At 39.0% G+C, this 130,354-nt stretch overlaps 3 protein-coding genes and 1 long non-coding RNA gene across 11 annotated transcripts in view; 1 reads left to right on the forward strand and 3 right to left on the reverse strand.

Moving 5' to 3' along the window:
• Positions 1 to 10,710, reverse strand: part of ARHGAP11A (Rho GTPase activating protein 11A) — an 18,356-nt gene extending 7,646 nt beyond the window's left edge. Inside the window, exons 1-6 of one of the 4 annotated variants that reach the window (XM_054826148.1) lie at positions 10,683 to 10,710; positions 2,912 to 2,982; positions 2,477 to 2,573; positions 1,664 to 1,914; positions 951 to 1,111; positions 702 to 848 (exon numbers count right to left, since the gene is read on the reverse strand). In XM_054826148.1, coding sequence (XP_054682123.1) covers positions 702 to 848; positions 951 to 1,111; positions 1,664 to 1,728 — 373 coding nt within the window. In that variant the 5' untranslated portion in view covers positions 1,729 to 1,914; positions 2,477 to 2,573; positions 2,912 to 2,982; positions 10,683 to 10,710. Of the gene's footprint in view, positions 1 to 701; positions 849 to 950; positions 1,112 to 1,663; positions 1,915 to 2,476; positions 2,574 to 2,911; positions 2,983 to 5,491; positions 5,796 to 10,682 lie in introns of those variants that run through there. The other 3 variants (XM_054826145.1, XM_054826144.1, XM_054826146.1) reach the window with 3 other exon arrangements.
• Positions 10,711 to 20,555: 9,845 nt separating this feature from the next.
• On the reverse strand, positions 20,556 to 47,368 carry LOC129206620 (uncharacterized). Its single transcript, XR_008577233.1, has 3 exons — positions 47,262 to 47,368; positions 45,824 to 46,015; positions 20,556 to 25,158 (listed from the first exon to the last, which is right to left on the reverse strand). It is a non-coding gene; the product is annotated as an uncharacterized LOC129206620 (long non-coding RNA).
• Positions 39,796 to 92,738, forward strand: RASGRP1 (RAS guanyl releasing protein 1). 4 transcript variants are annotated; one of them, XM_054826155.1, is made up of 18 exons: positions 39,796 to 39,812; positions 39,984 to 40,117; positions 50,089 to 50,258; positions 66,560 to 66,665; positions 68,252 to 68,314; positions 70,190 to 70,321; positions 71,421 to 71,574; positions 74,808 to 74,981; positions 75,717 to 75,833; positions 79,155 to 79,430; positions 81,680 to 81,760; positions 82,346 to 82,450; positions 83,479 to 83,588; positions 84,217 to 84,361; positions 85,073 to 85,109; positions 85,702 to 85,848; positions 87,664 to 88,037; positions 89,496 to 92,738. In XM_054826155.1, the coding sequence occupies exons 3-18, from the start codon at positions 50,186 to 50,188 to the stop codon at positions 89,628 to 89,630; spliced, it is 2,229 nt and encodes a 742-aa protein (XP_054682130.1). In that variant the 5' UTR covers positions 39,796 to 39,812; positions 39,984 to 40,117; positions 50,089 to 50,185; the 3' UTR covers positions 89,631 to 92,738. The 4 variants fall into 4 exon arrangements, 3 of the variants coding, with proteins under 3 accessions (XP_054682130.1, XP_054682128.1, XP_054682129.1); XR_008577232.1 differs by lacking the exons at positions 39,796 to 39,812; positions 39,984 to 40,117 and adding exons at positions 46,934 to 47,572; positions 88,516 to 88,666 and having other exon boundaries at positions 89,496 to 89,625; XM_054826153.1 differs by lacking the exons at positions 39,796 to 39,812; positions 39,984 to 40,117 and adding an exon at positions 46,934 to 47,572.
• Positions 92,739 to 93,616: 878 nt separating this feature from the next.
• On the reverse strand, positions 93,617 to 111,073 carry FAM98B (family with sequence similarity 98 member B). 2 transcript variants are annotated; one of them, XM_054828064.1, is made up of 8 exons: positions 110,917 to 111,073; positions 109,867 to 110,015; positions 108,829 to 108,963; positions 108,016 to 108,191; positions 101,146 to 101,226; positions 100,635 to 100,751; positions 98,161 to 98,328; positions 93,617 to 96,721 (listed from the first exon to the last, which is right to left on the reverse strand). In XM_054828064.1, the coding sequence occupies exons 1-8, from the start codon at positions 110,979 to 110,981 to the stop codon at positions 96,383 to 96,385; spliced, it is 1,230 nt and encodes a 409-aa protein (XP_054684039.1). In that variant the 5' UTR covers positions 110,982 to 111,073; the 3' UTR covers positions 93,617 to 96,382. The 2 variants fall into 2 exon arrangements, with proteins under 2 accessions (XP_054684039.1, XP_054684040.1); XM_054828065.1 differs by lacking the exon at positions 110,917 to 111,073 and adding an exon at positions 110,575 to 110,724.
• Positions 111,074 to 130,354: the final 19,281 nt, after the last annotated feature.

Below are 130,354 nucleotides of genomic sequence, written 5' to 3' on the forward strand. Positions count from 1 at the left end.
CAGGTACATGAGCTAAATACATACTCATTTTTATAACAACACATAGAAGATCAGTATCATCATGGATTTGAATCAAGTCAAACATAGGTATTCCATAGTATTTCCTCAAAGAGAATGCAGAACAGAGATTATACCATTTGATTGTACATACGTGGCAAAAAAACCCCTATTGAATAGCTACACGGCAAAAACCACCAGATCCACGTTATCGGAGTACACAGTATCCAATAATATCCAATTCAGTTGCACTTCAAAACACAAATTACTCTAATTCGAAACACACATGCCATTTATATCCTTGCCTTCTCATGACCTGACTTACTGAAGTATGCAATAACTTTGGGTGTTCAAGTATAATTTCAAAACTAGCCAAAAAAAGAAAATCTTTATCACTGTTCTGCAACAGGGTCTGAAGTTGACTCAACAAAAAGCTGGAACATTAATCTGGCTTCACAAATCCAAACACAAGCAAAATAGTTTCTTTGGTAGATAACAGACACAATAGAATAAACTCAGAGTAAATATACAATAAAGTGATGTGATTACTGAAGTCTTATCTAGATTTTGCAAATCAAACCCAACAAATTTCACAGGTATCTATCTATTCTGCTTGTGGAAGAAGCAAGTGCTTAGGATCAGCATACCTGAAGTCTCAAAATAATTCTATTTTAGTTCCTGAAACTTTCACACAACATACCTACCTCCAACACTTCGGTGCCTCCTCTTCTTACATTCACTGGGAGATTCATTTTCACTGTCTTCATGGCCCCACAGCGAGGGAGTAGATTGAAAGGCATCAACACCTAACATTGCAGGAATCTTTTCCAAGATAAATTCTGGTACTTGCCCTGAATTAGTTGAGAAATATTTAAAAGATATTTTAGAAGTTGAACAGAAAAGCTGTATACAAGTGTGTGCAACAAGACATTTTGATAAACTTATTATCTTACCAATTTCTGCTGCATGGTCAATAAATGTTTGCACAACAGCGGCTTGCAAGCGAATTTTTTTTTCTGTACTGGCTGACATCTTTTCATTTTCATTCGAGTGCAAGAGGTTGGGAGCAAAAATCACTGCCAGATTACTGCTATCCATTCTGTTTTCATTGGATCTTAACAAGAAAAGTTTGTTGGTTTGGTTTTTGTGGGTTTTTTTTTTAAACACAAATTATCAGAACATAAGCAGTGGAGAGAGAAAAAACCAAATTAGACAAATGCAGGGAAAAAAAACCCCCACACACCCCCCAACAAAAACAGACTCATTTACTTGAGTGCTCACATACTGAGATTAATGTGTAGACTTAAGCACTCCAGGCTAGGTAACTGCATGACTATGTGATTGAAATCAAGAGGTTCTAGACACAGTTTAGTTTTGGGGAATGCAAGGTATCAGTTAGATTATGTTAATTTTATCAGTCACTCCTTTTGCTTTCCAAAGAATGAGAAATATAGCTATGAAAGAATGGAACAAAGTCAATCGTCTAGCAAAATAAGGTTTCATAAAGAAAACGCCTTGGATTTATGAAAGAAAAGACCATAACTGAACTCTAGTGAATGACTGCAGATTAAAGTCACAAACCACTCTCAGAAAGTTACAGCAGTTGCCTGGAAAGAAGCCGTTAAAGAAATCAGGCGCTGTTTCCAAGTGCTCTCTCGACACTGACCTTAGGGACACAGTTCTCAGAAAATTGAAAAAGTATCTCAAAGCTTCAATTGTTCTGTCGGCCATCAAACAAGACAGCAACACAGTTGCAGTTTTCTTCTCATTTCCTAGCTGCTGAGCTTTGAAAAGGCCTTCCTGCAGGTGAGGTGGAAGGATGGGTTCTGGCAGCTCTCTGAAGAACTGTTTAAGAAGCCCAGCAACATCACATGGCAGCGCAGTCGAGAGGCAATTTTCACCTTGATCCAGTTTACTCTGAAATTGTTCATAAGAAATATGATTTTAAGTCTTCAACATATGGTCAGATTTCTAAGTTTAGGCATTAATCCTCTAGCCCATATCAGAAAAGACAGTCACATCTTCCCCATTTTTAGTTTCAGCCTTGTCATGTTTTACACAACTACAGTATCTACAAAAAGACACAGACGACGCTGTCAGACCACATGCATTAATTCACAGGTTTCCCATGTATACATCCTTCTGGGAGAACATTGTTAAACAAATATCCTCACAGCATCCAGTGTGCATAACTGCTAACAAGTTTGTTCAGTCACAAGCGTATTCTCACCATCTGGAAAGCCGAAAAATTTCCCAGGGAAAAAAAAAAAAAAAAAAAGAAAAAAGGTGAAGTTCATCAGTTTCTGGACTAATCTCCTCTCATTTCTAGAGCAGGTAATGTTACCAGTCTACTTCCAATACTAAAACTCAAATATGACTGAAAAGAGTCCAAAAACTAAAACATGCAGATGATTGAAAGAAATGCAGCTTATTTAAAAAAAAGAAAGAAAGAAAGAAAGAAAGAAGCTTCAGATAATACCTTTAAAGCTTTTAAACGAACAAGAGATCCAGACTTTCTGAAGAGTCCCTCGGTATGAACATGTTCTTCCAAATATTCACAAGTATCAACAAGAAAGCTGAGGAAAGAACAGTAACAGTACAATACTTCTACCGCTCAGAATAAAGCTGTTTTTTTTCCAGAAAAACTATTTCATGATAAATAGCTAAAAGTTAACGTGCAGCACAGTTTTCCCCAATGACAAGAAGTATAAAGAAATACAACTGAACGATAGCTGTGGCTCTGAATTCCCCCTTTAACTTTTGCATCCCTCCTTCCCCAACTGAAATTAATTCTTGTATCCCCCATAAGCTTTAGCAGACCTGGAATAAATATTATGTTCCCTCTTCTGACAAGAGTTCAACACTATAAAGAGAACAAAGCAAGTGTAAGTCTAAATATACAGTGTTAATTTACCTCGGAACATAACCATATTCTGGCACAAGTGATTGCGGTAATGCATGAAAAGATATTCCAAAGATTTTACCCTAAAATACAAAATTCAATTAATGTTATTCAAAAGTTGATAGAATCACCAGCTACATATTACAGAAAAGCACGTATTCCACAAAGTACAAACAGAAGGGTAGTTAAGACAAAAACCAAAGTCTTTCAGATAAGAGGTATTGTCAGGAAAAGCACTATCATCTCTAGATAGCTGAGCCCATACTGATTCTAGTTACAGGTAACACCCTAGATTACTGTGAAAGACTAGAAAGGTTTTCTGCAGTCTGTTTTGCACTTTTTATTTTACAAAGAATCAGTTTTCCCGTAAGGCCCCCAAGTCAGTAAGGATATTAAATAGACTGTTCTGAAATCTCACCTTACCTTGACATTTGAAATAAAGAAAAAATTACTTTTTAAAAAAAAAAAAATTATCTGAGGCACTTGAGATTGCTGTTTCAGGGAGGATTAAACTCAACAGAGTAGTCTAGAAAACTGTTCTGAACTCCGATATTAAGCATTTGTAGTTAAGAAACTCTTACAACTCTATTGCATTATAGCGAGGCATCAGAGTGTCTGTTACATATTAGAATACAAGCAATTTCTTCAGTCATTACTATGGATGCTCACCTAGAACGTTTTTTTTAAATCTTTATCTGAGGTTACTGCACAGTCGTTTCAGTTATAAAAGCCCACATTTCAATGTAACAACGTGTACTTTTATTTCTTTGCCCACTTCTTTTCTGCTTCTATTTACGGAACATGCAAGTCAGCCCCTTCCCCAACCAGAAGAGGATTGGGATCACACTCAACTTGAATGCAAACTCTTGGCGATATATACCTGAAATTCAAAGTGCTGATCATGTTGGGAAGATAGTTAATCAATAACTAACCCAATTAGGCCACCTTCGGCCTATCTGTCCTACAGAAAACAAGCATAACACGATAAGGAAAGAGAAGCAACACGTGTGTGTCATTGTATTCCAGGTTGCTACTAAAAGTACAAAAATAAAATTAACTCAAAGATAGAATGTTTCTCTGTATTTACAAGATTATGTAATAGAGAATTCCAGTGGCTTGTAATTCAATGTTTAAAATTCATAACTGATATCCTCACTTTACTAGGTTGTGTTTGAAACATCAGAGGTTGTGATTTAAGTTCTTAAAATAAAGTTATGTCTGTTCCCTTACAATAGAACTAGAATGCCCCCTGGCAAAACAAATGTCATTCTATACCTTTTCCTACCTTGCTCAGTCGTTATTTGACTACACATTTTCTTCCTTGTATAAAATTTAAGCACTACAGATAGCTATATAGACATCTTCTATTATTATGACATATATATGTTATTCACAGCTCTTCTTACCCTCCCTTCAAATGGAAAAAAAAAAGTCCAGAACCATACGCTTGACGTTGACAAGGGGGAAGAAACTAATTCTAACTTTACTCTTGCCCTCTCCCTTCCCAAACAGCCCAACTCAAGCAAGTGTTCTCACATCTTCTTTGGCTTATATTGACCAAAGGTTACCGTAGCATTTTGTAATATCTTCTTACAGAAGGCTCATTCTGAGAATGCTCAGTTCTGCTTTACACAGGGATCTTGTTTTGACAGTGGTCCATGCTTTATAAATTAGAGTCTACCAGAAGACCAGCGTTCTGAAGTGGGCCTCAATACTGTATAAACTGGCATCTGTTACGATACTGAAGTTTTTAAATAAGAGTCCCTTGACAGAAAACATTTTTTTTTTCCCTTCAACAAGTTCAAAGTAGGTATTTAAAAATCACAGGACAGATTTCATATCTCAGAGCACAGGCAAAACAAGGCCAGAGTTGCCTGTACCAAAATTCCCATAGTCATGTCTTATACTAAGAAACCACACAAACAAAGCCCTTCAGAAATCAAAGCAATCAAGTAAAAGACATAAAGCTTTTAGAAACTACACAGTAGCACTGTAAATCAAGAAATAACCACCAAGATTTAAATTCTACAGTGAGTGACATTAAGCACAGTAATATGTAGAAAGCTCTTGCATAAACCAGAAGCATGCATGCATGGTTGAGAACATCAACTACATGAACGAAGAGGAATAGATCTCGTCCACCATCTGGTCTGCCTTGCAACATCCAGGTCCTAAAGGGGCGGGTGCCCGGGGGAATTCAGCTTCACTAAGCCATTTCTTGCTAAATCACAACCTGGCTATCCTGACGGCCGTCTGGAGCGCTTGCTCGCTGAGGAAAATGGGAGGAAAAATGACTTTCCCCATCGCAGGGATTACGGCTGCTCCCCACGGCGGGAGGTCATGCTCTGCCGGGGGGGCTAGCAGGAGCAACTGCGTTACGGCAACGGCACCAGTGCCCGAACGGGCGGCCCCCCGGGGACAGACCGGCTCCGGGGCCGCTGCGCTTTGCCCCCTCACCGGCGGCGGCAGCCGCCGCGCCCCCCCCCCCCATCCCGCCCCCACCTCCCCCCGGCGCAGCGCCGGGCACCGCCGTTGCCCAGCCCGGGGAGCGGGTGCCCTCCGCGAGCGCCACAGCGCTACCGCCCCCCTTACCTCTGCGGCCGCCGCTCCCGGCTGCTTGGCTGCCGCCAGGCAGCTCCCGCTCTTCACCTTAATCCCGTAAGAGGCCCGGAGCTCCTCGAGCACCGCCAGCCGCACCAGCCTTCGCCTCTGCTCCGCCATCCCAACGCTCACTGCCTCCCGCACCCCTCGCTCCCCAGCCCCCCACCGCCCCTCAGACCCTGCTCAGCACCATCGCGACCTCCCAACCCAGCCCCACTCTCGCGCCGCCAGTTGCCGCCAGTTACCGCCTGGCTCAAACCCAGCGCCCAACCCCGCCCGCGCCTCTGATTGGGCCGCTTGCCGTTCGAAATCAGGCCCCAGCCGCCCAACGGCCAGTTGGGGCTGTCCCAGCGCTGCCTGGCTCCTGCGCTGCCTCTCAGCCTCCGTCTGTCCCACGGCCCTGCGCGCCGCCCTCGGGCGATCGCGCTGGCTGCCTAAGGGCCCTTCCTCTAGCCGGCCCCTGTGGAGGTGCCGTCGAGGGACAGGCCGGGACGGGCTGGGAGCTGCTGCGGCGGGCGGCTGGGCGCTGCGGGGGCTGCCCCGTCCCTGGGCAGTGGGAGACGGAGCGAACCAGCTGCCGGGATAGAGCAACAGGCGCGGCAAGCGGCAGGGGCCTCAAGCAGTAAACCCAGCGCGTGTCCCTCCGCTCACCCGCAGCAGGTGTCGGGCCAGTGTTACCAGGCGTGGGCTCGGTTTGGTGGGTTGGTTACTTAGATGTTTGGGGTTTTGAAAATAAATTTAAAATTGTAAACCACCGCAGTTTTATGAAAAAACTGAGCTCTTCAAGGAGGAATGAATACGGGATGTCAGCTTTACTTGATTGTAATGGTGATGTACGTTGGCGTAGAAAAAAGATTAAGGGTCTTCCTTCACATCTACTTTAGTCAGTGGTGTAACTTTCCCCGGCGTTAGCTTTGGTCTGTGCAGAGCCAGCCGAGATGATTCATCGTTTGCTGTAGACAAAGCCACGATTCACGCCACAATTTAAATGGCAGTTAAACCATTAGCGCCAGGTTTGTTCGTACTTTCTAAATTTGGGGTTGCTTACCTCTTCCAAACTGTTCTCACACATCTTCTCCAGGAGGGTCATTTGGGGTTTTGCACTATGTCATTACAAGAAGAACTGCTTTTTTTAAAAAAAAAAAAAGTTTCCATTCCAAAGGTAACTCTTCAAGTGTTCACAGTCAAATTAATGAAATGCAGTCTTTCAGGGTAGAGTCAGAAATAAGTTTTGCTGTAGCATAAAGAAGCTTTCCAGCTTTTCCTTTATATGTATTCTGGTACTAGTACTAAAACGAGTCTTAATTCACTGAAAGAGAATACCACAAAGCCACGGAATGATAATAACCACCTTATGGTGCTCTGAACACTTGTGGACACAAGAACTAGAGAATAAAAGAAAACTAGAATGGCTACAGAGTTTTTCCAAAAGTCATCGAAATATGAACAGAAAAAACCCCTAGGAAGTTATGTGGAAGAAAGACCTAGCAGCAATAATAAATAGCAGATTAGACATGAATTTTCTTAAGTAAAACCCCAGGATTTTGATTATGGATGCAAAATCATGTCCTTGATCAAAAGTAATATTCCTCTAAATGTAATTTTAGTACACCCTTACTGTAAATATTATTGTCTGTCTTGGCGTTGAAATTACATGGAAATACAAAATTCCAAAACCTAAAATTTCACTGATGGGGAAAAGTAAAGGAATAAAATAAATAGGTATCATAGAATTTAGTTTAAGCAATCTCTATCCAACTTAGGTTTCTGTAGTAATGATGAATTACACAAGAGGGAGCTGTGATCTGATATATCAAACCTTTTCACGTCAAGTATTTTCCATTCAGTATTCTCACAAGAAAAAACACATGCTGATAGTATGTGCTGCATTTTTTTCCCAAAAAAGTGATGGAGGTAATCTTTCTACATTTTGCAGAAGGTATTTAAACCCACAGTATTATCTAGTAATGTTGTCAAAAACATTTGTCAAATATTTTAGTATCCTTTAGGTGACTATTTTAACATATTTCTGCTTTATTTACAGCTAGAGACTGGAGCAGAAAAAATACTTTGCAAATAAGAACTAGGCATCTAATTTTGGAACCAGCTGTAGCATCCCAACTCAAATCTATTGTATTCTCTCAAAACTGAGTCAGAAAAAATAAAATAAACAGCTATTTGGTTCCTTTTTCCCCCCCACAGAATTGTCTAAGAATTGACATGCCAAGCTTCTGGCATTTTAAATAATTCTAATTTTCAGAGGCTATGGGTGAAATCCTGTTCTGAATGTAGTACATAACTTTTGTTATCAGGAGGGCCAGGCTTACACTCCTTTTCGCATCCAGCATGCAATACACAAATGTATTTGTACACACATACAGGCTCTCTTTTGCACTATCCACATACACGTATATATTTACGTTTGGGGAGAAAAAAACCCCATGGCACCGACATTTAGTGTGGCATTTTGCAAATTTTGGAAGCTACTCCAGAAATGAGAGCTTTAAAAAAGAAGTCAGATGTTTACTAATAGTCTAATTTCAGTAACTACTCAGGACAGTCAGTGGTCAATCCAACCAGAAACTCAGCTGGAGGAAGCAGAAGCAAACTCCTTCAACAAGCAGAGTAACGTCATGAGGAGTATGGAAAACAACCCTTACTCTGAAGTACCCCTCTGTGAACAAACTCAGAACTTGGTGGGAAGGAGGGTAAGAATCCCTCGTTCTGGCAATACAAGGGCTGGTTTTGCCTTACTTCTTCAACCAAACGAGCTGAGGGCAGAAAGCTTATAAGGGCAGATCATAATAAAGAAAGATCATGAGGGCAGAAAGCCAGATCGTACTGTCCAGGAGAAGCTGTGAAAAGTAGCTGCACGAGGGAGTTTACGCATTGATGTCCTCAGAGTCTGACTACTAGTACAGTTTATTCTGAACATCCTTACTCATTCTTGTCTCTTCCTGGCTTTCTCTCTTAATGAGAAATTATTTACCCTAATTCCCAGCTGTCATCTCTCCATGCTGTTCAGCCTGCGTTTACATTAGTTATGTCCCTTTTCCATCTCCCACTCCCTCTGCTGCTTTGTCTTCTCTTCAGTAAACAATTTTGCCCAGGACTGAAAGTGTGTGTGTGGGGGGATCGATCTCATGCAACGGTGTCCGTGCTTGCAACCATTCAGAATTATGTCAGAAGCAAAACAATCTGGACACTCTGAATACCTTCAACATTTAAGGATAACTATATCTCCTACCTCTGTAACTAGCTTGAAAACCAATTCCAAATCAAGAAAATAGTAAGGAAGAGGATTTAAAGTGTATTTGAAGTAAGAAAATAAGGCTAGAAAGAGTGTCTTCCAAACTGACATTCAACATGAATTTCCTCTGAGCCATGGTTTGAGGATAGAATAATTCTATTTAACCCACGTTTGATTTGGGTTACAAATTTGGTCTCAACTTACCATCTTGTCACTTCAGGTTTTTGAAGAGACTATTGCAGAAAATTAGATACGACAAAGCCTTAGTATCAATTGTATAAATTGCTAACTCTATATCTGAGCTTGCTCAATATACAGATTTCTTGGGGACAGATTATCAAAGCTAACTTGTTCAAGTCTGAATATTCCACATTAAGAATCATCAGTATTTTGTCTGAAATATTCTAAAACTTGATTTTGTGAAAAGTAGTGATTGAATTTGTTTTTTTACACACACTAGTGCTGCAGTCAAGTAAGTTTTTCTAATGAAATTTTGGGACAGTGCTCGGAGAAGGGCAGTATACAGCATACCTTTCCTCCATTTACTCTGCAAGACCATGTGTTGGAAGAACAGAGGAATCACCATGTGAGGGAGAAGATACCTTCATCTCTAATTTATATAGGTGAAACTTTGGAAAAGTTTGAAGATTTCATAGGGAGATTCTAACATATATAACGCTAGGATCTTGAGTCAGTGACTAAACTTCCGTGCTTATTGCACTGAGGAAGCATTTTACCTAATTTTCTTCGGGGCTAGAGACAGTACATCTGATACCTTCAAGTGCTAATTGGAATAAATCAATCAACTGTAAGCAAGTTTCAAGTTCACCACATCATCTGGAACTCTGCTAGAAAACAAAAACTTGGAAAATGACTGAAAGTAATGAGATTTGTTGATTAGGCTGAGAATTTGGAAAAATTCCTTTTACCACACTAAGGAGAGGGACTAGCAAAATTCATCTCAGTAGCTTGCAATATTGCATTAGAGGTTGAAAGATATAAGAAGCAATTTATTTGCTTCCTACCTTAGCAGTAACATTAAAAAGAACAGAGGTACCCAGAAAGAAAAAAGTCAAAATGGAAAGGCAGGAGTGCATTCTCCAGTTTAAATAAGGTTTATTTTAACAGAAGTCTGAACGGTAAAAGGAGGCTAAAGCTAACACAGAAGTTGATAATGCATGTTTCCACCTTAACGTATGTGTGTGACAGCGCGGAATCCGGGCGAGGACCCAAGTACCTAAATACATCCAAAAGCCCAGGAAAGATTTCTGAGACTTCAAGCCACTGCCCTGGAAAGCATGCTTTTGTGTAACAATACTAGGAAAAAAAAAAAACAAACCCACTTAAAAGTTTTAGGAGTTCTACAAATAGCCTATAGTAGTAGAAAAAACATTCAATGCTCTGTTGACATCCTAGGCAATATTGATAATTCAGGATAAGTAGCCTCAGGGCGGATAATCTTTTAGCCCCATTCGATTTTCCCAGAGTGCTCCATTTCCCAGAGAAGATACTCATAGCAGTCCTCTGTTTCTATTCAGGTTAGCAAGTCTATGCTTAGGTTTTTACTTTCCAGATATACGAAGCAAAACTAGTTTGAAATTCTGTTTATTTAATAACAATTTTAAATAGCTTCTAAGTTTCATTTTGGATGGTGGGATTGGCTTTTTTTTGGGGGGGAGAGGGGAGTTGAGGAGGGGTAGCTTTTATACCCAATATTTTAATTTTAGACTTCAAAAAGAGCCTGAGTGCCTAAAGGCTTATCTAGTTTTTTCCCCACCTATACCAGTTGGTCTTACAAGAACTATTATCTACAAACCTGTTGTAAGGATATAGGTAGGATAATGACAGTTACCCTGCCACTAGCGTACAGAAATGTTTTTGTTTGTTTATATCTTGCAGAGATACAAGCTTATTTGGAAATCTGGGTCTTACCTGCTGCTGCACCTCTTCCTGCGTCAGCAAAGACTACGGAATTCCCCAGCACGTTCTCAAGGCAAGTCTGCTTGTTCTCTAAGGCAGGGACAACAATAGCCTGTTCACTCTCAAGCAAGGTCTTCAGGGCAGAGCAAAATGGTGATTACTTCCCTTTCAAGGGGGGGAAGAGGGGGGGAAGATAAAAAAGGGAAGAAGGATGTAGTACCATAGGTTTAATGCTGCTATCAGACAAAAAAACCCCAAACCATAATAGTTTCCTCTAACCAAGTCTGAATCAAGGATCTATAGTGGCACTCAGAGAAAAAAAAAATCTCTTCCTCTCACTTATCACCTTCCATTTTCTTTTTAAATTCTGCTTAATAAAAGCTCTTTTTTCAGCACATCCCTTTCATACACTTCCTGGTAGGTAAAGGAGAAATTGATTTTTTTCATCAACTGGCTCCCTCTAATATCTTGTGAATCCTAGAACTTAGGGATAATAGTCAGGTAATAGGAAGTTTAATTTCCTTTTTTCAACTCTATGTAAGTAGAGACTGCATTTAGAGGATTATGGAATGTTTCTGGTAGAATAATTTTGAAATAATAAATAGTTAATTCATTGAAGGGTTGCAAATTTTATATCCAAGGCAAAACCCAGGTTTTTGAAAACTCTCTGTGTCAAGAATTCAGTTTGTTTGGGTAACTGCTATTTTAGAACACAATTGTGTGACACTGACTTGAGCTGTAAGGGATGCAGATGCTAATGGAGTCAAGTCATTGAACAATTTTGTCAGTATTTTCTATGTGGAGAAATGATTTCCCATCCACTCTCAGGAAAGAGGGATGGGTCATGTACTTTTCTGCTTTTGTGTTAGACTTTCAAGTGTCTTATGTCTATGTGTACCATAGTTCAAAACATGTATCTTCTAGTTCCCACTTCAGTTGGAAAGATAGGGACACATCTCCTAGTTAGCTTGAAAAATGAACCAAAGGCAGTATGGTTTTGTAGTGGGTTGACCCTGGCTGGAGGCCAGGTACCCACCAAAGCCGCTCTATCACTGCCCTTCTCAACTGGACAGGGGAGAGAAAATATAAGGAAAGGCTGCTGAGTCAAGATAAGGACAGGGAGAGATCACTCACTCCTTTCCACGGGCTGCAGTCCTTCGTGAACTGCTCCAGCGTGGGTCTCTCCCACAGGGTGCAGACCTTCAGGAGCAGGCTGCTCCAGCGTGGGTCCCCCACGGGGTCACAAGTCCTGCCAGCAAACCTGCTCTGGCGTGGGCTCCTCTCTCCACAGGTTCACAGGTCCTGCCAGGAGCCTGCTGTAGTGCAGGCTTCCCATGGGGTCACAGCCTCCTTCAGGTGTCTCCACCTGCTCTGGCGTGGGGTCCTCCACGGGCTGCAGGTGGAATCTCTGCTCCACCATCATCCTCCATGGGCTGCAGGGGGACAGCCTGCTTCACCATGGTCTTCACCACAGGCTGCAGGGGAATCTCTGCTTCAGCACCTGGAGCACCTCCTGCCCCTCCTTCTGCACTGACCTTGGTGTCTGCAGAGTTGTTCCTCTCACATCTTCTCACTCCTCTCTTCTGGCTGCTGCTCTGCAGCAGTTTTTCCCCTTCTTAAATACGCTATCCCAGAAGCACTACAACCATTGCTGATGGGCTTGGCCTTGGCCAGCAGTGGGTCCATCTTGGAGCTGGCTGGCATTGGCTCTATCGGACAGGGGCGAAGCTTCTGGCAGCCCCCCCCCGCTACCAAAACCTTGCCACACAAGCCAAATGCAGGTTTCTTCTCTGAAGAGATATGGGTTTGATCCACTGCAGTAATCATACTGAGAATACGTTACTAAGACAACACATTCATTCTGAAGACCTATGTTTCTAGAGTTTAAGGGTTAATAAAACTTATTTCATCCTTGGGATGAAGTAAAAGCTTCACACTGGTATAATTCTGTACATGGAAAGGAAATTAAGATTCCTCTTATATTACTCCACATTTATAGAATACTTGAGATCAGAAGTGCTTCACAAACTACATAGAGGACTCAGCTCACATGCCGAAATCCTCACTCAGTTGAAAGCACAAAAGCATTGACTTGGGCAGACCCCATGGCAAAAGTTAGATGGGACACTAAGGATCATGTTTTGTGTCACTGAACTTGTCACAAATATTCCAGAAGGACTAGATTTTAGTTTTTCATTAATGCTTTAGCAAATTGTTATCACGTTATGAAAGTAGTGATTCAGAGGTGAAATGCCTCATTTATTTGTTTGTTTGTTTATTTATGGCAATGCATTAGTTTTCATAGATTAGCATAGAGTTTAAAGCCAGAAATGACTCTTAGATTGTCTAATCTGACCTCTTGTAAATCACAGTCCAGCAATTTATGTACTAAGGTAACAACTGATGGTTAGACAGTTTTTCTAATGGGAGAATGATTTGTGTTTGACTCTCTCGGGCAGAAAAAAGTGAAAACTGCATTCTTTGGCAAACATTGTAACTGTTATGAAATTGTATAAAACATAGGCATAAACCTCTCCTCCAGCTACACTGATAATAAAGCAAGAATCTGAAACTCCATTTTATAGTCTACCCAGTCCTATAGGCCTATTTTGAGGAAGTCTGTCAGATCACAACTGGAGGAAGATTTAGACGAAGGAACTAATTTCGAGATTTCAGACAACCTTTGGTATGAGGTGAAGCAGAAGAGAAAAAATAATGCTGCTGCTGCTGCTGCTGCTGTTGCTGCTTCTTCTTCTTCTTCTTCTGGCACATCTTCTGGGCAGGTTCATATTCTAGATGCCTTGAGAATATAAAAATCAAAGAGCAGGAAGTTTAGATACTTCTAGTCCTGGGTGGAAGCTGAGTGGGGGTTTTAAAGTTGCTATTTTGGACTTGTCCTACAGTGGGATCCCAGGTGGAATGCAGCTGTCCAAGTCTTATATGAGGCACCCGAGGCTTTAGTCAGATACACCATAGCATGTTTGAGGTAGGAGCTGTTCTGAAATCTTTAGAAGTTTAACTCCAGAACCAGATCTTGATGTTTTCTCTCCTGACTTTGATCTCTCCATTTCAGTCAGTGTGGAAAGGAGGGATGGTAAAGCAAGCTGTGTATGGGAAATTAAAATGAGAACAAAAGCCTGTCCAAATTATGCAACAAGGATCATTATGCTACAAAATTGCTCTTCAAATGTGGCTGTCATTGAAAGATATTAAGATTTCAACAGTTATTTTCTTGATGAAGACTTAATTTCTTGCATAAAAAGGTTTTTAAGTTTAAAGCTATGCCTACACAATTAGTGTCCTTTGGTTTTTGGAATGTTTGAAGGGTGCTAAAGGATTTGAATATTACAGAAGTATTTTTCATCACTACGGATCAGTTGTCTCAAACTACTTTTGCAATAGCCTTATAATGTAAACAATTTACAAATTTAATGTATAGATACAATGCTAGTTACAAAGACCACTAGATCATTTTGCAATGAAATGTATGTAGTTTTAGGAACTCAGTGCAGGCTTGAGGGTCGTGCTGCTGTATCTAGGGCTAGAGCTGGGGTTGGGCAAAAACAAGCAATAACTACATTTCGTCCGCCAATTCAAAGGAAAACTTTACTGGAATAGAGCAGAGAACAGAAGCCACAGATTCCCCTTTTTAACCCCATTCTCCGTTTCTCTTACAGAATGAGGTTTTCCTGTGTGCAGTGAGGCAGAAATAAGCTGGTTTAACATACCAACAGTGAGAAGTGTTCAAAGAAATAAAATCTATAGCTAATATTCACGACGGCGTTGTTGTTTAGTTTCATAAAGTGCCTAGCGATGTACATGTCACTGGAGGGCTCTGCTGTGCATACCTGTAATCAAAGAGCACTCTGGCCTTGGAACAATAACCTGATGCGTGGTTTTAAGCAAACTCATACTGAAGAGCACACACAGGCTTTCCTTCCTCAGTTTCCCCCCTAGTCATCCTGTACTCAGCAGTTACATAGCTGTTCGTTGTGGGGTTGTTACCATACCCTAGTGCTTGGGATGGGAAATCTGGCCCCTGTTTCTGACTCCCTCTTGCTCCTGCTCTGTGGTCCTGGGCTCCTCTTAAACCTCCATCTGTAAAATGCTATCTGTCTACTGAATGTTTAAAGGACAGTAGATAATTATTTTGTAGGTTTATTTAATATATTCCCCCAAATTCTTTTTTCCATTCTTTTAATCTTTGGAATTGTTTTAATCTAATTTCTTTATACAAATTCACTTTTTTTTTCTGTAGTAGAAAAGGTAATTGTATATGAACAAGAATATTTACTGTTATTTTTGTTACTTCTTTTTTCCCCTTCCCTTTCTTTTTACACATTTATATTACAGATACACCTGCTGGACTTAGCTGGCATTTTAGCCTCCTTATGCTTGATGCTACATAAATCCAGTAAGAGACAAGACCTATTAGGAAAAGCTTGGAATCCAAATAAACAAGGCAGCACATATTATTAGGTAGAAGAGGCACCGGCTGATGATATCTCTGGTCTAGGAAGGTCAGTGGCTAAGCTAAATAAAAAATCCAGGTCTTTTGAAATTCAGTCCCACTGACTTACACCACCTCTTTTTTCATACAGCATCAGTAATTCTAACTGGGTAGAAACAGTGGTACTGTGACTTAAACATACATTTCTCCTGTATGGTGTGATCCTGTTACCTTTGTAATAAATACAAAGACTTCTAATGGCTATTGAGACCAGCTCATATTGAAGAGCAAATCGGTAAAGGGAGCATACCTTCAGATAGGCTTACGCGAACAGTTCAACCAATGCACCAAGTACATTTTCACAAGTTGGGACTGGTTAGTAAATAAGATGGAGAAAAAAACAAACAGATCTTGATTTAGACAGCGGTGACTGTTTTAAGAGACCACAGTGTAACTTCTTTATCACCCATTTTTGGATCTGAATGGTCTACTGACAAACTTTTAGAGAAAACCAGACACAAACATGCAGCATTATTGTAGGTGGCAATAGTAAGGTCGCATTTATTACTCCTATTTTCATTACAGTTACTTTTACAAATAGCACTGACATCTCGCTGCCATAAGGGTTTGTAGTGGGTTTGCATGGCAAGGTTTTGGTAGCGGGGTTGGCTACAGGGGTGGCTTCTGTGAGAAGCTGCTAGAAGCTCCCCCTGTGTCTGACAGAGCCAATGCCAGCCGGCTGTAAGACGGGCCCGCCGCTGGCCAAGGCCAAGCCAATCAGCACCTCTGTGATAACATATTTAAGAAGGGAAAAACACTTAGAGAGAGAGAGAGCTTTTGCAGCCGGAGAGAGGAGTGAGAAGATGTAAGAAACTCTGCAGACACCAAGGTCAGTGCAGAAGGAGGGGCAGGAGGTGCTCCAGGCGCCGGAGCAGAGATCCCCCTGCAGCCCGTGGTGAAGACCATGGTGAAGCAGGCTGTCCCCCTGCAGCCCATGGAGGAAGGATGAAGGGGTGTAGAGATTCCACCTGCAGCCCGTGGAGGACCCCACGCCGGAGCAGGTGGAGGCACCTGAAGGAGGCTGTGGCCCGTGGGAAGCCCATGTTGGAGCAAGCTCCTGGCAGGACCTGTGGCCCCATGGAGAGAGGAGCCCACACCAGAGCAGGTTTGCTGGCAGGACTTGTGACCCCGTGGGGGACCCACGCTGGAGCAGCCTGCTCCTGAAGGTCTGCACCCTGTGGGAGAGACCCACGCTGGAGCAGTTCATGAAGAACTGCAGCCCATGGGAAGGACTGACGTTGGAGAAGTTCGTGAAGGACTGTCTCTCGTGAGAGGGACCCCACACTGGAGCAGGGGAACAATGAGAGGAGTCCTCCCCCTGAGGAGGAAGGAGCAGCAGAAACACCGTGTGATGAACTGACCGTAACCCCATTCCCCGTCCCCCTGTGCCGCTGAGGGAGGGTGGAGGTTGAAGCTGGGAGTGAAGTTGAGCCTGGAAAGATGGGAGGGGTGGGGGGAGGTGTTTTAAGATTTGATTTTATTTCTCATCGCTCTACTCTGTTTTGCTTGGTAATAAAGTAGATGAATTTCCTCTCTAAGTTCAGTCTGTTTTGCTCGTGACAATAATTAGTGAGTGATCTCTCCCTGTCCTTATCCCGACCCACCAGCCTTTCGTTGCACCTTTTCTCCCCTGTCTAGTGAAGGAGAGCAGTGAGAGAGCAGCTCTGGTGGGTACCTGGCCTCCAGCCGAGGTCAACCCACCACAGGGTTATATGTGAATGTAGTTAGAAACAGTCTCGTTACCTACAAAGCCATCATCCTGAAACCTCTTACACATATGGATACATTTCTATTATTTGTGGGTGGATCTTAATCCATTTCACAGATTCAGCACGTTGTGAGTGCAGAGCAGCTTGGTTCAGCTTTCCCTGTACGACTATGGGAACTGGATCTCTGCAGTCTAGGTATGTCTGGTGTGGTCAGATGTCACCCAGCCTTGGGCACGGGGTTTGTCACTTGGGAGCGGCACCACATGACCGTGGCCCTGCAGCTTCCCTCACTGGCATGCGTGTATGTGGCATGCCTCCCTGTGTGACCTTGCAAGCTTCTTTTGAAACTGCACATCACAGCTAAGCGTTGTTCAGTGCTTAATCTTTGCTTTATTACATCTCATTGTATATTCTTCTAGCTTTATTACCTAAGTGTTGTATTACGTATGCTTGAACTGTGTTATCTCATTCCTCATCACCTTAGATAAGCTGACTGTATTTAATGTTAACGTAGTCAGCGATCCTATTAGAATAATCTTGAAATTTCATGTGGTAAAACTGTTTATTTTACAGGATTAGAATTAAGTGTCTGCTCATCTATTATTTTCAATTATTTTAGAAGAAAACGAAAGATGACTGAAAGAGACTAAATACATCGAGAACAAGAACTTAAGAGAAGGCAGCAACTCGGAAGAAAAAAGAACAGAAAAGTTTCCTGAGACAGCTAACGAAAGAGGCAAATAAGAACCTACTGCTGTACACTTAAATTTCCTCTGTTCTTTGTGATCTTTGGAATTTTGCACTGGTTTTAACATGACATTTCCAAATATCTCAATTTTCCAAATTGCCATATCTGACTTTTTCCACAGCTTTACATAGCAAACTAGTTCTAACTATGTAAATATTGCTATTTTTACATATATCTTATTTACATGTTATTTTAAAATTCATTTTATTTTTAGTTACTCACTTTTGCTCCTAAAAATACACATAAGATCAGCAGTCATCTAGGAAATGCAGAAGTTCTTCTGGGTTTTTTTGTCTCATGACTACCGATAAGTTTAGATTCTTACTGCATCTGAAAAAAAATTACCTGCCTTCTACTCAAAGGCATTCACGCTGGCGTCAAGATGTGTCAAGATCTTTTGCTGTGCCACCTCCACTGAAAGGCTGTCAAGGTGAAAACACTACATGTCATCCTAGCTTCCCACGCTACATCCAATTTTAATTGACTCTTAAATTGCCACAATATCTTGTGAGTACTATATTCTGTCAAGTACATGTTTATAATCAATCTGTGTTTCCTTCAAAAATAAAAAAAAAAGATAAAGGAATACAGCAAAATAAAGAAATACTACACTTTTCAGATTGTGGTTTAGGAGCAAAAGTGAGTAACTTTTCAGCAGAAAGGAAAAGTGAAAATGAGGCATTTCCAGTAGAAACAGACGATGAATTTCACCTGTTCTCAGAGGAAATTTTGCCAGGAATGGAAGACCGGCATCCACCGGTTCCAGTGTCACAGCTATAGGACTGCTCTTCCTCTTTTCAAATGACATAGTTTTCCCTTTATCAGTCAGCTACTTCTTTAAATAACCTACATCGTGTAATCCTCAAACAAGCAAAACTCCCCTTGTTCATGTTTTAGAGGAAACAAGATTATGAGCATATTATTGCATAAGCATATTATTTCTTCCATGTGGTTTCAATATTTCATAAATATACAAGCTCTCAAGACAGCTAAATGTAGAATAAAAAAAATTATTGGAATGTGAAGAAATGATCATTTAAGTAATTTCAACATCCATATATAGCTTTATGAGATATTTTCGGGTAGCTGCAGAGATACTTAACTCTCTCCATTGACTCTGCACAAAACTATCCGTTTAAAAACCTGCAAAGATCAAACAATTCCTACGCTGGTTATGTTAGCTGCAGAAAAACCACCACCCCTGAAGCTGATTTCCTGCTTGAGAAACCATAAGCTAATTGCAGAACAAAAGGTACGTTTTGAGAGGTCCTCCACTTTCAGCAGTTACTGCGTTCAAGCGTATCTGATGCAGAGCAGCTTGTAAATGTTTTGCATGTTCTCTGAAGACGATATTCTGGTTGATGCATGCTGTTAATACTGCTGGATGTGATGATATAGCACGAAGCACAGCAAGCTGCATCCTTTAGTGTCAAAATGTTCAGTTTCAGCTGCTCCAAAGAGCACGTATTTGGGTAAAGAGTAGGCAGCTGCTTTTTTTTTTTTTCAGTCAACTGTCATCTTTACCAAGTCACTTTCCACCTGCTGCTTTTTTGAAAAATTAAAATTCTTCCCACTCTCTTCAAGTCAGTTACCAAGATCCAACCCCCTGGTGCCAGGATAATGTCTGTTATGTGAATGACATGAAAAGAACAGCGTGAAGAGAACGTCAGGTAACTTGTGGTACTTAGCAGATTGGTTTTGTGTTGGCTTTTTTTAAAATTATATTCACTGTTATTTGTTATTTATTTATTGTCTGGTGATGATGACTCCTAGTTTTCTACTCATTTTTCAAAGCCAAATGTTCAGTGTCTTTAATGTCCAATTTAAACTCAAGTTTTTCCCTAATTAAAATGATCATGATTAATTAATGAGAATAGCTTAGACAGCTTTAACACCTTAAAAAAACATTTTCAGAAAAAAGCTTCATTATCTTAGGTATTCAGCTTCTAAAAGTATTTCAGCAATACTGTGTTCAGTGCTGCTAGGCCTGTGTGACGTTGATGAGCGTTTCATTTCTGAAACACAATAGGATGTCCTTAAACCCAGACCTTCTAACTGTCCACGTTAAAGGTCTCTTAACCTAATCCCCAGGAATTTTGCTTCACGACAGTGCCTGAAGTCAGTCATGCGGCTCTGCCGAGCTGCCCGTCTCCTCCCCACTACGTGTTTGAAACCTGCCTGTGAAGGGCTTGAGCACAGGAAGCCAAGTAGAAGTAACTCCACAGCTTGTTGGTCCTGGCTTCCTACCCAGCTGCACTTCACCCGCTGCACCTCTGCAGTACGGTCCATGATGGAGCGACACGACTGCTGCACGGTGGCTCTGTCAGCATTACATGGCCGGCCGAGGGACAGGGTACAAAGACAAGAGGCACACAGGGGAGAAGAAAAGGGGTTACGGGGCTTCAGGTGCTGGCCGTGATCTCACCGAGGGTTAGCACAGTCAGAGGGTTACAGTTTAGCTTCCACCACTAAGATCTGGGCCCCTAAGTTAAATGGATTTCATTAAGTTGGCTGGGATAGTGCTTAATAATTAAAAAAAGGGCCATGGGATTTTAACAGCTGTTTGAATTTAAATGCCATTTTGACGGATTATCTCAAAATATCTAGGACCTGATGCACAGCAATTGTCAGCACAAAGAATAACTGGTGTGGTTGCTAATGGGCACCCCCAGAGACCTGGATTTGCCAGTCAAATGCAGAGAAAACTGAAATATCGAGTGACTGGCACTTTGAAAACAAAGTTCCAGATGCAGATTTAAGGTTTTAGATGCTCTGATTTCACCCATTTAAAGATTTTTCAAGACTTGTGGGTGTGGATATGAAAACACTTCTCAGCCATTATTATCAGCACTCTCTCATTTTTCCTGGTTCTTATTGATTGTGAGCCTAATGAACTTGTAAATCAACAGCAACTGCATTAAAATCCTTCTGGCTTTATAGTGTTCTAAGATAAAAAAATGTTTTTCTTTAAATTTATATAAATATATATTTTTATGCGTACACATACATAAGCATTTCAATTTAAGCTAAACAGAACTCATAAAATCACAATGAAATAACTGTAGACTTTAATATTGTCCATCCATGATTTTACAGAAGTTGTATCACACCTTTCAATACCTATATAACTTTTGCTATGGAACAAATATGGTTGTTCACATGCATCAAAATTAGACACCTGCTATCAGTAAAGTCAAGTAAGTTGGTTTATATTAACCAGGTGGGAGCAGAACTTCAGAATAGTCCTTCTTGGCCTAGAAAAATACAACTCTTAGATGGAGTTCTCTGTCAAGTGATGTAAATCTGCACATTGTACGATAAGCAGGGATAAATTCGGATCTTCATTCAGTTCTATTGCAAATGTTTTCTCATCATGAAGGTTTCACTATAACAAATAAATTCCTCATATACTTTTTGTATAGCAGCTTTCCTTCTAGAAGTTCAAAATATCCCACTGTGCCACTGTTGTGAAAATCCATCCTTCTACAAAACTAAGGGTTGGCAGCAAGACTGGTATAAATATTTTGTTGGGGTTTTTTTTAGACAGATTAAAAAAAGCCTGGCTTCCTATCTTACCCTTTGAATCTTGCTACTATTGGAAATTATTTATACTTTTCTGACAGGACAATCCAAAGAGCTCCTAGGATGATGAAAGGAATAAAGACCATGTATTGCAAGGGGAGACTAAAAGAATTGGCTTGTGTGGAAAAAAAGAACAAATTCAATTCTCTAGAAAGGGATTAGTTAGAGAAACCCTTCAGAGGTGAAGTAAGATATTATTTAGACTAAGGCTAATGATAGTCAAGACACAAGCAGATATGTGGAATGGACATATTTAGATTGTAAACTAGAAGAAAATTTCCAACCATCAGGAAGCTAAGGTTCCAAAATAGCCTCACAAGAGGCGTAATGGGGTAAATAACCTCACTGGCTTTAGGATAGCACCTTACTACTTTACAAAAGAGATTTCATGGCTGCCTATAAAAGGGAACTAGACTGAGTGACTCAAAAAGTAATTTCTAATCCTATGTTTCCAAATTCCACTTCTTTCTTTGGGGGGGGTGGGGGGGGGGGGGGGTAGGGAAGGGTTTATGTAGAAAAGTGAATCATTAATGTTGTGTCAGATTTTAAAAGAAGAACTAAGGTAATGTGTTTATATTCTCAGCCATCTAAACGTACATATGGAGGACAGCACTAAGAGAATGTACAAGACTAGGTTCAATTGCAAATAAATACAGTAGAGTAAAAATGATGCAGTGGCTTTTATTATTTCATGCCTGTGAAGTGCATACCTATACTTTCTTGGTCTTTCAGAAAGAAATTTTAATAGTAGTGTCCAATTTATATGCAGATACATTAAGTTTCTATACAGGTGAGCAGGCTTCGTAAATTATATATATTAATGGGGAAAGATGGGAATCTTCTGTAAAGCAATTCAGACTACCTAAAATGGGGCAGCAGCTTGACTTCTGACACAGATGGTCTGAACAGCCCCACAGAAGTCCCTTCCTTCTGTCATTCTGTCAAATTGGGGGCCTACAACTGAGAGTGGAAATAATTCTGCTTCATTTTCCTAAATAAAATCTGTACAAACATAAATAAGGAAAGCCCCTGCCCTGAGGATCTTGTGATGAGAAGGCACAGCATTTCAAACATTTTGCTATTTTATGGGAAGTTAGCCATTTCCAGTATGGCTCCAATTACTCTTTATCAAATCAATTAAACCTGTACAGTATTATAATAAACAATATATTTTTGTGCAAGTATCTTTGCATCAACATCATTACATGTGTAGTTGTGATGGAGTGAAGATGTAGTTTTATATAGACAGGTGGAGATGTAGTTTTATATATTCTTACCATTACAAATTTTGTATGTAGTCAAATAATGCAAATAAAACAACTAATATATGTTACTGTTACAGGACCAGAGCTCTAGTTTATCAGTATTCTTTCCTCCTTCTTTAATTAAAAAGATTTTTAAGCCCTGTTTCCTAAGAAATAGCATCCTATTAAAAAGAGCTTACAACTTAAATAGCTGCTTGTCTTTATTGTGGGTCCTACCAATTATGTTGTACTTTAGACAACAACAGAGGAGAAACAAATGTTAAAATTAGATGAGGTAAAACCACAGAGATAACAGTAAAAGACAGCTAAGTCATCTAATTTTATTTCTAATTTGTTTATCAAATTATTTAGATATCAACTAAATTGATTTCCTTAAATATAGGTGTTTATACTGAACTTGCTTATGTGCCTCTTCTGTAGCATTTCATGCCAAAGCTTACTCGCTAGATACTATAAAATACCAAATAACTGAAAGGAAAACAGAATTTCACTCTTATCATCAGGAATGTCATTAACATCTGTGACTAGTTGTGTCATCTGACACATGGGTGTTGTTTCTCTGCACAGAAATTAATTTTTCATCTTCTTTCTTGTTCCCTAATGGGAAACGAGCCCCTTGGTCCAGAGCTCAAAAGGGAATGGAATTTCCACCCTGCGGCATTTCTCTGAAACCATTCTTGGGCTGTGAATCTCTCCTTCTCTGCTGGTAATGGTATCCCACACACAGCCAGCCCATACTCATGATTTTAGTTGCCTCCAGCACCACTTATGACTAAGTGCAAAACCCTCTCTTCTACCTCACTACACCCCTACCCTGCTGAACCACAAGTCTAACAAGATAACCAGGCCTTTTCCTTCTCAGGACTTGTTCACAGTGGAGCTAATTATACACAAAGACGTGAACACTTCCTTTGAGAGGTAGAAATAAAGACATCATGTCCATCTGTGTGCTCAGGAGCTAAAACTGCTGCACAAGTGTGTGTATCCAAACTAGCTATGAGTTCCAGTATTTTTACAATCTGAGGGCTGGAAGGGCAGAAGACAATAAACTTTTAAAAATCTGAATAGATATTCTATTACTTTAGAATGTATACATATTGCACAATGCCACCCAGTGTTGTCAGAGTAGAAGAGCCTACTCTCAGAAATGAGTTCATTTTGGGTCACATCTGAGAAATTTACAGTACAAGAGTTCTTGTTCTGCAAACTCTTAACCAAGAAGAAAGCTTGAGTTGAAAGTTAATGATTCTGTGCCAACACAGTGCAAACCCAGTTCTAGTCAAGGGATCGTTCTGCTGTGAGTGTGTCATTCCTCATGTGCAAGAGCTTGGAAAGTTTTGAAACATTTCTTCACCCCTCACGCAATGCGGCAAGGATAAAGGGTGGGTTGCTTCTATGGAGCTTCAGTTTTGACATTATTGTACTTTCCTAACTCTTGTAACTATATTTGGACTTTTTAGTTAGCTAGGCTGGTAAAGATATCTTTCCCTGATTTTTTCCCCATTGGTTTTCCTTGTCATTTCCCGAAAAGTATTCCTTAGATGTGTAGGCTGTCTGGTTTCATCTATTACTTCGTGTGTGAGAGAACCATACAGTGAATCACAGGCATTCTGATTGCCTTGACTGTCTGACAGACTCCTATATCATTGGAAATGCTCTACAAATCCTTTATCTGGCATGTTCTTAAGGGATGCAAAGCTGTACATCCACTTCCTGAAAAATCCATAGGACTGGTCTTGGATATAGCAGCACATTACCTTTCTGGATATTTCAGCAAGGAACCTAAGAATATCAGTGTAGGTTTCCTGCACAAAACTTCACTTTCAAACTGGAGTTAAAAAGGGAAGATAATCTCAGCACATTGTCCTCATTTCTCTTCAGTAATGTCTCATAAAACGGGCACTAGAATCACCCTGATGATACCACATTATTGTGTGACAGAGCGTGCACAGATAAGCTGCAGAACAAGCTCTCAGTAAAGAAGCATATACGTACATTAGATCCTAGGGTGACTAGCAAGGTCTTCATATTCTTTTATCTAACACACATTTAAATAGTTAATACAAGTTATGACAAGAAAAACTCTAGCTGTTTTTTTTTAAACAAAAAGGCTAAAGCAAGTTATTTCAGATATCATGAATCAACTAAATTCTGAAAACATACATTGGTGTAAGATATATTGCTCCAGGGAGATGTATCATAAACTTAGCATAAGGCAATATAAACAGAAATTTCTCTTGAAATATAAATGAAAAAAAATTGTCAGGATTCAGGCAGGTGGTTTCCCAGAAAAAACTGTTTTCGGAGAAAAAAAAAAAAGCCAACAAAAAGCACCAAGTCTCTCTGGCTCCTAGGTGGTGTTGAACTCATTCCTAACTGATAAGCTTTTGATCTTGTGGACATTGGTATTGATACACCTTTTTCTGCAATTCCTAGCCTTTTCTTCCAAGTCACACTGGATTTTGCCAGTTTTGCTCAATGAGGCATGGCCAACGCAATTGCGGCTTCTGGTTCCCACATTGCTTGTCCAACTTTGTTCCTTGCTTTTTTATCAAGGTGAAGATGAGACGAAGCCATGATCTTCCAAAAGGACATGATAATATTCACTGTCCAATGACTTGGATGAGTCTTGCGAAGAACAAAGCAATCTTGCACCTCACCAGTCACATGTCACCTAGACCAAAAACATGAATATTTCGGCAAAAAAAGAATGAGATTCTTGTCTTTGTGCAGGCCAGGTACTGTGCAAAACATCAATTCTAATCCATCCAGTGAGGTTCATATATTTTCCAGTATAACATGCATTCAAATTACTATTGTAAATAACTTGTTTCTTTCAGCAAAATATGAATTGTCAGTCCCCTGGCAAATACACTAAGCAGCCTTAAACAGCAATTCAAAACAAAAATCAGAACTGAGAAAAATGAATTAGGAACTTACTTCTTTTCATTTGTATTTCTACACTCTTTGACATTGTGCATTGATTTTTTTCTACAGACTCAATTTTTCTGAAATCTCGATAATAAAAAAACAAGATACAAAATTAAGATGTGGCTATAATTTAAAAAAACAGCCTCAGTTTTAAAAACATTTTTTCTAGCAGTTAATTGATAATGTATCTACTGAAATTTGAGTTATTAATGTTCTGATTTACAACCAGACTTACTCTGGATTATACACTTTCCGAGTCCAGTATTTGAATTTATTCCTCAATTACTAATGCAATTAATTGTAGCTATACATTAGCTATTTTTAACACATCAAGCTCATAGTATAGGAGATTAAGAACTAACCAAAACCCAAGAAATTGTGGTATGCTATATTTAAAACATCACATGCCTGATTAGATATTCTTTGTAAGTGAATTTTCTAAAGAGCCTACAGGAATGAAGACCCCAATGTCCCCTTAACTTCCTTTTGAAATGTGCTCTGCTGTTTACCCTTCACATCACGCTAAGATTGTTTCAGTTAAGAGGAACTGGCACGCTGAATTCTCTCTTACTATATTGCAATACTGGATGACTGGATAAAGTTGTGCTCTTGCTTGCTTGCTAGAGAAAGCACTTCTAAAATGAAGGATGTGCATCTCAGAATGAGTCCAGATTTCAAATAACATTACAATTTGAAAGAGTTTGGATCTGGGTTCAGAATGACACTTTGCATTTTAGGCCATTTTGAAGTTTTCAATACTTAAAAATTTGCCATGTAGTCAGTATGTTCTCAGAGAGGCCATTTTTAGCATAAGGTAGAGATACAAGAATATATATTGAGAGATTTAACTAGGCTCAATAGAGAAGAATATCGTTTAGCAATAACTTTAAGAAAAATTTTATCAGTTAACCTCAGTGTTAAATGGCATGAATTATTAAATGTAAAATGACCTCATTAAGGTGGTCATTCTTTTGTCAACCAACGTTTCCATTTAATTAAAATATTCCCTTATTTACTAAGCCACATGGAGATCCTGGTGTTTGTATTCAAATGCATTAAAATGGTAGATCTGCTGAACTCTTTTTATCTATATATTTTTTCAGCCTAGAACAACCAGACATTACCTATATGCAATATATGAACAATAAATATTATTTTCCATTTAAAATAATAAATTAATTCAGAGAAGTAATTAATGCTGATCCTTTGGTAAACCTTTTTAAAAATAGCTTTTAACTAAAGAGAAAACACCTCACAGGCAAGCTTTATACATTTTCAATATTCTATTGCTTTCAAGAGATAGTCAGTCAGTTCCATTTACTAGATGAATATTATTCTTCTCTATATAGCAGTGCCTGATCTTTTTGCCATATGCTACTGTCTCCTTTTTAAAAGCTCTTTCTCTAATGGCCTTTGATGTTTCCTTATAGAACTTTTTGTTCTTCTCGTCTTTCCATTTTAGTTCCAACACATAGTCAGGCTGTAAAGGGGACATCTATTTAAGATCCCTTCAGAGCCTAAGGATATGTATTCTTCTTTGGGCCAATGCAGAGTGACACAGCTTCTTCTTTAATCAACCATTACAAAGCTCAGAAACACTGCTGATAACATCTGAAACTTTATGTTCTTATCTATAGTAATCTCTGAAAATTGCTTCTTCCAAATCATTACTCCTTTGCACTGCTGCTGAAAGGTATATAGTGGAGATTGTCTCTTGAATATGTAATTAAATATTGAATGCAAAGCAATTTAGGCTCTCACTAAAAGGGCTTTTTTCTGTGACAAATATATACATTACATTTTTCTTGTGAGCGTGAAAGTAGATCAAAATAGGAGGATGTACAATCTAGTCTGTTCTTGTCTTAACTTTTGACACCCTGTAGGAAAAGAATATTCAGGCCTGTGCATTATCTCATGCACTCAGCAAGAGATGCACCTAATTGGTTATGGTGTTCACCCAAGAGCAAGATAGAGGTCCACATCCCTGTTTTTTCATTTGAATGCTTGTATATTTCTACAGAAAGGTAGAGTCTATCTGTTAAAGAAATGTAAATTTTCCATGACACTTTTCTTACTGTAGAAGTGTTTACTTCACAGGAAGCCTTGTCTGCACTTTTAGCTAGAACGAGAGGAAAATAAGTTGAGTTTTCATGCCATGGATTTGCCATTTGAAATATAGGTGGTGTTCCTTTACACAAAACCTGGACTGAGAATGGGACTGAAGCTATTACTCATTTAGAATTAATGTTTCAATATCTATTTGTTTTCATTTTATTTATTTATAACTTCCCCCCATTTTCAAACCAGATAGAAGTGCTTTCTAAAGCACAAACCTTGGCTATAAATGAGCTAAAGACTTCTGGATGTCACAGTGTTGTAGCATGTAGCATTAACATTCAAGTTAGTTTAGTTAATTAACTCATTTGAAATCCATCTGTCAAATGTGCCTTTTTCAGAGTCAATATAAGACCACAGCTGAGTTAGCAAGTAAGTTGGTGAGCAAAATTTGAATAGACAAAATACAAAAAGATTGCAACACAGATTTATCTTGAAGCAGTCATTCCCAGATTCCATAATTAAAGTAACTTGAAGGGCTATCCTTCAACTTACCACTCACTGCTCAATACTAGGTAAAACGAAAACATGGGCACCTGCCTTACATAATACCTCTGAGAAGCATATGCAACAAGGAAGAGAATTGTTTTACTATAATTAACTTATCTGCTAAAATTTCCAGGTTTTACCTTCTCTTTGAAAGGAATGGTATCAAAAGCAGAATGACCTCCTTTGTTAAAGCATATGGCGGGTGAGCTTCATAGAATACTCTAACATGAAGTTCATGAACATACAAATTCTGGCTTAAAACTAAAACTTCAATAAACATCTGAGAGCAAACACTTCTCAAATGCACCTGTGCAACCTGCAGCACCTTACAGTGTGAGAAAAGTTCAGGTCTGACTGTTCAGGAATTCTGACTAAATAGAAACTACTTGCACATGACTGAGAAAGAAAGTTAAAGAAGAAACTGGTATCTGGTGATGAGATTAATGTTCTCTCTTTTGTCAGATTTTACAAAATCACTACCTGACAGGCACAAAGATTTCCCAGAAGCACACTTTAAAAACACCTATCGTATCACAGTTTTTAGAAGCGCTCATACACGCTGTGTCAAAATCAAAGCAGAGCATGTAAAGACAGAGTAAAACCACAGCTTAAAAACAACATTCCCGCCTTTTTTTTTCTTAAGTAGGGCAGTAAGTGTAATGCTTACAAAGTTAGCATTTTGTAAGTGTTATAATGCTTATAATTTTCCATAATAAGAACTTACTTTTTTCTAACTAGCAAACTGCAATTATTTGGGCTGAAATTCTTCATGCCACTGTTTGCCACTAGCAGGGTATATCTGTAGATTTCAGCTACTGCAATGGAACCATCTCTGACAGTAAAATCAAGAGAAAATACATTGCATTGTCTGTGTTAAATTACATTCTAGATTTCTGTACACTGAGAAGATTAAATAATAGGATCAACCTATGCACAGTACCAGTCGATATAATCAATCTTTTCATGCTTTGTTAAATTCCCCAAGATGGTGTGGATTTGCCTGCCCTGATTAAAACTTGTTTAATCTGATAATTTTGTAATGACTACAACTACTTTTACCAAACAGCAGTTCATAGTTGAACTCTTTTGTCTGCCCACACAATGGTCACACGTTTAGTGTCCAATGCAGGCATACCCAAGAGTCATTGTTCTATGATACCGTGGCTTGAGGAGCTATTCAGGTTGATTGTTCCTGGACTCATGCGGTAGTGCATGTCCCCCTTCTAGGTTAAGCCAGAGCAACAGTTTGTAAGTCATTCTGTGAACTGGAGGACTTAACTGGTTTATGTCAGAAAGAAAGAAAACATGCACGCGTAAGGCAGATTGGCTGACTTAGTTCACAACATAGTCCCACAGTCAGCTGTACAGGTACGAGGCAGGAGACGTGAACCGCAGTAATGGCTGTCCAGGCATGGGAAAGACGGCAATGCCTTAGACTGGCATTGCCACTGAAGCCCTGTGTAGTGGAATTAGAGTCTGTGGGGGCTATCCGCTAAACCAAAACTGAGAGGGATAATAACAAGGACTGGTAAAGCAGCTAACAAATGACACTAATTCAACCACATTGTCTAGTTAAGTCCTTTGCTTTAAGTTGCAAATCAGCACCATTTCAGTTTCAACCCTTAACAGTCACCTTGAGATAAAACATTTCTTGGATAAACATCTCTGCTTGTAAGGGACAAATCAGGTGAAAAGAAATATGGTCTTTTGCTACAGCTTAACGTAGTGTTATAGAACATAATGGAGGATTTTATATTAAATTGCCTCTTCCATACAGGCATACTCCTCCTCAATCTAAATATCACTCAAGACACAGGAAAAAGAAAAGGCACCTGTGGTCTTGCAGCAGCGCTGAGTTTCCTCAGCCGAAGTTAGTGATAAGTATGATTTGAATATAAATTTCTAAATACTTGGAAAACCAGATTATGGATATCTTAGATGGGACACTCAATATTACTTGATTTAACTGTTTGGGTTTTACTCTCAGTACTTTGGTATTCCATCATCAGTTTTTCTTTCAATCTTTATTAAAATGAATTAAGTAATAACAACAGAAATTATAAAATGGAAGCTAATTATTCTATATTCAGTGCAGACTGCAATAAACTGTAAATAATTAATGGAGCAGTACACTGCAGAAAATAGCAAACTGTTTATAGGACCATACAACTATCAGACCTAAATTATGCTATGGGTCACTAAATCTAATTTCCTGCAATTGCAGCCAATCACATAATCTAATCCTTTTCCTAAATGTTTCAAATTGGTTTTAAGGATTATTGAATTGCTTGCCCATAATAGGAGAAGCCATAACCCAGCCACCTCTGGATTTTACTGACCATTTTGCCAGAAACTTGTAATGCTCAATCTGAATTCATTCATGGGAAGTTTCTATGTGTTCTTGTGCTAATGTTCTCCTTTAGAATGAAATATCATATAATCAACTAAATGCACAAAGATTTTGTGACAGACTGAAAAAGAGCAGAGAAATGGAGCACCTCCTTCCGTAACATTTGTTTCACTATGAATTCATCTTACTTGAGCTTGGATGCCAAGAACTATTATAGATGAGATGATAGTTCCTGCACATCAAATAACACAAAAGCTTTCCAACACTACTGTAACCAATGTCATCTAGTACACTTGCCTCTTCCACAACCATATCACACTGGTGACTCACAAACCTTTCTGTGATCAACCACTCACTACAGTTGTCCCCACCACAGCTGTTTCCAGTCAGCGAGCTCACAAATTAACAGAAACTCTCAGTATTAGTCCCAAAGAGTACTTGTACTTCATACTATTAAATTTCATCCCTTGTGTCTTCCTCCAGTCCTTACCGTCACCCAGGTCTTCCTGGATATTGCAGCCTTCTTCCGTGTTAATGATAGACCTAGTTTTTGCTATTGGCAAACTCAAGTATCATGGTCTTGTATCTCCATACTAAGCTTATTAATGAAATTATTAAACAAGAACTATTTAAAGACTGACCTTTGAGAAGCTCCAGTAATCATACTCTCATAACTTTCCCTTTCAATGCCACTTGTTATTTTCCTTTTAGCAAGCTTCCTCCCTTGCAATATAGTGCTTTCAATAATTAGTGAGCATTGATTATCATGTGCACTGAATGCAGAGTCATGAGGCAGGAGTCCTGCAGAAATAGTATGTTCTTATTTAGGTAAAGACTGTCTAATGATGCATGTTTACCTAGAGACTAAAGTAAGGATTTATATAAATCTTGGGAATTTTTTTAATAATCAAAAATGTCTTTTTCTACTGTACTAACACTATTTGCAAATACTACTGGAATCTGATATATAATACTAAGAGGTATGGAGTATTAAACTCTAGGTTTTTGCTATTATTAAGGCAAAAGTTTTCATTTCATAAATGATGAAATATTTTTGATGTTTCATTTTGAAAAAATCATGCCTTGTTTCATTACTGAGCTAAATTAAAAGCAATTGAAAAGACCCAAATGTTACATGGAATAAATGAATACAGTTCTTAATGACTCACAATGAAGTATTTTTTGTTAATCCAAACTAAGAAAAACATATTTTGAGTAAAAAAAAAAGAAAAAAAAAGTCTTTTGTATTGACATAAAATGAATGTACCTTCTGATTGTTTTTATTTTGCAATATATCAAAAATAAAATTTATTTAACTCACCTCTAGTTTTATAGGCAGCATGAATTCTGGTCTCTTCATATGCCAACACCATCACTTTGCAGGTTTAGTGTTCTTTCAACACAGGTTTTTCAGGACACAATTTAAAATTAAATAGCAGTGTGGCAGAGACAGCTCTGGTCTTAAAGCTCGGATTGTGTCACACTATCCACAAGCATAAATTTTGGAGAAGGTTGGAATAATGGAGGAGTGACAGTGCCTGCAACTCTCCCCAGTCTCTGCAAGAAAGCATTTCATGCAGGGACAAACACAGCACCATGTGCATAAACAAGCCTGTAGTTCTAAGATGAAGACATAGAAGTCTATATCAAAAGCCATATGCACATTTGAGGTAATGTTTTTGTACTGGTCCTCAGAAAAAGCTAGGAGAAGCTTGAAACAATGATAAAACCTGATTATAGGCAAGCAACAATGTTGACTGAGTGGGCCAGTGGGGAAAAAAATAAGTCAAGGAAAATCACCCAGGAAACTATTGTATTACACACATACGGCAGAAATAAAAGTTGTTTACTGAAATGGAAAAAAAAAAAAGTCATACATATCACTTAGGGATTGCATACAATACAACTCAATATTTATTGGAAGGCATAAAATGTCATGCTGTTTTGCATAACTACTGGTAGAAACATTTATTGAATAAAAAACCCTACGGATTTGTTCATTATATACTTTAAAAAAATCTATTTCTAACAGATACTTTATATGTCAGTGTCACATGTACCCTAGCAACCAGGACGTTATTGAAATTCTACATACAAGTGCATGAGTCATTTTAAGAGATGTAGTAAGTCTAATAATGAATGTTTAATGAATGGCAGAATCAGTAAACTACAAGCTAGATTTTATAAATGTACAAAGCTTGGTAAATTAATTTTGTTCATAAATTCATAAATTTGCTGATAAGAAAGGATAAATATCTGTGCTATTTATTTTCAAAACAATGCTAAGTACTATTTTCTATGTTGTCAAGTTATTTCCCCTTTTTTTTTATTTTCCCTATTTATCATCTAAAGCTTTTCACACAGCAACTTCACTTATATCAGTTGTAAGGATCTGTTCTAAAAACATACATCATATCTCTCTTATCCTGCCCAAAACCTGAAAAAGAGTCTTTTCCACTCCACATACAGCTGTGTGGGTACAAGTGTCATATATCTAAGTTACAGAAAACATCCATGTAGTGTATTTTATATGCCTTCCCTGACACAAGTTTCCTGATGCTTCAGCTCTGATCTTCAATGTACAGAGGCATTACCCGTTTTTTTAAAAACAGTGTGTTCTGTAGTTACTGCACACAATTTGCACAATGTGCTGCTTCAAAGATCATCACAAGGCATTTGAAAAAAAGAAGTGGAAATAAAATTAAGCCCCAAAGTAAAATGTCTTTCCACCTAGGGGATCTGAAAAGGTCCTGTTTCATGACAGTACCATTGCATTCATTACAAGGTTGAACCAGAACTGCTTGGGATTCTTTCCTAAGCAGCAGTCTAAGTACAAAATAGCCTATTATAAAGTCTACAACAACACATGGTGGAAATGTTTGCTTAAATAAAAAGTAAACCCACATTTTTTTAAGTCTTGCTTGAAGTACTCAATGTATTATATAAATGCAAGGTTCAAGGTTGAAAAGAAAGAGCATTCATTCATTGTAGGATGACAGTTCTCACATCCCTAGCACAGACAGCATATTTGCTTCTCCTTACTACTCCATCCTCTGTTCATCAGCTTAACTGTACTCATTGCTACTGTATTTCATGCTAATTTGCATAGAGCATCAGTTAATGCCAGCTTAAATATTTTTTTTTTAGTACTCGGCTGTTAATTGATGCTGTGTATACTAAGCATATCTTGTCGAACCTTTTTTTCTTAAAATTCCTTTTATGAATCAGGAACAAATTCTGATTAGTTATCAATCAGGTAGAAAAATTAATCAGAAGTTGCTGAACATCAGAAATTCCTAGAATAGTGCATGAAAGAGAAATAGGCCTTTGTAAACACACTGTACATAAGAAGAAGGAGACCTAAAAGTAACTGGAGGAAGGAGGTGGCTTTGTCAATATAAATCTTGTTACTGATTTAACATAAACTGGGAATTATGGACATCTAATCCAAACTAAACTCAAGTTTCACTGACTGTTCCTCATAATTTGCACAGGCTTTGTGGGATCACTGTTATATTAGTCCAAAGCACAACACACATCTTTCATCCAAACTGAGACTACGTCAGTTATGGTTAAGCCAAGGATGGCTTTTTAAAACTTCAGAACCCTTATTTATAGACATTAAACTTGAGGCACAAATCTATTATTTTGGTCTGTGCTGAAAGAAAAGCAGAGGTAAACAGCATCTCAGGCAGTGTGAATGAAAACCTGTCACTTTTTCTGATGTAACTGAATCTAGGGTGTGGTGCACACTTACTATCTTATCATAAAACCCATCCCTTGGTCTGTTTACAGTAAGGTACTGAGCAAGTCAGGCTTTTATAGCTCTTTTGAACTCACTGAAAAAATTCTACTACAGTTATCAGCACTTGCACCACCAGCAGCATCAAAACTAGACAGAATTTCTCAATGTAGTTTTCACTCTCAATTTAGAAAAAGGAGAAATAGTGAGACTGTAATTCACTCTTAGGATCCTTGTGTTTTCTGAATAGCCAAAGAAATGAGTGCTTAAGAGAAGAATCCTTAAGAGTGCTTAAGAGTAGAAGAAACTAGTAATTTGGATTAATTCTTCATAAGGAGTAATTTCTTTGATGTTTTTCTGCTTTTAAATGATCCACAAAAAGATGTACCAGTTTAAAATTGTCCACAGAGTCGATAAACAAATCCTCTCTAATCTGGAGGAAGATTTCAAAAAGTTAGCTGTGAACAGCTCTATTTGCTGGCATATTGGTGACTGTGGTCCTCAGATGTTGTTTCTATTCTGGTTAATTATACAATAATCAGCTAGAGGAATGCTACACTATGTATTTGAATTGATTTTGAGAGTCTTTCATGGGCATCAGCATGCTAAGCACTGTAAAGGCATAGACAAAGTGCTTGCTCCTGTTCTGACCAGACTGTGTCTAAACCGGCAAAAGGGGAAACGGGAGATGACAATTTGACCAAAATTGCACAACTGACTAATAGCAAACAGAGGAATCAAGATTTCCTGCATTTAAGCCTGATAAGCAGTGGATCAGACAGCTTTTTACATGTAGAAGTTACCGGGGAAACTAAATACGCCATTTTTTCACTTGCTAGAATGTGGACAGCATATTGGATTAGGAGACACAATTTTGAGTTCTCTGATTTTGCCTTGTTTTCAGTCTTGTTTCCTAAGGAAATGAAACTTGTGCAATCACGGTGGGTGTGTATGAGTGCCTGCACATGTGTTCAAGTACTAACTTTTGAACTTGTTAGCAAACTGTTGCAAAATTGGACACAAAGTATTGGTCTCAAAGGTAAGGTAATACAAATGTTGTGAAAATAGTGGGACAACTGTAGATGCCAGACTGTAGCCTGAGAGCAAGAAAATTCATGTGATAGACATCCTACTCCTTTAGCTTCGATGTTAACAGAACTACTCAATGACCTCTTCAGTTAGGTTTTAGAGTTTTCCTCTGTATTAAGAAATTTATTAATTAAATCTCAACAGCAAAATGAAACAATTCAACTTTAGGAACTGAAGCTTAAAGGAAGAAAGCCAAATACAGTATTATTCATAATAAAACACTGAACTAGAATAACTGCTCGTGCATGGCTGGCATGTGGCTCTCTCCTTCCAGCCTTTCCGATACATGGGTATCATGACTTTATGAATAGCCACAAGACCATTCAGATTTCCTCTGTGCTTCAGTGCGTAAAACTGGTGGTAGCAGAAAGCCCCACGGCTGTATTTAAAGGAAGAAGGAGAAAACAGAGATGAAAACTGGGGTGAAGCTATGTTCATGATTGAGAATATTTATGTTACTGATCTCAAACATTATAATTGGGCAAGGTCTACTCAAAAATACCAGTGTAGACGAGGCCTGATTGAGGCTCAGGGAAGGCAATGATTCAACTTCTGACATTAGAATATGCAGTTTGAGCATCTGTCTCCTGTTGGAACTTATTTGCTCCTTTACAAGCATTGCTCCTCTTCCTAGCTGGTGAGATACCCTGCCAAAAGTGTGTGAGTGAAGCTGGAGAAAGGGTACATATGTTTCATTTGAGTACTGCTGAGCAGGTCATAAATTTTATTTCCCTTTTTAAAACAAGGGCTCCAGTATAATTCAGTTTTCCACCCTCGCTAATGTGAGCAGCCTTCGACCAAACCAAAGCACACAACTTCCATTGTGTCACACACATTCACTCAGCATAACCATAAAATGGAAGGAGAGAAGCTGAAACTCTAAAACCTTTTTACATGCTATGGGCTAGAGAATGTTTTTATTCTGGTTGCTATAGTAACGAATACAGATAAAGCTGATTGCACAATCACTGCAATTACACTTTTAAAGAGCGTGGTACTTTCCAACAGTAGCACTACAACTGCAATGACAGAAAGTGATATAATCAAAGAAAGATGGAAGCAGAAGTCAACAGCATGCTTATGACGTGTTTACTGGACTATATTTGAGAAAGGAAGGCTGGCTCTTGGTTAAAATGTTAGCATCCTATTTTTGACATCTAAATTCAGTATTTTGCTCTTCCACATCTTTCTTAAAAGAGGTATAAGGTTCTGAATTTCAATCAGCAATTACTCCTACAAGGTGCTACTATCTATTTTCTGCCACCTATACTGCAAAAAAGCTGCGGGATCTACAGGCCTATTTTGTTTAAGAGTTTGATCTGTTTTTTCATTGCCACAACCAGAGCCTGAGACAAAAGCACTTAAACAACCTTCCTATCTTAATACAAATAGTTAGCACCTTGTAAAATAGTGATTTGAATATTGGTAGAATCTGACGTCCATTTAAGCACAATTTTTCTTCTTTATGGTCATTTCTCCCTACTATGGAAACACGCAGTAAACTTTTTTGTCCATGTTCTTAAATAATATTCTGTAACTGATGCTGAGAATAATAGTGTTTGGCATGTTCTTAAAAGCAATGTAAAACAATCTGCATTAGGAATACTCTGACTCATTAGTCACACAATTTATTAACAATGTTTTTCCCTCCTCCTTTTTGCTTTCTGACCTTTTAAAGACAGATTACATTAAGTTTAAACTCAAATTTTAAAATGTGGTTGTATTTGACAAAGAAATAGCACACCACAACTTTTTTTCACCTGTGAGTCATCCTGAACAAACATTAACAACCCTTCCCTTCAAAATTCCAAAGAAGTGATAAAATAGGACAGGTAAATAGGAAGAGAGAACACACACCCAAACAACCACTTTTCAGACAGAAATAGAATCTCTAACTTTCATTACTGCATTATTTTCAGGTTGTCATAAGACTTCACTGTTCATGTTTATACCACAGGATTTTAGAAGCTTTCAAAAGTGTTAAAGGTACTCTTAACTCTTTTTTACAGATGATTGAAGGGGCAAAATAAAAAGCTGCAAACTAATGATTTGGATAAAAACTTCTAGTTGAGGCTACAAAAAGTTTTGGATACTTTACCTAACCCTCTTGTGGCCTGACTACCGGAAATGTTAGCACTAAAGGTGCTCGGCCTATCTTGACAATGGTGCATTGTTTTCTAAGTTAGATGTTCACAGAGACACCTATAATTAGAGACTAAGTTCCTGAACCTAACAATGTACTTGGGCTATGGCTTTACAAGAACCCCTTGATATTGCCCCTCGAGGAGCTCCTAACCAATAAGTATTTATTTTAAACCAGAGAATTTTCTGCCTGTCCCTGTTTGGCATTTTAAAGTAAGAGTGGGTTTAAATGTGTTTGCTGAATTCTGCCTAAATACCTTCAAATGATTTGATTATTGATATGGCACTGAACATTGGTTTTGGTATATATTCACAATTGCGTTCTGTTCAGTACCGCTATAGCTACTCTCCCTGATTAAAACTGAAGCCAGCAACAGATAATGATTCTAATACAGAATACGGACAGTAATGCTTGACAATATTGATGTTCTGAGCTGTCCTTTAAAACAAGAAACAATACACATTGCTTTAAAGCTGGGAAGGTAAGGAGGTATAAAACTGGGAGAAGGAAAAGATCTCAGGAGTTCAGGAAAACTCACATCATTTTAGGTCTAAGTAACTAACGTTTCCCTGTATTCATTTTACATCTAGCCACAATGGACCACAAATGAAGGTGGTCCATTATCTCTCTGCTTACTGGATATTTTCTTTATTGCATTCATCTGCCTGATCCTGTTCCAAACATAATTTATTGCAAAGTGTCTATTAAATCCAGCAAACTGAAGAACAGGTTTTACATTCTCTTCATGTAAGCAGAAGTCTGATGGTATCAACATCTATAGAGTCTGAGCACAGTTTTGCTTGTATTTTGGTCACCCACCTCTTCAAGGTATTTTCTCCATTCATTCTTAATAACCCTAAGAACTACAGAGACTGACCGGTGCATTGACCGGTCCTGATGATATTCTTCAGGGACAAAGTAGAAATTCAACAAAGTACTGTTGTGTGTAACAATTTTTGTAAACAGCTTTGAAAAAAACAGGATTTATTCTAACTAGCTCCAAATATGGTATGAAATATCAGTTCTGTTCAACTGAAAAGGCGTCAAATAAATTCTTCAGTCCACCACCCTTCCTTTTGCAGTACATGTGGAGCAAACAGCCTCCAGGTCAAGCCGTAAGTGTACAGACTATCTGAGAACAAGAGAGCATGACAGACAAATGGAGTCCTACAAAGATTAATCTTTCCCTTCATGCATACATATGGCTGGTAAACTTACCGTTTTCAGCTAAGACTATTTTTTTCTTTTAAATAACGGCCAACTTACTGTTAAATCTTGTATCAATAACAACAGAAGACAGAAAGCCCTTGGCAGTCACTGCTATTATCCACAGCCACACTGCCTTTGTTCTTAGCCCTGTTCTGCTTCCTTCTGATCTCCCAGCACCAAGGCCTCTGGTGAGCTGCTGGAATGGGTTTGAAGGAAGATGCTCTTCCTCCCCTCTCCTCTCACTTCCTCTCTTCCTCAGCTGACTCACATACTGAGCATACTGACAGAAACAGAGAGGGGCAAGTAAAACCTGGTGAGAAGGGAAAAGAGCATTTCCCTTCAAGCGATGCAAAAGGAAAGAGAGTCCCTCAGCAGAGGGGAAGTATGGGCCTTGTTTAATAAGGCCTATCATGTCCACTTACATTTTCAGCACTCAGTCCAGCATTCAGTTCAAATCGGCACAACCTTGCACTTCAGGGTGAAATCCCCTTGGAAAAGTTTCCTGCCCTGCAGATGAGATCAGAAAGGGCAGAGAAACACCACTTCCTACACACCCACATCCTGCGAAACCCCTGTGATTACTCCTCATTTCTCCTTACCTCAGCTGTCACCCCTGCTTCATCATACAATCTCTACCACTGACTTTGTCACTGCAAATAACACGGCCAAAATCATTAATATTGGCCTTGAACGCTGCAGCAGTAAAATTAAATTTTGCCGCCTCAGTTTGGAAATTTTGAAGCAGCTCTGCCAGAAACAAACCACATGGAAATCATGTCTACATTTCTTTCCAACTTGAAGGAGCACTGTAATTTTGGCTGCTATTTGCTAAATAGAAAAAAAAAATATTAAGTAAATAAGACATTAAACAAAAAAACCCCAAACAACCCACCCCACTTGTGTGAGCCCAAATTTCATCCTGTGATACTTTCAAATGGACTGTTATATCCACAACAGTTTATCTGTGAAATCACTTTTAAAAGGTTAAAACAACACACTTCATAAATTTCTAGTGAGTGGTGTCTTGCTTCTTGCTGCTGACCAAGAGATATCCTGTAAAGGAAGTAGCTAATCACTGTCTCCTTGGAAAATGTTTACAAAGGGACGTTTGGGATGATGTTATCTACATCCTGTTTAAGTAGCTGTTTTGTTCTTTTGAATCAGATGGCGAACCAAAAAGAAGCATTCTTATTAGTATTGTTACGCTTTTCCTTTCTGTACCTTGAGTCTCACTGTTTCTGGACAGTAGTTATTTCAAGGGTATCAGCTGTTTTTCACCTTATCTATCTGTACTTTATATATATGCATTTTAAGAAAGAAGGTTGCAGCAGGGTTGGGGTTTTTGGGGGGAAGTGGGAGGAGGAAGGGAAGGAGATTAATTTTTGTGCAATTCTTATCAAAATCAATTGGTAAATTGTATGTACACATAAGCATCCTGATGACCTGAATCGAAACTGATCAAGTATGTTAATTCTGAACGACCATAAAGGAAAGAAAACTATTTTACTATGGACTACTGGAAGGAAACAGAAGCTATGATGACAATGCTCTTGGACTCAGTTATAGTAAGTAAAAGCTCTTACCTTCCCCTGATGCCAAAACTAAATGTGATTTTTTAGTGATACAGAATACAGATTTCAGTAGCAATACCACTACCTTTCACTGTATATTGCAGTATCATAATAGCCCCACTGTGTGCTATTTCTGAAACAGTTGGACATTAATGCAAGGTAGGCAGATGATCCTTCTATGCAGATGATCAGTGCTTACTGTATTTCAGCATTCTTCTAAATAGGAAAATATCAAAATCTTTACCAATTGAAAGGCTGAGGTATTACTTGTAGGACTGAGCCTCAAAGCTACACAAATTAAAGTGTGCTTCTACTCAGAATAATGCCACCAGCTAATAACATTTTTTGACTTAACAGACTTGATGTTTTTATATATTATCAAGATATATGTTCACTGCTTTTCTTACTGGAACAACTAACTTTAGTTCACTGTTATTTAAAGTCTTCCAGATTAAAAACAACAACAAAAAAATAGTCTAACAGTTTCAGTTACACATAGCTGACAGTGCAAGACCGTTACCAATCAGCAGCTTGCAAATTATCTGTAAAAACAATTAATATGCCTAATAAACTTAGGCATAGTTTTTAAAGTAAAGTTTAGACTTTTTGATGACATTTAAGTCCTTTAGGGAGTCCACGGTGAAAACATAAGGAGAAACACGTTATTAAAAATTATGAAATACCTAAATTTTCCTGGACTTGCTCACTTAATCTTATAAGATTTGTCTGAAAAGAAGAAAAAGGGAAGAGGAATTTTGCCATTTTGGGCAGAATTCGTCTCTGCTCAGAATCCCAATCAGAGTACTGATGAAACTCAGGTACCAGTGCACTGTATGCACTGCCTGATGCATATATCCATCTATCAGCATCAAAGTTCCTGGACTGAATGCAAAACCTCTAATTCGGGTTGCAAAATCATGCACTCATGTACACCGTGCATTACTGGAATATACGAGCACTTTCACAAGTATAAATGCAATTATTTTCAGAGTACTGTTAAGCAATTGGATAAATTCTCACCAACACAGCTGTAAGTCAAGAAAAGTCTTTATCAATCATCTTTGTGAAGTACAGCGAGATTGTTTTTCCCATTTAAAAAGGGGGAGCAGAGGCACAAGGGAAAGGCCACAGAAGTTGCGGTACTTGAAATGAGACAATGAGGACCTTTCCAAAAAACTAATTAGCATTACTTAGTACTTTGCATGATCCAAGTACATGTTTTTACTTAATTTTCACTAGTGAGTACTCAGATTTCTGTAATTTCTGCAGGTAAAAGAATACCCAGTCAGCATCTAAAACCTGACTGAATACAGTCAATAGATGTATAGAAAGCCCTTTTCAGCATCATCCCTTGAAGGGCAAGGGACTCTAGAAGAGTCCATGGAAGATGCACAAGCAGTTTTTAGTTATCTCATCCATCAGGCTATAATTTTACTTCTACAATTGTCTTTCCCAGTGACTACAAGCCATCTACCTTCTGTCACCAAAGCAGTTGAAAATGACAACTCCCATCAGTATGCCTTCTTATTTGCCCCTAGTACATATCCATACTACGATCTGAATGGAAACAGGGCTGCTATGAAAGAAATTGTATCTTAGTTTATAGTTAAAGGTAATATTGACATCCATACACACAATGAGACATGAATCTCCTAATTCTGGAGTACACCATTTTTCAAGGGGCATCTCTACATGCTAACAGTGTCATGACTGCAATTGCTTAAAGACACAGTCAAGACAAGATCTATAGGTAGAGATAATGCCTTTTATTAGACCAATTGGTACAATATAGGAAAAAGTAGATAAATTTCCAGATGTTGCCATTTTTTAAGTTTTGTAAAGCTTTCAACATCATTTCCTACAATATTCTTGCATACGGTTTGGGACACTGAGGTCTGGATGGGTGGACAACTAGATATTCATCTAGTAAAAAGTTGTTTGAATGGTTAAGCTCAGAGGGTATGGGTTGTATCTGCCTGGAGGCTGGCAGTGACTAGCACAGGGGTCTATCCCCAGACCTGTCCATTTTAACACTGTTATCAACAGTCTTGGGGGGGCAACATGATGCACTCTCCCCACATTTGCAGGCAGCACCAAATTGAGATGACAATTCAATACACATGAGGGCAGGGCTGCCATCCAGAGAGACCTAGACAGGCTGGAGGAATGGACTGACAGGAACTTCTATGAAATTCAGCAAGGACAAATGCATAGTCTTGCACCTGGGAAGGAAGAGTTCCTTGCACCAATGCGGGCTGGGGACGGATCAGCTGGGGAGTAGCACTGCTGAAAAGGAAGTGGAGGTCCTACCAGGCAGCAAGCAGCACACGAGCAAGCAGAGGCGGCCAACAGCACCCTGGGCTAGATTCACAGGCACAGAGCCAGAAAATTGAGGGAAGTGATTATGCCACCTTTACCCAGCACTCTAGACTGAGTCCAGTTTTGGGCTCCCCAGTACAGGAAGGACATTGACAAACTGGAGTGAGTTCACCAGAGGGCCACTGAGATTGTTGGAGGCTGGAGTGCTTGCCCTGTGAGAAGATGCTAAGGGAACTGGGCCTTTTCAGCCTGGAGAAGAGATGGCCTCAGGAGGGATGTAATAGCAGACTGACTGTACTTCTGAGAAGGTTATTGAGAAGGAGCTGGGTTCTTCACAGCAGTGCATGGCAGGAGTCTGAGACAACAAGTGAAGATATTGATTGGATATAAGGAAAATTCTTTTTTTTTTTTTTAACCATGAGAGCAATCAAACATTGCCAACAGGTTGCTCAGAGAAGCTGTGCAGTCCCCAGACTTGGAGGCTTTCAAGATCCAACTGGATCCCACAACTGGCCGTGCTTTGAGCAGGAGGGTGGACCTGAGGTCCCTTCCAAACTCAGTCATTTTGTGATTTTGTGATTCTCTGCAGAAACCCTCTTCAAGTCTACTCAAAACCTTGTCTTTTTCTAACTATGTCAGTTGGTCTGATAAAAAGATATTGCCTTTACCTACCAACTATGTATTGCCTATAATTTCCAAGACTAAAACCCACAGATGTTCCATCAAGTGGCAGCATGCTTACACCTACGTGGATCATTAGTAGGACTGGACTCATTCAATCCATCCCACAGACCTTTGGCATTCGAACTGACAAAATGACTCACAATAGCTGTAATGATCAGCTTGAGTGTTCACTGAGAGTGGTGGGGAATCCATAGCTGGAAAATAACCTAAGAAATGCTCAGGTAAAATCCAAAACCAGTGAAACCCGGGTACTCCATGCACTACTCTAGGTTCTGACGATTTTCCTAAGCTTTTTCTCTTTCATGAATTATAGTCTTGTCCTCCTTGTCAAGTCTGTCCTCAAGGCTGACTGCTGGACATTAAAAGGTTTAACAGAAGCCGCCATTACAGAATATCAGTAGAGAGGTAGATTGGAGAGGTAGATCTGTTAGTAGCATAGCTACTAACTTTGTAAGATGTCTTGCATATGGTCCTTAAACGTAAGGAGGCAGTGGCTACTGGGTGCTCTCAAAAAAGCCGGAACCTCAGAGGTACCTTACTAACAACCCAAAGCACTCAAATAAGATTAGTCCAGTCTTCTTCGACCTGACTTAAAGATCACATTTAAAAAGAGGATTCACATTCTTCTTAATTTACTATCCACATTCTCAGTCCTACAGTCTTACACTCCCAGGTCCCATTCTGCAATCATGAGTATGAGTTTTATTGTCTCTCAATTATAAATGAAGGCTGTAGTTGTCCAAAAAGTCACCCTAGAACATGCACCACAGAAGGTAAAGTCACAAAAACTAACACTGTTACAGGTCACATTGCTTCAGAAAGTGGAACGTTCCATCCCTGGACACTACGGCAAAGATGCGTCGAGAAAAATAGCAAGAGAATTACCATGGTCTAAAAACCTCAGTGGGGTTATCAGACCAAACCCTTCACTAACACTACAACTTTCTAAAAATAGGAATGTTTGATAAATCAGTGAAAGCACCAGAGCCTAGATCATCCTGATCAAAAGTTATGATCCAGGCTTGGAACAAGATGCTAGAAATGCTCTACTAGTTGTAACAGATATCAACACTCACACCAACAAAAATTGTTCTAACTGCTACAAACTTTAATTATAACAGGGAAGTACATTTAGATGATGCCTTAAATAGGGCTGCTATTCCTATCAGCTGATCATACAGGATAGCCACACCTTTGGCGTATCACAGCTCAGATGAAAGAAGTTTTTTCATGTGCAATTGCTAGCAGGACCTTACTGACAACAACTCATTAAACCAAATGATTCTGATTACTACCTAGTTTGCATAACACATGTTAACTTTTCATACAGTGACACTTCATAGCTTTCCATTTGCTACCTTTCTTTCCAATTAAGTTAGCAACCTTTTCTCCTTTTCGGGAATTGCTTCCTACACTAGATTGTCTGGATTGCTTTTCTAATGTTGCCTGCTGACCCCACTACCTTGCAGACGCTCTATCAGCGCCAAGGAACTTTCTCATTCATGATCCCACAAGGACTCCGAAAAGGTTTCGGAATCAGGCTGTGATTTTACAATGCTCTATGTAAAATAGATCTAAGTGAAAGCTACTGGAAAAATGTGTGGTCTTGCTCTCTTGCCATTGTTTGGTTGTGGCAGCAGTTGAGCCAATATGATTGGGTGGCAAAATGAACTAAATAATTGATACTGTATGGCGGAACACATATAATTTTAGTTGGGTTGGGTTTTTTGCTTTGATTCATTTTTGTGTGCAACTCACCATGCAGTTGTACAAGCTCCACTAGTTGGCGCATTGTAAAGAGCAGGAATATGAAACCAGGAAAGATGGCAAATTAAATGAGCTTAAAGTAGATATGAAAGAACAGCTTAAGAAAACTATTTTTACTCCACTTCGGGCCCAAGCTAGGTTTGTGGACTCGCACTAACTTGGAGGAAGAAAGGCAGATCCTGAAGGACAACAGAATTTCAAAGATCTGGTTTGTGCTGAGGCAGTAAGTTGGTCCCTTCACTTGGTTCCAATGGTAAAATCCAGTGTGTAAGTTACTATTGTTGCAAGATCTTCCAGGAATCTGAGTACAACAGTATAAAAACATCTGGCTGGTCATGTTCCCTGGGAACAATATGGCCCATCCTAGCCATCATCATCTTGCAATTCTGTTAGCATGGCTCCTTTGGGTCATAAGTTATATTTTAAAGTAATCATCTACTGATTGAAGCCCTGAGAACAGAAGAAATATCTTGACTTCCCACAGAGCAAATCTCTGATCCTCTGAGGACACAAAACAGGCAGGAATCTACTTTACAGTAGGAGACCATTTCATTTGAAGAATGTCACATTCAAGGATCAGTATAGCAGATTGCTGTGTGAGCATGTAAGTTACAACTGAATTGTGTATTGTAAGATTTACGTATGGATTACCTTCTGACCACAAAGCTAGAGAGTATTCTTTCTGTCAAACCTCCAGTTATTTGTGTGCGTATGCACGCACATGAACTTCTCAAGGAAAATGTGTTAAAGAGGCAAAGATAGCTGGGACATACTTCTCTGAAGCAGGATTCAGCCAGGACATTGGCTTAATTGCTACAGATAGTATCACAGACCACATAACCTGTGGTCTTGGATATATATTAATGTATTTGTGCTTCTTAAACCACAATGACCTTCAAGCTCTATGCTAGGAATGAGCTTAAAACTTACTCAGAAGAATGTCACCTATTGAATCACTGATGTGATTTCCAGGCGTACGCAGGGGTTTTCCTTTTACCTGGAGGTCTTCAGCAAAGCAAAAGTCAGGTTTGCACAGCTCCTGTTGTGATAATGGTAGTTACCACTGCCTCTGAGAAAATGCCAGTGAGCTGCATCCTTGGCAAAATTGGTCATTTTGGAGACCTAAAGAGAAACACGCCCTGGTTGTTGGTAGAGAATTACTTTGAATACCTGAACCTTACCAGTTAGTCTTAAAATGAAAGAAACAGTTTATGAAAACCGTCTGGATCTCAGTGAGAGGCACAATGGCATTATGATGCCTAAGTAATTTTTAAGAACATAAACTGAGCTCACAAAATAAGCTGTTGACAATGCAGCAGCCGAAGCGCCCTGTGACCCAATACTTTTGTACTGCTCCGCTGAGTGTACTTCTCAACAACAGACCGTTTGGTCATACTATAAGTGACAGGATATTGGGTGAGTTTGCGCTTTCAGATTTTCTGTCTGGTCATTTCTCCTCAGCAGTGAGAGAGTTGTCAACGTGGAGTGGGAAGAGCTCTCAGAAACTCCTAATTACGATACAAGGACCATGAAAACTACTGGGTCCCCTTTCCTTGCTCTGCGATTAAACTGGAGGGGCAGCGTAAGGTGCCAAACAAGCACAGAGGCTTTAAAATAATAATAATAATAATAATAATAATAATAATAATAATAATAATAATAATAATCGTCAGTGTGGGTATCTCAATCTCGTGCCCCCACCCCAGCATCGCGCAGACGCTTACTTCCAGCTGCGTGTACCACGGGGGGGGAGGCGGGGGCGCAGCGTGTTCCTGCCGAGGCGGAGCTGAGTGACCCGGGCACCTTCCCGTCAGTCAGGCCTCTCGCCAGGCCGCGCTGTGCGGAGGGGCCGTTCCCCAACGCGAGCGCCCGCCGCAGCCGGCGGCAGGTAGCGGCACGGAGGGGCCCCCGGCTGACACCCCACCCCTCTGCCGGCCGTTGGCGAGCCAGCCAATCAGCGCCCGCGGGTTCAGGGCGCGCGTGGGTCCACCCCACCCGCAGTCACGTAACCCGCGGCGGGGGGTGGGGTGGGTACGGGGGCCCAGCAGCGGCCGGTGCCGTGACAGGCGAGGTGTCGCCGCGCCTGGAGAGCAGCTGGGGTTTGGCCAGGAGCTTGGCTGCGCTTTACTTCCCCCCACCACAGGTGTCCCGGCTGTCCTCGGCCGGCGAGGGCCGCGGGCGGCCGGGCGTGCTCCGGTGGCGTGCCGACTGCTGCGAGGCACGCGTGAGCCCCGGCGGCTCAGCCCGCCGTGGGCAGGGGGCTTGCCCAGAGGAGACGGCCTGCCCTGCCGGGCCGAAGTTGTGCCGTGGAAAAAGTTGCGGCCGCTGTAGAGCCAGGCGGTGTGAGCAGGAGAGCGTGTTTGGGTACCTGGTAAATCCGGTGGCTTCAGAGAAGAGCAGCCCAGCAGCTCAGTACTTCCTTCTGCCGATAAGATCTGCGCTCGTCACGGGTGGCGGCTGCCGCTGCCCCACTTGAATTGGTTTCAGACTCCTCCCGAGGCGAGACGGGGAGCGGGAGAGCGGTGAGGCGGGAGGAGGCGATGCGCGGGGTCGCCCTGCTCCCCCCGGCCTCCTCCGCCCCGCGTAGCCCCGCTCCCTACGCTGCCGGCAGAGCCGGCCGGGCTGCGGAGCCGCGGCTGGCACCGACATGGGAACCTTAGGGAAAAGGAGAGAAAACCAGTGAGTTCTCCGCTGTTGTTTTATTTTCCCGCTCCCCGCCGCGGCGGGACGGTGCCCCGCCGCGGGGCAGGCTGCGGTCCGGCGGTGGTCGGCGGGTCTCGGGGTCACACGCCGCCGCGCCTGGGAGCGTGAGGTGCCCGCCCGGGGCAGTGGGGACGGGTGCGATGCGCTGCCCCCGCGGCGGGGCTGGCGTGGGCTTCCGTGGGGCGCGGGGGCGGTGGTCCGGGCGGCTGGGGCTCCGCGGCGGCCGGCGGAAGCCCTCCCGGGTGGGAAAGACGGGGGAAGAGAAGCGCGGGAGGGGGGGTGTGCTGGGAGGAATTTGTTTCACCCTTTTGGGTGCAAGTGTGTGCCGGGCTGGTCGGTGAGCACGGGCGGGGAAGAGCCTCGCGTTACGGTCCCAGCGGGAGGGGCGGCTCGGCCCTCGCCCGGGCTCCGGTTACCTGCGGCACCGCCGGCGGGTTGCCGGGGCGGGGGGGGGGGGGGGGGGCGAGGAGCTGTGGCCGGGGCCGGGGAGGAAGGCAGTCCCCTCCTCGCTGGGGAAGCGCCACTTGCCCCTGGTGTCGGTTCCCGAGCTGATGATAATTTGTGGCTTCTTCCCCACCGCTAAATAGCGTGCTGTGGTAATGTAGGGTGCTCGTCTCCCATCCCCATCGTCCCCCGTCCCCCCCGCCCCCCAGCACAGCTTTAATCTATTTTTCATGTCAAGTAACTGTTGCATGGGGATCTGTTCTCCTGAGTAGTTAATTTCAGACATGTCACCAGCTGAGTTTTGCCTGTCTAGTGTGCCAAGTCGGCCACAGAGTTAATGTGAACTTTTTTGGGGAGTGTGGACACTTTAGTTTTTTCTGCACTCTGTTGTCGAGACCTAAAATACCTTCTTCTGTAACTCCTACTTTATTACTACTGCACTGCTAGGATCATCTGTCTTGTGCTTAAGAGGAACTGGGATAAAGTTAGGAGAGGGATTTGAGCTTGTAGAAAGAAAACCCTGAAAGCTGATCAGGCCCTTGCTCTTTTTATTTGAGAACAGGAAGTCAGATCACAAAGCTAAGAGGGAAATTTAGAGAAAGGGGGAAGGGAAGGGAAGAGAACATTCTTTGCATTGACACTGTCAGCTTAACTGGAGGAGCTGAGCGATGGTCACTACCTCTGCAGGGTCAGGCCTGTATTTTCCTGACTTTGCAAGTACGAAGGCCTGGGTCAGTGTTAGGTTGTAAGTGACATCATGTGTGGTTTCGTGGCTTTCCCAGCATTCAAATGAGACAGAAATGTAAGATAAGGCTTGAAATTCAGTTGGATGAGGTAGGGTCCAGTCTGTCTTCTTAAGGCATGCATATTTCCAACATCATCCAGGAATGCCTATACAGGGATGTTTGTGTCTTTACCTTCCCTATCTGTATGTAGTATGCACACTGGATAAATTTCTATGCCTTTTCTTCCCAGGACTGTCAGTTTATTAATAAAGTCTCGCATAGTGTTCCAAGAAAAGTTGTATGAAGGCTTAAGATAGCATCTTAAAGGTGCTGGATTCCTTGTTTAGGAAGACTGTGGAATGTAAATTGTCCCTGAAAAAAAACCCAAGTCTTACTGAAACACCAATGGTTGTTGCCCTTTCATGAACTGTATGGTCTCAAGTCAGATTTTGAGGTCGTTCCTATTATTTGCAGGCAAAAATATTTCAGCATGTACTTATCGATGTAATAATGTACCTACTTAGTATTCCATACAGAATTATGAACTTGTATACAAACAATGAACAGCCCTTAATATTATCTGTAAACGTACACATTCTTGAAATCTGAAAAGATTGAAATCTATATGATCAAAATACAATCTTAAAACTAGATACGTGCTTTATTTTGGTCTCACTTACTTTTATTATTAAAGACATTAATTTAGTCATGTATGCAATTTTAAAACAACCTAGTTGGAAATAATAGTGTAGAATGGATGCAAATTATTTGGCTGTGTTTTTTGGGGTTTTTGTTTTGTTTTTTTAATTGTGAAATACTCCACAGTAAAGTTGCACTGACATTTTGTTTACTTAATAGTGATTTTCAAAATGAAATTAATAAAGGTAGTCCGGTGTTTTCCAATGTGTGTAATGTTTGATTATAGTTATATTTTTCTCCTTTACTTTTGATGGACTCACGAATATGTGGTGCTAGATTACTGCATAATAATATTCCTTTTACATAGTTTGAGGGGTCTTTATGCTTGTGCTGAAATCATAATGTAAACATAAATCCCCAACAAAGAAATAAGACTTGTCGTAATCTTGACAGATCATTCAAGGAGCTCTATAACCGTGTGCTCTACAATCCACGTTTAGCAGAAAAAAAGAGTCAGTTACTGAGCAGTCTCTTTGGTGTACGTATTAAGTGGGAGGGTTATGTCTTTCAGCACCCTAGCTACAGGGAGTTAATTGTCCTTCAAATCTCCTCTCCTTTCCCATGCAGTGTAAAATTTACCACTGGATCTTCTTGTATTTACTTCACTATTGTGCTTTCTTTTAGGCAACCTGCCCAAGCATGCAGCACTGCCCCTGAATCGGCACTTGAGCTGAAGCAGATCAGTCATTGTCCCAGCCTCTCAAATCTTACCCAGGTCACTATGGTGCCGTTGGGGCACTTAGCCAAAGGGGCCACTTTGGAAGATCTTCTTGAAACCTGCATTCAGTCTTTTGGTGAGTGTCTGGAGGTTTTTAGGATCGTATTAATTTGTTTCTGTGCTGGCTATGTTTTGGTCACTTACTAGTGAACTACCGTGATTTATTAGTGGAGTTGAAAGGTGTAACTGCGAATTTTCTATACTGTAGGTGACTGCATATTTTTAGAGGTTTGTGGATCTGTTTATGCATATGTGTGTATTATATGCTAAGAGTTTAGTGTGACTACTGTTTTTTCAGAGAGAATAAGACAACCACCAATCATTTATATTTCTATGTGTGGTTTTTTGTTGTTCCTTCAAGTACCAAGTTGGTGAACTTTAGCAAGTAATCATTATATTTTGCATATTGCAGTAATATTCTCATAATATATGTCAACAACATGTTTATATTAAACATTTTGAAATGAGCAGGGCTGTTTTGAAACTAGGTGAAATAACATTGGGTTGCTTCTTGCATTATTGTTATAGATTTAAAGTTACTTCTCTACTAAAGAGAAAGAATCCAAACAAAAATCACAACTGTGTATCCTTTTAAGCCTATCAGTCATCCATTTGTTTTCTTACAATAAGAACTGTAATATATGGACAAACATGACTGTTGCCTGAGCCCTATATCCCTACTTTCCTTTTCCAACTTTTTCGTTAGTAAATGTGTTTATTTTTGTAGTATTAAAATACGTTAGTACTGAAGGCACTCACGAGCAAATTATTCAGAATAATTTTAAGTAGTGCGTCTGTTTGTTAATGCCATATCTTTCAGTGCTATGAGCTATTCCCAAAGCATATGTGGCAAAGTCTTAGTTGCAGGGTAGTCCTTAGGAAATAAATGTACTTGAACACCCGCTAAACTCTAAAATAAATAATCTATTTCGTTAAATAGTAACGCATAGTGCTGATCTAGTGATACAGCACATAAATACTGTATAATCAATAACTAATCTTTCACATTCATTGGAATTCTTTTTTTTTTTTACTTTTAAAGCCTTCTAATCAGCATGTGCAGAGAAATGCATGTCTGAGAAAAGTTAATGAAACATGTAATTGTCAGTAATGCTTTGTTTATTTTTGGCTTTTCTCCTCTATTTAATTACTGTAAAGAACATATCCACTGAACTGCTATAAAGCCCTAATTCCTAAATAATTGTTGGTTCATATTTTTCTCAGTTTTGGTTCACTGGTTGGATAAGACATCTAAAGCGTGTGTAAGGCCTGCATACAGTTTTAATATTGTGACTACTTGACCAATATTAACGTGTCCACATTTTTATGAAGAACAGGTATTATAAATGTAACATCATAAAAATTGGTAAAATTATTACCAGGATTGATTTAAGGTAGTGTAGGTGAAACCCTTGAATGGGAGATTATTGTTGGCTTAATTATTTTAATACTTTTAAAATACTCTATGTATATCAGCATACACATGCATATGTGTTCTTCAGATTCCTAGGTATCCATATATTATAAGGTCTGAAGCGACAAAGAAAAGCAAGTATACCTGTCTAGTTCAGCTATATATGCACGTTAATCTTTCTAAAGGGTTTCATGCTTAAGTTAGAAAATTTACCATAGCCCACTAAATAGGGTTTTCTTGAACCTTGACAAGTGGTACGTAGGTCTAGCAAAGTGAATTGTAGTGCATCTGCAAACATAACCTTATACTCACTAAGGACTGCTAGAATTACGGTGCATGCTGCAGAAGTTTATACTCGTCATTGGACAATTCATGCTAGTGTCTGTATTTGTACATCTTCTATGACATAATGCATATTCTTAAGCTATGTTGGAATTTCCCAGTGGGGTGTTTAAATAAATTGTGAAGTGCAACTGTTCCAACTATAGATAGCCTACATAACAAAGTTCCTTAAAGAAGGTTCTTGTAGCTACCAACAAAAACACTGTGCAAAATTCATTCACATCATTGTGCCAATAAAGGAAGAGATGGAAAAAACTTTAATCTGGGAGTTTGGGGAGGAATGACAGTAAGGAGAAAAATGGTGGTGGTGGGGAAAAGCATAGCTGCTGAATGATTACAAATAAACTGAGCGAGCAAGTTTCTTTCCGTGCATAGTACTAAAGTAAAGCTATTACCCTGTACTCTAGAGTTCTATTCAGACTGAGGTTATATCTTCAGTGTCTGATTTGCTGACCTAGACTATTTTGTATATTAGTCTTGTGATCTGAGCAAGTTTTATTTCAATATTAAAAATACAGAAATCTTCAAGACATAAGCACAGATTTCCATTTTATAGTTTAAGTTTACTTTCTGGAAAAAGCTCTTGATTCATTTGCTGTCTGTGGTTAAGGAGAACAATAGGCAGCAGATAGAGATGATGATGATGTGTCACATTTCAGAATATGTACTGCGTCATGTTAATATTATACTGCACTTCCTAATATTACATGTACAATTACAAATACAATTCCTATATAAAGTATGCAGCTGAATTTATGTTCCTGGACTCAATTGTACCAGTTTGGAAAAAGCAAATAATGTGTAAGAGAGGCTGCTGTCAACAATGGTTTGTAAGGGGAAGTTGGCAGACTTTTGCCATACATGCAGAGAATATCACAAGAAGGTCTAACCAAGAAGGTATTAAGAATTAATACACACTTACAGCTATGAAGAACACAACTATGTTATTTATCTTACAGTATGGATAAGGGGAAAAAATGAAAAAGGGGGATATGCTAAGTTGAAGTTTCAAGAGTTAGAAGGCTAAGCTTTGCCACAGTGTTGTAAATGGATTCCAGGATGTTTTGGAGAAAGACAAATCTTGTGCAGAGAGCCAAGTTAATCCAAAACCTATGATAAGGAGGCATGGAACAAAGACTGGATCTTGGAGTTAATGATATTGTCTGTGGGTCTACAACAGTGCTGGGTAGAAAATGGTGCTAGAATGTGGACAGAATGGTGTGAATTACAGTGATGGTGGTGTACCTGCTAATTCCGAAAGTAAAGTGTTAGGACGCCTTTTGTGTGTGTGTGTGTGGTGTTTGGTTTGGTTTGGTTTTTAGAAAATGACCAAAAGCTTATTCAGTGTAATTAACTTAAACATCTACTTTGGGATGATTAGTGTGTGTGCTCTATCACCTCTCAAGTTTGGTTGTCTTTAGCTTGAGCTGATGAATGATAGGCATGTGCTTTAGAGACAGAAACAGTGAGTGTCATGTGAAGTCATGTAGATGATCACTATATCTGAGACATCAGCATTACACCAGCATTTATTTAATAGCATGATGAGAAGGAGATGCTGAAAGTAGAGGTTTTTTCAAGTCCCATGAAAGGTTGCATCAGGGTGAGTAAGGTGAATCATCCTGCAAATGAATTGCCAAAAGTAAAGGCAACAGAAAAGCCAGGAGTTCAGGAAAAATAGCATGATGAGAGATGGAAGGCAGAAAGTGTCTTAGGAATGAATATTGGTCCTGAGCTTAGGAGAAGATTTGTAGAGAGTTGAAACCAGTCTCATCAGTTTAAAGAGAAGAGATTTGGTTATGTAGGACAGTAATTCAAAACATGTTCTACATGACTTGGATGATCTCTCAACATTCTAAATAGCTACAGGATGCCATTACTGCTATGATTTAGATTGACAAGAAGAGCGGTAGAGCACAAGTAAATGCATCATATGTGATTGCCCTAGAAAAGAAGGGAAAGCGTAGCATATAAGTGGAGCTGACAATAACTTTCAAAGATGAAAAACTGATCATGTGGGAAGAAAGAGAGGTCATAACAGGGAAGCAGAGGAAAAGAGAAATCAAAGAAGGAACGAGAGTGCATCGAGAGGAAGAGCAGGAGGTAGGGTAGCATGATTGAAAAGACTAGAAAATACAGAGGCTGTAGAAAGGTTAGACGCAGTGAAACCTCTCCATCAGAGAGGTTAATTCTAAACAGAAAGGTCATAAAGAGAAAATTAAAGGTAGATGTTTAATTGGCAACATGATGGCTGAAGTTGTGAGTTCAGGGAAGCAAAGAAATAATTAATAGATCTTGGCTTGGAATATGACAGCTTCAGGAGGGAGACAATTTATTCTGGAGGAAGTCTTCATTAGTAACTGTGATTCTGGAGTGGAATTATAAGTAGAACAGTGAGTTTAACCCCCTGCATCCATGTTTTTCCATTACGTAGTATATAAAATGCCAGGAAACGAATGTACTTTTGATTGGCAGACAGTTCTCTGAAAGTCAACATGGCTTTGTCTCCTGCTTTGTTGCTAAAGACACTTATTCTATCAGCTTTGTTGTTGAAACAAACAGAGTAGGGTCTCGTTTGCTGGTCCACGGCCATATTGACTATTTAATGCTGACAGTTCAGTAGAACACAGGAAACATACACTTAGTAGCACAGCCCTACTTTTTGCTAGTTCTTCTTATAGTAATCTTTGTGGGCCGCATAAATGCATGTTAACATATATTTAATCCAGAAAGTGTTACAAATCAGAAGGGAAAAATATATCAGTAGCGTTCACTTCACTGGATATCTTAACTTGTTAACTGTATATCTGCTAACTATAGAAATGAAATAATAATTGTTCATAACACTTTTCACCCTAGGCTATCCTCATGCTACTGTGAGCTTGATGTTCTGACTATGTGTTAGCAAGTCAATTTCTGTTCTAGCAGATATTTTTTTTCCTATTTGTATCTTCACTATATGTTTGTGCCTGTTAAGAGGTCCTTGTTCCTTTCCTTTGACTGTAAGTGTCTATCTTATAAATGTACCTTTTTTTAATCTTGAGTAAGGTTTAAGTGTGCTTTTTTTGTTTAAACAAATACACCTTTCAAATATTCGACAAATCAATGTTAAAATAGTTAAAGCTTATAGACCAGGTAGGGTCAGAGGGCCTTTTCCTTGCCCACACAAAACATTTGTTTAAATTGTTTTTAAAAGTGTTTAAAAACTCTGTTGCCATTGGGACAAAGTGTATCTTCAGCATAGTGTCAACTTGCTTTGTCTGCACTGAAGTCATGAAATGTTATTTAGAACTATGCAACAAACAGTTCCAAGAGTGCCCTTGAAAGTCATAATATATACAAACACTTGTGTCTTCCTGAAAACATCTGAGGGTCATTTAAGAGCTGAGAAATCCCTAAAACCTCAAAATGTTATGAAGGTATTTCTGTCCTTAACCTTTGAGTGCGAGATCTTACTCATTTGCCTCTTACATTCGAGTACTGGAAGCATGTTTAATGTAGCACACAGAAGACTGTGCTTATCCTACGATCCAGGCACTTCAGTTACAGCTAGACAAGATGAATTTGCTCAAAGGAAAAAAGAAATCATGAAACATCATCTTTAAATGCATGTCACCATGCAGTGTCCCTGTGTTTGGTTTCTGGAGAGAGATGTAAGTAAAGGGCTTTAGGAAAGCAACCAAAATACTTCCCAGAGCATGTAGCATAATTCTGTGTGGATGCTCAGCCACAATTAACTGTTTGCAGTGGAGTTAGTTGTTTATACTGCTACGTCAATATTCAGTATGAAAAAAAAAAAAGATTTAAACCCATGGCTACTACTTTTCAAAGAAGTTAAAAATCATAACCTCAAAGTTTAGCAATGTTCTTAACAGAATTTATGTGAACCTAGTGCAATTTGCAACTTCTGATGCTCATAATACTCGGGTGTAGCTAGGTCTAAAAGTAGGTTGTGATATAAATTCTTCTGCAGTGTCTGATCAGTGCTAAGCTAGCTTGTTGCCTCAATGTGTGATAAAGTGAGATGTTTATAAACAAACCTTAGAAATTCTGGAAACCACTTCCAGACTGATCTGAATGAAAGATGCCATGGAATTGTTTTGATAGAAATCTGGCAAAGGTGCTGGTTGCCTCTTAAGGATTAGCTGCCTAAAACTGTACAAGTTAATCATAGTTAACATTTTTGTAGAATAAAAAATGACTACATTAGCAGAGCTGTCTAGTTCTGTAAACTGGTAAGATTTTTATAGCTCACTTTTGTATCAATATCATGCAAAAATATATTGAGTCTTAGGAATTCTTTGAGAGCCAGGGAAGTATTGTATCCATTTGACAATGAAACAGGCAAGTTAGAGTTCACTCATTAGGAGCACTGTAGCCATCTCCTCTAAAATACAGAAAATTTGAAAGTTTTATCCAGTTTTTTTCCCCTTTCAGTATCTAGAAAAACTCACTGTACTCTTGACATAAGTACATTCTCCCAGTCTAGTTAGAACATACAATAACTAGTAAAACAATCACAGTTGAAGTACCGAGTTTATCCTTTTACCAAATTTACCATATACCAAATTCTAACATAGAATTCTGACGCGTCTTTCAAGGCATATGTGCACCCACAGAAGGTAACTGTGGTTATTTACTCTTTTCTGTTAGATTTGCCTGAACAGTCATTTGTTTTTATCTCATACTCCACAAACTTGCAGGGTTCTACCCTTCGCCCCTGAAGCCTAGGCTGAATGTTGAGGTCTCCAGTCCCCTCCAAAAGTAGTTAAAGTTTGCTCACGGTATTGTTCTGTGTTAAAATGTTGTTGACTGTTGTGTGTTAAGTAATCTGGGTGTGATTTGGTCAAATACAGTGCAGAAACTTTAGTATTGCTTGGCAATAGAAACTATGTTAATGATCAATTAATGACATTGTGGGAACAGAAGAGTCATTACTGCTCTGGAGAATGCATGACATTGTGGGAACAGAAGAGTAGTTACTGCTCTGGAGAATACTAAGTGCTGTTTAGCTAACTATTAAAGTTAATTGTGATTGTACAAAAACGAAAATAGATTTCTTTTTTAACCTGATGTCTGTGGAAAAAAATTTCCCAAAGAAAAGAAACTTTAGATATTTTTATATATATTTTAAAGTTCTATTTAGCTAATTTGACTTCAGTCTTTTCAATATAATTTTCCAAAGTCAAGAAATAAGTAATAAAAGAAAACTTGGACTTCTTGTTTATGAAGCAGCCTGCCATTTACTTGTATTTACCACAGGGATATGACAGAAAATTCCGTCTTCATACCTCTAAATATAACTTCAGAAAAAACAATATTTTTTTATTTAGCAATACAAAAAAGCTTAGATAGGAATGGAAAATAATTCATTCTCCTGAGAATGTTGCATAAATTTAATTCTTTCTTCTCCTCAATCTGTGTATGAAGCTGAAACAAGAAGTCAGTCACTTGTTCTTTAGGCTTCCCCATGCATTTTACTTTGTTATTTCTTTTGGTCTGTGTGTGCTTTAGTGTGAAGTCTTTTAGTGTTTTGCTGCGTATCGCCAAGTGTGAAGACATATTTTTTGCACTGCTTTTTTAAAAGTCTGGAAAAAAAAGCAGCTTCCCTTAGACTGTTACATAGTTCAGTAGATCTTTCTGTTATGCAGGACAGACTGGAGATTAAAAGCTAAGATAACTTTCTAAACATGATACCACTTTTTTCCCCCATTACTGAGGTACGAAGGTATAAGTGCAACAGCTGGCAAAAGGCAAAGAGAGTACCTGGGAGCTATTAAGATTACACTTGCATTGGAGATGACTTTAGGAATCCCCAAACACTGCAGTTTTAATACTCAAATGTATGTAGAGGTCATGGTAAGAAAAATTCAGTGCCTCATGCTACTTACGTTGTGATGAAAGATCATTTAGAGATATGCCACAATATTTTTCTTTGAAAATATGGAACTCTTCTGACAGAGAACAGAAGTGTGAGAGGGCAAGAGCTTCTTTTCTGTTTTAACCTTTCCATATTTTTGGAAAAAAATTCACCTTCAAAATATTCACTTTGGGTATGGGTGAGATCATCTTCTCCCTTCCTCCAGGAGAAGCAGTTATGTTTAATGTTGATCTCCAGTATGTAGTGTATACATTAAAAAAAAAACAAAACCCAAACTGGAATAACATAGAAAATTATCAGATACCTTTAGTAGTAATATTAAGAAATGCCCTGCAACAGTACTTACGAGGCATAAGACTCTTGTTCTGTGCTGGACCAACTGATACAATAGGCCCAATAAAGCTTACACTTGAACACATGGGAATGTTTCTTTGATGAAAATTTGGCATACTGCAGCTGGCTTGAATCAGCAATTGGGGAGCTTCTTCTGTATATAGATACTTGATAGTGCTACTTCATGATTAGGTATGTTTTAAGTTTGGACTGAAGCTGTGGGGATTTTTTTTTTTTTTTTGAAACTTTGGTTCTGTTGGTCCATGGTGAACAAGAGATGTGTCAGTCTAAGGATGAAGTTTAACCCTGACCATACAGCTGCTCACTTATGTTCCCCCTCAGTGGGATGGGGGAGAGAATTAGAAGGGTAGAAGTGAGGAAAAATCATGGGTTCAGATAAAGACAGTTCAATGTTTAAAAAAACCAAACCACCCAAAACACCAAGAAACAAACAAAAACAACTACCAAAAAATTCAAACAAAACCAAGAAAAACATGTGATGTGAAAACCCCTGATTGCTCATCACGAGCCAACCGAGGCCCAGCTAGTCCCAGACCAATGGCAGCCCCAGCAAGCTTCCACCCAGTTTTTATTGCTGAGCAGGACATGATATGGTATAGAATATATCTGGTCACTTGGGGTCAGCTGTCCTGGCTGTGTCCCCTCCCAGCCTCTTGCCCACCCCCAGCCTACTCACTGGTGAGGTGGTGTGAGAAGGTGTGCCCCGGCTGCTGGGTTAGAAGCTAGTTTGCCAGAGAGTCTGTAAACACCAATTCCAGAAATATATCAAGAGGTTAGAGCAACGACTAGGAAGCTGAGGTATGTAAGGGAGGGAAACTTGAAACAGTAAGTCAGAAATAATAGAGCAAGAATAGAGTTGGAGCATGCATCAGTAATGGAAATCAAGGCCAGGAACGGGGATCTAAGTGATAGTGAAGTGCAACATCTTCAGGTTCCCAAGAGTAAAGCAGCTTGGCGTCTGCTAGTCCATTACAGTTGGAACTTTTGGATGGGGCTGACTTCGTGCTTCCTCGGATCTGATTACTGGCCCCAGGATCAATCATGCAGTTAGAGAGAAGCTTATTATAAAACCCCACAGTTGTGTGGGATGAGTCAGTGCTAAGCATGCAGCTGGGTTCAGTGGTCATACAGTGATACCGGCCTCAGAAGTTTCTGATTCTGTTCTGGGAGTCTCATTTATCTTATCCATCAGTGCTCATGCCAGCACAGCTGTGTTGCCAGGCATTACACTTGAATTATTCAAGAGTTGCCTGCAGCTCAAAAGCTCATGTGGCTCCAATATCATGATTTAAAGCTTTGAAAAAATCTTGAACGCTCAAATGATGTTTCGTAGGCTTTGGAGAAAAAGACTATTTGATTAAAAAGTTATCATCTAAATTTGCTAAAATCAATATTTTAAACATGCTGTAGAACAATGTATGGGGGGGAGGTGTTAACTTGTTCTGTGTACTTGATCTGAATTTTCAAGGCTAATGGAATGCTTTCCACCCACATTTCATTTGGTTTCTCTCAAAGTACATTTTAATTTCTCAAAATCATCCCATTTCCCCTTGACAAGAGCTTTTATCTTCTTGTTTTTGTTTCAAAGAATTACCCTCCCAGAGCTCTCCCTGCAAGATGTAGCTTTCCAAAAGCTGTTTCTGAGAGAGGGTAATGGCTTTCCCTTGAGGTTTTTCTCCCCTAATGTTCCCTACCCTCACACAGAACAGTCTTATTATCCTTTTTGGATGCATATTAGACTCACTTGTGTCTTGGGTATATCTGCATTGTTAATGATTATTCAGAGAGTTTGAGGGGGAAGTAGACTTGGAGAAGCATGAAGTTTATAGGGTTTCTTCCAACATCTGTGTTTACTTGGCGTGTTTTGGGTTCTGTTGGTGCAGGATTGATCACAAAGTAGTATAATTCTTTCCTCTCTGGGAAATACTGATTTCTTTTCATTTTAATTTTGGAGGTTTTCCTCTTAAGACCAATTACTTGTGTAAATAAATTTATGTATGAGTCAATAGTTACAGGCATGTGTGGACAATAAGCCAATTAAAAAAAAAAAAAAGTTTTAACACAATTCCCTGAGTATTTTGGTGCTGTCTGTTAAAAATTATAGCATTCTTATTGCATGAGGGGGAACACCACCATCCTATATAGAATTAAATGTAAGCTGGAGAGCTCAAGACTCCACCTGCTTTCTGCTGGAGCTGAAATTAAAACAGTAATTCTTTTACCTAATTACTGCATCTTTGTAAGGACATTGTAATTAAGTTATGTTATTTCTGAAGGATATTAAGCACTTAAGATAATGATCTGAAATATAGAAAAATTCACTAAGGACATGTATGAAGTTCTACACTTAGGGTAATCAGTTGTAAAAACAGTGTGGTAAAGTCCTTGATATACAGCATTTATACAGAAAAGGATCTCAATTTGATGATGGATTTTAAAACTGAAAATGGTTTAATGAAACTGCAGAAACTCTAAGGAGATAAGTGTGTGCACAGAGGGATGTGTATGCTTATTTTAATTTTTTTATATATACATTATGTATATTTACATATTAAAATGTATATGTATAAAAATTATTCTGTACACGATATTAACAATAATATTCTAATTCTGATGCTAAGACCTCCTCTGGAGTACTATAGTCTGGTTTGCTTCATAAAGGTGCAAGCTGCAAAGGTTTCAGAAAAGGACATCAAAATTGACCAGAGTTTTAGAAAACCTGGCTTCTGAGGAAAAAAAAAATGACAAATTTGGTGTTTCCTACCTCAGAAAAGACTTAAGGGAAGCAATCCTTAAATAGAGAAAATATATTGATACGGGAAAGGGAGTGTTTTCTCTGTCTGCTGGGATTCAGGCATAATGGGTTTCACCTGCCCAGGTTGCCTGAAACCTTTGATTAGACAGTAAGAGGAACTCTCCAATGATGGAAATGATCAAGTGCTAGAATAAGTCACCTACAGAGGCTGCGAAATCCTCATCATTGTAGAATTTTAACAACAAATTAAACTAGTTCTGAAGCATACTGGCTTTGAGAAAGCTGATTCCACATTGGAGTGGGGGAATAGAGTATATTAGCTCCTAGCTCTGATTTTGGCCATCAACTGAACTTTCAGCTGTCATTAAAAAATAAAAGCTATTTTCAACTCAACAGGTAAGCACCCTAGTTTAGGTTGAATCTGCTTGCTGACTGTCAATGATGATATCATAACTGATGAACAGAATGGAGGCTCCTTATGAATCTGATTCTGACCAAATGTGATCAATTTAATGAAGAGAGTTAAATGACCACCTGTTTTACAGGGTACCAAATTCCAACATGGCAATAATAAGCCTGTAGTAAAAAGACTGCTATGTATTGCATTAAGTTTTAAGCTGAAGGGGAACAGAGTGTTTCCTGTTTGTGAAGGGAAGTTCCAGGAAGTATCCATGAAATACTCATGAAATATTTAATTCAATTTCAGTTGCTTCTAGCCATTCTGTTATTTTGTAGTATTGCACCGCGCATGTGGGGCAGACATTGACTTCTGACTGTTTCAGTTCAGTCACTAAACCCTAGTGTATACTCCCACATGTACCTCAGTTCACCTAGTTTTCAAATCACATGTGCATTAATAATCTTTGTTGACATTTATAGCACCATCCCCACACCATCTTCTTTAAGAAAAAAAAAAACCAACACTGCAGAAATCTTGAAGAATTCTATGTAGCACATCAGTATAGCAACCCCTGACTTCCAGCTTTGCACTTAATAAGACCACCTGGCAATTGCTTGATGCTTTCTTGCATTGTATTGCTTTTGGTGCTACTTTTTGATAACCACTGGAACACTTACGGGAGTTTATAAGAAGTTAATCATGTCCTTATAACTTAGTCACTGATCACATGATGTCAGTGCTCTGTGATTCACTTCTGATTCATTTCAAATTGTAAATTAGGTGATAGAGTTGGAACCTGCTTATGAAATAAAGACAATGCTTATGAAATAAAGGCCTCTTAGACCTAGAAAAGCTAACTTTTCTTTCTTGCAAAATTCAGTTCAGTTAAGACACCCTTGGCATTCTTCCTGTTGCCTTATCATTGCACTCACGAGTGGGAAGGTCTCAGTACAACGATCTTGTGTATTGAACATACGCTTTCTGTTAAGTATATTTACCAGAGGCTTGGTGGCCGTCAGGCCCTGGTGAAAAGCAGGCCACGTGCTCTTAAAGCCTTGCGTATTGGCTTTTGAATACTTTGATACTTTCAGCTATTCTAGGAACAAATGATACTTCAGTTATTTCTAAGGCATGGATTACAGGGAGCCACCAATTGGATCATGCAATAGAGTGACTGATGGCCCTAGATTAGGATGTCCTCACCCTTGTGTGTTCTGAGTCTCACGTATGCAATGGAACTTTTGTAATTGTAGTTTTTGATGGCTTTGTGTTACTACATAGGTAATAAAATACTTAGCCCTAAATGTCTTTGTGCTTTCACTCATGTAGTTAAATACTGGAAAAGTGTATTCAACTCCTGCTTCCTTGTTTGTTTCAGAGAATATTTATTAAAACATCTTAGTACAATAAGGGCAGTTACAGGAGGAAAAGCATGTAAGGATGCATTATTTGTATTTTGCTGCAGTGAAACAAAGTTAAGGCTTATGCAGTATTTTGCAGCTTTCTTTAAGGTAAATTGACTAACTGAAATACACCCATTCCACTTTACTTAGTATTCACTTAGTGGGTTTTGCTCAGCAGGGTGTGTGGTTAGAAACAGGTATACAAACGGAAATGAAAATGAGTCTTAAAGTTTTAAAACAAACTGCTGGAGGTTCAAGAGAATACTGCAGAGGCATTCAGAGAGACACTCTTGCAGCACAGTCAGGCAAGCCCTCTTACTGGCTCCACCATTTGCACAAAGATAGTTTACCATAACTTCTGTCATTTCCTTACACACAGCTATGTTTGGCAGGTTAGCTCTCCAAAAAGAAGTGGCCTAGTGGTCAGAGACACGAAACACCCAATGATAGTTCTGAAACCAAAACTGAGCTGGAGTCTCTTCTCATCTAAGGCCCATTTTTACTGGTTTAACTCCATGGATTTTTTTGAATTATGAATTTGTGAAATACAAATGGAAGAAGAATCAGACTCAAGATTTTTCTTTTTAGTAACGTTTGCTGTATTATGTATACGCACTTGCAAAGTGCTTCCTTTTAAAACCAGGCAGGAAGATAGTATTAAATATTTGATACTGCATGTGTTTGTAAAATCGTGTGCTGCTACAATTCCATGCAGGCTTGCTGTTCTGTGCTGAACTGTACTGGGGACCTTAAGATTTTTTGTTGCAGAGTGTTTATTTTGAGTTTTAAACCACCACTAATACGATGTTTTTTCTTTGTGGAAATGAGCCTTTTAGTTGGGCAAGAGAATGGATAGCACAAAACTTAGTGCTGCTTTAATGTGTGCAAAATAATTGCATGTCGTCGTAATGAAGTCTGTTGTGAGATAATTAGGCCTGGATATTGTCAAGCATAAATGCACTTTTATTATGCAAGAAAATACCATAAATGTATTGACCTAATCACTAATAATAAGCAGAACATACTGTTTTTCTCTGCATCTTTGTAAAATGGAAAGAGACCTTGTAGAGGACAGAAATTCAATCTGGAACCTGGTGCCAAGTGGTACCTGTGTTACATCATGGCAGAGGATTTTGGAATATGCTAGGAGAGAGGAGAAACTGCTAGGAGAGTGAGTTATTTGCTGTCGTTGTCAGCTGGAGATGATCTATACTGAGCACTTCTGAAAAGCTAGTGATTTAATTACAGCTGTCTATACTTAATAGTATGTGTGCACATAACCATTTGGCTTCCAAGTTAAGCATGTATTGAACTGCTTTTCTGATTAAACAAAAGCTGTTGAATGGAGGCTCTGGCAGAACACCAAGTTTTGTAAAATGGATGAAAATTGATACAGGCCTCTGTGTGCAAGGCCTAAAATAATTCTACTCTTCCTGAAGACACTGGAAGAGTAAAAAACGCCAAATACTAAAGGCCTGAGTTAGTATTGATTCCTGGTGTCCCAGCCTTCCTCTGCAAATTTCCCACTTCTCTGGCTGAATACTTTGCTGTTTTGCCCTCAGTGCGCCTGCTGTAATACATAGGCAGTTTGTATACTAGAAAGTTGCTTTAGGTAATGAATGAAATTATGTAAGAACGTGAACAAGGAATGCATAAACTTTGGTTCATGCTATAAAACTGAGAACTTGTAGTATGAGTCAAAAGGAAGCTCAAGAACTTTTGGTTACTTGGGGTCTACTGCTCTCATCTAAGGGGCTGTAGAACAGACAGACTTTCCTCTTGCCCCTATCACTATAGGTAGAACTGGTCCTTACAATTTAAGTGTAACTACAGAAGGTAGATTCAGAAAATGGTCTCTAATGTTCAGTGTTGAAGATCACCTGATGCATAAGTTCTCGTTCTGGGCCTGATAGTGCTGAGTGGGCTGCTGCATGTTCACATAGGCTCTCCCAGAATTTGCCAGTCAGGATTTTTCTGCTTGTCTTGCCTGAGAGGCTGGCTGTAGTAAGGTATTTCAAGACTGTTTATTGTATTGAGTTTCCTCCAGACTAACTATGCTTTTGCTAGAAGAATGAAGTTACTCACACCAGGTATATGATACCCAGCATGTTCTCTGCTTTCAGGGCTTCAAAGAGTCAGCTAAAACAATAACTTCACTTGTAAACTACAGTTCTAGGCCATTCTGAGTCACCTTCCTGCTAAACTGCATCTACTCTGCATGAAATAGAGTCAGCCTGTCTGCCAGCTTAAACTAAATTTGATGGAAAGATAGGAATCTCAAAGAATTGCTTATGTAGAAGAGGTATCCAGAGCAGTGCTCACACTTGTGTAGGGGCAGCTGTGTGAGCCCAGCATTGGTTTGATTTGATTTGCTGTCTGGCCAGTGAGCCTGGATTCAACCACAGCATGTATTGCTTTTGTGTAGCTGACAGCTTTAAGCACGAGCAAGGAGTTATGGCATTGTTGTGGGGAAGAGAAGGAAGAAACTTTCAGGGATAGTGATAAAGGGCATGAATAGGACTATTGTGGAGTGAAGAACAGAGGAGACACATCTAGAGGAAATCAGGCTTTATTAATTCTACCAAAGATCCAATGTATTGTTCAAAAGAAAAAGCCTGGGCTCTGGGGTTCTCTCTTCACATTTGGTGCCTTCCTGTAGAAGGACATGGAAACTCTTGCTCAATAACAAACATAGATTATAGAGTTTTGCAAGTGGGCTAAGTTTAATGTTCCTTTTTGGTGTTGTGTCATTTAATTTTATTTTTTTTCCCTCTAGTAATAGATGCCATTTCATATGCTGCAAATCTACTGTTTTACCTACGTCTTCCATTTTGCCTTACTGTGCATTGCTTCTTTATATTGTTCCTGTTATTGCTGTTTTAAGTGATAACTACATTTATCCTCATAGAGGACAATGTATTTAAAATTATTCAAAAAGGTAAATTTTCTGTTGTGTTGAAAGGGTCTCTAATTCAAATTCAAGCTGCTTAGCTTCTCTCACAGCAGGCTGTAGAAAAACATCATCTGTTAATATTTACAAACACTACTGTGTTTGTTACAGAAATGGAAACTTTTTTAAACATTCTGCTACATTTGATGTCCTTGATCTTTTCCAAATATCAAAAAAACCCCCACAAGGCCCAGGAGATAGATGTGGTCTAAAAAACTTCTTCAAGTAAAATCCTTGTAATGGATAGTTCAAGGAAATGTATTAGGACATTTAGGTCCACCACCGGGAGTATGCATAGGTTAACCTCTGGGCTTCTGTGTATGTTATATCTCGTTCCATGCACATCTGGGTGTAGATCCTAACCGGTGCATGTACCTTAGTGTTACGTATGTCAGCTGTACAAAAAGCCTCATAAACGCTTAAGAATATCGCCATTCTGTTTGCTAAGTTCAGCCATGCCACTCACTGCTTGGTATGGATCAGTAACTCAATTCTTTTGCTCTGCAATTCATTAATTTGTTTCAAAGGTTATACTCAACTGCCTAAAGCTAAGCATTTAAGTGCATTGCTGGGCTGAAATCATTATGTATAATTATCTGGATATTTTGAGTACTTTTGAGACACAGCTGCTTTTTTGCTTGCCTTTTTGTTGTTTGTTTGTTTGTTTTGGTAAAGGTCTTCCAAATCCTGGTAAATATAGTTGTTATATAGCACTTACCAGAAAAATTAGGCACTTCTTAAGTTAGTACATTACTGCTGTCTTTGAAATACTGTAGGTGAACAGGCCTGATTAGAATTAGTATTCTGAAAGAGCAAGTTGTTTACTAAGGTGTACCAAGATTTCAATATGAATACTCATTTTTTTTTTTTTTTCCCAGATTTAGAAGGAAATGCCTATCAAAACAACCAGCTACTAAAAATAATTCTGGCCATGCATCAGTTTTTCATCTCCTCTGCGGACATGCTCCAGAAACTTGTTGATCTATATCCTTTGTAATATTCACCTGCTGTTAAGGTAGTATTAGATAACTTGGCAACTTTGAAATGGTAAGTAGAAGATATTTAATCTATAGGTGTATTACTGTTCCACTAATTAAACAATATACTTGTTCTTTACAGTTCTTGGTTGTATAGTGTGGTTTTGTTTGGTTTAGGGTTGGGACTGTTTGTTTATATGTTTGGTTTAGCTTATCATCCACAGAGAAAAAGATGTAACTCCAGTGCAGATTAAGTAGGATAAATCACCCTCCACTGGCTGTGGAGGGAATATCTAGCAGGTGTTAGATTAATGTAGGCATCTCAGTTAGGTACTGTGAACCTGGGCCTAAGTTTCAGATCTCTTTCTCTCTCTGTCCTCCATACAAGTCAAAGAGCAAAGAACAAAAGTGTAATTTTTTAAAATATTTTATCATTTGGAGATGAAAAATTTCAACAAATATTATTTCTCACTCACACGCAAAATTACGATGCACTGAAATAAATCATAAACTTTTCCTTCCTATTTGTTCCCACTTTTCCTGGACTCATACACATGTGTTTCTGGCTCATTAGATTTTTCACAGTGAAGCTACTAGATCATATTGGCATAGTAGCCTTTCTTAGGAATTTTTAATTGTGGAATATATTGCCTGACTTCTTAGCTTTACAGAATGTTTGCTCCTAATGAAATGAGCACAGTACAGGAAGCAAACTTGACATGCTAAGACTCTCCAGCCAATTTTGGTACAATTTAATTTAGCTAATCCTCTATTCCCCCAAACTCTGTATCTTACTGGCTTGTAAAAGCAGCATCATTTACAACAGAGCTTTACTGTAGTCATGGATTTTGACTGTCCTGCTGCGTCTCTAACCAAAAGTGTTAGATCAAGTGTGCTAAGCTACAACTGTGGTGTAGCATTGCGTTTAACTTAGGCTCATGCACTCTTTGAAATGGAAGAAGGTAACTGCTTGCATGTTTCTGAGAAGTAACGTTTTCTACAGTCAGAGAAATGATTCAAACTTTTATCAGACTTGCATATTTTGCAAGCTTGATTTTTGGCTCTGTGTATAGACATTGACTCTCTGAAGACATTGAAAGGTAAAGACAGTTTTAAATGGATCAGATAGTCTAGGCTCTTGTGTTTTGAAAAACCTTGCAAATGTCCCATTTGACCATTTTCCATCCCCTAAATTCTGTGAGTGATTTTAGATGTTATGGATGGTTTGTATTTGGTATTACTGTTTCAAATGTTAGAGAGATGTGCAAGTGCATGAGTTTTATTACAAATTGTGAGGCATGGTGCAAAGAAACACATGTAGAAAGCAGAATCATTTCACTACTTAACATTACTCAGTACTTGGGTGGCTACATCAGTATTACTCATAGTAGTCATATTTACAATAAACTTTTGCTAATGATCTTGGGATATACTTTGTATACACTTGTGTAAAACTCTAATTTGATATTATATGCCATCAGCATATTATGTGCAATCAGAATGATTCCTATTGCTTACAGGTAGGGAAGTATCAAGCTTGTTACATTTCATATCATATGTGAATGGATGTGGTTTTCCTTAACAGTTTTCTACGTATCTTAATGCTTTAGAAAATAAATCTTCCATGCTGTGTGTAAAGATATGCTATTTTGTGAGGTAAGAATATTCTTGTTTGGTGGCTATTTGTCCGTGGCTGTCCACGTGCCATACATACAAATGCTTTTGCATATCTTAAGCTGACATTAAAAAAAGAAACAGCTATACTGCTTCAGCTTTTCAAAGTTCACTTTAGTGGCTTTACACAAAAAGGCGCAACCTGCTTTGTGCAGATTCATTGAAGTCAGTGCATGAATTGTTGGGTCATAGTTTTGAACTGTGTCTGTATCTTAAACATCAGTGAAAATTGACAATGCTTAGGAATCGGTAGCATTGCGTCTAATATTATTGTATAGGTCTATTAAAAAAAAATGAAGTGAGATATTGCAGCTATTTTTATATTAAGCAAAACTATTGTATTTAGTAGGTAATTCTCCTTAGTAGTTCTACTTAGTCACTTGCAATGATCCTGGATCACTTTTTTTTTTTTTTTAAATTAAGTATGGTAAAGTTCGATATCTTAGTTTAGAGAAAACAGAAGAGAGGAAAAAAGATGCAACTCTGATAGTAGATTAGCATAGGATATCTCTTTCTTACACAAAATGAGAAACAAGTAGTAACAGTTAGGAAAGTAAAATTTGTTTTAAATGGTGATGATTTTATTATCTCAAGGCCGATTATTGGTTAAGTCAGAATGCTTTGGTATTGTACGTTATCTGGGAACATTTTTGCTTCTAGGCAAATTCATACATGCATCCATGAGAACATGCATTTCTGTTTTTCCAACAAGCACAGATTTTTACATGCATGGGTGTACTGGGACTGCTGGGATTGAGTTAACTTTCTTCATAGCAGCCCCTATGATGCTGTGCTTTGCATCTATGAGTAAAACACACCAACGTTTTAGCTGTTGCTGAACAGTGACTGCACAGTGTCAAGACTTTCCGTTTCTCACTCTGCCTCCCCAGAGTGTAGGCTGGGGGTGAGCTTGAGGTTGGGAGGGGACACAGCTGAGACAACTGATCTGGATTGACCAGAGGGCTGTTCCATGCCATACAGCGTCATGCTCAGCAATAAAACCTCGGAGGGTAGTCATTCCAGAGTAGTTATTGCTTGGATACTGGCTGGGCATCTTGTGGGAGATGGTGAGTGATTGCCTTTGCATCATTTTTTTGGTTGGTTGATTGGTTGGCTTTTTTTCTTTCATTCAGTTATTAAACTGTCTTTACCTTGACCCACACGTTTTTCTCGCTTTTGCCCTTCCTGTTCTCTCCCCCATTCTGCTGCGGGGGGAGAGGAGTGAGTGAGCACCTGGGTGGGTACTTCATTGCTGGCCAGGGTCAACCCACTGCAATGGGTGACAAGTTACATATAGGAATTGAAATATAAAATATCTGACTGAAACAATTTGAATGCCAAACATAGAGAAGCATAGTTCTCTGAAAATATTTTGTGCGTGTGAGATTGAATCACCTGTAACTATTAAATAGATTTAATTAGTAAATTTTTCTTCAGTTAATAGATAAAATTCTGACTAGCACAGTGCATTTTTTTATGTCCGAACCAAATAATTTCAAGTTTTAAAGCCATATATACAGTTATCTAGAAGTTCATGAAGAAAAAATGAACATGCATATTATCTAGCTTTAATGTGAAACTAGAAATTTTAATATTGAATTTACTGCAAACATATATTTAGTATAGTTCTATGTAGCATTAAGCCAGGTAGTTTCTAATTTGTTTTTAATCTTGAAATTTTGATTTTTGATAAAGTCAAGGTATCCTAGCAAAAGCATTTAAAATCTTGATCAACGTCAGGGGATAGATCTTGAAGAAATACAACTCATTAACAGGACCAACTATCTAAATTTCAGCCTTCCTGATGTTAGAGCAAAACCTTTATTTTTGTGTTTCTGTATTTTCCATGTGCAATAGGTATTGGATTACAGAGTTCTGGGTTATGTTCAAAATGGACTCTCAACTCTCCACAACTATGGAGGAATTTCAAGAACTGGTTAAAGCTAATGGTGAGGAGTTACACTGTCGTCTAATTGACACAACTCAAATGTGAGTGCCAAAGTCTCAATATGCTTGAAAAACAAACTTTTGCTCTGAATTTCCTTTATTCAAATACAATGTCTCTCCAATATAGCAGGGTAATGGTCGTATAGTGTGTTAATTTTAATAATTCATATGTTATCTAACCTTAGAAGAGTTTATATGTCATTATAGATGAAATATATATTACGTAGAGGAACAGAATGCCTTTCAAGAGTGGCTTAGGTGGAATTTAACTGCTGTGTAGACTTTGTGCTGATTCTCTATGCTAGATAAATTTTACTCTATCCAAGGAACTCAGAAAAATTTTAGATGCCTAATGATTTTGAAAGATCACTTGAATTCAGTGAGAATGGAGAATATGTTTTTATTGGGTAACAGATGAGGGCAAAAAAAAAGTGTTTATATTTTTAACACCAAGGATAAGTGAGAAGATATAGTTTATTACATTGTCAAACTCAAGATACTATTTTATGTGATTTTAGTTATAAAATTACTTGCCCTGTCAAGAATAATCCTACAGCTATACATCACATAGCTCTTTCTTGGGAAGAGAACCTTCCTTATAGGAGAGTAAGGTAGTTCTGTGGAACTGTATAACAGTGTCAATTCATATTGTGGTTGGAAATGCACAGGCAAAAGCAAAGCAGAATTTGGCGTACATTTTATATCTGATTAGTAAAGAGGATATTTAGTTTTTCAAATCCAATTAAATTTCGTTCCTCCATGGACCAGTAGCATAGGAGGACAGTTCATACTCAGAGGCTGGTCAAGGAAATCTGTAAGAATTATTAAATGGAGGAGCACTGGATGTGTTCAATGAAGTTACGGACAGCATTTCTGGAAGTGCAATATATAATCTCATGCTGTTTAGTAATATAGTTGCATTGTACTTATGTGCTACATCAATATAATGAAGACTAACAATAATGTTTTGTCATATAATCTCTAATGCATGAAAAGAGCTTGCTCTTTAGAAATTCAAATAATGCACTTTTTATTGCACTAAGGCATATAAACAATGTTACTTTTGTATTAAGGAGAGAGGAAAAGTTTGCTTTTCAGACAATAACTCAAGAGTAATTCTGTTTTAAAATTTGTCTAAAAGAAATTCTAGGGATTGGTCTAGAAAGCTGACACAACGTGTAAAGGCCAACACCAGTAAGAAACGGAAAGTCTCGCTTCTTTTTGATCACCTTGAGCCAGAGGAGCTGTCAGACCACCTTACCTATCTTGAATTTAAGTCTTTCAGAAGAATATCAGTAAGTGATTTTATTTATTTATTTATTTATTTAAAACAAAGATGGGAAGGACATAGAAAAGATGGGAGAGGGGTAGTATTACAAGATTAACCCTGCAGTGCAAGCTGTCAGACAAGCTGAGTCTGTGTCCAGACTCGTTTTACTAGTGTTGAAGATGGCCACTTACTCTGAGTACATCCCTTTTGCTTATTCTGAAGGTGTACTTATTCTGAGTACGTACCCTTTTGCTGCAGTGATTTGAGAGAGGGAGAGTGAACCTTTTAAGCAACTGTGGAACAGAGTCGAGGCAAGGTCAGTTGGAAAGAGGAGGAGTAAACCATTTGATCTTCTTCCAAATAATCTCTTTTTTGTTAGAACAAGTGGTGTCACTGGGCACAGGAACAAGCAGGCTCTTGACTCAAATTAGTAATCAGGCTGAAATGGGATGAAGGAAACTTGGACTATTCTCCTAGAACGCTAACGTCCTGTGGCTATAGGAAACAGTGCAGCATTCTTGTGCAGTGACTAATGGACTGTCTGTATAGAAGATGTCCACTGGACTCTGCTTGCCATTTTTGATTGTGCGTAACAAAATAGAAAGCACTTGAGAAAATGCCAGTTTTTAATTTAAGAGGGGTTTAAAATATTTTATTAGACAAGCTTTCAAGTACACAAACAATTCTTAAGAATTTATCTCATTTGTGTTTTTTAATTTGATTTGTTTTCCCAGCTATGTTGGTAGCTGATAAGATGCTAACTTCTCTATGCACCTTGCCGTCGTTTGCATCCTTGTATGCTACAACATTACTTCTTTTCAAACCTGATACAGGTCACATATGGAAAAGTGAACATTAGAGACCAAAATCTAAAATGGTTGTGAAGTCAGTGTGATGATAACAGTGAAAGCAGAGTGGGTTTTTTAGGGTTTTTTGTTCGGTTTGGTTATTCAGCGGTGTGGTATTTTTTGAAGCACTACAATTTGAAGATGAAGTCTTGCAAGGAAAGGAGCTCTCAGTAAGATGGTGGAAGATTCCACAGTTGTGTGATACTGTACTTTATTTTGAGCTGACAATACATGACTTTTCATGTTTTGTGTTAAATTCAAAAAGCCATAGAACCGAAGTCATGCACAGATTGCTGCCTGTAGGCAGTAATAATATGCAAAGCTTATATAACCCGACATTTTTGAGCTCTGTGCAGACATAAAGTAATTAATGATTGCAGTATAAAGCAAGTATGATTGCAGTCAGTGTGTCAGATCTGTCATAGAGTTCCAACAGCTACATACTTGTATACATTTTATATGCAAGATCCCTGCATAAGTTTTGGTATAAATTTTGTTTACCGAGACCTTGGATCAGAAAATAATGTGTAATTAATAAATAGTCTAGATTCATTAACTCTTTGCAGAATGTGTTCCTGATACGCTAAGCCACAGAACCCTTTTGTTATTCTAACATGGCAGTATGTACTGGGAGAAAGGCTGCAAACGACCTGCTGTGTTATCAGTCACTGGAATAACTATTCATAGGTTCGGTCATTTGAAAGTCAGAAAGGAATACTTGATCCCCTGAACATATACAGCGTACATCAACTTCTTCCATGAGACACCATGTATCTTGCAGCAAAGAAAAATGCAGGGAATGGTGTTCACAGAGTAATGACTGCAGGTATGCTGATGTTTGGAAACCATTTCAATTTATAGTGATAAAATACAGGGAGGATACACTCTTTCTGCTTTCCTGTTGAGGCTTGTAAGTTAGTCATTGCCAGACCAGACTCTTGTGTTATTTAAGTACCTGGACTTCCTTACCGTATCTGCCACAAACAATCGTGTTACAGCTGACCTCGTTAATAAATTCTTGCACCAAAGTAATTTCAAAACTTTAAGTAGTATGTTAGACATAAATTTGTTCAGCATTTAAAAACCCCCTATTTTCTGAAGGAGAGAGCTGCTGAGAACAAAATATAAACTATTGAAACTGATTCATGATTGTACTGAAACTGAAGTCCATAATTATGTAGTCAGATACTGAAAAATTATCTATCCGTATAGAATAGTTGCTTAAATTTCAAGATCCAGCCAAATCTGGCCGGGGTTCAAATTTCAAACAATAGTTGTAAGTAAGTACTATGTAATCTCAGAGACAGCTCTACTTATTACTGTTAATGTTTCTTCCATTTTTAATTTAATAAGAGGACAAATCCAGAGATGTCTGCTGTCATATCTGCTTTTTAAAGTGTTCATAGTTCTTATTAAATGGATGGAAAAAAAATTAAAAAGTGGAGGGAAAGTGACACAGGGAGAGCAAAAAACAAACAGCAGCCTGACAATTTATGACCTTTCCTTAGGGATCAATGCCATTCAGCATATTCCTGTGGCCTTAAGAAAGGAATATGTGTCTATTACAGCTGTGAATGTTTTTGGTAAGATGTTAGTATTAGTGGTCATAGTAAAGAATGGATATATAAATTCCATGTCACATTTTCTGATTATTCAAATTCTTGTGTATTCTTGTTAATGGATAAATTAAGAGAATGGATAAACATTGCACCAACAAGAACAAATGATTGCTTCTCTTTGATCTTAATGGGAAGAATGGCTTAAAAAAATCTTATTTGTCACATAAAGGTGTTTACTGAACAATTTTTGATTGCTTTGCTTAAATAAGAGAATCTCGCAAGCTGTATTAAAACTACTAAGGAATCTGTAGCCCTCTTTCTTAATGGTCTTATCTCAGTTTTATAGTAATCTCATTGAACTTGCTTTTTGTATTAGTGTAGCTTAATTCAGAAGTGTGCCCTTGCTACCTAAACTGAACACTTAACTTCCTTAAACTATCACTGAGTTACTAGATTACACTTTAAATTCAGTTTAACCTTACTGGTAGAAGCCTAGATTCAATGAATCTATGGAGCCACTGAGGCTGGGAGGAAAGCCCCAGTTCTACTGATCCTAGGGTTTATAAAAGTCAAGGCTCCTCAAATACACATGATGCAAATGATGTGATACAAATTATGGTGAAAAGGTGCTTTCAGCTAATTCAATTATTTGAAGCCTTCAGTTCAGCTTTGAACTGAACAAAGCTTTGACAAAGGAGAGATTTCAGTCTTATGGATGTTTAAGGTGTAAAATGTATCTTGTATATTTCATTTGAAAAGCAGACCTGTATCTGCACACAGATCATGAAGTATGTGAAACTGTAGATGAGTTTACATTTGCTTTTTTTTGTTTTGGTTTTTTTTTTTTTAAGTTCTTAGATTATCAGAACTACATTGTGAATAGTTGTGTGAAGGAGAATCCAACAATGGAAAGATCGATTGCTCTTTGCAATGGTATCTCTCAGTGGGTGCAGCTAATGGTTCTCAGCAGACCAACACCACAGCTTCGGGCTGAAGTGTTCATCAAGTTCATTCATGTTGCGCAGGTCAGTTAAATTTTGACATGTGTGGTGTTTATTTTGTCTTTCTCCAATACAGCCCTTTAGCTGCTCTTCGCGCGCTACTGCTGTAGGATCAGCTGAGACTGTTGGCGCTGGTCTGCTGGTTCATACATACAGCATGCACATTGTGTACGTGGTGGTTTCACACCAAGTATTCAGATACATTACAGTGTCATGGCACCACGACTCTCTCGTATCCATTCTGAAGAAATTGTTTTCACTGAAAAACTAGACTTGCTTTTGAATCAGCTGGTGAGATTCCAAGCTGTGACTACGCACCTTTCCAAAGCATGAACCACTATCATGCCTTTGGCTGTAAGTAGAAGCATATCTACTGGATATACCTTACTGGATAGAAGCAGAGCTGTGGTCCTATTGGTATTCTTTGCATACTAATTCAACTGCAGTCATAACCAAGATAATAGGCAGTGTTTCCTAGTTGTGGTAGACTGTGGGAAAAGGGAGTAGTACTGAGGAAATACTTTGAAGACTTACTGTATCTGCAGAATTAGTATCTGATTTAATAACTAGAACAAGTACATGTTACACCCAGTAAAATCACAGCTCATTACCAAAATGAGTGAAGCCAAATGGATAGTGGTGCAAAACATGTAAGACTTTAGAGGAAGACAATAGAGGAAGTGTAGAATTTGGGTGTGCATATTGAACAACTTGAGCCTTTAAATAATAAATACTGATTTTTTTTGTATGTCAACACAGAAGCTACACCAGCTGCAGAATTTCAATACGTTAATGGCAGTGATAGGAGGTCTCTGTCACAGTTCCATTTCCAGACTCAAGGAAACAAGCTCATGTGTTCCTCATGATGTAATTAAGGTTGGTATTGCTCCTCTAAGTTTAACAAATAAGATAAACTTTAACTTTTTTATCACTGCACACACAAAAAACAACCTTACTTCATTGGATTAGGTGGAAAGACAGACAGAAAAAGAGAAAAAGGAAAACTTCCTTTGGTTTTGGAGGGGTTTTCTTTGTCATTTCATCTCTATGACACTAGTTTCTCCTACACTTCCAACCCCACCTTTCTTCAAGATTTGTATAGCTTCTCTGAAGTTTCTTTTTTAATACTCGGATGTGACAAGCTACATTTTCATTTATATGCAGTAGTACAGAATAGCATTCAAATATGAAAGCAGCGAATTGAATCCTAGAACATTTGAGAATGAAACTATTGTCATGCATAGCAACATTGACCACCCTGAGTCTATGAAATGCTAGCGCAGAGCTCTGCACTTTGAGTTTAAAACTGAAAGGACTGGTTTTGTTCATCTGATCTTTCCCTGTGACAGATTTTATGTAGTTCAGACTTGAACAAAGTTAGCCCTAATGCACACACATTATAATACAGTGGAATGTTAGGAATCAGTTGTAATTTCCAATTAAATTCTTGTGAAATACAGATGGATATATTTTTTGTTGAGATTCTGGGTACTAAAACTGTGAAGGAAAGCATATTTTTTAGCAATTAAATGGCTTCTTAAGAGACTAATATGCTTTATTATTTTGTCTTGTTTGGGGCCTGAAAGATTTCATATAGGTGTCTAATGAACCTGTTCTGATCACAGCATGATCAGCTTGAATGAACAGTGCATACCTGGAGTATAGACCAGAAGTATGACTTCCCACTGATAATGGTTGCAGCTCTTAAGATACGTAAAACCAGTTAGCAAGCTGTGTTGGGTTTGCGTGGCAACGTTTTGGTAGCGGGGGGGCTACAGGGGTGGCTTCTGTGAGAAGCTGCTAGAAGCTCCCCCTGTGTCTGACAGAGCCAATGCCAGCCGGCTCTAAGACGGACCCGCCGCTGGCCAAGGCCAAGCCAATCAGCGCCTCTGTGATAACATATTTAAGAAGAAGAAAAACACTTAGAGAGGGAGAGAGCTTTTGCAGCCAGAGAGAGGAGTGAGAAGATGTAAGAAACTCTGCAGACACCAAGGTCAGTGCAGATGGAGGGGGAGGAGGTGCTCCAGGCGCCGGAGCAGAGATCCCCCTGCAGCCCGTGGTGAAGGCCATGGTGAAGCAGGCTGTCCCCCTGCAGCCCATGGAGGAAGGATGAGGGGGTGTAGAGATTCCACCTGCAGCCCGTGGAGGACCCCATGCCAGAGCAGGTGGAGGCACCTGAAGGAGGCTGTGGCCCGTGGGAAGCCCACGCTGGAGCAAGTTTCTGGCCGGACCGGTGGACCCGTGAAGAGGGGAGCCCACACCAGGGCAGGTTTGCTGGCAGGACTTGTGACCCCGTCGGGGACCCACACTGGAGCAGTCTGGTCCTGAAGGTCTGCACCCCGTGAGAGGGACTCCATGCTGGAGCAGGGGAACGATGAGAGGAGTCCTCCCCCTGAGGATGAAGAAGCGGCAGAAACACCGTGAGATGAACTGACCGTAACCCCCATTCCCCGTCCCCCTGTGCCGCTGAGGGGGGGAAGGTTGAAGCCGGGAGTGAAGTTGAGCCCGGGAAGATGGGAGGGGTGGGGGGAGGTGTTTTGAGAGTAGATTTTATTTTCTCATTCCTCTACTCTGTTTTGCCTAGTAATAAATTAGATGAATTTCCTCTCTAAGTTTGGTCTGTTTTGCTCGTGACAACAATTAGTGAGTGATCTCTCCCTGTCCTTATCTCGACCTACAAGCATTTCGTTATGCCTTTTCTCCCCTGTTTGGTGAATGAGGGGAGTGAGAGAGCGGCTCTGGTGGGCACCTGGCCTTCAGCCAGGGTCAACCCACCACACAAGCTTATTTTAGAAACGTGTTGTTTTACAAATTTTATCATTATGAGGAGTGGGCTGCATATGTGTCCATCTTTTGAATAACTTTTTGCATCAAGAAATTGTACACAAGCGCTAATAGAAAGCAGGTAAATAAAGGCTGGTAATTAGTGACTTGGGAACACCCTTTAAAGTTTAACTATGACAAATGGTTTGACTTAAAAGTCACAGGGTTAGACAGGAACTCCACAAGAAAACATCAGTCTGTTGATTTTATAATGTTAAGAATCACCTTTGTACCTGTATAAACAAGGGAACTATTTATACTGCTAGACTTAAGATTCATTTGGCCTTTACAACAAGTCCAATATGTTGTTTTCTCTTCATTTCCACGGGGAAAAAAAATTCTTAAAAGCACAGATGTGCCCCCTTGAACTGTAGTAGGATTTGTGGTCATGTTGTGATGGGATCATAGCACAGTGCAGGGTTTATCTGCCAGGACTTTCCAATTTCAGCAATTCTAGCTTGTGACCTGGAAGCCAGAGAAGTTTATTCCACATTTTAATGTGAAAATGGTTGGGTTTTATGAAGGTCAGAGAGCTTGTGCTGTACTTATGCATTAACTGCATACACATCTCCTTGATATGAGAGGATCCTATTTCTTTTTATTGACTAAATAGGGAATGTAGGAAAATGAGCATTATAGGTTAGGCTATAGATTAACTAACTATACCTGGAGTACTGCATCCAGCTCTGGGGGACCCAGTACAGGAGAGACATTGAGCTCTTGGAGAGAGTCCAGAGGAGGGCCATGAAGCTGATCAGAGGGCTGGAGCACCTCTCCTATGAGGACAGGCTGAGAGAGCTGGGATTGTTCGGCCTGGAGAAGAGAAGGCTCTGGGAAGACCTTATAGCAGCCTTCTAGTACCTAAAGGGGCCTATAAGAAAGCTGGAGAGGGACTGTTTACAAGGGCATGGAGTGATAGGACCAAGGGGTAATGGTTTTAAGCTGAAGAAGGGTCGATTTAGATTAGAGGTTAGGAAGAAATTCTTTACTGTGAGGGTGGTGAGGCACTGGAACAGGTTGCCCAGAGAAGTTGTGGATACCCCATCCCTGGAAGTGTTCAAGGCCAGGTTGGATGGGGCTTTGGGCAACGTGGTCTAGTGGAGGGTGTCCGTGTCCATGGCGGGGGAGTTGGAACTAGATGATCTTTGAGGTCCCTTCCAACCCAAACCATTCTATGATTCTATGATAATTACATATTATAGATAGTTAAATTAGGTGAGGTGAATACCTAGATTTCATTTGAAACCTAAAGTTTTAAAATCCATTTCAAGAGTCATTGTGAGTAAACCCCTTAACAATAACAGGAAATTCTTGTGCTGTATGACCAAAACAAAACCAGTAACCAATTTCAATTTTTTGTTTTCTTATTTTTAGGTGTTCAATGAAATGACGGAACTGCTTTCATCTTACAGAAATTATGATAGTTATCGACGTGCCTATAACGAGTGCAGTAACTTTAAGATCCCAATCCTTGGGGTCCACCTGAAAGACTTAATATCACTTCATGAGGGAATGCCAGACTACTTAGAGGACAAAAAAATTAACATATACAAACTATACTCTCTGTATAACCACATAAATGAGCTGATACAACTCCAGGAAATGCCACTTCCCCTGGAGGCTAATATGGACCTTGTTCACTTGCTTACAGTAAGTCTGTGAGATGAAATACCTCCATTTTAAAAATAATTTCATACACTTCTCAAACAACTAAATAGAAAATTCTATTAATTATAAATATGTAAAATTGTAAGATTTTTTTTTTCCTTAAGGAAATGTACATAATAGAAGAAGAGCAAAAGTTAGTGATATTGATTGATCTGGCAGCAAGAGTAGAGGTGCCAGTTCAGCAGCATGCTTCTACTTATTTCTGTAATGGAAGGAAATGTTTATTTCTGGTTTGCTATAGGAGTATACATTCTCTCTGTACTTTCATTAAGGAAACGCTCTGAGTCCTCTGCTGATTAAGCCTAAATAGGGAGAAAGTTAGGAAGCTTCCTTAGCTGCTCCTTGGAGGCAGAAGATTGCATACAAAGCTTCCTTGTGTTGAACACATAAACTTTCACGTAAAAGTTCAGTCCCTCAAGATGTGTAGGGTTAAACATACCACATTTCTTGCCAAGTTTCTTCTGGTACTAAAAAAACCTGTCTGACATAAACATTGGTTAAATATAGTCGTTGTATTACTCTTCCAGTCATATCTAGTCAGTGCCTTGTCACTAACAAAATTGATAATACCTAGGACGTGTGTCACAACAATACTTTTAGCTTCTTCTAGTAAGTTAAAATACTACCTTTTATTAAAATAGTAAATCTACCTTTCTTGTTTCTCAGTTTTGTTTGACCTTAACAAGTACCTCAGCTTGGAAAAACTAGATAGGCTGCTTCCACTTTCTGGTTACAAGCCCTGTTTCAGCAAAAAGCTAATAGATAAAAATGCTTATGTGCTTGAGGCTATTTGTTCTCTCTGGGAGCACTTGTGTGTGAAATTAAGCACATAGACCCGGGGCCTGAAATAGAGCTACATAAAGCAGTGAATTTCTTCCTGCTAAATGTTTTAAATGTTTTGTATCAAATCGTAGGTATCACCCCCCCCTTTTTAAAAAATGTTTTATAAAAATGGCTATTACAAATATGTAGAACTTTGGCCACAATCTCCTGCAGCTATATGTGACAGGACATAAATTAAAATAATTTATTTCAAAGCAGGAGCTTCTAATCTGCTAATATACCAGGGCACATAATTTTCCTGTTTGTTCCCTGATTTTTCCAACAGTCTTTCTCCTTCTTCTGTTTCCTTTAGTCAGATGCTTTCCCATTAGGAGGCAAATCAGTTTGAAGAGCTTTTAGTAATTACATACATAAGTCCATAATTCATAGAAGTATCATAACATTTCAACTTTCAGGTTTTTTCAGTATCAGAAACAACTAAGATTTCCCCAATAATCTAAAATTATTCACTGTTATGACTACAACAGTAATTCTTGCAGTTGTTCACAAGGAAGTTATTGCATAGCTGTAATTCAAGTAAGATTATTCATTATATAAAATAGCATATTTTGGTTTCTTAGTTTATATACATATGACTGCTGTGATCTTGACTCTCTATAAAAAGTTATATTTTCTTTGGACTTGCCATGGATTGAGGCTTGTAACACATTTACGTCTGGCTTTTTTTATTCAATCATATGTCTAGTGTGAATATTTTAATGTAAATATTCAAAAAATGTCATGTTACTAGTCTTCAATCTTAGCTTGAAATTTGTTTCCAGTCAATAAAATATTTGCTATACTATTTTCCAGGACACATGCAAAAGCAAAGGTATAAAGTTGATATTTTTTTTCAAATTCCTTTATTTACCCAGGTGTAATGTTTCTTGCTTTACATAACTGCTGTTAACAGCTAAAGGTTCTCACTAAATATATGCAAGTCCATCTTTTATCCTAATATACTTCTTAGTTCAACGTGTTCACTGTTGGATTGGATAAATATGACATGTTTAAACAAGGGTTTTCTGAGAATTTGAGTTGATGGACAGTTTCATTGGAATGGTGCTTCTATGCTTAGTTGCACAATAGACCATTTGAATATTATGGGACTAACAGGTTTTTTCAGTTCACTTATTAACTGACTGCTAATTACACCTACAGTCACTTGCTGTGCTAATGACTAGCTGTGTAATGTTACAGGTTTCCAGATAATGACAATAACAGTCTGGAATTTAGAAACGTGCCCATTTCAAATTGCTGTGAACACCTGTGCAGCTCATGTGCGTTTTTTCTAGGTGCAACCTAAATTAAAAATGAATCCACCGAAAAATACTAATGCTTGCCAGGAACAAGTTTGTCAAGTAGTAGGGACTCTTTTGGTATTAAACTAATGTTGTGTTTGTTTTCAGCTGTCCCTTGATCTTTACTACACAGAAGATGAAATTTATGAGCTTTCATATGCACGAGAGCCACGAAGTCATCGAGCTGCCGTAAGGGCTTTTCCACATTCTTAACAAAAAGATTTTTTTTAAAATGAGTAATGTAACTTTTATCCCTTGCGTTCATTTTATTGAACGTTTTAGCTTTATACACTAAACAAAGTCTGTTAAAGCATAAACTGTTTGGTTGATGATGAAGCCTAAGCTAGAATGTATGGAAGAGTTGACACCATCTCTGGTTTTATAATACACAAACACAAATGCAGTTACTTGTGTAGAGACATGACATCAGGTAATTGATACTGATTCTTTTAAATGAAAAATTCTTATGTGATTCAAATGATGAAACCCATGAGTGTTATATTGTAGTTTTGTTTCTGTTTTATAAATATGGAAAGGACAGTGAATTTACAGGGCTGTTGGTGAACTGTGACAACTTTAAGAATGATCACTGTTTGAACAGTTCAGGGAAGAGCTTCCTCTGAAGTACTACATAATTATCACAAGTATGATGTTGGGTCCAACAGGCCATTTCTGCAGTCCTGTATCATGTAGTCCATTGTCACAAATGAAAGAAGAGTAATACTGAAAACCTTTCCAAGTGGTACTAAGGAAGTTCCATTCAATTTATTCTAGCCTTTGACACCTTCCAGACCACCAGTAGTTGCAGACTGGGCCTCAGGGGTAGCCCCAAAACCTGATCCAAAAACCATCAGCAAACATGTTCAGAGGATGGTAGATGTAAGTATGATTCGCCCATTTACCTTACGTATCAGTCATAGCCTTAATCTCTACATATGAGAAGATACAAAGAAGGGAAAAAATACTGGACATATTTGAAGCTGTGCTGAATTTGTTAGCACTTCTGTCCTCATGAATAGATATTTCTGCCTAGCTGTAAGTAGCAGCAGCGGCCAGTGAGGCATGGAAAGAAATTCCTTAAATGGCTAAGGAGCCAGCAGTGTGTATGAATGCTGGTTTGTATTCTTCCAGAGTCATTCTTCTAAGGAGCCAGGGACTCCAACATCATGTTACTGGTGGAGTCTGAAAGTGGGCCTCTCAATGGCTTTGTTAGTAGCAGCCATTGCTTTTTCTCTCTCTTTTGGGTTACCCACTTTATGGGAAACCATCAAGGAAGCTCAGGTGATGGATTCCAAAACTGACAGAGAGAGGTAAAGAATTTGTCTTTGCATCCCTGCTTTATCTCTTTTCCTTCTAAACACTTCTAATATTGCTAGGTATCCTTTGATACATGCTGTTTTGGAATAAATTTATAAATTTGGCCTAGGTGTGCTCCTTGCCTTAGGGCCAGAGACAAACAGTAATGTCATTCCACAAGTGGAAAGAGGTGTCTACATGACAATTCCATCATATACCTACTTTTCACATAACATTGCCCTGATGAAATAAGCTAGGCAGCTACACTGATTTGGCTACAGAGATCATCACTGAGAGCACTAATTGAGAGTGTTAGTACAAGTTGTATATGTAGGCCTGGACATAATGATCTTAAAGTGAAACTGAAGAAGGGCTGTCACTGTGTAGTGAAGCATTTAGTCCAGCCTGTGTTGACTTATCTACATTTTGCTACAAATCAAGAAATCATAATGCTCCTTTAGTCTCAAGCAAAAAAACCAGTTAGACTGTTGCACTGTTTAATAGATACTGGGAGAAAGTGGGTGAGGAAATCCATATATATTGTGGAAACTTTCTAAAGTGGTAATTCAGCCCATCCACATTATAAACTATTCTACTATTACTTTGCACAGTCTGTCTTCAAAAATTATGACCATGATCAGGATGGATACATTTCCCAGGAAGAATTTGAAAAGATAGCTGCCAGTTTTCCATTCTCATTTTGTGTAATGGCTAAGGACTGGTGAGTACCTAGTTCTGCTTACCAACTTTGTAGCATCTGTTTTGGGAGGGATTTGGGGGGTTTTGTTTTTAAATTTTATTTCTATCACTAGGGTAGTAAAAATCATCCTCTTCACCCATAAATAGAAGTGAAAACATAACTGACAAAAGCATCTTCTAAATGTGTTGTGAGTGACATTTTCATGACCTTACAGCAATGGTAACCAGGCTGATATTGGAGGAAGAACAAATAATAGAAAAAGAAATATTATTTTGAATTATATTCAGTATATACTACTAAAGAACTTTCCTAAGATAAACTTGTCCCTCAAAAATAGAGAATTGGCAAATATATATTTTGGTCAAAGTAAGAACATTTTTCTTAAGATATTAAAGCATGGGAAAATACAATATTAATTATTGAGAGGTTTTCTGTGAAGTAATTTTGAGGTTGCGTCACAGATGCATTTTAAATGTGTAGATAAGCTTCTGTAGACTTTGGGAGCAGTTGACAAGATTACTGAGATCACTGTAGTTTTTGGCCCATTAAACTGTTGCCATTATAAATTGTGAAGAAAGATATGTTTAATTTTCTTTATGCTTTTAAGAAAATGTATGTCACACAAACAACTTTTCTTGTTTATTTTCAGGGAAGGTCTGATCAGCAGGGATGAAATAACAGCTTACTTTATGAGGGCTAGCTCAATCTATTCCAAATTAGGACTTGGCTTTGCTCACAACTTCCAAGAGACCACTTACTTAAGGCCTACTTTCTGTGACAACTGTGCTGGATTTGTAAGCTTACTTTTTAGTAAATTATGTTAACGTTGTTTGGAATAATGCCTTTTTTATCTCATAATCACCATGTGCCATATACAGAAATGGATGTATATAAAACACAGTGAAGCTATATTGAACACCAGGCTTCTGCCTGTGTAGGTATTTAAGGTACCCTTTACAACCTTACAACCCTCTAGGCAGTACTATTACCTGTTTAAACATGGCTTCTACCTTGTGGTGTTTGGTTGGGTCACCACACACAGTCTCAGGCAAGACTTCCAAATCCAGAGCCTTCCACTCCATGCGGCGCTTGGAACTCGTGTCCTGGTACAGACATGGCATGCCCCCTGCCCGTGGCACAGAAAGATTTAGTAAAAGTGACTGTCCTACCAATCCCCAATGTAGCTGAGATCGAATTCTCCATCTACTCCAGCTCCTCAACTTCTCGGGGGGCTGTCAGATCTGCTGATGTATTCATTAGAGACTAGCTCAAGGTATTTTCTTTGTGATTGAAGAACAAGCATAAAATATTCTGTTTACCTTATGCTAAAGCGGTAAATCATTCTTATTTTGACTTTACCGTTAAAAGGGCAGAAAGACAAGATATTCTGCAGGTACTCAGATCTTAGAAATGAGTGGAGCTTTTAGTGGATTTTTATATCTAGAGGTATCAAATGTGCAGATAAATATATTAATACATAGTCTTTCTCCTTGTTTGAATTTCAGCTATGGGGAGTCATTAAACAAGGATACAGATGCAAAGGTAAAGTACTTTATGCCTTGTTAATTTTAATCTATGATTGATGGTAAATGACAAAAAAACCTGGTCATCCTGAGATCCATTGCTACATCTATGGACCTATTTAGCCTCACCTCTCAGGGAGGAGATTCAAGAATGGTATGATAGACAGGTGGTCTGGAAGAAATGCAAAGATGAAGAAACTCAGAAGTGATAGCTCTAACCCTTTGTAAAACACTGGTGAATTCAGAGGGTTTGGGAACAGACCCATCTATTCCACTGGGTGCAAACACCAACACCCTGCAGCACATTCACAACGTGTTTTACAGAGTTTTCTTCCTCATACAAGTACCTGCTTTCCCTGCAACTCCTACAGTCAGAATGCTGTTGTGACTGAATGTTGCTGGTTTGTATTTTTACAATGAAAAGGAGTTTTAAGTGTATATAGCAAACGGATGTAGTTGGTCTGTTTACCAGATGTATGTTGTTAGAGGTAATCCATGTAGAGAACACAAAAGAAGCTTTCTTGCTTCCTGGGGAGGGAACACAGTGTGAGAGCTGATCTTAGATGCTACAACAGAGCCACTGAATCACCGAATCTTTGTTTTGTTTACAGACTGTGGAATGAACTGTCACAAGCAATGCAAAGACCTGGTTGTGATAGAGTGCAAGAGAAGACCCAAAACTTCAGTTGCAGACAGCAGCCCAACATCTGCTCTTGCTTCAAGCCTCTGCCCAGTAGGAGTCAAAGAGCAATTCCATGGTGAGAAAAGATCACATTAGAAAGATCAAAAGATACAGATAGTGTTTCCTTTGCTGCTTTTTTCTTTTAAAGTATCGTTTTAGGTTTTGTTAGTTAACTGCAGTGTTTTATCAACATATAAACTAGAACCAGGCATACGTGAGCCTGTACCAAGTAACACCATTCCAGTTCTAGTCTGAGTAAGTAAGGACTCCCTTCCTGGGAGACCTTTTGCGACACTACACAATGTGTGGTGCACAAATGACATGAAAACTGAGTAAATCTGCTAGACTCTCATGAGAACTAGATGCCATGAACTGATCAGCTGACAGGTTCCCTTAACTCTCTCACCTTGTGGCAAGCAGGTCTTGGCACACTCCAGTTTTTACCACTGTTGCCACATTAAGCAACTACCACAGTGTTAAAATTCTGACTCAGATTTCAATGTGGAGTTTTAAAGTCAGTTTACTTACGTGTCTGTGTGCTAAGAAAACCAACAGCTAATTGTGTTTATTTTTTCCACTTCAGCAGCTGAATCTACAACTCCTCTTCATCTGTCCATCTTTCATTCAATAAGAAATGAAAAATCCACACCTTTCTATTCTTTTCTCCTTATATCAAACACACTGTATAAACTTTTCATATTGTGTATTACCATGTAGGCCTCCAAAGGAGGCCTTGAATAAGACCTCAGGCTACTTTTGTTTTGTTTTCTTTTGATTTTGATGTTCCAACTCTCTCCGTATTCACTTTCATTAATTTATCTCCTGCTTTCTGCCTGTATCTAAAGTTCTTCAAATCTACTTCTTGCCACTTTGATATCAATCTTTTGTGTTGTATTTAAGATTGATACTGCTGGATTCCGTCTTAGGCTTCCTATTAGCATTTACGTGGAGCATAGTGCAGCCAATTTCTCTTGATAACTGACCATGTGCATCTCTATGATTGCACCTGCATGGGCTGCAGCTGCATAACTACCACCTCGTGGGATGTCATGCTTATAGAGAGATTGAACTGCAGCGTGTTGCTCCGTCATCACCCAGGGCACCAGAATATGGTACCTTTCAATGCTACATCATGTCAAAGAATGAGAATTCAGGTCCAGGTTGAAGGTGTAAGCATCATCTGTTCCTCCATCCTCATTTAATTCTCCAGAGCGTGCAGGAGCTACTGGACTGACTTTGTTCTTTTCCGTCATGTGTTTGAACACGCGGTCTCATTTTGTTTTCTTCCCAACAACAGAAATTACTTTATCTGAAACAGCTTGTCTTTAAATCCTCTAATCACATCTTTTGTCCGCTGCTTCTAACATTGTGGATTTCACCACCCTCCCCGTCCCCTGCTCCCTGTTTTTACTTTTAACTGCAAAACCAAAAGTATTTTAGGAACACCTAGACAAAAGCAGTGTAAAATTTAAAAATGTCAATATTTCACCTTTATAAAAAGTAGATGAGATAAGTTGTATCTTACCACTGCAAGTTGTGATAACGCTGAACTAACACCCAGGTTTGATCTTCCAGCCCAATCACTAATGGTGATCAATGGTCTATTTAAAACCTCTTAGCCACCTAGAGGCTTTTCTGTAGCTGACCTTGATGCTACTACGCCTGTTTTCCTCTAGTGATCCATATTTATGTTACTGAGACAGGGCAAAGAGCTGTTTCAAGAGATGCAGCACTGAGAAACTTCCAGTGACACCTGTTTTGGAGAGCAATGAATGTAAAATCAATAAAGAATAAATGTTTTATTTATTAAAATCATGTTTAATTACTGTGCCTCCTGTTTCTCCTTTCCTGGGATAAAATCTTGACTCAGTTTACCATATGTATTCTACAGGACAAGAAGAAGGACCGTTCACGTTTCCTAATGGCGAAGCAGTGGAACACAATGAAGACAGCAAGGACCGAACCATTATGCTCATGGGTTCCTCAGCTCAGAAAATCTCAGTGAGACTGAAACCAGCTGTGGTTCATAAAGGCACACAGACTGATCCCGTACTGCTGGCTGGTGATGTATCTCGTAGGCAGACAGAGAAGAAAGAATATAGGATGCCAGAAAATCCTTATCTCCAGGCAGCTCCACCATCCCCGTGTCCAAGCCCAATTCTAGGCCGCAGAAAGGCATATGTTAAATGGGAAAACAAGGACTCCAGCCAGAAAATGAAGGAGGAGCATCATAGCTGTAAACCCTCATACCAGGAACTTGAGCAGGTACCTACATGATGAAACAAATTCTGGTTTACACAACAGTACCATAAAGTGGTTGGAGGGTGAGGGTGAGTGGCTGGGTGGGAAGGTGTCACCTTAGTCCAGTGTAATTAATTGCCAGAACAATCCACGAGTGGCATCGTAAACTCTTAGCAACTGTAACTCCAGCAATGCTTCACTTCAAGCATAGACTTTAGTACTAGTATAGGGCTTAGGGAATAAATTTTGAAGCCCTTCTTATGATTACACTAATCCCTGTCAGTCTTAAAAGTGACAGTCAAGAATGTGAACATAATCCAGTTGCTTAGGACAGGACGTTACTCCATAAAACGAGTAACATACTCCTGAATTTCTTCCTGCTTTTGGTGGCCTCTGCTCCCCTAAGTGACACAATAAGTGGGGCGGGGAGGGCTGGGAGCTCTGCTTTTGTTCAACTGACAGTGAATTCCTTCTTTTTTTTTTTTTTTTGATAACTTTTAAGTCACCAAGAAATTTTGCTGTGTGAACAGACATGATGCCTCTTGCTAGATTTCATCTGCATCAGCCCAGTTGTGGCTCACCTTACTCTACAAGTGTTCTGCTAAAGTAGCTATTCATAAGACTGTGTCACCTCAGATTTGGCCCAAATTCAGGTTTGTAGAAGCAACACCTTTCCAGACAGATTAAAGAGACTGTCACAGTATCAACAATGAGACTGACGGATGGATCCAGATATGATTATGAGGAACAGAGGCGGACTTATTTTCATACTTTACTCATTGCTATCACTATTCTGAGATGGACCAACATGGAAACAGTCCACCAACAAAAGGATCACAGCCTGATCTTTCAATGATCAGTATAACTTTCAAAGTATCCTTTGCCATTGGTAAAGTGAGCTCATCTTTTATGAAAGATGATTGGTTTATTAAGACAGAGATTCTAAGACAATTAGTAAGAATATTCCAGTACAGACCACTTTCAGTCAACAGTACATTCAGCATAGACAAGGGTGTGAAGTGTGGATGTACTTGTAAGAACTGGTTCTTTAAAACGTCCCATTCATATGAGTCCCACAATTTACACTTGTCCTTGCTCCCTCAGCAGATCCTGACCTCAATTACTGAACAGCAGCTGATATAAATTAATGTCTTAGATTATTGTATATCAGTTTCTGCATTAGTAGACCAGTTAAGTGTGAGCTGTGTTCTTGTTTCCCTAGATTATTGCTGTTAGGAGAGGAGCAGTGGAGGGTGAATGAATGCAGGTTGTGGATGTGACTGTCAGATACCAGGTGCTGGAAAGTTTTAAGAGCATACACAAAGGATAGACCAGTGACTACAGAAATGTTTGAATAAGTTCCTGGTTATGTTCTACTGATAAGAGCTACACCAACTTACATTTATGCCAGTCAACCTAAACATACAACCAGACAGTCCTGAAATAAATTCAAAATAAAATACCTTTTTTTTTTTTTTTAAGGAAAGAAATATTCTAAAGGCAGACAATGAAGGATTAAAGATCCAGCTGGAACAGGCACATAAAACAATTGAATCTCTCACAATCCAGAGAAGAAACCATGTAGTTGACAACCTACAACACAGAGACTGCTCCTAGCAGACAAGAGAGGAAATCTCCTGTGGAAGAATGTAAGACTGAAGGAGGGGTTGTGATAAAGCTGCTTTTACCAAGTAAACTGGAGAGAGAGTCTGAAGGATGTTAAACAGAAATATCCTCTTTACTCACCACATTTCTATATTAAACATACACTCCCAAGTGTATAAATCCATCCTTTGACTTTTTAAGGTAATTTAGCATTATCTGTGTAATGAAAATAGTATCTTCTGGGTTTGCTTTTAAAACGAGTGACATTGTTGCTGAAGTTTCTGTTCATGATGAAAGCCATGTGGATTCCCCAGTGACTTGGCTGCCAGCACCACACCTTACTCTACAAGTGTTCTGACAAAGTAGCTAATCATAAGATTCTGTCATCTCAGATTTGGCCCAAATTCAGGTTTGTAGAAACTAATGTTGCATAAAGCTGAGTATCTAAGTAAAACTGTAGAAATACTCCATTAAGAGAAACAGTTCCTTCTCACTGTGGCTGAAACCAATTAGAATCATGAAGTGACCTGTCAGCTTTGTTTCCAAAGTTTAACAAGAATATTAAAAGGAGTAGTTAAGCTAATGATATTTGATTCTTAGACTTTGTTAAGAAAAACTGACAATGTTTTTAAACATCTTTCAGAGCTTTAGAAGTCCTGTTGCTCAAACGCTTACCTTTGTTAAGGTAAAACAGATAAGACTATAGAGGGTTTACATTGAAATGGAAGCATTTACATTACTGTTTCCATTTTTGCATTCCATGCCACAGCTTGGAACAGTTAGCTCTATATATTTGGCTTAAGGGATAACTTGTTGCCCACATACAGTAGATATGAGCCAAGGCTGAGTATTTTTCTCTCGTGTCAAAGTGGACGCTACTGTTGAGTAGAACCTCGAGGGCCATATTATGAGGGAAACTGCACAGTAATCCTAGTGCAACAGTTACTGTATTCCAGAGCTCCTAATGTCTTCTGGTTCTAACCAAGGTTTTTCCGTTTTCTTTCTCCCAGTTTTCACATGCACTTTAGGTAAAGAGTTAAGATGAGCGTGCTCTTATGTGTGTAAATTTTGTATAGTAGAAGGTGTTAGGGAGGTAACTTTTAGTTTTCTTAAAGCTACAAAGTGTACATATTGTTAAGAGAAAACAAAACAGTCTTTCAAGTTACCGATAAATCTACTTGTCAGAATAGACAATTTTAAAATTGCATTTGCATTCCAAGACAATCTGTACTCTTACAGTTGTATAAAACTTGCTTGCATTTATCAAACAGGGATTTGTCATCATTTAAACATCAGAAAGTTATGACTTTGATATATTATCTGCAAAGTCCACTTAATGCTCCTCAAAACTTGTAAGTTACAAGTCCGTTATAGATTGAAATTTAGTCAACCTATTACAATACCATATGTGCTTTGTGTTCAGAGTGGTATAAATGTACATTCCATCCACAATTTATAGTCCTTATCAAGTATAAGAATGCTTTATTTGTAAAAAAAAGTCCATTTGAAACTACTTGCCAGTTTAGTGATTCTAAATTCTTGTTTTGAACTTAGATTGTGCTTGCATTTCTGTGTATAAGCAAAAACAAATGGAGGGAAATTGTTGTTGTAGTAGTAGATTTTCTGTTATCTTACTGTAAATAACTGAAATGTATAGGATAAAAAACAGCAGCTGTGAAGATTGTGCAGCTTTTTTTTCCTCATACACTAAACCTGAATTATTTACAATTCACATGGAATTGCACTTTGGTCAATGAAGCAGTCAGAATAGCTTTCAGCTTTGCCCCTTTCCTGGAGGCTTCTTGATTTTTGTCCTCTGTTCAGGGAACTACAGCAAGGCTTATTTCTAGTAGGCATTTAGCAAATAAAAGTCTGTTTCTGCAACAAGTAAAATATAAACAAAAAAGTTGAATATATTTTCATGTATTTTGAAAATACTCCAAAAGGGCAGCTAAGACTCCTGAATCGTGTGGTGCAGCTAAGGTAACTGCTCGCTTGTGGTCTAAACTCTGGATTCTAATAGAATTTGTGTGTAGGCATATACTTTGTCTATGCTGTGGGGTGGAGATTGTGAACAAACTCTTATTTCAGAAATTTCCGTGACACCATCAGCTGGCCCAAAGGCTACTGTGTGACTACGTTGAGTACTTAATACTCAACCTTTAGTTAGGACCATGGATTTGTGCTAGATTAACTACTAACTTAATGTTTCTTTGTGTTGTCATCTTGTTCCTACAAATGATCTGAATGACTTAAAAGGGATTTGTTTGCAGAAGTATCTCACAGAACAAGTATGTGGTGCTTCACGTATGCTGAAAACTTCCTGCTTCAAAGTCAGTTGATACCTGGAGAAGTTCAGAGCTCTCAAAGTACCTTCAGGTTCTGTTTGCCCAAATCCCCATGCACTTGTCTCGCTTTATTTTATTTTATGGTGGTGGTCCCTTCTGCGTTCTTTTAGGACTCCCTTTTTGCTGCATGAAAGACTAATAGCAGAAACTGACTACAGGGATAGTGCTAAAACTGACAAAGCTACTGAACAAAAATGACTCACATCTGTATTGATCTTCAAGCTGCTTTATGCTGGGAAAAAAAGATAAAGTACCAAGTGCTGTTGAAAAGTCACGTTAGCAAACACTGATACTGAAATGTATCTTGTCATGGCTAATTTAAATGAAAAGCACTCACTTTTATTCCTTCTCTGGGCTCAGCTGTGTTTCATGTACATACAGGAAGAACAACCAAGTGTGTGTTATCCCGGTTCTTCCCACCACCACCACCCCAACTACTGGTTTTTTTTTTAAGTGTGAATTCTGATCGTTTAAAAGTAAATTGATTGAGTAGTATCACAATTAACAAGGCAGGGCTACTGCTCATATTCAGATTAAAGGCAGTTGTGTTTAAAGCAGCTTATGTATGTTTTTGGAAATATGTTTTTGTTACAGTAGCAATCTGTTATTTTGTTGTAACTGATCTCTATGGCAACTTGAAAAATTTTTGGTTTAATGCTGTTTGAGAAGATTGAAAAAGTGTACAGATTGTAAAGATTTTATATAAATTGTAAGATTTCAGTTTAATATTTATAATAGAAAAAATATTAAAATTGTACTTCATGCATCTGAGTGTGTACCTCAAAGAAACCTCTATTCGTCTTCCTTGGTTCTGTCATCTGAGACACTTCTGCAGGATGAACCCTGCAGTACCAGAGTCCCAAGCCTAGCTTCACCACCTGCAAGCTGTGGAATGCTGCCTAGGAAAACTTAGGAAGCAGCTAGCTCTTTGCAGATTATTCTTTTGGCGTTAGTGGCTGACACAGTACAGACACTGATTTGCTACTCACTCTTCCAAGTGTTCCAAAGCACAGTTCTTCATTAGCACCATCTCTCACTTTTGTTAAGAATGCTGATGCTGGCTATTACACAGGCACCAGTGCAGCACCCTAAAGACCTGCTGTTCTTTACCTTGTAGTAAACCTCAAAGTACCTCATCTCAAGTATGTTTTATACAGGGCAATGAACATTCACCAGTTGTCTTCCATCATCTGAGGGAGGTGAGGGAAGAAGACGAGTGCAGACTAGCTCTGGAAAACACAATTCCTATTTATATGGGCAAATCTGCTCTACAGTCTTGCACATACAAAACAAGTTGGTCTACTTCATAATTATAGAAATTGAAAAAAAAACTTCAGAAGTCATTGGATATTTCCTTAGTTTACATAAAGACAAAATTAAGGATGACAGACCTATGTCTTTTTTTAACTAAGATAAAATGTAACTGAGATTCCTTAGTAATCCCAGACAATGTAAAAGGGATGTATTTGTGACATGCCCTGGCTGTTGAAATTTTCCTACATTGTTATCTACAGCCTTCTCCATTTTGGTCAAAATATATCTGTTATTTCTCATTACCATAAAAAGGAAGTTCCATCACCAGCAGGAATTTTTCCTTACAAACACAAGCGGAACAGAGGATAGTGGGTCCAAATCACACTACACAAGTGATGCAAACAACTTCAAATACAGTACTTTATTCCTCAGCGTTTACAGCTGTTAACAAAAGCATCTCTCTCAAATCCTGAAAAAAAACCCCCCAACCTATTTTTCAGTTCTTGATCAAACAAAACAATATTCAGGTAGATATTCACTAAGTGTGAATAAACACAAAAATGCTCACAAACATATATGAAAATGTTTTACTCGCAACAGAATTTTTGAAAATACTTATTTTCCCAAGACAAACATACAAAATTTGAGAAGAGGCTTAAATCAATTATTTTCATGATATTACTGCATCTTTTGATAAATTAAAAGCAGACATTCTGATAACAGAGGACAGAGAAGGACACCTCTATGAAATGGGGTGGTGCTTACTTTAGTTTTCAACTACTGACTTCACATTTTGGAATTATTTAAGAAAAACTGAAATGGCCAGATTAAAAAACCAAAATCTCCAACCTATTTAAATTTCCATCTTTTATATGGTCTACATAAATGTAACTGAAATCTGATACTGAAATAATGTAACTGTTAGAATTACACATGGGCACATAGCTGGTTCACTTGATTCAGGTTTACTTTGTTCAGAACTGTCCTGCCTGCTACCAACAGCATAAAGTGATTAGTGTAAAAGCACCAAGGCACATCCACGGTTACAACAGTTCAACTAAACCAGTGCGACTTCACATCTTAAGACTGATGAAATCTTTATGCATAGATAAACCATTTGATTTTCCCAACATATTTCCATGGTGCAGCCCAGTGCTTCACTGCTGTTTGGAAATTACTTGTAGTAAAAATAACATTGGGATGAGCAAACAGAATTTTACATTAAGGCTTTGGTTGCTAAAACCAAATCTGTCCTTCCTTTGCTGACCAACACTTCAGCTCCAAGGCCAGCAGCGTCACTTGGTATGTCATCAATTTGTGAAGTTAAGCCGTTATTGCAAGAGTTCACATCCAAGCAAGGAAAACTCCTGCCCTTTTTTTGTTAGGCACCTGCTGGGACCCTAAAGTAAGGCTGGATCTATCACATCACAGCAGCATTCTCAAGCAGACTATGATCAGAGAGGAAATAACAGAAGAGAAACTTTTGAAGTTCATCTAGATTAAAGTTTCAAATGAAATGATAGTGATGGCTAATTAATAAAATCTGACACAGGCTACTGAAGGAGATAATAATTTGATTTTGAACCAAGCTTTACCATCATGCATGAAGCTGCCTATGGAACGGGACATGATGCACCTGTTCCTGAAGGGAAAACATCTTCTTTAAAGCATACCAAATATGGACACCAATAGGAAATCTGTGCAAAAATAACTCATAACTGTGGTACATAAAACTAAAATCAAATTCTAAAGTTCAACCTGCAGTTAAGCCTACAGCTACATACTCAAAGTGCTTCAAGGTTTCAGTGCTATGCAATCTACAGACACCCCTAGGTTTATCAGATGCTGTCCCAAACCTCTCTGCAGTACCCTGATGAATCCTGTCATGAGTATATACTTGTGCATCATCTCCCCGTTCCACCTCTGTACTCAGGAGTGGCCTCAGAGCAGGAGAGGAGATCTATACGACGCTGGGCAACAGAAACTCTTTTCTTTAACTGGCCACTCTAAATTTAATTCCTGTCCACATGTATTTACAGCTTTAATTGTATGAAAGCGAACTCCTTCTACAGTAACACTGTCTGTGAAGAAGGTGGCATCCATACTGTATCAAGACAGAGTTTCTTTTAGGTTATCAGTCCAATTGGCTGGTGGAGTAAGAAACAGAAATCACTGAGTAAGGGCAACTGCTGTATGAGATGTCTCTTAGCTGAGCAGCTGGCGATTCCCGAACAGAGCAGGCAGGGGAGAAAACAAAAAAAGGGGGGGTGGGGGTGGGAGTGTGGGAAGAAATGGTATGTGCTTTCTCAGCTTACTAAACCTTTATGTCTCATGGCTGATTCAGAAGGAGTATATAAATGAACTCTTACCAGACATGATGGCTGCAGAAGTTTCCTGCCCAATCTGATCTTAAACTATTTTTATGAAACATCAATAAAATGGAGAACAGGTAAAATGAAAAGAGACAGTATCAAAACTCACCATGATTCTGAGTTTACGGTACACACTCTGACCTTCAAATAGTCTGCGATATATTTATGAACACACAAAACAACCTGATTTTATTAGTTTCTGTAGAGTATTAATTCAGAATGTTACTTTTATGAGATATTCTGGAAGAATAAGAAACCTAATTGAATTATTTTGACCAAAGCCTTAAGGATTTCAACATTTGACATTAAAATTTGTTTACACGTCCCACATGAAAACTAGATGAAAAGAAACAGCCTGAAAGCAGTCTTTTAGAAGTGCTTCCATCCGGTTCTTAAGCCTATTTTCGTTTTTCTACACAGCATTTTGGAGCAGAGGAGTGGACATGCAACATGCAATAACTAGAGAGGCCTGAACATTAAATAATGTATGTTTTGTTTGTTTAGAAAGGGATTTATTCAGTTTTTTGAGGCTTATTTTAAATAAAATGACATATTTAAAAACACCATATGAGCAGTACGAAAAACAAGGACTTCAGTCATCACATTTTAGTATAAAAGTTCTGTTCAGTTAACTAAAAGAATTCAATGACAACATCAGTTGGTCTAATGCAATGATTCATATGGTCATACCTAATTCTAACCTAAACCCAAGTTAACATATCTAGATTCCTGACGCCAGTAAACACCACCACTATATTTTGCCAGTTACTCTGTTACTATTTACAGTGTTTTAGTATCTTCGGTATCCTCCCCCTCCTCTTCCACCATATGGATCACCATAGCCTCCCCTGCCACTGTAACCTCCCCTGCCACCGTAATCTCCCCTGCCACCTTGGAAGCCACCTCCCCCTCTTCCACCACCTCTGAACCCCCCACCTCCAAAACCACCACCACCACCTCCTCCTCTACCTCCTCCACCCCCCCAGTTGCCCCTTCCACCCCCACCCCCACCTCCCCAGCCACCTCTTCCACCACCTTCTTGTCTTTTTTGCCAAGGAGGCATTTCGGGAGGAGGTGGTTCAATCTCTGTTGGTCTGCCTCCACGGTCAGGGACTCTCCCCATCAGAACCTATATGGAAAAATAGCTCATTTTTAGTTTTCAAAAATAGTAATAATAACTGGAAGGGGCACAGGGCTCTGCTCCTAGGGACAAAGACATGCTGCCTGCTCTGTACAGGAAATATGGTCCCCTGCAGGATCCCTATTTCCTGTCCTTGTAACTGGCCACAACACAACCAAACTCTGAAAGCAATCCTGTTTTCCACCTGTAAAACTGAAATAACTGCAGCTAGCTAGCTCATACTACTTTCGTGAAATCTTTATGAAGAAAACTACATGTGTGAAGTATCAGTATTACAGTAAGCAATAAACATAATTCATATATAATATATATTCATATGGAAAAGACTCCTTATGATGCTGCTCTTCTACTTAAATTTCAAAGTTCAAGTTCAAACCTAATCACCTGGCATAAAAGCATAAATTGGCAAACCGATGTGCGACTCTAAAAGGAACGCCAGCACGCCTTAGATTATAAACTACTGACACACAAAATACATCACCTGCTGCAGCAACACTTCCAAGGAGAGAAAAAAAGGGATCTTGACTTTGGTGGATATTGCTTATGGTACAAAAGGGGAGACTGTACTGGACAAAGTTACACACAACCTTAAGTTGAAGAATAAAGAGGTATCCAAGTAGGTCTTTTTGTTGCTGTTTTCATATTTCCTAAACTCTCTGTGTGAAGACTGTTAACACAAACTGGTCAGTCGCAGGCACTCCAACTAAAGTTCTCTCAAGAAAAAAAAAAACAACTTTCTCTGAGATCCTGCAATGATTAAGAAATTTCAGAATCTTTGGGATCAAAACATATTAAAGGGTGTCTAAGCGAGGCACAGAACTTGAGGAAAATCTGTAAATAAAGGATTCATAAAAACAGGCTTAGTCACCATTGGAATGGTAAAACTGTTACTCACAAGCTTCAGCTTTTATCACACATGAGAAAGCAGTACAATATTTATTTGTTACTGTAGCCAAACTAAATAATTTTACTTTGCAGCAAAAGGACACTTCCACAGAGACTTTTGTGATTTATAATAGACTGATAAACTAAAGACGCTGGTTTACAAACTGAACTACATAATCCTGGCAACAGATAGGCCAGGAACTGATACCAGAAAGACTTACACGTATCCTTAACTTGAGGTGTGGAGTTCCACTGAACTCAAGAGGTCACTTATGCACACACGTGCACACATATACTCCCGCCACTGTTCCTTCTCTTCTAGACTACTGTTTCATCCTGCTGCATGACTGTGTAATAAGATGAAAAAAGTAGTTGCTGCAATGTTTACTGGAATGCTGCAACCCTTCCTTTCTTAAAGCACCAACTATCTTGCAAAAAAGAAATGAAAACATTAAGCAAAGAGTAGAATTCCAGAATTACTTTTGATAGGGCTGTAAACTCCCATGACCTTATATCACATCCCAGAAAGAAAAAAAGTATACCTTGTTGATCGCACAGACTGTATTTTCCCGTGTTGATCCACTACTGGTTCTTATGATCTTCGATAAATCCTCTCGAGCAGCAAGAAGGTGAGCTAGCGTAATAGTTGACTTTGGAGATAATGCATAGCGCTTGGGCTGATAGATTCGTGCTATGTCATCTGTTTTTACCTAAATGATAAAATCAAACGCAACTTACTTGCTAGGCATAAAACACACACTTATCATAAACCATGTATTGGTCTCAGCAAGTTTCAATTTGAACACAGGGTGTAATGTCTGAAAATCTAGGTTATCTTGCAAAATATAGTGCCAGTTCTTACCAATTCTCTTCATACTGATGGAGCTATTGGACAAAAAATGCTGCCAATTACGTTTAACTGATGCTGAAACTTCACACCATTACAAAAGAAACTCTCTTATCCACCAGCATCAAGTAGATTCTTTGATGTTTTCCAATATATCTAAAGACTAAAATTTAAGAATCCAAACTGCTCTCTCAAGCGCTTTACATAGCCATATTTAACAGATCATTTCTAAATGTGATGCAAACAAAGCTTCAAAGTAAGTTCGATTTGTGGAAAAAAAAAAAATTTAAAATGTAGCAATGCAGCAAAACACTTGTGCAAGCCATGAAAAAGTGAGACTGAGAAGGGGAGAAAATAAGTTTTTTTTCCAAACACACTTTGATGTTTCATTTAACAAAAAAAGAAAAATAGATACACTTTCTGGGAACATCTAGCACGATCTTCAGAGTAAAAAAATTTAAATTTGATGGACCAGACAACAGGTGCAATTATTACACCATTTATGGATCCATTTCAGTCTGAAAACTTACCCCTCTTGGGGACTGAACAAGTTAAAAAAACCCAACCAAACACAAAAAACGCCACACCATCAAAAGCAGAGAAAGGTATCAATACCTATTTAATGGTGGGGAAAAAAAGGCAAGCTACCAAATAAATTAAAAAAGGACAATAATTTGCCTCTTGGCTTAAAAAAAATAAATAAATTATATCAATGCCAAAACATTTTCAATCCTCTAAAGCTTCTTGGAGAAGTTATGAACAGATATTTTTACAACAGAAATAAGGAAAAAAGATTAAAAATCATAGGTAATCTTGAATTAATATGTAACCTGGTTATTTCTGTAACTGCATACTATTTTCACATCAACAGTCTTTATAAGACAGGAAGATGAATCATCTTACTACTTTATCATCATTAAAAATCTCTTTAAACTATTGTTCTATTGTGAAAGTGTATTCTTTGTTTTTCTTGTTGTTTGAATGGAATAATATCAAGTGACTTAAAGTTTTAGTCCATTTAAGCTAGCCATCAGTTAACATCAACTACATTTTAGAAGTATACTTTAAATCTGAAAATATATAGTTGCATTTGTACAGCTACAAGGAAGTTACAGACGTAGGGACATCTCCTGGCTTCTGTGAGCTAAATGCCCTCCTTTTCCTTTCCTGCAGCGTAAAAGCATTCACAACCCCCGCAGAAATGAAATAGCGAGCCATTCCGATGCAGCACAGCAGCACCAAGACCCAGGTCCTCCAGTGATGCTTAGTGAGCTTCATGAAACTGACTCTGTCTGCATGTGTCAATAACAAACTGTGACACCAGAAAGACTTGTAACAACCCACACTTTCAGTAAGCTTTCCAAGTTTTAAATATAACGATCCTTTGGAAGGAAAGTTGATCTTGCAGCTCATGAGCAAAAACATCTGCCTCCAGCTTCCCACAGGTTTATTCATCAAATTACAATTATTTTTTTATCTTATCGCCCTACTCTCTTGGATAGAAACAATTGCTACTTCTAGCTCAGAAATATCAAGACTAGTTAAACCGTGACTATTTTTTTAATATACAGAGAGTGCTAGGAAATAGTACAAATGAAATGATCACAATTAAAATGACACCAGCAGAACAAACCCACAGGAGTAGTTTGGAAGTTTTAGCCATCTGAAGGATTACAAGAAATTGTGGGGTTTTTTCATACAAGCTGCTATTCAAATAACCTGTTCAACTGACCATCTGTTTATTCAGTAGCTTTGAATTGAAGATATGTGGCAGTCACTGTAATGTTGCTGCCTTTACGGGGGGTCACTCTTTGCACTCAATCTACGTTAAGGACCATGGTTTGTCTTCCTTTTGCATCTGCGTGAGAAATGCTGAGGTCCCCCCAGTTTACTTGATTGGAGGGAGGTGAGAACACCCCAACAGAGGATGCTAGAATTTGTAATTGTGAAGCTATAAACAGTCACAAAAGACGAACTGTGCCATCTGGTCAAATCCTTCTCCTTCCTCAATATCTAGGACTTGGATGCTACAACCCGGGATGAGAAACTGGTTGGAAAGAAGACAACAGTAATGGAAGTGTATTTACACCGTATGTATATTCGGTAGGAAGACCTGGGGAACTGTAGCAGACTCCCACCTACAGGAAGCAAAAAATACAGCAAGCTTACCTTTGCTCTATCAGACCAGCCAAAAGACTGTACTGTCACATCTAGCCTCTTCATTAACATACGTCTGCGACATTCGTACTCACTGCGAAGAGCATCATTGATTTTTTCCAATCTTTCCTGCAGTGTTACAATGAAAAACCCAAACACTGAAATCTATTAAGTTATAGAAGTCAATGTGAAGTTAATCCCATTTGGCAACTAAGATGTCTATCCCTGGGTGACCACTATAAACTACATAAAATTAGGGGTGCATCGGTGTAGTGCTACAGTAGTATGCATACACAAAATATTTTGAAAGTTAAGAAGTGGATGAATCAACACCAAGTCTGTTTTATAACATTAATTCTGGAAGTATCTGATTAGCATTGTTAATATTTAGCAACTGAATTTTAGTATTAATATTTAGCAATAGAACAGTGACTGTAAAATGGACAAAGTTAGATGAAGCCATACGCATTAATTTTGACCATCCTGTTAAATACAGAAAAGAAATGGAAAGACTTTTTCTTACCACTTGGTCAGAATTCAGAGGTTTTGTTAGCAGCGATTTCCCCACATGGTTATTTTGAACTTTTGAGAGAATGTCCTTTATCTAAAACAAAACACATACTTCTTCTCAGAACACAAATTATATTTACATTTATTTCAGCACGATTTGCTGCAATCACAATTCACTAGTCGTAAGATCAAATACGGCACATTTGTTTTAGCAGACTCAAACAGATACGCATCTTCTGGCTTATCATCCATTACAAAAAGATTTCCTGAATACTTTCACTAATGATCAACCTCTATACAAAAATATTTTATGGCACACCATTTCTCCTCCCAATTATAACAGAATGATATCTATATGGCAAGTTTATCAAGTCCATATAAGCAGTAGCGCTAGTTAAATTACTCATTTTACTTATTACCAAGTGTTTTAAGTACAACGAAGGAAATGTAACAACTGAAAGCTAGGCATTCTGTTGTCAACTGATAGACTTGGCTACAAATACCTGGTGATTGGTGCTAGTAAGAAAGGCAGGAGATACTATAGGTATACAGTCATTCTTTCTCACTAATTTTCTTCTAATCCTATAATTGGTTCCATTTAACATTAAGACTTTTGCATTCACTCCCTATCAGCCTTCCATTAGTTTTTTGCCCTTAATAATCGGGGATGACATATGCTCTCTCTTTCTGCCTTCCAAACGCCACTGCATTCTCCTCTGTCATTACAGGAAACCTCCACCTTCTCTTCTTGAAGGAACTTCCTTTGGCACAGCTCTTCTAAAACCATTATCATGAACAACACTCATACCTAACTTTATGGCCAGCTGATTTTTCATCTGGATGAGACTCCATGCATATTATTGTTCCTGCAAGTTTTGCACACAGTCTGATGGGGAGAACATCATCTTCATTTGCTTTTGTAAATAATTATGGGGAACTAAGTCAAACAAGTCTAAAACTAGAGTTAATTTTCTTTTACATGTCACAAGGAAGGATTAAGGTAGTGCATGATCGACAGTAAAACCTGTAGCTGAGGACAGCCATTAGATACATTGGCAAGGATTGTAAGACTTCATGTAGGCACGGAGGCATTTACACTGAATTTATCATAAAGGTAAGGTTCAAAGCTCATTCTTCCAGTATTATCTTAGTTCATCTTGTCAGAGTTTTGAGCTCTACATATTATAGAAATATCAACCTCCAGTGATCACTATAAAAAAATTCTAGGAGACAAAAATCAAATTCTAGAGCACCTAGTTAATTGAGTAAAGAAAGTTCCTTGAAAAAGAATACTTGATAAATCAATTCTCATATTTCACGGTTTCTATAATTATCTCCTTTTCCTTTTTTTGCATATACCAAGGAAAGAATCTCATCTCAAATTTTGTGTGAAAACCAAGGTGTATATTTTGTTCTTTTTACACCACCTTTGGGTGGCATTGGGGCAAGTTAAAAACATAATACGCCCAGAAAAAGTCAGAAGTAAAAAGTGTTGTGCAGTGAGCAAGTTATGGCAAAACAGCATTTTGACTCCAGCAGAAAAGACAGCCTAGTAGTATCTGAAAAGTGGCCATCTAGTACTGTAATATTCCCTGCTATCATACTCCACCCATATCAAAAAAGACATTACAATAAGGGGTGAAGTTCAGTTCCATGTACTTTAGTGATCCCCACACTCCTCTTTCTCTGTTAATTCTTGCTTCTTTGTAACCTTTATATTCTTTACAAAAAGCCCTCCAGGGTTGTCTGATTTGTCTGACTTCTAAATGTAGCAAACTTGGTTTGATTTTAGTGAAGCATGTACATGATGCCTCTCATAATGTACTTCAAAATTCAAATGTACCTAAGCACAAACTATGCTTGAATTTAAACAAATGTCTAAAGAATCAAAACCTAAAGTTAATAATTAACAATATAGTAAGATCAGCATGACAGCAAGAGATGAAGAAATCAGTAATTAGTATCAAAGAAAGAATAAATGGCAGATTAATTAAAAATTGTAATAGGCATGAGGTATCTATCCATATACCATTAAGGCCAGAAATGCAACCTCAAAGGTTCAAATGAGTTGAAAGAAAGAGAGTCTATCAAAGTGAGATTGGCTGCTGGAAAAAAAACAACACAACAAAACCAAAACAAATCCTCAATGTAATTTATAGCTACAGAATGAAAGGAAATCTGGAAACCAGTGATGCTGAATACTATCTAGAGATTAGAATTATTGCAAGTTTGCAGCTGCAAGGGCAGCTAGGAGGTAAATACAACACTGGGCTCCACAGACAAAAGCAATACATTCTGCCATCACAAGTTGATCGCAATTAAAAAACTTAACCCAACACTGCGTACTCCTGATCTCCCTAAACTAAAAAATGGAAGGAAGTTTAGAGAGAACAATTAAGGTAGATAATCAGTGAAAATCAGAACTGGAAGAAACAAGAGCAGCTAAACGAAACAATCCTTTATTGACTGGGAAACTGTCCCCAGATTTCTGCAACCTTTTCTTTCCAAGTTAAAGAGGAGATCTATGTAATTTTATCCAGTGACAGATTTATTAACCAGGCAACATTTAAGAAGGAATCTTTTCACTGATGAACTAACTGGTCTACATTCATGTTTGTGACACACTGTAAAGTCATACGCAGATTACTGAATCTCCACTTTACTCGCTCGCTCCCATCAGCAGGACTGAGGGCATATCCTACAACTATAACGGGGAAATAAGCTGAGCTGCCTCACAGTTGCAGAATACATCATCCAGCCTTGAGTGACAGCAGGGCTACGAGCACAGGAGCTTCGACATACATCCTGTCTGCCAGAGGACAAGGGTACAACTGATGTGAGAATCTACGTTATGACCCACATACCTAAACATGACAGTTGCCCTAGATTAAGAAGAATAAGCAGGAGTTGAAAAAAAACCCACCACCGCCAAAACCCAGAAAGAAGTGTGCATGTCTAAGTGGGAACGATACCAAAAGCAGTGCACAGATAAAAGAACAGTGAAAACATAGTCATAGAAATGCAAAATAAATTCTAACAGCCAAATCATCCTGAAGTTCTCACACACTCAGCTGTAAAAAGCAAACCAATTAATGGTTTGCTAGATGGAGGCAAATATATTTGACTATTCGACATATTGTGTAATCGGTGACCTCGGTAACATTAAATATTTATGGGATTGCTTTGGAAGTTCATATACACTCTAAAAATAGTTTAAAAACAAATCAGTTAATTGATATGTTTGAGACAAAAATATTGACTTCAAAATCTGCTGTATAAAAATATACAGTTATTCTGTTGTTACCAAATGAAGCATATTTTTATGTATTGAACATGACATTTCTCATCTGTTTTATACATCTATACTCCTTTAAAAAAAAATTAGGTCACATTTCACTACCCTGTTCCATATACTTATTAATTACCTTTACCCTCTGTCAAAATAAAGTGGTAATTTTTATGTTTAACACCATTTGCACAGATAAACATCATATATGCATGCACCTCCAGAGTTTCCAAGATTCTGACATGGAGAGAGGTGTCATTTTACTAATTTAAGTTAAACTATCAACAGTTTAACATTGTCTTAATTAGCCATAAAGTGTACCACACAGTTGCAGAAAGATCACCTAAAATCTCAAGCACAAAATATTTTTAACCCATCCTCTGCCTCTCTTCCATTTACCTGCAGATCATTTTAAGTTCAGCATTTATCTAAAGTTAAAGACATTTTAGTTTAAACTCTATGTCTGGTGAATAGGACAACTCTTTCATCTTGTTCCCTGCAACTACATCGATACTTAAAATACAGGCACAAGTATGTCTGTACAGTTAATAAACACTAACGGTTAAAAGCAACACGCTAACTTAAATATGAAGAAGTTCTAGGAAGTATTCCCAAATATTTTTAAAGATATTCTTCTCATAATTCAGTTAAATCTTATTTTAGTTTGGATTTAATTTCTTTGGTAATCCTTTATAGATTCTTTTCTTTCTCTACTAATAGGGGACTACTTTTCCCACATTATAAAACAAATAGTGCAGGCAAAAAAATTTACAAGTCTTGCGAATAATATCGTATTAAGAAGTCTTTCAAATAAACAGTATTAGAATGTCACTTTGTAATTAGATGTGAAACTCACATTAGCTTGATTGGAAAAAAGCCAGATGTGAGTATGAGTTACAAAGCACGACGCTGGTATAAACTTTTCTGAATCTTGGATCAATGTTCATTTAGAATTTCTGGTGGTTCTGGTACTAAATTTCAGAATGCCCCGGAGAGTTACCCTGTGAAAATATACTTTACAAGGGAACAGCATCTTAAAAAAACAACTAAAAATTACTATTAGTTTTTCAGTGATATAGAATAAAGTAAAATATATGTAGTGGTAGGAGGCTGTAATACTGTCAATGAATCTCTCACATTTTATTATGTATGTTGATAACCACTACCCCAGTTTATTGCAGGAGATGCAAATTTAAAAGGTATTTCCTATGACTGCATACTCAAAATTTGAGCTACTATAAAATTCACAGCTTGAATGAAGAAAACAATCCTGACTTTATACTCATCTTTTAAATAAACTAATAAATCATTAAAAACAATCAATGTGCTAACATTCCATACCAAAATACAATGTGTGATCTGTCCCTTTGGTAGATTGCTGCTGCACAGCCAAACTATTCTCAGAACTATTCCCACAGCTACTGACAATGCTGAAGATGCTAGACAGAGACAAAGAGTAGACATGTTGAAATGCTGCAGATACATTTGCAAATGCAATAAAAATGCTAGATTAGTATGCAATATTCTATTTCAAATGATACAGTATAATACTAAAAATCAGTGGTGCAATTTTACACAGAACCTAATTAAATCAGAAGCAACAAAATATTAAAAAAAAAGGATCACTGCAAGTGAATTTTTGCAAGAATCTAAATAAAAGTAACAAACGGCACTCTGAAAAAAATGTTTACAAAGCTAATGAATTCCGATCGGTGGTATCATCATTCTAACGCAGAAATATCTACAAATGTCAGTGTCTAACTCTGTACTGTATCAAAATAACTCTGAACCTGTGCCACATTAAAGTAAGGGATGAAGGACAAGGAAACATACAGAAGAAATTTTCCAAAATCTCTTGAGAGGGAGGAAGAGAATCCTTTGTTTGTAAGGGATGAAACATGCAGAGAACAAATTACACTATTAATTTGGAGTCACAGAAGACGAATGAACTAGTCTTGCCACCCTTCTACACTCTGAAGCGAATACAAGTGACATAACCACTGTGGAACCAACAGACCTGGAAACCGTCACAAAATAGCTGAGGTAGTATTATTTAAAAAAAAAAAATAAAAAAAGATAACAAGTTTTACAGATTCTGCCCATTTGCTCATTTTAGTACTTGTGAAACTGTAACAGTAAGACCCTACACACCAATACAAGCCTGTGATCCTGTCTGAAAGGGAATCTTGGACTTTTTGCAAAAGGTGACACATACCAGGAGTCGAATAATTCAAAGAAAACTTTCTAGACTGTGTGTATGCATGTGAAGGAACTGACCCATCAGGTCTGATCTTGCTGTCCTCCAACTGCAGAACTAGAGTCCTACACCTTCAACATGGGATGAAACTAAATCTGTACCCAACAAGGGAAGCAAGGAAGTGAGGAAGGCCACTGCCCATGGCTGCAGCCTACAAACCCACATGGATGTAAGCACAGCTAACACCCACAGAGGGAGATCAACAGTACTAGGCAAGTTTCAATCAGTTATTAGTTGGAAGTCTGACATTTTAATCCTCAGAAAACAGTGCTAGAATTACTTCTTCATTCTTTCAAATATATTTAATGGAAAGACTGGATATAAAGATCTCATTAGAATGAAATAGATCTAGCACAGTAATAGTGCAGGAATAGGCATTTCCACCATCACCTGGATGCTGCTTTTTATACATGCATCTATTAAAGGTTTTGTCTTGTCACGCTAAACAGATGTAAGAAAACCATGCAAGTAACAGGCCTTCCCTCCCCAAAACCTCTGAATGTTCAACTGCCCATTGGGCAATGAGGAGAGGAGGAAGAAAAAAAAAACCACCAGCATAATCATGTAAAATTATTAAACTCAAAGAGCAGCAGCAGCAGGAGATTCTTTCCATGTATCTCTCATAATTCGTAGAGGTGATCAGTCACCCATTGTCTCCCCAAATGCTAGGGAGAAATAAAGAGTAAAGCTTTTAGCTGCCTGACGAAGATAAATTCAACCCCAGGAGTGGAAGATTCCACCCTACGATCGACAATGAGGAAGTCAGATTAAGGATCACATCAGTGAAGTGAGTTAGAAACTGGTGGGATGCAACTGAAAGAACCATCCTGTCGAATAAGGTTTAAGTTGGCTTATTGACACGCTAACTTGGCAATTCAGGCATTTTCATCCTCTTCTGTAGCTAAGGAAATGGCACTAACAAAACAATACTTGCAATTAAGAAATTCATAAGCTAAAAAGCAAAAATCTATGTTTTGGATATTAAATTTAAATACATCCCAGAAACGACTAGAGGTACATAAATGTGCAATCAGGTATTATTCAAAGTCATCTGCTTGCTGCAGCACATTGAATGGGTAACAGGAAAACCATGTTACTTCAACTCATACCCTAAATTTGCATGGTAAATATGCCTCATCAGGTACATCACATCCTCAGGGAAATGGCGAAATACTTCACCTCATAACTAAAACAGTTTAACTTGAACACTAAGCTGGCTTTCCGAATAAAAATTCCTTTGCACTTGTCAGGTGGTGCTTTTGTGGACTAGACTAATATCCAAGATGAATGCCTACAGAGATAACAGTTTAACAATAGAGAGAACACGTAAAAGCCCATACCTTTTGTTCCACATTGGTTAACAAGGGAGGAATATCAGACGAGGAGTTTGGCAGGCCCAGTGCATCGCAAATAGCTTGCACTTCCTGATAGATTTCATTGTGCTTTTCCAAATGAGAGCCTTTAATTTTCTTGCTGTGCAATATCTTTAAAGCCTGAAGTTCTGTACTTAGAAATACTAGAGAGAAAAGCGTCATAATGGCAGATTTAGAGACACTTGAATAATTCTGCATCCACATTCTCATATACAAATATATACATTTATAATAAGACCATGATAAAAGGGAGACACTATCAGTTTCCCATTCTTTCTCTGAACTAACTCTCGCCTGACTTCCTACCTTCAGACTACACATTGTGTTTAACTGCTTAACCCACTTCCGCCACCAGACCCCTAGCTCCTTGGCTAATTTCGTATTATCGGACTGGTTCCTGTTGCTACTCCTTTGTCCAAGTCCAGCTTAAACCTAGACTTTGCTTTGAATCACATATATTTTCTTATAAGCTGCCCAGAAACCTCTCAGAAACGTGGGAAGCAAGGTCTCGGTTTTGGCTGAGTTGGAACTGGATCAAGAGAGGGATCAGGAGGCCTCAGTATGTTGACCCATACTTCGCAAAGGAATTTTAGTTTCTACTAAAGGAGTTTTCTAATAGTTTTCTATTTTCCACTTCTGCAGAAGTGAGCTGATGCATGCTCAGCTAGGTTGTAATGATTGTATACAAATACACATAGAGAACTATTTAAATTGTACAATAATGACAGAACATGCATGTAAAATACTGTAATATAAATGGGAAAAATAGTTATAACTTACAGAGGAGTTTAAGACAATCTTCCTTCTCTCTTAATCTGTCCTTGATGTCTCCAGATATAAGTGATGAATACGGACAAGCCATTTCTCTCAGAAAGCCACTAATCTCAAGCTGGAAGCTCTCTATATCTTTATCACCTATGGGAATAAATAAATGCAAAGCAAATGTTTTTTTACAGAAACATCACACTCTAATCTTCTCAACTTATACATTTAAATTGCACGTTTCAACAGCCCAGACAAAGATTTACCTCCTACCACCCTAGTAACATTTTCTTTTTTCTTAAAGTAGTCCTACATACAAGTGGACAAGCCTTTTAGTAGCTACGGCAATATTGTACGCATGTTTTAAATGAGAAGGTGATGTTACAGCAGTCTTTGAAGATACGAATGCAAATGATTGGAATGAACCAGCAATTCATGCCTAGCAGAATAACAGTCAGTGCTTATTTCTTCTTCAGATCATAGGAACATCACTATCAAGTGAACAGGTTATGTCACAAAACAGCATATCACAGTAATTAATTTTCTGATTAACAACTTACAGGAGTCATGAGCTCATTATTTTCAATGATTGTTTTTAGTTTTACTATTTTTTTGTGAAAACATAAGCAGTATAAAATCTCATCCAAGTTCCAGCACTCAACAGAAAGAATCAGGTCGCTAACAAGCGACTCGCGTATCTATGCACAGTGCTGAATGGAACACTGCATTGGAACTACTAACTGAAAATACCAGGCACTGGAATTTAAGCCACCAAAATATGATTACATATAACAACCACTCATAGGATGCATGAATGTACTTTTTAGATTTATGTAGATCTAAAAAAAAACCCACTTTTTTTTTTCTTTTGACAGAATCTTCACAAGACAAGGCCTTAATCTAAGAGCCACATACACGCAAATATCAGCCTCGGTCTGGCTACCTTTTGGCTATCTTCTAAACGTCAACACTGTAATTTCACTATTGGCTGAACAATATGGGTCTAAATCCACTGAACAAATACTAAGTTGCATCAATAAATTAACATTCGTATACCATCTGTTGAAGTGATGCTTTCTTCCATGTTACAAAGTGACTTTATTTGGGAACCTAACCAAACGCAAAGCTCAAAAAATTCTGGTGAAGACAATCCATTTTCTGCTGCTTTGTTCAGGGCTTCCTCCTCCAACAGAGGACCCGTGTACCTGCACAGAGACATAAACATCAGCATTACGAAGTAAGTTCAACATAAAATATACACATCTTAAAATCATTTTAATATAAGCTGGTTCGTAACTACACCGAAAGAAATTAATCTTTGTAAGTCACTTTTGTCAAGGAATAATTGAGACTTTTTTGAAACATGCCAAAAAATGAGTGGTAATTTATAAACAGAATGGCTTGTCAGAAAACAGGAGGCGGGCATTTCACACGTGCGTATGAAAACAGTTTCATGCCTCAGTACATGCTAAATGCACAAGAATTCGAGTATTAATTCAAGTGTTTAGACAAACGAATTTCCTTCTGCCATTAACAACCCACTGCCCTAGAGTACTGGCAATAAGATAACTGAAAACTAAACTAAGTTTCACGTTGTTGCTGCTCTGTTGCATCCGAAGCACCTTCGCGGGAGGCAGGCGGGCACGAACCGGGCGGCGGGCACGGCCCGGGCAGCGGGAGACCCGGCCGGCGGGAGACCCGGCCGCCCCCGCAGAGGCGCTGCCCGGACAGCCCCGGCCTCCCCGCGCTTTTAACCCCCTGTACCCGGAGAAGCGCCCGTGCAGCCACGCTTCCTTCGTCTTCCCCCATTACAACCAGGGCAAGCCCAACGCAGACGCCGTGACCCCGCTCCCGGGCGAGGCCAGAGGCCCAGCCCCAGCCGCCGTCGGGCCTCCCCCGGCACCCGCCGGAACGCGGGGCCCGTCCCTCCGCCGCCCCCTGGCTCCCCGCCGCGCTCCGTTCCGCTCCCCTCCGCCCCCCCGCCTCCGGCCCGGCCTCCCGGCGCGGCGAAGGAGCTCCGCTCCGCGCACGGCCGGGTAGCGCAGCGGCGGGCTCCCCTCGGCCCTTCGCCCCGCGAAGGGGGAGCCGCAGCTGCTCCCCGATTACCCCAAGGCCTCCAGCGCGTCCAAGATGTCGCACTCCATCTTCAGGCCGGGCGCCAGCTCCCTCATGCCGGCGCCGCGGCTCCCCGCCGCGCTGCGCTGTGCCCTCCTCAAACCGGCCCTCCGCAACCTGCGCCCGCCACTGCGTTCCGCCGCCGAAGGCCCCGGGCCCGGCGGGAGGCCTCGGGCTGCCCCCGCCCCCTCTCCCGGCGGCTGCCTGCCCCGCTCGGAGGGGCTGCAGGGCCGCCCTGTGCCACCGAGTCGCACATAGCTGGAGATGACCTTACGTACAGGCCGGCCCTTGCTTTCCTCCCTTACTGAGGAGCATCCAACCGCCCTCACCCTGTCCTGGCGGGGTTCATCTCCTGGCTCTACGGCTGTCCCTGCTGCCCAGCTCCGGATTTGGCCCCAAACCGCTGCCCGCTGCAGTCAGTTCACCCGTCACCCCTGCTCCATCAGGTACCAGCCACCTGGAGAAATACGGGACCAAGAGAGACCACGGCCACCCTTTCGGCCTCCAGACATGGCTCGTGCCTAGGGATCCAGCTCTGCCACCCACAGACCCTTACAGCCTGCCCCACGCCTGGTTTGGGACGTGGTGAACAAAAGCAGGTTCGTAGGCTGGACGCCTGCAAGTATTTCTGGGATGTCTCTGAATTTCAAACTGTGAAACTGCCTGAGGCCCTGCAGACTGTGAATGCAGGCCCCTGTAGCATGGTTTTCCGCTGTGGGGGGCCTCTGCCCTGCCCCAGGGCCTGGCAGGGACCGGCTTCCAGAGCCTGGTTGAATTTAAAATCCAGGTTGTTTATGATATTTTTAATACATTACAGAGGGAAGCTAGGATAGGTGGGTTATGTTGTACTGACAGACGTGATGGTACCAGCTATGAGCGTGACCGGCTGCTCCTGACCGAGGAGTTTCTATCTGGATGTGGCCGTTGGGATGCAGACCTTGGAAGCGCCATACAGCTTTGTAGTCTATTTTGAGACGTCTGGGTTTTCATTTCCAAGTGACAGCAATGTCAAGAGAGAGACATAAACTAGCGCCAGCTTTTTTTGTCTGTTTGGTCCCAAACTATCCCTGTTTTATACCTCACACACAGCCACTTCTGGTGAAGCATCTCCCAAATTCCCTCTAAAACAATACTGTTACTTTAGCTCCTCAGAGGTTTTTTATTTCATCTAGCTCAGCCGTAGACTCCTATCTTTCCTATTAACTAGAAGGAAAATTCTACTTTTTTTAACCAGCGTTGTCTTATATGGACCTTCAGAAAATCCAGCGGCTGAATCTGTGATGAACACCTGTAAAGGCATGCAATCAGATGGACGTAATTGACACATAGATATTCTTAATGAGCAAAATCTCCACATTTTTTGTAGCAACTATTTTGAATTATTTCCATTTAGCAGAAGACGTGGCTTTATTGAGTACTAAGCTTTTTTAAAAAAAAAAAAGAAAATCAGGACAGCCATGACATCCTCACACACACAGAGACAGATATCTAGAAATTGAAAACATAATTTATGGCAGTTGGTGGAAAGAAGAGCATCTTAAAGTCTGATAGGCTTATGTCGACCATATGATGTACATCAGCGCCAGGAGCTCAGCGGTCTCTTTCACAACTCTCAACCGTGTCTTGCTCCATATGACTGAGCTTTAAGAGGACTTTTGTTTCAAATGGGTTAACATCATAATTTCTCTAAATGAAGGAGCATGCATCTGAGAGCAGAGATTCTGAAAATAAGAACTCTTACTCCTGTTTAAACAACAATAATATCCAATTAATAGTGTCCAATTAATAGAGTGAGAAAACAAGATGCTCAGAAATAGAGAGTTTTGCTTCCCTTTCTTAAGTTGTAGCTTTATGCAACCTGCAGTGAATCATCACTGTACAGTTGTTCTGAGAAACCAAGTAGTTTCCGTATCACCCAACAATGCACGCTAAGAAAAAGAACTGGGAACAATTGGAAGTGAAACTGGAAGTGAAACTATCATAACATAATCTAAAACCAAAAAGTAATCTGGGAATTGAGGAGATACTGTGTGGTACAAGTAGGTGGCAGCATTATTCCCTGGGTCGGTCTCTGTAAATCTTGCTGTGTGTTATAAATGTATTTTGCTAATGTATGTTACAGGACGTTACATACCCCAATAATTTCTCCTACTGTCTTTTGATAGTGTTGCATATATATGATAGCCAAGCACATGCATCAATCACTGTTTTAATTCCACAAGATTGTTTTTTTTAATCCTAACTTTTCTATATGGTAGAGATACTACATATATGACGAAATACAGGTCTGAATTTCACAAATTGTGTCTTGAGACCCACAAGTGAAAGACATTTTTGGTTGTGATCATATACTTAGGTTGCCCAACACCTTCTCACAACTTGCCATTCATTCAGTCCAGTCCACAACTTTCTGCATCCCCATTCCTGAGCTTCCCATCCCTGGGCGGGAGGGGGAATCATATTAAAACTGGCTAAAAAATATTTTGTAGCAGCCTACTCCCACGGGAGTGGACTTTGCCTTTGCCGTTTGTAATACACAAATGAGAATACGAAGCCTTTACTTTCACGTGAATGGCATATATGGCTTCAACTGGGTCATCAGCACCCTAGAGCTTTTCGGTTTTGGCCAGGATTTCTTTTTCACTACTCTGCCAGTCAGCCATCTCCCTCAGCAGTCAGGTGAGTCCTGGTGCTAGCATGAGGAAAGAGTAGAAATGCAGAGCCAAGGTCAGAAAATGATGATGGCACTGGATCCACACTGACCCGAATCAGCTTGAACTGATATGAAATGGCGTCTTAATTGAGTATGCAGCTGCGGCTGTCGGCACCTCTCTTAAATATATTGGAAAGTACCCTGAGTTGAAAGCAAGGTGAAGACAGGAATTTGGGGGATAGGTCTTCTGCCAGTTCATATTAAATCTCTACAATTACAAGTCACCTGTAATCTTACTAAAACCCAAAATATATAACTCAATTTTCTATTGATGTTAAACTAAGGTAAATCTCAACCACTTACCGAACTACTTGTATGAATATGACAGCTCGTATGTTGTTACGCTATTCAAAACTGCTGGAGAAGTGTTCCTACTGCCAGGCTGGCAACCGGGGGCCAGGCAGTCTCATACTGCCTGGTGGCAAGGGTGGGGTGGAAGGGTCCTGCTTGCTGCTGCAGCAGGGCGGTCACCTCCTGGTCTGCACTGCCCACAGAGCAGGCTTGTGGCTGTACGTCCTGCGGACAATACGCCTGTTCCTGGTAAGGACAGTAAAACTGCCCACAGATAAGCTAGCTGCGTGTTTCAAAAGATTGGGTTGCTTTGCCATGCTCATATGCAGCGCAGGAATTAAAAAAACAGATCAACTCATACGGGGAGGAGACAGACTGTTTTAATGCAGAAGAGGTACAAATCATTTGTAGGACCAAGAAACGTTTAGCAGACAATTATTGACCACTAGAGGGATCACAGGAGTGGAGAAGGAATTGAATATGCTCCGTAACAACTGCTTTTCTCTAACACAAGTTTGCGTGCATGTGATGTACTGTATGTGCACAGTTTAAAAATGGTTGAGAAAAGACACCACTTTATGCATACTTAAGTTGATATAAGAAGCTTATATTAATTGAGTTTAAAACAGATCAATAACAGGTTTAATTGCTGAAATGAAATAACTTCTTCACACAGATTATTTTCATCAGTTTAAATTATTCTAACATGTTAAACCTCTTCAACTTCCATCTGTAAAAAAGTACCAGCCATTCTTTTAACCTATTAAAGAGCAGGCACTGTTGTTTAGACTTGCTGACATTTAAACAAGTGTAAATTGCTTGTTTAAAAACTAATATTAAATTGCTTTTAATCCTTCTATAAACTACTTCTTATCTTTAGGGATGATTTGGGAGTACCCGCCCCAGGCAGTACCAACTTAATTACATCACTGTGGAACTGGACTGCAAGTCAAAATTAATCTATTTATAAAAATTACATTAATCTTGCAAATAAAGCAGATGTGAATGATGGGTATAGTAACTTCACTGAACCTGCATGGCTTTATACTAGCTACAAGAATCCTGCCCATCAATTTAAGGGCTATCCTACTGAAATTGAAACTGCCCTCCCATCATAAACATTTGATTTAGAAATCACCCTTCTAACATCTCCCAGACCAAACCAAGCCACCTGAAGTAGTTGCATCAAAGTTTTCAATCCAAAATTAATTCTTTTGAGAAATTATGCACAGTGATTAACTGTGCAGAATGAAAATTTCAATTTCTTGAAACTGGACTGCTCTGAAACGACTTTCTTGGCGCACATGTCTCTGCAGAGATGGTGGGGGAGAGGTCAGAACCAGGCAGTCATCAACCCCTGCACAGTGACTGCAACGTACTGACTACTCTTTTTCCAGTACTTGCCTAAGGAGACAGTGGCTCCTCATTATCCTTGAGTTGGACTAAAATAATAATAAGGCACAGTCTAGCTCTATAATGTTATAGGCTTAATTGCACATAGTTGAAGTTACTGAGATTTTTGTAATTTACTTTAGAAGGAGTAGGTGTGGGGCCTAAATATTTCAGTGAGATTTGCTCATACCTTTTAGCATCACTGATAAAAATTAATAATTCCTTGAAGACCAGGCATCTACATTTATTTGCTTCTGGTTTTTTCTAGTGGTGCATTACAAGAGAAGCGTTATGACTATTGAAAGAACCTACATTTCTTTTTGCTTAAGTGGAGTCTCACAATGAATGCATTCATACACAACAATATAGCAAGAAAGGTGTTGACCATAAGCAGCTTTGCAAAAGGGACAGCTGAGTGACTCGTGGAATTGCCAGCACCTTTCACCTCTGTCAGGGGACTCAATTTAATTGTCTTCTCATTACCAAGATAGTCATTACACTATGAGAACTATTTATTTCTGAAGTTTCTCATGGATTTTTTTAAAGAGAAAGTGAGAAGATGATTTAGTCTGCAGGTGCCCAGTGAACATTTGTTTGCAGAAGAGGCTGCTGAGTACTAGTCATGATTTTGTGGACATTATTTCATTATGAATGAGACTGAAGCCTCAAACTAGTGCAACATATTAAGTGAGCAAAAGAAGACAGACCTGCAGTAAGTCTGGCCCCTGCTACAGCAAATGTTCAGCCTGGCAGGACAAAGCAATGAATATTCCAAGTTCATATTTCTCATTCTTTTAAAAATAAACTGTGCCCGTTTTGCTCTTCAGACCATATGGCATGAATCATTTCAGTGAAGCATTCATCACATCATGATTTACACTGACATTATTTCTTAGAAGTTAAGTGGTGGGGCTTCACTATGAGGAGCTGCATGTATTGCAGCCTTTCTTCTCTTTCACTTGTTTCACTGAAAGGTAAATTTATTCATCTCAGCTCAAAACCTGAATTACAGGACTAAAAAACCAAGCACAAAGTGTTCCTGCTTTTAGGGTTTCTGGTTGAAAATTAATCTCCTCATAAACTTTTATTTTAAGCTTTTAGACTCACATATGATGTAGTCATAGGTGCCTGTTTGATACTTATTTTGTTTTCATTTTAAGAAAGTACAATGGAGAAAAGTCTTATGATACTTCTTATGCAAATGCCAATTTAATTAAAATGTGCTGAATATTTAAATGGTGAAGAAGGTAAGTCACCAGGCGTGTGAGTTGCCTGAGAGGGATTCTCTGAGGCCAGAAACCTCCAACCGAGTCCCCCCAGCCTATGTCAGTGACACTGGAAGGCTGCAGCGTTCTCCAGGAAAGTGTGTGTGCGAGGGCACCACAGGCACTATGCTGCCTCCATAGGGAAACCAGGCATATAGATTTGCAAAAGCTCCCTCTTTCAGCTCACAACTCTTTGTTTGTTTTTTTTTTTTTTTTAATCACTACCTGTTTCTTTATTCCATGGATTTGCCACAGTTAAGTGAATTTTCTGTGTTTTTCCCCTATTAGCTTCTTTCTCATGAGAACAGAAATTGGAGAAAAGATCTTTTGCATGTAGTAAGACAAAATGATTTCTCTGCTAGTTATGTACACAGTGTGACCTTGGGAGATCACTTTTAAAACTCTTTGAGCTTCAGGTGTAAAAACCAGTGTTATCTGGGTAGTAAAGACAGTAGACCAGAACTGAAGAAATTTAAGAAATAATCATCATCATCCTCTCCTCACTGATGAAATGTAAAGTATCAGAATATCTGTCCTAGTTAAAATAAAAGACAGGAAACATGGAATACTATTAAATGATGGGAATAGTTTACTTCCAAAAAAAATCCCAAATCAAAACACCATAAAGTGTCAAATGTTGGGTCTTGAATGTAAAGCTGAGACTTTCAAAGTATGAGACATCCATTCCACTGGGGCTTGACTCACAAGTCATACTTCACAATTTGTAGCAAAACTGGATTCTTAACATATTGGAATAAAGATTTTTAACAAGCTTCCATCTGTTAAACCAGCAAATTGGCTTGGTCTGATCATGCTTGCTGTTTTAATAAATAGCCAGCGTCATTTTTCAAACCACAGCTTTCAAAGTAGTTTGGAGGATTTCAACTTGCGCTAGTTGTGGCCAGTCCTGAAAGGTTGACATTGCTTGTACGTTTGGAGGAGCCTTCACCACAAAGAGAGACCAACCTCAGGGCCCGGTGGCTTGGAAGAAAGGCAGACCAGTGCCGTTTAGGAAGGGTGGGCTGAGAAGTGACCTCAGGATAGCCACTTCCTTGACTAATGGTATTGCAAATGAGACGTAATTGGTCTCAAACAGGAAGGGAGTGAACCACTAAAGTCCGAAAGCAACTCCCTGTCTGGAAGGTGTGTTTGCCACAGAAAAAAAAGCTACTCTGTTAGCACAGGAAAATGAACTGAGGGCATGTTTGTCTTCTCGTTGGGTTTTTTTTTTTTTTTTTTCAACAGCACAAATGAAAATGTCAACAAAGAAGTGTGCATGAAATGAAAATCTTGCTTTTCCTTCTCTAAAAGAAGACGCACTTCTAATTTAAAGGCTTCCGTAGTGCTACACAAGCAGTTTTCGGGGAGCCTGGTAATGGAAGGGCTTCAACAAGCAAGATTAGAACCCGACGTTTTGCATTCCCTGACAGAAATTCCCTTCTAGGTAGGGAATTAAGCCCCAAATCAAAGTGTGACCTGAATGTAAATCGGCGTAAACTTGTGATTCTGAAACTGTAGACAAGCTACTCACCTCCATGCATACTAACTTGGAAAGTTAATAATGATGTATCAGTAATGGGTACTTATTGATAATGTTGTGAGAGAAAAAACCAACAAACATTCCCCCTAACTTACCTGGCTAACATACATATCCCAGCACTCACTACTGCCAATTGCCTTTCCTTTCTAATCACTGTATGTGAGAATAGAGAAAATTAATTCAGTACCCTAAATGGTTTTCTCTGGACAACAGATATCAAATTAATAACCTGTTATACTTGTGCTCATTAAAAATGGAAACATCCAGTTTGTGAATAACATGACTGAAAGAATCTGAAGAGGAGAGAGGCAACAGGAGGCTGTGAGAGGGTGGCAGAAGGGACATTTAAGGTAAATATATATTTTTGATCATTTTATATATTAGTACTAAAGGTTAAAACAAAGCATCAATAAAGTTGAGTGCTTGTGGTCCAGAGAAAAGCACTCAAAAAGCCATCAAAGAGAAACCATGAGAGAGATGATTAAGGAAAAAAAAAAAAAAGGAGATTAAAAAAATTACTAAATGTTAACTACTAAAAAGATACACTGGCTGGAAAGGCTGAGCACGCTTGCTTTATGCCCCACGCCTCACAAGTCCTGAGTGCAAGGAGTATCCAAAATAGGAAGGAGTGAGGGTTTGGATGCTGGCTTCCAACCCATACCATCAGAGGTTTTCTTACAAGACAGCAGTCCGGTCTGTTGTCTCTTCTCCATCTTCTCTGTTCCTACATCCAAGCTCATCAGTTTCTCATGCATGCTTTCCTGGGGTGTTTGAGCCAGGCTTTTTCTCCTCTCCATCTCAATTTTGTCCTCATCCCAGTTCCCCTCATGAATTTCGAGAGACTGCAAAGCACGGGGAGTGCTAAAGGGCCAGTGAAATGGTTGCTTAAATAATCTAATCTTTGTGAAGCAGCTGAGCTGACATGGCAGAAGTAATAAAAAATTGAGCAAATTAAAGGAGCATGAAGCATTTGAGCCCAAATGATTAAAGTCTGACAACATTAGAAGCAATTAAAAAATGTATGACATGGCTTTTAATGCATACAGTCTTCCTCTCATGGAAAATTTAATATAAACACACATACGTGCACACATACATACATATATGAATGTAAATATAAAAGCAGGTCACTAACATATTTGAGGTTAGGGGTAGGTTTTGGTTCTTAGGCTGTCTCTTTCAAATGATTCACCTACGTACCGCTTTTGTAAAAAGTTCCTAACCTAATTCTATTGGATTCTCCTAGAAAAAGACAGAAGGTATTTTTAGAAAGCTTATTTGCTTTGTCTTGAACTGTAGGCCTTCTTTTTTTAATAGTAACTCAGCCTTTTGGTTTTCTTTCACCCCTTTCACCCCCTCTGTTGCTATTCCTTGAGAACCGTGGGTGGCCGATGAAGCAGTGAACATCACATGATGTCACTTAGCAACATAATGTTCATAAATAGCAACAATCATTTTTCTAATGGCTATTTTTCCCCATCAGGAACAATGCTTAGATCCAGTCCATTCTGACAGTGCCAAATTCTTCTCCTGAGCTTCCAGCGTATTTATTGCTTATGCTTTCCTTTTTGGGGGTCCAATTCCAAATGATAACATCAGGGCTGATGCTTTTAGAAGGCTTTTAATATATTTCTGAGCTTACTGGTAACATATAATGACAATAATTGTTAGCACCCTTGAAGCTCTTTAAGAATAGTCTCCTCTCCCTTTCCCCAAATGTCTGCATTGCATAAATCTCAGATGACATCAACATACTGTTGGTGAGATGAAATCAGAAGGGTCATCCACAAATGACTTTTTTTTTTTTTGTTAATGCCTTTGGGGAATACTCAGGAAGCTCAGAGTTTTTTCAATTCTTTCAGAAAGAATCTGGCAGGATTTTTGTGCATCCTCTTAATATTAGTATAATCCTTTAAAATACTGGCTGTGCTGTGAAGGACTGCCTTTGTTAAATGACAGATTTTTGCCAATAGCATACCTTCACAGGAGTTATTAAGGCAGAAACCAAAAGATAAGATTATAAAATAAGAAAAGTAGAATTGTGAAAGCCTTTGAAAAGGATCTTGCAAAAAAAAATGGCTTAGGAAATATAGCAAAATTATGCAACCACCTAAGCCCAGCTTGTCCCCAAGGAGATCTCTGTCTGAGAGCACAGAAAAAACCCCAAATCCTGTCTGTGCAGCATCAGTTCCCCTCTCCCTAACCATATGGCTGCTCCGCAAAGAGTTGGGGGCTCTGTAACTGAGAAGAGGGAGTAATGTGGGTGAAACCAAGACACTGTCATCATGCGTGCGTGACGGCTTCCACAAATCCTCCAGCTACTCTGTAAATACTCTTCTCCCTCTCACTATTTGCATTGCTAATTCATACACCAAATAACTAGTGGCTAAACTACACAGACAGGGAAAAGCATCTGGATTTCTTGCTCCCTTTATTGCTTTTTTATTATTTTCTTAAAAAAATTAATATACTATCGAGCAGAGAAGTAAGGAAGACTCAACTTCCTTTTTATTTCCAGGACATCTTTTGTCATTCATACCTTCTTTCTGTGGAGTTGCATCTCATTTCTATAAAACTGGGGGGGGGAAAATCTACATTAGAAACATTGAGGCCACAAAGGTCTATATAGCTCTTGCCTAACTGCACTATCTCCTATCAGCAACCTGTTGTTATCTGAGCCACTTCAGGGACACAGGCTCATATCTGGAGGGTGACAGCAGTAAAACCACTATGAGCAGTCCTGAAATTTCAACTTCAGTGTGTCTGGTGGAAGCCAGAGGAATAGGAACTGCGAAATACACCACTTCCTCTTGTTTCAGGGAAGTAAAGACAGCAGTACTTAATCAACAGCTCTCACATAGTCTACTAAAACCTTTAAACTCAGCTTAACAGGAGAGGCAGATACAGTGATCCCTGTAATATATTACTTTCTACTGTTTCTGCCCACATCAAGTGAAGTTAAGACGACTGTTGTGAAAGATGAATTCATCCAAGCTGAGATTTGATGTAAATTATGCAGACTGAGAAAATGAATGAGAGATTATGTCCTCTGCAAATGCATGTTTTACTTCCTGCCAATGCAAGAAGATTTTGTTTGTTTGTTTGTTTAAATCCACATTTTTATTACTATATACATAATGTGATTACTCACAGAAATCGTCCCATTCAGGACACGTGCGGGCTGGAGACATAGGAAGAGCGAGTCCTTTGCCTGATTACTTCCCAACATATTTTTATTTGCCTCATAGTCCTTTTACAGGTTATAGTGTGCATTAGAGTTGGAAGACATAGCTAAATGAAGGACAGACTGGGGCGTGTAACAAATCACAAACAGTTACGAGCTGCAATGAAGATGATTTAGAAAAGAAGAATATTTTGTGCTCTTTGTACGTCAGTAGGTGGTGCTCTGTATACTGTCTCCATGCACACCGTATGTGCACAGAGTGGTTTTATAGACAATGATTATTATGTAGCCTTCCCTTAGTGGAATGGAAAAGACTTCTGAGGAGAAAAAGTATATTAAATTCAAATTATTTATAATTTTAATTATGTTAACTCAAAAACAGACTTTTTGCCCCTTATTTTCTTTCTAACTCCTCTTTCTGTTGAGGTGTGTTCTTAGAGGGGTTTTGCTTCAGATCTTCTGGCTTCTGCATCAGCATATAAGATAGTAAATAAAAACAAACCAGTAAATAAGCTTGCTTCACAACTTAACTGATTTTCATTGTAAGCCCCATACACACAGCTACACGTAGCTCCGTACGTAGATCCATTTAGGTCCTTATCTGAGAATGATATTCCTTAATAGTTTTTCAAACCCCTCATTTTAGCAATAAACTTACTTTTAATACATTTTATGTTAGTTCTTCATGTTGATCTTCACAAATTATCATTCCCCTTATTTGTTCCCATCATTCGATGAAACACCTATACACACGTTAGTATTATTTAAAAGTTCTCTTGTAGGAGGTCTTACTCATCCTTGTTTTATTTCTTACAATATAGACATCCATTCAAACACCAGACTACCTAGAAAATTTCCAATCACAAAAAGAAAGAAAAAAATAGTGTTGAGACCTGACTGAACCTTGAGGTATGCTGTTTCCTGTTGGCTTTACTAAGATGAAGAGTTCAGCATCTTGCAAGACAGGAAGCTCTTTGTTTGGGGAGAATTACAAATCACAGCATGTACGAAGTGTCCAAGTTGTCAATGGCCCACTCTAGTCCCATGGCATCAATGGAAAAGCTCCTCTAAGACAAATTGAGTACACCATCTGGGCGCCCAAGGATCTTTTCACCATTCCATTCTCACACAGGGTTGGTGCTCCTTGCTGTCTTTCCAAACATAAAGACAAAATAAAGGTAGTGAAAAAGTATTTTTAGATGGGAAAAAAAAAAAATATGGTGTTGGTTTGTGATTCCACTGAGACACTGCATTGTTTCAAGAAGAAAAATGTGGTGGACAGGAGGGAGGAATCAGGATAACATGCTGGAGCAGAGGTTCCAGGTCAGTGTTCAGCTCAGTTTTCTTGCAGACAAGTTAATGGAGGTGCTCAAATCTTCAGCTAGGTTTTTCATGCTACCAGCTGTAATGCATGCCTTGATGTAAGTGCCCAGCCTATACTCCATAAAGCGCGAAAAGACTCAGATGTCGAAGGGTGAAGTTCATAAGACTGAGTGACCTGAACAGGAGCTAGCTTGGTTATCCAGTAGGACACATAAAAGGGCGGGCAGGGGTCTAAGTGTCGCTGTTCTTCTTCTAAGTAACAGTCAAATTCTTTTTTTAATAGCTAAGAAAAGAGGGTTGGAGGTGGTACACTTCAACTCACCATTCCAGCATTTTGTGTATTGTGGGAGATCCAAATGCAAATCTCTACTGTGTAGCCAACAGGCTGAGGCTTTCTCAGGCAAGCACTCTTCTTGAAGATCGTCAGTTATGAATAAATTGGTTTCACAGAGAAACCTCTAGAACCCAGTCCTCCCCTGCCCAGCTGCATGCCTTGGAAACGCACCTTTTTGGCACGGCAAATATGTGTTTTATAGAAAGTAAACTCCACTAAAGAAATTGTCAGAGCACCTGGTGGATGGAATGATCACACCAGCACTGATAGGGACCAAGCCGGGGACCCACAGCCCAAGGCGTTACTCAGACAGACTGAACTATTGCGACCATCTTTTATGCCCATCTCACCGGAGAATTTATACTCCAAATTTAGGTAGTAAATCAAGAATCATGGATAAAAAAGGATGAGGAACCTCGGTTTTGTGAATCCCGGCAGAGCTGCCCAGCAGCTAGCTGTTTGATAGGGTTGCAACTTGATGCACCTGGATGTCTGTCCAACAGATAACATAACTTCACACATGAAATATTAGGTATTGAGTGACTTTGTGTGCCTTCCCATGTTGAGTAGATAAGGCAACTGAGTGTGTCTGTAAGTGTCTACCGGGACAATTAAAGAAAAAATTCTTGCTCTGAATTTAGCCCACCATCTCTGTGAGACTCTGTTGGCTGTCCATGAAGGGGGAATACTATCACGTCCTCACTTCCTGGAAGTATTGTGAAGGAAACCACTTGGTAAGATTGAGAAGTGTAGAGGCAGTACAGCTGCACAGAAAGGGAGGTTAATGTATTTGATAGAATAAAACACTTTCTTGAGATACGGATTTCAGGAGAAGAAAAGATATTTTCAGCCAAAAATGTTAAGTAAGTTTCTTCCTAGAGACTACCACTGTAGTAAACATTTATAAAGAAATGACCAGCTCTAGAATCAAAAGGAAGATTAACAGTTTTAGTTTTATATGCCAGCAGCCAAATTCTTTTCTCACTGTGTGGAATTCATCCAGGCTTCCACTCTCTAACTTTAGTGAGTTACTCCAGATTTAAACCAGTGTAAGCAAGGGCAAGTTAAAAATACTTGTGCCACAATTGGCCTTGGAAAATACATTTCTCCATGATAGACGTTAAACTGACTGCTGAGGCAGACAGCATGTCTTGCCCATAATCATTCTGTATTTGCTTCTTTTCCTCAGTCCTTAAAATGAGTTCATGACTTCATGACTCTAAGAGTAAATACATTATATAATGAATACACTTTTTATTCAATATTTGGAGGAAGTTAAAGTAAATGTTGTATGTAATAATACTGCATGGAAAAAGCAATGATAATTATCTGATGAGAGAGTTAATATGAAGGGCACTCAGTTAATCCTGTGGTCTGAGGTAAATGGCAGACAATCAAGTAAACCTAATTAACATCATAAAGACAAACAGCATTAGCCCACCAGCTCTTGGCTAATCTATTATTTTCTTCAGAATACCATTGCATGAAAGGGTTAGGGCGTATATACTCAAATAAACCCAGTTCCATAAATGAATTGTCACATTGTACTGCTAAAAAATATCAGTAAAGACCTTTTTGTTCCATTTATAGAATGTTGCTTATATGGATTCCCTTTTCATTTGGAATAAGAAAGGGGTTTTTCATTTGTTTTGGTTTTAAATGAAGCCGTCATGCTTTAGCCAAACTTCACCCAGACTTTCAACCTGCCCTCTTGCAGGCAAGTCCTTACTCATGCAGACTGACCTTTGGTAATGAGTTTTGCCTAATGGCATTTCCTCCCCATTATTCTGGTAGATGAACATTGCATGGGGAGAGGGGGATTAGTGAGAAAAAAGAGAAACCACACAACCATTGCAACAATAATTTCAGTGCAGACAGTTAAACGAGAGCAACTTTACCGCTTTAGGTGCACTTCACCATTTGCATCAGTAATCGTTGAAGGTGAAGCCTCAGCACCTGGGAAAAGCTCCTGAAAGCAAGTATATTGTCTGTGGATTGTATTTTTGGTTGGGGAGAAGGATTTGTGACATTTTCTTTGGGGTTTTATAAAGCAAATACACATAATGTATCATTAAATTTGATTTGTTGTCATCCTGATGTTTCCTTCTGCTGTTCATTAAAACCTGGAGGACTCTATGTCACTTGTAGATAGTCTTTCCATGAATATAGCACTGTGGGTAAACATTATGAGATGTACTTTGGACGTGACAAGGGTCATTTCTTTATACATATATACACAGACTTGGACAGAATATCAGAGGATGGACAATATGAGACTTTTTTAAAACTGCCTATTTTCCCAGATTTACATAGAACTGAGTGAATGGGACTCAGAAGGGTTTTTGAAAAGTGAATATTTCGTTTCCTCTACACGAGCCACCTGAGGTGAACAGAGTTTCATCTCTCAGATGAGGAGGATTACCAGATAAAAATAGCTACCACTATGATGAACTAGCATGTTTTTCCTAAGGAAAAGGGTAATAGCGTATTTTCTTTTTTATGCTGCTTAAGAATAAGCAGTTCAGTTATTTCATTATGTCAATTATTAAAGAGTAAAAGGAGTAAAATAAGGTGCCAGTGCTGAATCCTTGTCTCTCTTCAGTCCTGACGTGGCAGGTGGCCTTTCCCAGGGAGAGTCAGCGGGAATTTGCCGTATCCATTAGGAGTGACTGGGAAGGCACGTAGAGTAGCAATTGTCCGTCTGCTGGAAATCTCTGGCATGTTGGTCTGTAAACTTGCTCAATTTTACCTAGGTTTCTTTGTCTACAAAAGGAAGAGGAGGATAGGAGAATACTGGAATAGAGAACAGTTTTTCTACTTTAAACTCAGGATTTGTGTAAAATATTGGGTGCTTTGACCGTGATTTATGAAATTCAATGAGCGTTAGCTAGAAACTTTAGAATTTTATTTTGTTTTGATAGATGTGACTATGATGGACTTTGATTAACCTTTCTGTGCATTTTGTGTTGTCATACTTTGTTAACTGTATTGCCCTTTTCCTGTTAATCCTTCTTTTTCTTTTTTGTTTTTTTTGCTAATGCCAAGGCATCGTCTAGTTAGATTTATACAAAATTTATCCAACTATTAGTCTTTATTGGGAACTAATAGACTAGAGAACTCACTATTAAGAAATAAAGCAAGTTAAGAGGGATACGTGCACGTAGTGAAGAGGTGGCATGGAATGACAGGAAAAGGGCAGCAGCTTTAAATTAAGAAAGGAAAATGATGTAATAATGATTAAACCACAAAACAGAACTCCAACACAGTGAATGAGCAATGAAAATAAGGTAATAAAAAGGAGTACTGAACTAGCTCATGAGACATGTTATTACAGTGAACATTATGCTAGCACTGTTTATTTTGCTTAGCATTATGGCCACCTTCAAGGTTGCTATGACAAACGCGTGTGAGTGTTTAACGGAAAGTGAACATTTTTTTTTAGCTAAGAAGGCATCCATCAGCTCTCTGCCTACTCAATTTCCTAAATTACGTGCCACATAAATTTAACTTTATTGGCACTAGACAAATGTTAACATTAACCACTTACGGGTTAAAACAATTTTGGAAATATTCAGTGTGTTTCGCTGTTGACATTCCTCAATCCGTACATTGCAATCCATGCAGTTATGCAGTTTTGCTTGAAGAAGGTATTCATTCAAAATGTATAGCACAATAACAGCACCTGAATAAGAAGTTCTGCTAGCTAAAGGGCTGATCCAGAGATAAAATTAATATATAAAGCTTCTACTGGTTTTAGGGGAAATTAAAGTTGTTTTCATAACTGGCCTTTCAATGACATTTTTTTCATGGGACTGAAAGAGTCTTATTCATGTGTGACTAAGTGACGCTAAAATTTATACAAGCTTCTTACAGCAGAGGGAGTAAAGGAGGAAAAGCACAACAGGGTTTCTCCATGCAGCATACAAAAACATTATCAATGCGGTTCATTCAGTGAGCAATGACAAACTCAGAGGCCTGTTACCAGCTGGAATGGGTGTACTGGACCAAATGAAGAGGGAAAGTGGAATTGGGACAACCTCAGTCTGAAAGTGAGCTAAAAATAGAGCACAGCAAGGCCATTGGAACACAACACCCAGGAGGGTCACCCATTGATGGTGTTGCTTTCCAGGTCGTGATGTAGTGATCCAATTTATAAAGATTAAACTAGGTATTTGGGAGCTTTGGTGGCATAGGAAGCAGGTGAGGGGTTCCCACCTGGCCTACCAGGATGTGTAGGGGGAGCACTAGAAGGCCAGATTAGCCTTGCAGCATTTGAAGCTGTGCAGGTAATGCTTAATAATGCACTTAAATAATGAAAACACTAAATGGCAATAGAGTCGGGTCACAGTGGAAGTTCTGAGGCAAGAAGAAAAGCTGGTGTAAAAAAAGAATATGAGATCAGGGAGCCCATCTAATTGGACCTCATAGTTTCAAAAGTAATGGATTGATTTCCTCTGCTGGGACCTCAAGCTGAAGGTACACTGCCCTCTAACCTGGTAACTAAAGAATTTTGTAATATTGTTGGAAACCTTGATATATGCTTTCTCTTTCCTGAAATGTTTTTGCTTTTTCTGCATGTTTTTTCTCTTTGTTCCTAGGGAATGATTGGTACAAACTCTGTCATGGTCTGTACGTCTTAGCACAAGATTGCAATTTCCCTGCTGGGGAGCCTGATGAAACGCAACGCTGTCACTGCTAGACTAACAAAAAGCATCAGGAGACTTCAAGTCACACCACAGGAACCTGTAAGACTACAAGTGATATCGATCATGTTCTTGTCTGATGTTTGTTGTCAAAGATTCAAGCTCATAACAGATCTCCTAAAGAGCTGGCCCTGACCCTGTCAAAAGGACTTTAAAGCAGCATGCATATAGAGGAGACTCTTCCACAAACGTTCCCAAAGTTGATGTCCTGCTAATGCTACAGGTCGCAAATAGCATAAGAGCCTAACCATGTACATTTGCTGCTCAGGGAACACTGTATGTGAGCCAACAAGTGACTGAGAACGAGAAAAAAAAACCCAAAAAACTTTTTCTGGGATGTACTTGATGATGGCAGAAGAGCAGAATGACCTGACTATGGAGATTTTGCTTGAGATACCACATTCTGTTTCAGCATGAGAGTGGATATTTTTGCCGTTCCTGGGGACATGCTGTGGTTCACTAAGCTCTACCCAACTGAAAAGAAACTCTTCATGCCACGTGTCTGCAGAGTGCTGCATGAGATATTTGTGTTGGTAGAAGAGCTGGAGTGGCTGTGATCGAGTTGAACACAAGAGCAGAACTAATGTGGGGGTTGAGCAAGGTTGAATACCACGCTGCCAAGGTAAACCACATCTGAGCTTTCTCATTCTAGTCCATTACTGTCTTGAAAAAAATGGAAGCAACCTTATACAGTTGAAGCTTAGCTTTAGCCCTCAGCAACTCATCAGAAGCTATTTCACCTGAAAACGACTGTCAAAAAGCCATTTTAAGACATTGTCTACAGTGTTATCTAGCTGACCGATAAACTTCTGCTTGCTCTCTGACATAGCTATGGGATGTGAAAGTCTTCAGCAAGCTAAAGTTTTTGGAAGAAACCAAGACTCTGTACTCAGCAATTCTTTGTGTTCACCACATTGTGTATGAGCCCAGTTAACTTTATAAGCAATTTTACCTCCTGAATGCCTAATATCTACGACCACTGTAAGCTGTTATATTCCAACATATAATTCGCTTGGAGGATGCTACCAAAAAAAAACCTGTTTGGGAAGAATCTTTGCTTCAGTCCTGATTTGACATCACAAATTACTGTCAACTGTCATCTAACAGTCAGTATTGTAAACAGAGAAAGGTAAGACACTGATGTTTTGGGTATTGTGATGATACATGGTGACACGGCAGGCTTTTGAATACTTCTGCATTCTAGCTATGTCCACTGACACCAAGAAGCACCCGTTGACTAGCTTTCTCCACTTTTGTAACAAATCAAGAGTGACCTGACAATCTTTCACAGTCTTCTTTAAACTGTCGCTGTAGATGTGTTATTGACAAGCTACTTACTGTCCAAAAAAGGAAGCAAAGGACTGACCAAAAAATTATAGTAGCATGTTAATGAGCCACATTTCAGAAGTTGTTTAAAGTCAGATGACTATCCAAACATGTCAGCAGCTGGTGAGATTACTGCAAGCAGAGTTGATCTTCCAAGTCAGAGTTATAGGTTAAGCCCTAACTACACCATGTAGTGGAAATAGAAAAAAAAAATAAAATTAATTGCGAGATGGACTGCGGCTGATGAGGTGCCATCTGATCATCCATGTAAATATGCAAACTGAAATTCCCCTTGGGCTGCATCACAGATGTCAAAGTTCCACCAAGTCCTGGCAGCGTGTTCACCAAATACTCTGACAGCCAAGACTTTCATCTCAAGTGATGTTGTGATACTATGTCAGTCACTGTTTTTGCAGACATGAATCACTCATGATGTCAACCTTTCCTAAATGACCTTTGCAACACATGGGAGCAGTTTCATTTAAATGTTCTTACGTCCAGTTACCACACACACAGTTTTGAACTGAGTATGCTTAAAGATCTTTTCTACAATATAATCATTATTTACACAAAGTGAGATTTTTCACACATGCAAAATTTTCAGAAGGCACATAATCCCAGAAGGGGTCCACACACATAGCAGAATCTAGTTTCACCATTTACAAATCTGTATCACTCTGATATCTTGCAAGGGACCGTTCTTTAACCAACAGCCTGATAAGGAAGCCTACATTTGTTAAAAGTTCATTTGTGGAAAAACAATGGTAACACAAACCATCACTGATTTAGTATATGCTACTTATGAATTGAAGAGCGAGCCCATGCGGTGTTCTGTCCAAGTCTACAAAAAGATTCCACTATATTGCCTAAAGATTGCCTGCTCCATGAAGGGGAAGGCTTCTATGTCGTTCTCAGGAGATTAAAAGTAGATTTTCAAGTGCAGGTGCTTAGGAAAAGAGTGAAAAAATAGAAATCAAGGGATCAGGGACTTGAAAAAAGCAGTTGCCAAGTGCAGGTAGCTTTCTACTGGAGATATAGCTGAAGCCTAAACCCTCGGGGTATGTTAAAGGTAACTAACTAGATCACACTCAGCAGATACATAGCCAGTTAGAAATACCTGCACTGGACAAAGCACATTGTAAAGGTTAGTTTGGAAGATCTGAAACTACTCTAAGTCATCTAGAAATACAAAGCTCAACTGGTTGAGCCTGCTTTCTAAGTTCTTCTAAATAATAGTAACTATCCTAACATACTGCAACAGTACAAATCTGCTAGCGTTCTCACCCTACTTTTCCCTCTAAATGTAAGCGTGTATGTTAAAGAAGCTGAAAGGCAGAAATGGAGAAGCTGAAGAGAGA

Source organism: Grus americana, chromosome 5, assembly GCF_028858705.1.
Source record: "Grus americana isolate bGruAme1 chromosome 5, bGruAme1.mat, whole genome shotgun sequence".
NCBI lineage: Eukaryota > Metazoa > Chordata > Aves > Gruiformes > Gruidae > Grus > Grus americana.

Excerpts from the sequence above, each read along its gene's own strand:
- RASGRP1 (XM_054826153.1), top strand. The coding sequence starts at position 47,541 with ATGGGAACCTTAGGGAAAAGGAGAGAAAACCA. Across the intron at positions 81,761-82,345 it reads CACGAAGTCATCGAGCTGCC|CCTTTGACACCTTCCAGACC; the intron begins GTAAGGGCTTTT and ends AATTTATTCTAG. Across the intron at positions 83,589-84,216 it reads TGTGTAATGGCTAAGGACTG|GGAAGGTCTGATCAGCAGGG; the intron begins GTGAGTACCTAG and ends GTTTATTTTCAG.
- FAM98B (XM_054828064.1), bottom strand. The coding sequence starts at position 110,981 with ATGAGGGAGCTGGCGCCCGGCCTGAAGATGGAGTGCGACATCTTGGAC. Across the intron at positions 110,016-110,916 it reads GACGCGCTGGAGGCCTTGGG|GTACACGGGTCCTCTGTTGG; the intron begins GTAATCGGGGAG and ends GTCTCTGTGCAG. Across the intron at positions 96,722-98,160 it reads CAGTCTGTGCGATCAACAAG|GTTCTGATGGGGAGAGTCCC; the intron begins GTATACTTTTTT and ends TTTTCCATATAG.